Source organism: Leptosomus discolor, chromosome 7 (assembly GCF_034619465.1).
Source record: "Leptosomus discolor isolate bLepDis1 chromosome 7, bLepDis1.hap2, whole genome shotgun sequence".
NCBI lineage: Eukaryota > Metazoa > Chordata > Aves > Leptosomiformes > Leptosomidae > Leptosomus > Leptosomus discolor.
The window spans coordinates 33,895,051-34,039,229 of NC_141397.1; the positions used below are offsets into that span (position 1 = coordinate 33,895,051).

Here is a 144,179-nt window from a genome sequence, read left to right on the forward strand (position 1 = left end):
CTTGTTTTGAATTGGCTGAGTGTGAAAAGCGGAGCTATGACTTGCAGAAGTGTGCTCCTGGGAGACTTCTCTTCCTTGTTCTCCCCCTTTCGGGTAGAAATATTGTGAGAAACAAGATCAAAAGTTATGCCCAAAAAGCAGCGTTCCAGTATGACAAATGCTCATGCAGGACATCAATTTGCTCCAATTCTGTGAACAGCTGCCTGTAGATACATCATTACAAAATACAAAATCAGTGCAGAAAAAAAAAAAAAAAAAAAGGTATACATCTTTAAAGTTTGAGTCTTGGATCTCAGGCCCAAAAGAAACCTTCAGCCCAATGAAGAAGATGATAGAAAAAGAACAGGCAGCAGCTCAGTGCATGATTTGCCATAGTACACAGCAGAAGCAATAGCAGAAAAGAGACCATTTCTGATGGAAAGCATTTAACCTAGAAATGATTGAGAAGGAAGAAAAAAAAAATACCACCATCTTTTCATTGTGAATTCCCAGAGCAGACACGTGCCTTTAGATGTGCGAACAAATATTCTCAGTTCTGGAATTTAAAATGCCTTAAAGTTGTGAACAAGGTGGAGATTTGTTCCATCCAAAGAGACGTAATTTGTCTGCTCTGGACGGGCAACAGTGCTCCACTTACAATCATGTGATATTACGTGGCATAAAGTCTCCTTGAGATTAGAAGTATTAGAAATGGTCAGGCGGACAGACTAGATGATCATTGTAGGTCCCTTCCCTTCCCTTCCCTTCCCTTCCCTTCCCTTCCCTTCCCTTCCCTTCCCTTCCCTTCCCTTCCCTTCCCTTCCCTTCCCTTCCCTTCCCTTCCCTTCCCTTCCCTTCCCTTCCCTTCCCTTCCCTTCCCTTCCCTTCCCTTCCCTTCCCTTCCCTTCCCTTCCCTTCCCTTCCCTTCCCTTCCCTTCCCTTCCCTTCCCTTCCCTTCCCTTCCCTTCCCTTCCCTTCCCTTCCCTCCCCTCCCCTCCCCTCCCCTCCCCTCCCCTCCCCTCCCCTCCCCTCCCCTCCCCTCCCCTCCCCTCCCCTCCCCTCCCCTCCCCTCCCCTCCCCTCCCCTCCCCTCCCCTCCCCTCCCCTCCCCTCCCCTCCCCTCCCCTCCCCTCCCCTCCCCTTCCCTTCCCTTCCTTTCCCTCCCCTCCCCTCCCCTCTCCCTCTCCCCTCCCCTCCCCTCCCTCTCCCCTCCTCTCCCTCTCCCCTCCCCTCCCCTCCTCTCCCTCTCCCCTCCTCTCCCTCTCCCCTCCTCTCCTCTCCTCTCCTCTCCTCTCCTCTCCTCTCCTCTCCTCTCCTCTCCTCTCCTCTCCTCTCCTCTCCTCTCCTCTCCTCTCCTCTCCTCTCCTCTCCTCTCCTCTCCTCTCCTCTCTTTCTTTTCTCTCTTCTCTCTTCTCTCCTCTGTGTTGGAATTTACTTTGCTGCAAACCTCTGAAGTGATCAATCATTCAGGTGACAGACACCTGGCAGAGAAGAGCAAAATCAGAAGTCTTATTTACAGCTACTGCCCTGTGCCATTCTTGGTGATACAGCCAGCAAGAGTGCTTGACAGTATTAACATTGGCTTGCGGCTATAAAAGGAGCATTGGAATAACCAAGGGTTACCGTATTTGTGCAGCATTCTTAGACTGCCTTTTTATTTAATATATGGATCTGGCACTGCCTGTCTTCCACATGCAGAGTTTGGTCATCTTTGTGAAGAACAGCGTCATCTCTGCAAAATGTTTTTTACCTTCCGGCAAACATTCACAACACAAGAAGCAGTAGAGCACTGGAGTATCATCTGCCACGGACAGATTCTTTCAGGCACCTTTGAATTTGAAAGCACAAGTGATCTCTCTTCTCAGTTTATAAAAACATTCATGATAGACAGCGGGCTCAAGACTGACTTACTGGCAATGATGGACAATGCTGAAACTCAAATTTTCCGCTCAATAGAAAAGCTGTAGAAGTTGGTAGCCTCTTCACAGTATGTTCAAATACTGTACACAACCATGTATCCCTCTCACAAACACTTAGTTTTGTAACTCCTGTAAGTCAGCCTGCAACCCCCCCAAGAAGGAACAGGAAAGGCAGAAACATGTCTGCTGCCTCTTGCTACTTCAAGCAACAGTGGTTCTCAGAGCTAGGGAGCAAACTGTGGTCAGCTCAAAAGCAGGAATAAAGCCTTAAAATGGGAAACCACCACTTTCGAGCTTAGCCAAACATTCTTGATTGAAACATTGAGGAAAATGGCCTTGCCAGAAAAAGCAAGAGATGTTCAATACAGCCATGCAACCTTTACCAAACTCAAGCATTAGTACTGCACTACAGTATCATACAGGAACAGCTCGGTATTACTAGCAGTGATTGTATCGCTCCCTTAAGTCTATGCTGTCAAAGTGACCAATAGTTGGCAGATTTGATGCTACTCATTAAGACCAACAAAACAGCACAGAAGTAGCTGATACACCTTAAGCACTTAATCTCATTTTTACTTTGTTTTGAGACTCTGTATCTGACATCAGGCACGGAAAATGAAAGACACAGGAGAAGGGTATTTTGTGGTTCTGGAAAGTTAATGCATTTGAATAATAAAGATCACAGCCAGTGTGTGTTCCTTATGTCAGCCTTCATAACACTGCTTTCTCTTAGCACTCAAGACAATCCTTGCTGGTTTTGGTAAATGTATTAGATGAAAAAAAAAAAACAGCCGTAGCTTAGTAATCTCAATCTATTAGCAGATTTGAACCTATGGGCAGGAGGTCCCACCTCCCCACTGAACAGCATAATAGCTCCCCACTCTTTTTCACTTCTGCAAAGCACAGTAAGGCTCATGCTAGTACAACAAATGCCTAGAGCTACATGGGAAGAGCGTTCTCCTCCTAAGTGGGGTGAATTTATAGATCCCCTTAGAGAAAGAAAAAAACAAGGACAATGCTCTCACTCTGATAGGAAAGAAAACAGAACTCAGTTTCTAGTATGCATAGACAAACTTTCAGGTCAAATGAAACGCTTCGTGTCAAACAAACTGAAGATTTAGGAGGGGATGGGGGACAGAAAAGGGAAGGAAGGAAGGACATAGAGAGTTCTTTCAGCTGGAAAAAAACTGTGAAAATCTGCATCTGCCACGATCTGTAACAATTTCTGAAAACAATTACCCACACAGACCTTCTCCTAGGAAAGAAAATTACTATTAAGAATTTCATCAAAAAGAGTAACTCAAAGCATTCTGCCTTGAATTGGTTAACACCAGACTCAAATACAAAACCCTTGGAGGGCCTAGAGAGAATAAGACTTGAGAAAGCAATTTGGTTAGGTAACAGGCGAAACTTTGTCCTGGTTCACAGGGAATAAAGAATAGCTTTCATTGGCTTCTAGTGGTAATAGTTTTCATTGGCTTCTAGTGGTAAGTTCGATGACATCAGGTACAAAAGAAAGCTTAGAAATATCTTTTTAAGGACAAAACCAGCAGGAAAATGTTTTAAGCTGCTTCCTGGAGGTAGAAGAATATCACTGTGATAATCCAGCTTACGAGAACGTATGAGATGCATAGAAAATCTCTTCTGGTACATGCTCTTGATAGACAAAGAGACTGAAAGCTGGCCTCTCAGTCTCCCAGGTATTCGGAAACAGAATCTGCCCTTGAGACTTGAGGATGTATGACTCAGTACCCAGTATTTTGGCTCTGAAGGAACATGAAAAAAACCCCATGTGTTAAGGAGCCCTTATCCACTGTGTAAACACAGAGTATCCAGAAAACCGTATGCCTCTTTAGCAGGTTACAATATAAATTTCAAACACATTGTTCTGACTTGCAGCAAGAAAAATCTTTACTCAGGCATGCACCTAACATACATCATACCATCTCCCTGGAAGTTTGACTAATCACCTGTTGCTGAACTTCATTATTTTCACTCAGGCATTCTCAATTAGGCTTTGGAATAGATTTTTATGTGTGTGAGAGGCACACAGCATATATACGGGTCCCTACAGTTTAAATCCATCGTACCTGTGTACAGCTTGCTTCCCAACACAAAAAACAATCCAGAGCTGGAAACACCTCTCAGTTATAGCCATGCCTTGTAAAAATACCTGTGAAATTTTGGCTTTCAGGCTCCAAAAAAATGGATTTAAGAGCATTTGGCTCTACTAAATTTCTGAGGAGCCTTCATCAGTTCTCAAGGAAGGACAGTGAAGAAAGTGTGCTGCACTCACCGTGACTGGTTGGAAACCAGTGCAAAACAGGCTTCCAGACATCCACCCTTCCTCATGGCAATCCACCCTTCCTCATGGCAGATTCAGCTGGGTTAGTCAGAGTTGTTGGTGCTGCCTGCCCCTACACAGAACTAAAATCACTTTCAGACTATGGGACTTCTTTACCTAGGGCTCTGAGTAGTTCAGTTACACCACTGACACAGTCTCCCAGTCAGGCATGGGACAACCTCCACCCTGGTGCTCAGGGAGTTCCTTTCCACAAAGAAGGAAAATATCGTAACACACTTGCATCAAATTCGATGAAAACCCACAGGCTTAAAAGCAGATGCTAGCAGGCCCACCTTCACATCATCAAATCCCCGACTCTACCAGGACGTTGTCACGGAAAACCAAAAAAAACACTCTAACTGAGTTTAGGAAACACCACTCCAACTTTTTTGCATGTTTACGGGGAGATTTATCAGGCTAGGGAGGAGAGCTACAGTCCCCTGCCCACTACCACTGCCAAGTGCGATGGGAATGCTCCAGTCGCACATCTCCAACTCACATGCACAGCAGTCCATGCCATCAGCTTAGCACTAGGTCTGCTCTCGAGTGACTTTTTCAGACCGGTAGCTTACTAAATCTCCTCCTTCCCTTCTCCACCTAGCTTGTATATCCCAATAACCTCTTCCAAATTTAGCAGATCCCATTCAACAAATTAATTTTAGTTTCACAGACCTTCCCCTCAGAGTACGATTCTATGATTCTGTGTTTTTCCCAGATCTTTCAAAGTGCAAGGTTACAAGATAAAGCCTGTACATATCCACTCATTTCCTGTATCTAGATGTATTCTGAAGGCCAGATTATCCACTAACAACTTATTTCTGAAGCTCTATTGTATTATTGCCCCAAGCAAATCATATTAATGTTTTCCTAGTCCCCTAACTCTGCTATAGTTCATCAAATAAATGTATTGGTTAGTGAAAAGCATATTCATCAGGGCTTTGAGCAGAGTATAACTCCTGGACTTTAACAGAAGGTGTAGTGCAAAATTTTGTTATCTAGAATAGTTTTGGAAGAGGTCTTTGAACGAGGCTTTCAGAAGTCATTCTCATTTTGTGACCCCACTGAGCGTAACTGAAGGAGTTCAAAACACTAAGTACCTTACCACTGATTAAAAAGTACAAATACACTCAGGAATCTCTGCAGCATTGTCTTTATGCCAACTTTTAGGACAGATACAAGTCTAGCAGTGACCTCTGCTGTTATCTGTCCTCTCATCATATATTTTCTATGAACAGTAGCAACAATCTTGGCGTCTCAGAGGACTTTGCATCCAGGCTAGCTACTGTCATACAGGAATTTTCTTTATCTAGTTCTTCAAAACTATTATTAACAAGCTGGAGTCTAGCTACAGTGATGTGTTTTGTTGTTGGTATTTTTTTATTTTGGGTCAGTATCATAATTAAAAAAATAGTTGTTTATATTCAAGCTGGCTGAGTTTATATAAGACATCAGCATGTGGTATGTTTGACCACATTCACTACTTTCGCTTATCCTACAGAGGCAATAAATTCCAAAAAGCGTATTTGTCATGTTTGGTTAAAGACTTTTGCAATATTGCCTCTCTCTCTCTGTTTTGGTTTGTTGTGGGTTTTTTTTTTCCATTTGTTTTGCCAGCCTGAGTCACTGGTGCACAATGGAACTCATATTTGATAAGTATGTGGCAAAACATTTGGTTATCACCTGCCCTGTCCTCCTGCTGTATTGAAGGGGTGATACAGTTACTGTTTTCAGGTGACCACTGTAGATACAACTAGCAGGGAAAGCATCCCTCCCCATCCATCCTGGCAGTAGTAAGGAACCAGCAGCCACTGCACCTCTGTGTCTTTGAATGACTCAGGCTTTTCCTCTTTGCCAGCGGAGCTTCCTACTTGCATCGGCAGGAAACATTGTCATGATAATATTCCTGCTTGATGTGTGCTGATCCGCTGCTGATGCAACAAGTGCAAAACCTGCAAGTTACTTTCAAAACAGGCCCCTCTCAGCAGCACTGCAAACTCACTTCAGTAAAAACAGATTGGATTTCTCTCATGAAGGCTGTCCTTGAAATTTTGGCTGCCTCAGTCTCTAGGGGAAGCTACTCTCCTTTCATGCTAAGTAAATCAATTCCATTGGACAATTTAAAATGCATTAGCCATCCTGCTATGAGTAATTTGGTAATATTTCTTCTGGCATTCAATTCCCTTTTCTCTCTGTTACCACTTATGCTGATACTGTAATTCTTTCAATGGATGTATGAATGAGCCATGTTACACACCACATCTAAATCGTCTAGTGAGAATTTTTTCCACAGTCTGCCTTTTCAGTGTGCCAACCCATCATGAATAAAATCAGAGAACTGTGCATTGCCTCTTTAAAAGTGTATGCAAATCATAATGCAACCCTAGGGGGAAAAAAAAAAGAAACAAACCTTCAACACGCAAAAAAACCCAATCCAGTGTAGGATGGTGCTAATTTAGACCTTCCTTCTCCCCCAAATTTTCTTCTCTTCCTATCATTTCTCTTCAGCTTTCCTTGCTTATCCATGGCTCTACTGTCCCCTTGTTTTAGGATTTCAAAACAATGATGGCTTTACCTCTGTGCAAATACAACTGGTGTATAATACAGCATTAAAACTTACTTCCCAAGACTGAAAAATCAGTCCTTATTTTTTATGATCAGTTTGCCCTCCTTGGGATTTGGTTCCTGTCTCCCACAGGCTGTTTTGTTTGCCCTCACTCTCCCCAGTCTTTAACAAACCAGGCAGAACTGCCCATGCCGATGCAGCATCCAGCATGACTAACACAAACTCTCCTCTAGTACAACTCATGTACATTAGCAAGCCAGAAATTTAGTCATGCCTAGGAATGGTATTTGCAAAGCATGTCTACATGGGCAAAATTAATATCAGCATTGCGATGCCACCCAGCCGACAGAGACAGAGTCCCTGCTACACATTAAACCAGTTCCTCAGACAGTGCCTCTCAGGTGCTTAGGCAGCACTGTTTCATTAGAAGAGCTGTGCCAATGACTTTGCTTGTGTCCACTTCAGTAGGCTGTGCTGTAGTAAGGCGTTATTAGACAGGGAAATAATTTTTCAAGCACTTAGGTGACTAAGGGCCATTAGCTTTGAGAAGGCAAATTTTCAAAGACAATGTACAGATGGTGGAACCAGGATGTAAGTGAAGCATTTTGCCGAACAAAGATTTCTGTTTCTTCCTATTGCTTCTCCATTTCTCTTCCCTTTCCTATGAAGCTACTACATTTTCTTGGTTAGACTCTTTATACTAATGTAAAGGAGAAGAACTTTTTGAGTTGCTTGAAATGTCTTCTGGTATAATTCGGATCAGAATCTGAACATATCTCAGCAAGGGAAAATCACCATGGCTTGTGAGAGTACACTGCAGGGAACCTTGACACAGCACAACACCAAGGATATGCAAACCTTGTTCTTTTCCTTTGCAGCACAGCTCCAGCAATATAATTCCACTGTCCTCAGGAATAAATAAGACAGGTCTAACTTGAAAACATAACTTTTTCTGAAACCTGTCTTAATTTCGGTATGATTTTGCATCATCAATTTCATCCTTTTACAAAGAAAAATTAACTGCCCCACTTGCAATCCACATAAAAGTGATGCAAATGTGCTAGGAAGTTGGTATTTTATCATTATAAAGTTACCTACACTAGGTATTTTTGCTTAAATTTGTCCATAGATTGCAAACAGGTTCATGTAACTACTTATCCCTAAATCAGTCAGACCGAGTACCTTCACCTTTCTACCAGGTCACAGCTGAACAATAAAACCTCCTTTCTTTCAACTTCTACCCCGTTATTCTCTCTCCAGTGTCATTTTCCAAGTTTTCTTATTAATCTGAAATTACAGAAAGATTTCTAACTATGTTCTTAAGACAGCTGCAGTTTAATCACCATCAAAGTTTTCAATGCAATGTTCAGCTCGAGGTAATGACTCTCGATGCAAGTAATTTCAGAGGAGAGCCTCGCAGCTTGGCTTAACACTTGCTCGACAAGGACAATCTGCCAAGGCACAGCTGCACCATCCACTCGAGTCCAAGACTGGGTACAGTGCAGCTCGCTATGTCCAGGACACGCTGAAAACCACGTTTCTCATACACACAAAAGCGCCTGCTCAGTTGTGGATGGAGGAGTCTATTCACGTCTAATGGTGTCACCCTGAAACACATCCGACAGCTCTTCTGGCACTGGACTAACTTTGGGGTCGGGTCGGAGCGATGACCCCCCCCGGGAAGCGCAGGGTCCTGCAGGCCGACGAGATGGCGATCGCCTGGCCACCCTCCTCCCTCCCCGGCGGGCAGGCTGCCCCCAGCCCGGCTATCCCCTGCCGGGAGCCAGCCCCCAGGCCCCTCGTTACCCAGCGCGGCTAGGCCAGGCCCCGACCTGCCCCAGCGCTTCTCCCGGGGGGCCGAGGGGGGAGCGGCCGAGAAGGCGGTCGAGCTCAGGGCACCTCAGGGCACCCCAGCGGTCTCTCCGCCGCGCCCCTCGCCCGCCCTCAGCGGAGGGAGGGAGGGAGGGAGCGGGCGGTGCCCCCCTCTCAGGCAGCCGCATGCCGCAGGCCCCGGGCAGCCACGCGGGCCGCGGGGCCTCCCCACGCCGTCAGGCGGGGCGGGGCGGGGCGGGGCGGGGCGGGCGGTGAGGGGCGGTGCCTCCGCGCTCTCCAGGCCGCGCTGGGGGGAGGTGGCGGCAGCAGATCCGGGCCTGGCGGAGGCGGAAGGGGCGGGCGGACGCGGCCTGACTCTGCGGGACGCGCGATGCTGGTGAGTGCGGGGAGGCCGCGGCGTTGTGTCGCAGCGAGGCCGGGCTCGGCCCAGGAGGAGGTGGCGGCGGCCTCGCTGAGCCGAGGCCGCGCGGGCTTGGCGGAGCGGGGCCCGGCCCTGAGTCATGCCGCGGGGCGCGGGAGCGGGGGAGGGGGAGGCCCGGCCCGGCCCGGCCTGCCCGCCTGCCTTTCTTCTCCCGGGCGCGCACCTGGCTGCGGAGCGAGGGTGGCGGCGGGAGCTGCTGTGCGTCCCGCTCGCAGCTCCGGCCCCGGGAGGCGCGGGCTGGGTGGGAGCGGGGAGGCCGCTGTAACTGCGCACTCGAAATCTATCGCTCCCCTTGGGGCGCGGGCGCCCTCCCCACCGGCTGCCCCGGCCCCGCCGGATCTGCCCGCCGGCCGGCCTGCACGCTCGCTCCCTCCCTCCCTTCCGCCTGCCTGCCCCCCCCCCCGTGACCGCGGCCCCTGCATGGCTGGGGGCGCCCTGGGGGCTGCCCCTGCCTTTCCCTCCGGCCCCGCGGGCTCTTAGACCCCGGACCCTCGGGCCCCGCCTCCCGCTGCCCCGCGCCCTCACTCTGCCCCGGGACTGCCTGCCCCAGCCGTCCCAGGCCCTGCTCGTCCCAGGCCTCTGCTCTCATCTGCCCGTGAGCTTTTGTCCATAACCTCACTGGGCGCCGTTTTCGGGTGTTCACCTGCATTCTGTCCTCCCTGCCCTTCTTTGTGCCACCTCCTTTCACCCCCTCGCATCCCAGCCCTCCCCAGAGCCCTGTGACACTCATGTCTGTCTAGGAGCTGCTTGGTTGTACCTGGAGAAATTCCTCCGTGTCCCCAGTATCAGTGTGGCTGCTGGGGTTTTTTTTCCCCACAGCTCCTCCTTGTCACCTTCTCCAGGTTTCTCTTACTGTCAAGGACTGTGCACCACGCTTCCCCTTGTTGCCACCTACTGTTGTGGCCTTACCAGGGAAGGTGCCCCCTGTAACCTTTTATCTGGTTGGTTGGTTGTGCATTTCTTGCCTCCATCCAAATGACTAGTCCTGCAGGTTTTTTGTCGTTGGAAATAATCACCTCATTTGTTTCCCAGTAACTTTGCCACTGAAAGCTAACTGTGTCTTTACTGGCATCCTTTTCCCATCTTTCGTATTTCCTCTTCAAGTTATATTCTATCACCATCATTATACCCTCTTACCTTTCCCCTTTCAGTTTTCTTCCTCCCAGTAACTATTTCCTTCACTATGTTTTTTTGCCCTTCTGATCTTATTTTCCTGTCATTAAAACTTTCCTTGTGATCTCACCTAATACTCTTTTCCTTTGTAGACTCTCAGGCTGTCTCCCCCACTTTGTATTTAAATCCTCCAGCTGTGCCTTGAGGAGAAAGGAATTTAACCTTAGGTTGTCTGTATACTTGTCAGTCAGCACTAAGAGGACATGTTACTTACTTGTTTAACCTTATCTTGTTTTCATTTGTTTTGTTATTGACTTCCTCAACAACCTTTCCCCCAGTAACTGTGTTCATATATAGTCGTATACTTCCCACCTGATACGCACACAGCCTGATGCTAGTCTGGGAAAAAGAAAGTCTTGGAAATCCTTGTGGCAGGAGTAGGAGGAATGGTATGGGGGACCAGATACACCTAGTGGCCGTGTAACTTAAATTAGGCCAAAACCTGTTTGTAATAATGTATTGTGAAATGGCACTTAGTTGATATGGAGTGTATTTGGGATGCATCCTCTCTGGGGAAGTAGTGAGATACCTCATAGTGCCACAGTGCCCTAGTTCTTACTCTGGAGATGCTCACAGTGAACTGCTGTAATGTTGTGTATTGATGGTTGGGTGTCTGCGTTGTGATGACACTTTTGTCTCTGCTGATGGCCCTACTAGGAAGAAGTATTTTTCCTCTGCTTTGTGACTTCTCTTGTTTCTCGGTATTTGTTACCCAACTTCTTATTTTACCTCTTTCTTAGTTGCTTTAGTTCTTAAGATTGGTTAGATTTCACAGTCGTATCATCACCGTATATTCGAGGTGCAGTTGAAGCATTGGGCTAGTTGTCCAGTGGAGGCACAGGGAACACATTTGATCTCAGGAGTGATTTATACACCTAACTCTAGAGTCCAGGTTGGGTGCCTAGCGTTAGCAGCTCCTTATTTTCTCAGCTGAGTACATGCAAGTCCTAGTAACTCAACAGCAGCTTGGAGCAACCGAACCAGGTTTCCAATCTGAATGACCCCTCTGGAGAAAACTTTCCATTGCCCATCCAGCGATCACGTAGAGACCAGTTTCTTAGTTCAGACACCTAAATCAGGCATATGCGCCCTGCTTCTTGGCTGACAAAATAGTTGTGCTGGTTTGACTAAATTATTCTTCTTCTACCTCAGTCCTTTTTACACTGGTTTGAACTTGCCTTATAACTTGGGTCTGTTACTTAGACTGTCAGCATGAGCAAATCGCATTGCTTCAATTTAAATGATTTAAATTAATTTAAGCAAATTGATGTGTACCCTTATTTGAATACTAATTTGGGGATGGCTTGTTTGAATTTATCTTATTCTTAGTCTTGATGCAAGGTCTTACATTCTTGCTGTGTTGTTATGAAAACAGTACTGAGTCCTTTGAGAAGGTTATCTTAGATGTACAGCTTAAAAAGTGTTTTCTTACGACTTATACCTTAAGATCTGAGAGTGCAGCTTTTCATCTGTTGTGTTTTTCAAGTAGTGCCTAGTTTGTGTAGTCACAATTATTTCAGTAGAGCCAAGCTTAATGATGAGTCACATCCTGGATGTTAGTGGTTCTGTGAATTGGGTTATACCTGGAGTCTCCCCTCTTGGCATTGAGGTTTCTGGGTTTTTTTTAAAAAAGAAAATAAATTCCTTGTGGATGAAACAGCTTTAAAGATGTCCTACTTGCACTTCTACCTCTCTCAACATCAAAAACTTGTTGTGAATGTGAAGTGAGGAGGTTGTCTTGGTAAGAGGTTGCCAGTGTGTTGCAGGTGGATACCGATGTCATGTGTATGACACTTGTCAGCCAGGATTTTCTGATTTGCCCAGGACAGAATCAGATTAAAGTGTAAAGTGGCTGGGTGGCTGTGGTCTTCTACCTCCCGTGCTGTCCAACGGGTCCATCTGTGTGCGAAAACAGGGTAGGTGTCCTGCTTGGATGGGCATGCCAGGAGAATGTGCATAGGCAGTCCCTGCAGCCTGCAGGCTGGTACGGTCTTCCTGCTGCTCAGAGCTGGAAGAAAGAAGGGTGTGGAAAACTTGGTCTTGGAAGTTCTGTACGTGCTTTAGGAATGTGTGAACTTGCTTTAAACGGACCACTTGAGAGCTGGTGTTGTGTTTTTGACAAGGGTAAACTAATAACAGGTTTTAATTACTATATTTTTCAAGATCATCTCTGTGTAAAGAAGTGTTTTTTGGAACCAACATTTAGTCAGTAGAAGTTGTAAGCTATATAGCGTGCAAACTTAAACTACGTTTTTGGGTTTTTTTAGTTTGTCAAGGAGACCATTTGGTTTCCCTTACTTGTTAAGGTGAATTTTCAGTAAGAAAAGGCAAGAAAATGTAATGGTTGGAGAATTATAGAGAGCTGTTGAGCTTGTCTACATAAGTACCTTGCTATTTTATTGTAAGAGTTGTAGGTTTTTCAATGGAAGAACTACTACAGATTGGCTATTGATGTTTCTACAACACTGCAGTTCAGACCTGTTACAGACATGAATAAATAAATTTGTCATAAAATTGTCCTGAGCTGACGTGCCCTGCTGTAGTGCTGTAACTTGTAGCCTTTCACGTAACTAGAGATGGAGCATTGGCAGATTTAAACACTCACTGCATTATGCAGCACAAGTAGTTATATGAGGTTAAATCGGGGAATAGTTGCAGTACAGCTGCTGGGAGAAGCACTGGTTTAGGAAATACTGTGTGTCCCAGTGGGTAATTTTCTGACAGTTCTGTTTTTACGCACAGGACCTCTGATCCCACAACGTGAACTGCTTCATGTTGCTACCTCACCTCTTCTTATAAATGATACAGGTCAAAATGAAATACTTTTTTTTTTTTTTTGTAAACCAAACACTTCATTTAATGTAATACTTTCCAAATCCCTCTTCATCTGTGAACCTTGAAAAAAATGAATGAAGGCTACTGTGAAAATAGGAAAATATTAGTTCCATTTTGCACTTCAGGAAACCGGTAGAGAGTCATTTGTAAATTTTTGCCAGAGTTGGGATCTCTTGTGCCCTTATCCTCAAGATTGCCCTATGTTCTTTGTGAATTGTATGCTGGGCTTGTAAAAAGAAGCATGACCAGTAGGTCAAGGGAGATGATTCTCACCCTCTATTCTGCACTCATGAGACCTCACCTGCAGTGCTGCATCCAGCTCTGGAGTCCCCAGTGCAAGACCTGTTAGAGCAGGTCCAGAGGAGGCCACAAAGATGCTCAGGGGACTGGAGCCTGTCCTCTGTGAGGACAGGCTGAGAAAGTTGCGGTTGTTCAGCCTGGAGAAGAGAAGGCTCCGGGGAGACCTTAGAGTGGCCTTCCAGTGCTTAAATGGGGCTACAGGAATGGTGAGGAGGGTCCCTTTGTCAGGGAGTGGAGTGACAGGAGAAGGGGGTAAGGGTTTCAAACTCAAAGAGGGGAGATTGAGATTAGACATTAGGAAGAAACTTTTCACTGTGAGGGTGGTGAGACACTGGACCAGGTTGCCCAGAGAAGCTGTGGCTGCCCCCTCCCTGGCAGTGTTCAAGGCAAGGCTGGATGGGGCTTGGAGCAACTTGGTCTAGTGGAAGGCGTCCCTGCCCATGGCAGCGTGGGTTGGAACTAAGTGATCTTTAAGGTCCCTTCCAACCCAAACCTTTTTGTGATTCTTGAATAAATAGTGTAACTTTGATGTGATGTTCTTCCAAAAACCGAGGAAAAACTGTTATCTCCTTTTATTCCAATTCTGGTTGTTCTGGTTTTGGAGTCAGAAGGTTCACTGCTGTAGCTTGGCCTAGCAGGTACGAGACATTGCTTGACATCAGTATGAAGAATAAAAGATCAAATACATTTCCTCTGAGGTCTTTGTAGTTACACGCTAGCTTTGAGTATCAGTTCCATACTGTTGACTTCTTTTTTTCTTTAAATTAGAAGTACGTAAAGGTGATAGAAAACTCCTTGTCTTTGCGTTTCATTAAATTTGCTCTAGTTAATGGTGCTGTGTGTCTCCAACTTGGTGTTACTGTGAAGCAAAAGTGGAAACTCTTTATTTGCACATAGGATGGTGAGGGTCATGATGATCAAAAGTTTTTGCAGTGTGGGCAGCTTCTCACTCCGCTCTGGTGATGTACTGATCTTTTGAAGACATGCATATGCTTCTCTTCTCCCATTTTCGTGGAGAGAAGGGTGGTTTTGCGGCTGGGACCCAGATGTATTTGATTCATTAATATACAAGGTAGACAAAAATTGATTTTTTAAATTTAAAGCAGGGAGCTACAAGAATTTGTGTTACTAGGAATGCGGTTTCAACCATAGCTGAGCTCAAACTTCTGGTGTTTTTAATTTGTATCTGATGTAACTTGGCTTCCTGTTGCTCTGTGTGTTTAAGGTTGGACACTATCTTAATGTGGATTAGAGTTCAGAAGTAAGGCTGCTGGTGTGACCTTAGTTCACCATGTTATGGTCTGTAATTTAAACTTAATTTTATATGTTAATTTGCAAGCCTCTATAGTCTCACAGCAACGGAGACTGTCATCTGGAAGTTTTATCTAAAGTTTGGAGGACTGAATTGAGGGGGAAAAAAGAGGGTCATAGGAATAGTTCTTGTTTAGTTAGCAGCTAGTCCTTCCATCTTGCTTTTGATGGTAGCAATGTCATGGGCAAATGTTCTGCTTGCTTCTGGGTGGCCAAAGGAGAAACTTTTCACTGTACAATTGAAAACTTTTTTTTTTTTAAAAAATCATCGTTTTCTTAAGAAAACAGACAGTTCTCTTAATGTGCCTTTTTTTTTCCCAAGATAAATTTGGAACACTTTTGTTACCTCTGAAAGTGTACCTTTGCTAAAGTGCCATCACTAATAGGAGCAGTATAAAATCAAAACTGTATTTAAGTAATTAAATTGATTTTCTTAGGTTCTCATGCAGGCTTAGCTTTAAAACTTAATCATGCAAGCTAAATCAACAAGAAGCAGGATTTATGTGTGGTTGTTAGGGATGCACATCCGTTTTAACTTACATAAAATTAAGTTAAACTGGTTTACTTCTATACCAGGTGTGCCTGTTGCAATCATTAGAGGTCAAAACCGATTAAACATTTGCTGAAAATGATACTGAATTTACGCAGAACTAACTTTTTGTGAGGTATAAATTCTTTGCTATGAGTTAGGGCTGTTGCAGTTCAGAGTTCATAGTTGAACCACAAAAGTCATGTATGATTCCCTTTCTAGACTTTAATGAGAAAGTTCTCGTCCTTTTTGTTGCTGACTGTGCAAGTAAGTGTGCCTTGTCAATATTTAGGCATCTGGAATTAAATATGTAGGAGTTGTGCCGTTCATTGCTAAGTGTTCGCAGCATTATACTATAGTAGGAATCTAAATCGCTAGCAGATATATCTGTGCACTTAATGTAGACCTAATGCCCAAAAAAAAAGAAAAGAGGGGACAGCTGTTGCAGGGTAGTGATTTTTCTCACATGGAGGAAATGAGTGCGAGTAACTGCAACAGTCCCTGATTTGTAGGCTGTTCTTACTATATGACAGTTGCAATCCTTGTCACTTCTGAATGGAGCATTAGCATGAAGGTGACTATAGGAGGAAACTCTTCAGTAGTTAAGCCATGCTCTTGTATATTTGAACATCTGAAAATGTCAGACTGTGCCAGATGAATCCGTGTGACTATAATCTTTATTTATAAATGGAAGTGGCAAACTGCATTGCCTCGATCAGTGGAGCTCTTGCAAAAGTAACAAGATGAAAGATGCTGTAAAATTAGCAAACTGTTGGGTAGAGATTCCAGCCAGAATCATTAACATTAGTACTTTTTAAAGTTACTGGTAAGGATCACCAGCTTACAAGAGGGTGAGAGAACTTCGTATGGAAACATTGCAGGTGAAAATTCCTGTTTGCGTCTAAAAGGTCAGTATATGTTGTGGTTATAATGGAGGGGGATTTGTGTCGAGGTTCAAAGGCTTGCCAGGGTGTAAGAGCTAAGCATAATCAGTGCTTTAAGAAGCTATGAAGCTTGTTACTGCAGGCTCAGTTAAAAACCATGTAGGGTCTGCACCCTGTTGCTAGCACAGGAAGAGCTGAGACCTCAGGTCAGAAAGGACACTTCAGTTTAGGAGTAGTCTACAAACTTTGTACATAAGGATTACTTGAACAGCAAAAAAGTGAAATCTTTCAAAGACGGCCAAAGAAAACCTGAAAAGTTTTACCTGTATAGTAGTGTTAAGGATATAGTCCCTTATGTTATTTGCAAAGCTGATGCTGATGCAGTAAGTCTACCATGAAACTTTTCTTGTTGGCAGGGTTGTTAATATCGGCTGAAGTTTTCTTCAGCGGCAAGTGCAGAAGGGAGAGTTTGCTTGTATAGATCCATCAGCAAATCTTGTCTAGTCTAGATCTAGCCTCTGTTTATTAGGCAGCACGTATATGGTGGGTTTTTTGTTTTGTATTAGCTGTTGCATTACTGCAGTGAGATCGCTGTCAAATGTTGCAGGAACTGTTTGCTCAAGGAAGATGAGGGTAAAGCTGAAATCAAGAAGTGAAGGAAGAATGTTAAAGAACAAATAAAAGAATAGACAGAGAAGTGAAAAAGTGGCACATTCAAACTTGCTTGGCGCTCTTCTGAGGAATAGTCATTTATGTTTTGGAAAAAATCCTTGTAATCAGGCATCCAGATTAAAACCATGTTAGTTAAAAAAGGTTTTTAGTGAACGTGATCATACATAATTTAAGTAAATAAGAAAGGTGTAAAAACTGCCAGTTCCAAGTTACTTCCATATATTCTGTCTAAATTTGAAAATAAAGGTGAACTTAAGAGTGTTTTTATCTGTGAAGATCGCATCCAGGCTTTTGTTTCATTTTTTCAACTGGCAACTGTGTCATTGGCACACAAAGTAATGTAGGGGTGTATTCCTGATCGCGCTTTAGATATCATCGATCAGAGCTGTAACTTCGAGGAGGGGGTGTGGGAAGAACACTGAAGCCTTGAATGAAGGCATTGTTGGGGAGGTGTAGGAGCAACTGCTCAAAATTTACACCAAATATACACAACTTGGTATTAAACTACTGGCAAATTAAGTGTGCTTGCTTCTACTCTAAAGTACTTTTTTTTAAAAAATGCCACACGGAATGCTCTTGTCACCTGAAGACAACTTCTGGAAGGGAGGAGTGTATGCATGTATACATCTGTCTTTTCCTCATAATGTGATGAACTGAATTTAACACTCTTGAAAATAAGAGGAGCTAAAGCTTTTTCAAGCTACGTGTAACTCAGTATTTTGTGATAATAGAGAGAAACTGAACATTGTAATTTGCATAATTTGTCTCTTAAATACCTTTGATATTGAAAAGGGAGAAAAGATTCTAATATTTCTCTTCTGGTACTGATACAATTTCTGGAATAACCATTTTTTACAATAGTTGTGGTTTCATTTTGCTGGGGCACTGTAGAAATGTCTACTGTAGACAGATCCTCCAGATGTTGATTGATTAGACATTTGTAGCATGTGAGGTGCTAAGGCCATTATGCTTGCTCCTAGTCTTCCTTTAAAGATTGGGTCACTTTACATGCATAAACTGTCTGCCTGGTTTATAGTCTGTAGGTTTAGTGACCTAAAATACTTTTGGACAGAAATGTCAGCACTATAACATGATGCATGCAGGACTGTGGTTCAACTAAGCTATGTTGTGTTCTAGTTTTGAGGTCGTAATGGTGACATCAACGAAAGTCAAGTAGACACAAAATAATTAATTTTCAGGTACATGGATATAAAAATTAATTCTTTGTATTGAAATAATAAATTGTGAGTGCAAGTGCTTGTAGGGACAAAATAGAATAATTTCTTTTGTCTCTTTCCACTCCATCAAACAGAAATGTGTGCTAGAATGGAGATTGTGTCCTCTAGGATTCAAGAGATGTTTTTTAACCTGGAAAAAAAATTCCAAGAAACAGTTTATAAGTTGTAAAGTCAAAGAAGTAAAAGGTGAAAGTAAAGAGAATTTTTTGAATGTCACCCCACCCCAGTGCAGGATGATTAATCATGTGGATTGTACCTTGCAGGCTAACTGAGGTGGGGGGGTGGGGGTGCATTGTTTTCAGCTCTTTGCTTTGCATTTACACGCCTTTTCAAAAGGTGTGCATTAGCATGGCTTCAGGAGGAATCTTAAGCCTGGTTTGTAGGATGGATCACTTGCAGTGTCCCATTTGTGAAAATGCCCATGCTTGGTAACAGAGGATATATGAGTAATAATACATGGACTTCTTTAGTTGTGAGAGGGGTTTGGTTTATTTTTTGGTATGTTTTGTATCAAGCCTAACACTGAAAACAATAGATGTGCCTTTGGATGCTTATTGTTAGGCAGAAACTCACCAAATATTTTGATGTGGTAATACTTCAGGGTCCCTTCAGCTATAGTGATTTTGAAATCAATGTGAGCTAGAATATAAACCAGCATCCAGTATCTTAAGTTGTTTTTCAGATAGGATAAGAACAAGCAAACAGCTTGTGTTAGAACAAAGGTAGTGTTTAATGTGCTTCTGTTTTTAGTTTTTTAAAAATACTTTTTGTGTGCTTGCGTCGTATGGTGTTGGTTCAATCAGTATTGCACATCCTGAGTAAATAACCTTAGTAGTTGCCTTGGCTCAGTGTGGAGGTAGCAGAGACTTTGAGGGAGTAAAACTGGTTGTGAACTTCGAGTGTTGCTGTTCGCTGAGTACGAGAGCATCTGTTGAATTTCTGGATCAGACTTGCTGATTTACAGTAACAGGAGAGCAGGATAAAGTAAGTTAGAGGAGTCAAGCAGGAAAAATGGAGAGGAAAGAGTTTGGCAAGAGGAATTTAATCTTGCGTTTAAGTGTGTGCCAGTATTACACTTACTAGTTTTTCTTCTCTTCTGAAGCCAAAGATTAAAAGTTTATTATGCTTTATCCTTTCAGCACACAGGGCTGGTGTTTTGCTTGTTGTGGCCATTTAAGTGAATGTGGTCCCTGCACCAGTTTTTACAAAAGATGCCAAACTTCAGCCAGTGTCCAAATGAACTTGCATTGTGTTTTGTTGCATTCAGTTGTAGAAAATGCATTTGAGGCAGTGTACAGAGGTCAAATTCTGCCTTTTAATACACACTTGTAAACCTCTTAATGCTAAAGGTCTTTGAACTTATTCTTAATGGCATTCATTCCACCATAGCTTATTAGTGAAACTTGCTTCTCTTCCCTAATGTGTTTGGTTTTGGTATGATTAAGTCTGGTCACCTTAGCTCACACTATTAGGCATGACGAGAATGTTCTCCTCATGTCTGAAATTAGACAAGGGATAAAATACTGGGAAATGACTAAGTCTAGGTCCTGTGTCTTTAAAAAAAAAAAAAAGTGCTGTCTGGGCTCTCAGGTCAGCTGGAAGACCTTGGTCTGGACCTGTAAGTTCTTACTGGGCCAGGAAGCTGACAATTTCAAATTCTATCTGTAATTATTGAAGTAAGCTATCTTGAAATCTGTACTTAGTAATAAGTGATTGTGGGAGAACAACAGGTGATGCTTAGGCCTTGAAGCTGTGAAGCTGAAAGTTATTTTGTATTAGGACATGAAAGTGAGGTAGTCGCTCCAGCAGATGGCTTGAGATGCTGTAAATCTGGTGGATTTTATCATGTTTTTAGATAAAAGTAGGGTTAACGTTCAGCCTCTTTTATAGGCCTCATTTGGAATACACATCATGTTCCTCAGATGGGCTATCTAAAAGAAATACTATTTATTATTAGACAATTAGTAAAACCAAACCCACTGTTTTCCAATGTGATGTGTTTCATTGCATATGAAGTGTGTCATGTCGTGTTCCCCACAGTAATGAAAATAGCATTTCCCTCTGTCCTCCAAAGTTGTTATTCTAAGTTTTGGCAGAAATATTACCTCCTTTTGACGGTCAGCATGGGCAGAAATGGCAGTTTTGTTTGACAGTGTTGTGATTGTAGCACTTGAATGCAGGGTTGAAAGACAGAATGGCATTGAACACCATCATGCTGCTGCATCAAATTGTGTATATGTATCGGCTGGAAACTGTAGGGGAAAATTTTTTTTTTCATATAAGTGTAGCTGGTCCTGAAGCTGTCATGAAGTCTGGGTTCTCTGGTCCAGAGCTACAGAGCGGACGTTGCAAGTTGGGCAGGTGGGTCTGTCCATGAAGAAAATTTGATCTGTTCGGGCAAGAAAGCATGGGGACAGTCAGATCGAGACTGTCTTGTGCATAATCCTGCCAACAGCACTTCGGCAAGTGAGAGGTCGCACTGATGTAAAGGTTATACTTAATGTTGAGGTTTTAATTCAACTGTAGCGATTCATGGTTCTTGGCAGCTGCCCACAGCCTGGACACTGGGAAGTGGTAGACTGCTAAACTTTTTTTTCTCCCTCTTTGTAAGTTTAGCAATCAGGACGTTGGGTAAAGAGATGCAGTGTGACTACTGTGGACCACATTTGACCTTCCAGAATTGTTTGCCTAGGAGATGTTTTCTCCTTGTGTGAATCACAAAAATAATTTTGAAAACTATGCTTGCACTTCTCGCATGAAATAGAATTTCATATTTTCACTGGGTGTTTACAGTTGTGCTGAGTAACAAAGCCTCGGCTTACTCCTCATCTCTCTAAACATGTAACACCTTAGCTTGGTTTAACTGCCAAGTACAAATAGTTCCTTTCATAAATATCCTTTTGTAGTTAAAGTGTTCTCACCCAGTGGAACTTTACTCTTGTTAAGGTAATATATTAATAATTACCTTTCTATTTTTCTGCACATGAATAAATTTGCAAAAAAATTAGTAGTAGTTCATAGCATTATTCATCTATTGCTTTGTTTCCCAACTGTGTTAACTGATAACTAACTGGAAGAAGTAAATTATTTGAGTCTAGGAAGTTAGTGACATGATGTTGTCATTCTGTATTCATGTCTTCAGTTGTGAAATTCAAATTGGAAGCCAGCCAGGGGATAGTGAGGTGATGTTATCAAATGCAGTGGGATTTATTGCTTATAAAGAATATTTCTATGTAGTGGACTGCATGAGAAAATAAAAATAAAAATTAAGTTCTTTCTCATGGCATTGGTTTTAATGGCCACATCCTGACGTAAATACAGAGGGTTGCTTTAGGAAAGGGGAAGGGAAAATTAGTACAGTGTGAATGAGGAACACCTTGAGTTTAAAAGATTCCGGGGAAAAGTAGCATTTGTAGATGCACCAGGGTACATAAAACCTAGGAGATGTGTAATTAGAGAAGAAAGTTAAATATTTCCAATGTTGTAGAGGGGGGAACTCCACATCTGCTGGGCAGCCAGTGATGGCAGGCTTGCAATGGAAGGGTGGCTGCCTCTTACCAGCACCTGGAGAGATGTCTGAGTTAGAGCCCTGGCTGTCGCTTCTCTCTGTGGGCTGCCTAGGAAGGGATGTTGGCCCAGTTGTGAGCTATTGTGATGTTTATGTTTTCTGCTAGCTGGCAAGGAGGTGGCCTTTTGTTACGAACTTTTGTACAGCAGTGAAGCATTTTGTATTAGTTACACCAAAATATTTTTACTAAAATGCACCCTAGTTCTAGGCTGCTTGCTTTTTACAGATTAATAAGGGAGTAATGGTCAGTTACTTTTTACACATACTGCAGTTGTAGTAGAGTTGTACATTCCTAACCGTGTCTTCTCTTGCTTTTGTGGAGAGTTCAAATAATACCAGATTTAAGGAACCAAAAAGTTTCTTCCTCCCAGGGTTGTAAAGATTGACTTAACTTTCTTGCTTTCAGTTGCGATGCTGATGTAGGATCATAGTCCAAGATCGTGGGTGTGTGACGTGCACAGACTGTTTCCCGCAGTAGAGGCGAATGGCCACTCATGGACCTTTGTTCTTTCTGGCTTTCAGTGTTCAGTCGTGGAAGTCTGTCATTATTAGTACTGCAGCAGGTTTGATTTCCAGAAGTTAAAGAAGTTGAATACAAACAAGTTATGATCTGTATTACACTTCAGCATGATGATGTGTTATTCCCGTGTGTCTCCAGTAGCCAGTTTGCTGTAATCATAGAAACAGAGTGGCAACACTGAATTTTAAGTATATGTTTTATAAGATATATATTGATTTAATTCTTGTTCTTCCACTAATCTAAGTAATTGTTGCTCGTGTAAAAAGAAAACTTAGCTACAGAAACAGTTTATGTCTTGACTGAAATGAGACTGTACTTGTTGCATAGATTGACATAATGAAAATACTTCTCAGTTTTTTTACTTAGAGCTTGAGATTTAAATGCTTGTGGATGATGGATAGCAAAGAACTATGAGGAGTGGTGACTTGTGTGTTACTGCAGTAAGGACCAAAAATACTTAAGAAATGTCACTATCTTAGCTGGTCTTTTTAGGGTCAAGGAGGAAAGGCAGAGGTCCTACAGATAATTGGGCAGGGGTCAGACAGGGTATAAAAGAATACTAAATCTTTAAAACAGTGTGAAGCCTGAAGTGGAACATGCAAGAACGTGCAATAGCCTAGAAGTGGCTGTGACAAAACACCTATGACATACTGTAGATCCTGGAGGAATATCTTTTATTTTCCATTGCTCGAAGGTCAAAAACAAATAACGTGATTTATCAGGTCACTATCTATACTGCCCTTGAAATTATGGAAGGGTTCATGGGAGCCTTGGCCAGCAGGCTCCATTACAGGACAGGTTTGTCATAAAGCTGTATTCTTGTCTATAGAAGCATGGCAAAAAGTCATCATGTTTCACTGTGTTTTGAGTATTTCAGTGAATGGGCTCTAGGGTACAGAATCACAGAATGCTTTGGGTTGGGACCTTTAAAGATCACCTACTTCCAAATCTCCTGCCATGGGCAGGGACATCTTCCACTAGAGCAGGTTGCTCCCAGCCCCATCCAACCTGGCCTTGAACCTTGCCAGGGAGGGGGTAGCCACAGCTTCTCTGGGCAGCCTGTGCCAGTGCCTCACCACCCTCGTAATATATCCAATCTAAATCTACCTTCTTTCAACTTACAGTCATTGACCCTTGTCCTGTCACTGCAGTCCCTAGTAAAAAGTCTTTTCTCCATATTTCTTTGAAGCTCCCTTTGTATATTGAAAGGTTGCTATAAGAGTAAGTGGATCCTGACTTATTACAACTCTGTGATTTAAAAATACTGTTGCCTCCTTTGTCGTTTTCGGCTGTCGTCTTAATTTTGTTGCTATGGTGGATGAGATGTTAAAATTGTAAACTATTTTTAAGGGCTTGTGTAAAAATAGATCTTCTCTGCTTGGTATTCTCAGTACTCCTTTCCAGGTGCTGTTTTCCTACCCATGTCATTTCATGAGTCTGATGAGTTGATTACCATCTTTTCACTACCTCCCAAACTTTGTGTGCTTAAGCACTTGTGGGAGTATTGCATCTTCTTAGTTTCTTACTCTTTCATTCACAATTCATGCAGTCTTTATTTTGTGCACTCCATTAGCTGTTCTTTCTTCTCACCATTATTGGCTGTGTATTCTCATGCTGGTAAGATGACATTGAAGGAAGTGGCATTCATTTACTTAGCGAAGAAATTATTATAAGCAGACGTTTACCAGATAGAAAAATTCTCTGCTCCCAAAATACCTTGGGCTTTCAGGTTATCTGTAATAGAATTGCATATCTGGAAGAGTTATTGATAACTGAAGAAAAATAGTTATTTTTGGTATCTTCTGGTTAATCTTGAATATCCATCAGGATGCTTGTTAAACAAGAGTTACCACAGAACCTTGGGTTGTTGGGAAATACCGGCGTTCTACTATTGTATAGTGAGGAAACGCTTCTTAGTAGGACAGTGTCTGCTGCTTGGAAAGATTGTTACCCTTACGTTTTCTTATTACCATTAGGGTTTTATTGTCAGCGGTGCTGACCTAAGTACCTGTGAGCTTTGCACAGATCTGGGCACTAGCAGTCACGTCTTGTGGTGGATTGGAGAAAGTTATGTTCCTTGGTTCTGGTATTTTACATCTCATCATGGATTTCTCATCTGTGTAAATGAAAATGCTTCAATGAAATCGTTAATTTTGTATCTTTTTATCTGGTGTGAATGAATGTGGACTGTTGGATAATGTGTATATTTTCCTTTTGCAGATTATCTTCCTGGGAAACATCACTCTTTATATGTAAAGACTGTCTCGCTGAGTTGCTGCAACCGAGTTTAGAATGTTACTTGACTTGTGATTCTGATGGAGGAATAACCAGATCTCAGGCTGCTGCACTGGAAGACTTTACAGGAAATACAAAATGTCATCAAATAGGAGTCAGAACCCACATGGACTTAAACAGATTGGTCTTGACCAGATATGGGATGACCTAAGAGCTGGAATTCAACAGGTTTACACCAGACAAAGTATGGCAAAATCCAGATACATGGAACTCTACACGTATCCTAACGCCTAAGCCAGTTAGTACTTTCCCTGTTAGTAGATCAGAGATAGCTTTTTACTTTTCTAAACTCAAAATTGCATCATAACGGTTTGGCTTAGTGGCTTTTAAGAATATGTTTTTATTTTGAAGATTAGCCTTCTCTGTTTATTCTTAATGGCGAATAAGCAGGAACATTCTGTTGTCTGGAAAACTGTCTTCATAATTATGGCTACCTCTGAATTTCAGGTTTGATTACCGAAAGGAAACAGAAATTCTTTCTCCTTGGTGTGTTAGTCTCTGGCATTATGCTGCAGGTCTTATTGGTGATAATGTCTGGTTCCCTGGAAAATGTTTTCTCTTGTAGTAACCTCAGAGTAGTGCTTTACTCTTGAGTTGGCTTTATGATTTTCCAGCTAGAATGAGAATGTGCCCAGTAGGTTTCTCTTGAATTTCTAGCTTGCATGAGAGCTATTGAAATTTTCCAGCATCTGCCTGTTCTGAGAGTTGTTATGAGCTGGTGAAAGGGGGTTGTGTTCATTCTTGTGTGTATGCTGAAGTACTGTTTGGAAGATTGTAGGAAACTTGTTCTGTCATGTAGCTCATAAGGATCTTTTATAACTGATTTGAAGGAGAGGTGTGCCTCTTGCTGTATTGTAGCTTCAGTGTTTGACTTCAGGACTTTGGAAAGTGAGAAATCTTTCTTGTGTGTTCCACCTATAAAGTGGTGTGTAAATGGATTTGATGAGGAACCACCTCTGTTTTGCATCTGTTCTGTGTTCACTCCTGTAACATTGTACTGCACTGCTTAACAATATGGTGGCACAGCAAAGTGTGTAGACATATGATAAAAGAATTGATGGCTGAATACATTTCCTATCTTACTTGAAGTAGTTCTACTACTTCATCAGGTTTTTGAGGTTTTTTTAAGTAAAGGTTATTGTTCTGATACATAAATCAACATCTAAAGCTGCTGTTGGAACTGATTTGGAACTGCATATCAAATTTTAGTCTGTGTTTGTATTTTTTTTGAAAGGATAGAGCTTTTATAAAAGCGAGAGGAGCTGGAAGGCTATAAAGCAATTAATTCTGTAGTTCTCTGGACTTTCTAAGGAGATAGAGAAGTTTGTTTCCTGTACATGTAATCTCAGAGTTGATGTGTATCTTATGCGAGCCTGCAGCATCCATGCTCCTGGGGTGTCGGGGGAAAAACCATGAGCAGTCTGCTGAGTATTTCTAGGATACTTCTTTAATAGTGATGCGGAGATGAAATAATGTTTGGTTTAGGGTCAGAACTTTTCCTAAAACTTAAAATTACTGGTTTCTTGCAGCGCTAGGTTCAGCATTGATTTCAGTTCACTGAATGAAGCAAGTCTGCAAAAGTTGAATGAGTGTCTGATAGAAGTCTGACATGTAGTAGAACCTCTTGAGAGAGTTTTTTCTTATGAGTGCCTTTAATATAGTCCTGTTAGTGAGGTCTGTCAAGCAGGGCAGCTGAAGACTAAGTACTTATTAGAATGGTAATGTTAAAACACTTGCGTTTTTTTTCCTCTCTTCCTGATATTCTTAAATATTCTTGGAATGAAGCTGCAAAAGGGGTATGTTGTCTATTAACTACTCATTCCTTCTTGTTGCTGCTTCAAGGAGTTGTTGTGTCCAAAACTAAGGACAGGTTTTGTTACTTTCCAAAGTAAATTATTTTAGTTGATAATTCTGGTGATTGACTTTCATTTGTGGATTAATTTAATAGTCTGATAACTCAGAATATTTGACACTGGTTAGGCTAAGGGGTTTTAATCTACTATGAAGATAACAGCTCACTTTGCATCCTATATCAAGTGCGCATGTTCAAAAGTTACACTTCAAAGTGTACTCCCCTTTCAGATGTGCTTCCTGTAACACATTTGCTCACTCTTTGTGTACAGCAAGTCTAGCAGATTGACGGACTATTTATTTCGTATGCTGGATGTGACAGCAGTTTGGAAATCTTGCTCAGTGGACAGTTTAGTCATCTCCTCATCCTCTTTCTCTTTTGTCCCTTGTTCCCTCCTTTTTTTTTTTTTTTTCTTTTCTTTTTTCAGGGTGTCGCTCCTGAAGTGAACTCCATTTCATCCCTCTAATTTATAAGAGGAGGAGAACCTGCATACAAACAAACCTACCTTTAGTCCTGTGTCTGGTATTGAATTTTCAGTCAAAATTGATTTGAGACAGGGAATTTTTTGTTGGGCTTTGTTCAAGAGAATCTGGGAAAGAATGGGAAGAGTTATGCAATTCAGACAGTTTGGACCTCCATCCTACCTCCACTAATTTTTCTTTTTTCAGAGTGTGTCTTCGTGAGACCCTAGATTCAGTCTCCAAGTACAGGCCAGAGCTTGTACTTAGGGTGGTGGTTATCCTTCATTCCAGTGGGAGGAGGAGGAGGTTGACTATTCCGGGGGTTTTCTAGATCTGAAAATACTGAAGAGATGAACCAAGAAACCTTGTTTCTGAATGGTGGTTATAAAGATCCTCACCCCTACTTTTTCTAATTTAGATTCACTTGTGCTTGTGATTGTATTCTTTGTCAGATCGGATGATCACCAAATGTTTTTCAGTACTGCATATACTTCTGTGATTTATTTTGCCGTGCCAGCTGTGCCAAAGCACCTAACCAGGAGAGCAGTCCTTTACATGATTACAAAGATCAATGTACTCATGTACTTTACTTTCTTTGTGTTTCCTATTGAGAATTTACAACTTCCGTAAAGAAACAGAATTCCTTCAGAATGGGGCTTGCTGTGGAAGATGAGACTGGTTGTGTGGCTTGTTGTTTGGGTTTTTTTTTTCTTCCCATGTTGAGATTCTTGAAAATGAAATCCTTTATCTGGATGCTTTTCTGTCCCTTGCCCAGATACTAAGTAATTTCTAGCACTGAAGAGCCTAGTAGCTCCTGCAATAGTAACTGACATCTAACAGGCTGTATTGCAAGCTAGCATAGAGCTACATGCCAAGCGTTGACTTCATGCAGGAAAGAGAAATAGTCAATAAGGTTAACTAGATTTCTAGGAACAGCAGACCTAACAGCATTACTCATGTTCTGAGGGAAGGGTCTTTTTATCCTGTTTTGCCTTTAGTGGCAATTAGCTTGGAGGCTGTTAGCCACAGGACTAGGTTGAAAAAGTCAATGTAAGAGCAGTGATAAAGTTACTCAGGAGTCACTGGTGGAACTCGGGAGGGCAACAGCAAGTTTTGGTACACTGCACCTGAGAGAGTGGTTCATTGAGAAGTAATTCTCTCTGCTTTGTGCCAAGGGAAAAAGTTCAAGCTGCTGTATGGAACCCCGTTTGTTGCAATTAGGTGTGGAGTAATAAAACTGTAGTATCAATGTATACAGAGTATCTGTCCATGGCATTTGGAGGAAACTGCCAGTTTGTTTGAGAGAGAACTGTTCATGTGCATAGCAAGTTGCAAGCTGCTGTTTTCAATTGGTGGAAGACCTGTTACTTCGTTTACTAGAATTATTCTTCCTCGACTTACTCATATTGCTGTAAGTCACTTGTCTTTATGGCCACCTCTCCTTAAACTCGTTTTGGCACTGACAGAATATTTGTGCATCTTGTGCTAGTTTTATTTTGGGCAGGAGGTGATGCCTGTTTTTAAAACTAATCATGTGGTGAGTCTGTAACTTATTTTCCTCAGGCCTCATGATATGAGAGGATGAATTGAGATTTACATACACTTGGATTTAAACTCTGCAGTGGAGAGAATGAAAGGATTTTGTTACTCTTCTTATTTTATATATCTTAAGCAGATTCTCAGACCAGGTACTAGACTATCAGAAAACTTCCCTGCACTATATTAAACTAGAAGGATTTTTCGTAGTGGCTTACACAAAAAGCTGAATAACTTTCTGAAATTCTTACTTTTTTCCTCCAAGCATAAGTGAACTTCTCAGTTTCCAGACATGATTGGTGAATGGACAGCTTAGTAGTGGGCTTTTATTTCATAGGTGTGTAGTTATTTGAAATGTCAAAATGACTTTTTTTGGCATAAACTCATGCTTTCAGTGTCGTGAGATAGAAAACATAATCCGAGAAGCATTTTTAAGGAATTATTTTAAACACTGTAGTGAATTTATGACCATACTGAGCAGAACAACCTTTTTGTCTAGTTTTAATATTTAAAGAAAATTCAACTGGGAAAAATAAGACTCCAAATACCATTAATTTATCACCAGTGAGGTGTTTACCTACATGAAGATAACTTAAAATCTTTTCGTTGATAAGAAGGAGAGTATACAGTACTGTGGAAAGTGAGGTTTTACTAAAAAGTTCATCTGTAATGTCCAAATGGGCTTTCAAAGCCTTTTGAACGTTGTGTACATAAAAATCATACTGTTGATTTCAGCAGTTGCTATAATACACTTGAGTAGTTGTGTTTGGCATAATTACCATTTAGCTCTTACATGAAACTTTGAAGTAAAATGACTGAATTTACTATGACTTAAAATTTGCTCAAGTCTTGCCCCCACAAAGTGGATTTTACAAATGTTTCATATATTGTTGTTCCATTATTAGCCACAATAATTCTTTTCAAAAGTAATTACTGTAAGTATTTTAAAGTAAGGTTAGGTAAAGGTTAGGTTGTTCTGTCACACTTCATTATTTTATGAAAAGTCTTTTCCATGTTCCTGAATTTGCTTATTGTGATTGAATTTTGTTAACTGATTTTAATGAAGTGGTAGTTCCTAGTTATCCATCGGACCAAGTGTAAGTAATTATACATCACAAAAGGTTACTGTGATCTCTTTTACAAGCTGGGATTTTTTTTCCTGGATATTGGCAAGTGGTAAAGGAAGATTGTGTTAAATAATAGTGTAGTATGCTTACATTGTAAAAATATGAGATGACTCAGGATAATCTGTCTGTTGATAAATAGAATGCATAAATACATTTGACATTTATTTTGCATGTGGATAGATTCAGCACCAGTAGTACATGTTGCCCAAGCAAAACCATGAAACCCTTCTTGAGGCATCCATCAAGAGGTCTTTTGTAGTTGCTTCTATTGCAATCCTTGTCCTAGTGGCTTTCACTGGAATTCCTGTATTTTAGTAGGATTTTAGATCAGCAGCTGTATATTAAAACTGTGAGAATCTTTTATTTTCTGATCACGTGTCTCTGCTGTTACCAGGCAGCGTGTTCTGTTGGTTTGAGTTTTTTCTGAACAGATGATTATGCTTTTTCTCTACAGAAATGATACTGGGGTGTTAGGGCATGCACTTTTGAAACCTCAGAAACCGTTCCACTTCCTCTTGAGATTCTCTCACTCTAAGCCATCCTTTCACTTTAATGTTGGGTTGTTTCAGGTCATTCTGGATACATCAAAGCAGCCTCTGCTGTCTGCTAGTATTAATCCTGCTTGTATTCAATGTGATATTTCATAGTGTTTCTCATGTGCCAGTTAATGCTTACGTGGGAACACAAAGGTAGAAGTAAGTATATTTGTTCACACGTTCAAAGGGTACGTAATACACCTTTCCTTGTGTGGAAAGGTAGGTCTAATTGTATGGGTTTATATATAAATTTTTAAAAACTGCTGCTTCAGTTTGAAAGAAGTGTGGAGTATGTTTATATTAGTGCAATTGGTTCCTTTTCTTTATGTTCCTCTCCACAATGATGGCTTGCTGTTCTACTTGCTTTTTATAGTAACCAAGAATATTCTGTACAAACCCAACTTCTGCCAATGCAAAGAACTTTGAACTTAAAAGCCACCTCCGTTACAGTGGTTCTGACGCTTCCTAGCATAAAGACTGTACACTTTGTATATGCATTTGGCTTTGAAAATATGTATTTTCCTTGCAAGTCAGTGCTGCTCTGTTGTTCTTTTGAGTTTATGCCATGAAGAGGGAAACAAGAAGTTATCTATTGGCCTTCAGATGGCTTTTGCTGGAAGCTTATCTGATCTCGGACTTGTAGAAACGTGTCTGAGCTCAGTTATGCCAGGATTTTCATAACAGCTGCATGGCTGATGCTGTAATAGCTCCTTCAGTCCCAGCCTCAGTCCTTCCCTGACTAAAACAGGGATGATTTAACAGTGCAATTGTATCTAATCTTAAGACTTAAATGTGCAATTGATCTTAGGATAAAGTGAAACACAAATTGAGAATGTGCAGAGTTGGGGGCAGGGTCTTAATTTTTTTGTTTTGTTTTATTTTCTTGGAACTGCTCTGGGAGTTAACCCTTCCTTACTGGATGACAAACTGAACATTCTTGTAATAGGTTCTTGCTGATACCTCCCTGAAAAGAATGAAGGTTTCAGCTTTTTTTTTTTGTTATACTGCTGCTCCTCACAAAGCTGAAGTGGGTGTTTAAAGCACTTGTTAGGAAGAGTGATTGCTTTCTGGCAACCTCATCATTTCAAAAACTTGTGCAAAATTCCTTCATCTGTTTGGTTTATGAAACGTTGAAGTCACATAGGCATGTCCACTTCTCTTAGCAGCTTTACTTATGAGTGAGGTGGCTTTGTGAGGTTTGCACAGCCTAATCTTCTGGACACACAGGAATTAAAATGGCTTTAATAACTTTGAAGAAAATATGTAAAGCTGTTCTCCAGTAAATACCATAAGCTGTATTGTTTGGTTTTAGAAGAATACAAAACTTCCATAATCTTTCTTAGCAATTTTCCTATCAGTATTTTCAGTAACTTTCTGTATGTTGTTCTTGCATGCCTTTGGTGTAATCTAGGAAAATACAAATTTTTGACTAAAGTGGAACTAATCTCAACTTGTTCCTGTAGGCCAGCTGTTGAGGTGACAGAGCACTTGCATAATTACTGCTTAAGATCTGTGAAATAGCAAATTTATGCCTAAAACTGGTCTTTGTTACAAAGAGACTAGATGTAATGAGGGAAATTCTGGTAAGAGGGTTGTTCAGCTTATGTTATCATTGCGTGCTTCCTCCTTTTCAAAAGCTTTGTTGTCGTTTCTCTCTGCCCCATAGTTTAGTGCCACAATTGTGTTAATTCTGCTTCCCTTTCAGTTCCTTTTAATTTTACATATCCGTTCCTCAAGCAGACTTGTTCCAGTTTTGTTAATTTTTCATAGCAAAATGGAAAAACTGTGGGGACCCAGCTGTGCTGCTGAAAGGGGAATCAGTTATTACCTCAGCAGAACTGTTTTCCTTGTAAAAAATTTAAGATTAGGGAGTCATGCAAAACTGAGTAATTTGCACCCACCAGGGTAAACTCTGAGTGTTTTCCTATTGTGTTGAATTACAAAACTGATACTTGTCTCGCGTGATTTCTGTTTGCGGTTGCTCCTGGAGGGAAAAAACTGCTGTATGGAGTATTTCAGTACTTCTCTGGGGTGGATGGTGGATTAGAGGTGACCATGGCCTGCTCAAGCTTATGTTTTGGTGGTGTACTTGCTCAAAAAATATATGCACTGCTACTGAAAGAACGTGTTTCACTTCCCCTTTGTGGACACAGAAGTTCAGATTTGCTCAGCAAAGTATCTGGGAACAGGGACAGCGATTAGTTGTAGTGGCAGTCACTTCCCCAGTCCAAATCACTGGTTGCCTGCATGAACTCCCATGCTACTGGAAAAGCAGGTGGCAAGTAAGCCCTACAGGTGAGTTTTGTGTCAGGATCATTTCCTTCAGTGGAAATTATCTCCTACAAGGCCATAAATCCATTGTGGCGTCGCAGCATGGGAATTTTTTTTTTCCTTTGCACTGCCCAGCTTTAGAAACTGAGTCAAGGTTCTCAGAAGTAAATTATATTGAAGACAGTGGTGGTAAAACTAATTTGTCTTTGGCTGCTTCTTGTATCCCATTTTGAAGGATTTCAGAGAAGAATACAGTTCTGAAAAAGATTTTTTCATCTTAAACAGCACAATGCTGAATGAATTTATAGACTTCCTTGCAGTCTTCTACCTCACATTTTAATTTAGATAGGTAAATGGAGTTTCTCCTTCACTGTAAGGAAGGTGTAGAAGTTAGATGAGATCAGTCTTGATCTGTTCCTCCTGTAGGTTCGTCTGTTTACTGGGCCAAATCTGATGTTCAGCAGCCAGAAGCTTGGGGAGCAGCGCAGCTTCACTGCAGTGCAAACTATTCTATTGGTGAATTAACTTCACTGCTTGTTGTGTATGCGAGTTGCTATGCAGAATTGTGCAAACACCCACAGCAGTGTTTCCTAATAGCTGTTTGGGTATGTATATGGCTTCCAGCATACGAAGCAGTTGAGAGGATTAGTTTGCCTTCTGCAACAAGAATTCTTTTCATAGTGTTCCCCTTGTGGTTCTCAGATGGACTGTCATGTACTTCATTGTAAGCAGCGCAAGTTTGACTTTGTTTTGAATATGTCAGTCTTTCTGTCAGTGGTTGGCTTTAGCAGGTGGGGACACAGATTGTAAACAAAGTGAGAGAGCATTCTTTTATGTATAATATCTCAGAGTTTTTACACTTGCAAACTGCCTTCTGTACAGGGAAACTAACTTCAGTTTGACTCGCGTAGAAGAAATAAACTGATCATTTCTAAAGTGCTGTCTTGGACACTTTGGCTAGCGAGACTCAAGCCAGAATAACAAGTAAAGATGGGCATTACTGGTATATTTTTACCCTAGCTCTGAGTTGATTACTGTCAGGCATGGACGAAAGGTCTCAATCTCTCTCAATGCTTGCAAGGAATCCTGGTTTTAATAATAAAATGTATGAGGTTAGAAAAAGGCTTATGTCTTCTAACCTTGGTCTTTTATTTTTCTGGAGGCTGTGGTGAGTGTTCTTGGAGACCAGAAAAATATTTTCATCAGGCAGTATTCACAAAACCTGCAAGGATTACCTGTCATGTGGACAATCCTTGTATTTTTAGGCTTGCTGAAAGCCACATGGGAAAGGAGAGTTAGGGGAAGAAGGAGGCAAGACTGCCAACTGGGCATTTATGAATCAGCCCTATATTCCTTGTGTTGTGATGAAGAGACTTTCCATACACAATTCAGCAGACCTTATGTTAACTATTTTAAAGTTAAACTGCTTTTCTTGTTTGTGAAAAGAAAGTAAGTTGTGTATCTAGAGAAAAATTGTTATGCTGTGTGGTGTTCCTTGCTTGAACAGGGAATTCTGAAACCGAAGAGTAGGTGGTAGAAGTAGCAACAGTGCCAGGAAAGTTGAACAAACAAATGGCTAGCAGCTTGAAGAAATCATTAATGTCCAGGAAATGAGGCTGATAACAGTTCAGTTGCTAAGCACAAATGAAGGCTTTATGTTATTGGTTGAGGTCATGGGAAATCTGATTGTCTGGCACCTGGATGAGGTAACAGGTAAGAAATAAAAGTACGCTGTATGTTTTCAAAAAGGGTTAATCTTGGGCAGAGAGCATTATTCTTTTGGACAGAATGCGACAAATTTCTGAACCAGTACACGAGTACAGACCGTGAGCAGGCTTTCTTTTCAGTTTGACACCCAGTCCATGAGCCTTGTTTGTGGTGGCACGCAGGATGCTCTGATCCTTAAACCCAGTTTAGGGATATGTTTGGCTTTTTTTTTTTTTAAAAAAAAAAAAGCTTCACAGAAAAAAAGTAAATTGTAAGGGAGTTAACTGAGTATTTTAAGAGATTTTTCTGCTTGAGCTTAACTGTTTAAATACTAGAAGCAAGTCTGTTCATAATGACTGTAATGCATCATATATTTGGGGTTTATAATTCCTTGGTATTTAATTGGGCTGATGTCTTCCATTATATTGCGCTGGTCTTTCTGAAGGGCAAGATAAAAGGTAGATCTCGGCAACACATTCATTTCCTAGTACATGGCATACTGTGAAGGAAGCCTATCTAGTGGTTAAAGCTTGGCCCATTTGTTAAAACACAAGTTAAAACCAAATCAGACCTTCTGGATTGCTTAATAATGATGTTCTCTAACGAGGGATGTGACTCAAACATTGATGTTCTCTAACAAGGGACATTGTTGATGTTTGGACTCGATGATCTCAAAGGTCTTTTCCAACCTGAATGATTCTGTGATTCAAAAGCCTGCCCTCGAACTGTCAGTAGAGGCGTGAGTGCTCAGCAGCTTTGTTCCTGTTGGCTAATCGTTTGCTAGGTGAGTCACTGGGGTAATTTTTTTTGTCAAATCTGAGTCCTCATCAAGTTGAACTTGAGTGCTACTGAGCTAGGTTATTCTCCTTGTTTGTGGAGTGCAGTTTCTTTCAGGTGACTTTCTTATTTGAAGTGTTCTGAGCAATGTGACTTCCACTTAATGCTTTAGAAGAATTCTGAATATTTAGATGTTTTGGATTAGAAAACAGAGTGTTTTCTTGAACTGCTTTGTTGACAGATGTGACAAATCTTCCAGGCTGTATTAGTATGAGAGGAAAAATTGTTGCTACTGCATACTTAAGTTGGGATTGTACTTGTAGCCTAAAATTGGATTTTGGTGAATCCCAATCTTACGGTGTGCCTTTGAGTGTGTGTGTGTCTTGCCATTACTGCTTTCTAGGTTTGCCCCCTGTCTGCCAGTGTTAAGTGGCCAAATCTTTTACGAAGGATTGTGTTTGAAAGAATGCAAAAATGTTATCATCTGTATTTTCAACTACTGACTGTTACTTGAGGCTAGTGTTGAAATTTCTTCCTGTTCAAATGAAAGCTTATGTATCTGTAGAAGGCCAGTATCATACATCAAATAAATTCCATTTAAGCCGGGAGAATAATCTTATCAGCAAGTTCCACTGCTCTGTTTTCTTGGTGGTCTTGTTAAGTAAGTGTTAGGAGAATTTAATGTTGGTGTCAGTGTTTGCAGTGCGCTAGGCAGTCTGACAAATTTCTGCCGCAGATAATTTGGCTGAAAATTACTTCATTTTCCTAGCTTTGGTTTGATTTTACGTGGGCTAATGCGTCTTGTTATGGTTAAGTCATTTACAGTCATATAAAAATAGCTTATTGAAATGAACATACTGTTTTTCATTGTATTTTTAATGTCTCATCCTGGCGCACATGTATTTCTTAACTTTCCTGCCAGTCATGTTTATAACTACTGTACTAGTGTACATCAGTCTAATCAAGCACGGGGAGCTGGAGTACCTCCTTCTAAATCGAAAAAGGGCCAGACACCTGGAGGTGCTCAGTTTGTTGGCTTGGAATTGTACAAACGGCTAAAAGAATTTCTGAAGAACTACTTGACAAATCTCCTTAAGGTAAGATGGGACATTAGATCAATCTGCATTTGTAGTAGTCATATCAGCATGGGCTGAGAACAGTCCGTACCAGCAAACCTAGAGGTGTATGCAGCCACTGGAAGTAAACGGAATGATCTTGAAATCTGCTTTTTGTCTCCATTAGCCATTAGAATGTTTTGAAGGCTTTACCGCAGGCATACATCAGTGGCTAAGTGTACCTGTGAGCTGCTTTTCCTCTTCAAGCCAAAGTGGTGTTTCTGTGTTTTATAGAAGTAGTGTTACCTGCCCTGTATCTTGGAGAAGAGTAGCTAGACATTCTAACCAAGTAACCAGCATAATAGTAATGCTGAAAATGCCTGATGGTAGCCCTTAATTTAATAAATAAACTAATAGAGCTGGATGTTGGGCTGCTTTGTAAGAGAATGGTTCCCAGTTATTTTTTTGGAAAGGAACCATGCTTTTAACATTCGGGAATTTTGTTTTTGAGCAATAATAGAAGAATCCTTGGTGTCCTATCAAGTCTACTGTGTAATTAATTTACGAAGCTGTGTAAAGATGTCAGGTTTTACACAGAATGCACTCCTGGTTTTATTCCCTTGTCCATTCAGGCTGCGGTGGTCCAGCTTGGAAAGATACTTAAACTTCCATGTGTTACAACTTTGTAATCTTTTTTTTTTTTCCCCTGTAACGAGAACAAATGTGATGCCATACCCATTTCCAAGAATACAGAGTTCCATTTACTATCTGGCAGGGTACCAGAGAAGACCCCATCCATGCTCACTTGTTTCAGCTCCCCAGGTAGCAGCAGTGGGGCTGGGTGCTATTTTTTTATGGAGATTGTCCTGTCGAATACATTACCATTGCACTGGCATGTTCTACCTAGTGCACTCACCAGTGTCGCTGTCTGCTTCTCATGTGGTGCCCTCTTGCGCTCTCCCACAGGAGGGACTGGAGTGTCTTCTGGAGCTTTGTCTACGCTGTGCATTTTTTTACCAGTGTTTTAATTTCCAAATCTCATACTGGCCTTGTGCTGTATTAGTGTAGAAGTAGACATATTAGCGTGAAGTTTCCTATAAATATGTTGCATGGTGTAGATTCGTTACACAGTCAGTTTGTACACCCTTACATATCTAGGTTGTACCTTAAAATTACCGAACAGCACTGGCAAACTTGTTATTTCAGGATGGTGAAGATTTGATGGATGAGAGTGTGCTGAAATTCTACACTCAACAGTGGGAAGATTATAGGTTTTCAAGCAAGGTATTGAACGGGATATGTGCCTACCTCAATCGACATTGGGTTCGTCGTGAGTGTGATGAAGGTCGTAAAGGAATATATGAAATTTATTCAGTAAGTAGCTTTTTGGAGTGAGTGATTTATCAGTTCCATCTGTCATGTTTGCGTTATCACCCTGCAAATCACTCCTTGAAACTTGTAGGAAGTTCATAGAAGTTGTAAGGAAGTGGGCAAAGTGGAAATCTCCCCCTTTCCGTAGTCCCGCCCCAGTGTATTAAAAAAATTCCATGGGTCTAAACCTGTGAGATGTTCAATCTGCCTTGTACGTTTTGGGACAACTAGTATTAGACTGTTGAGGGTTGTCTGGTTTTGAATATTTGCACCTCTACTGTTATCTGTGTGCATCAGCATGGCCTTGTCATTCCATTTAGAATTCAGCCAAGTGTTCCAAATACAGAATGGAGAAGTAAATTGCATTTCTTTCTGTTGACTTCATTACATCTCTACAAAGTTTTTAGCATCCAAGCTGCTAAGATTCAGTCAACATTTGGTTTGTAATAGAAGTTATTTTGGTACAGTTCTGAAAGATTGATGTGTGATCTTGATAATCTTTTTGTAATGTTAAGGAATATAAACAAGGGGAGAACAGAGCAGAAGTTCTGTATCTCAGATAACTCAAAGTACATTTCTTTTTTCTTTTACAAAGAATAATTATTGTCCTTGCTGGTGAAGCATTAAGAAAGTGATGTGTTATTTTACCACTTCACTAAAATAGCTTTGCATATGGTAGAAAAACAGTTGGTATCCTTACTTTCCTCCCGCTTAACTTCACTAGTCTAACGCTAAGGAACTGTGTCAGCCTGAAAATGGTCAACAAAAAAAGCTGTATGTTGTCAGAGTAACTTGCAGAGTTTGTTAGTTTTCAGAGTTGGCAGTGGATCACTGTCAGAAAAGGGGACATCTTAGGTATGATTAGTAATAAAGCAAGTGGTAATTTTATTGTTAAACAGTTTTGTTGCATAAGAAATGTGTGGGCCAAAATATAATAGTTAAAAAAAGTTCTGATTATTTGGTGTAGTGTATCAGCTTTCCTTTAGGAGTTATCTTGCACGTATATGTGTACATATATAAATATTTTCTTTATTCCATCTTTCACCTCCTTTCCTTTTGCTTCTAGCTTGCCTTGGTGACCTGGAGAGACTGCTTGTTCAGGCCATTAAATAAGCAGGTAAATATATATACATATATATATGTTATAACTACAGTGTTATTCTCTAGGGTCAATTTGATACATTGCTAGTAACTGTTCCAAGGATAATTTGGAGGAGAGGAAGGGGGGGCCCTTCTGCTTCTCCTTTGTGATGTTAAAAAGATAAATATTTTGGAGGGGATGGGCCTTTTTCTGTGTGTGTGGTTGAACCTTGATAGCAAGGCTGTTCTGTTTTCTCTTTGCTGAGAGGACACTTGGCTTTTTTTTAAAAAAAAAAAAAAGAGAGAAAAAAGAAAAAAAGGCAAAGGGGGCTTGTCTTAGTGAAGTGACAACTTCAGCTGTTCCCAAGCCAGGCAGGAGTACAGGCTGGCTGATGGTCATGTCTTAAGGTTTGAGAGTCAAGATTGTGTGAGAACGGACAGTGACAGGCCTAGGATTTTAGTCTCTTCTAATACTACTATGAACCTTTAAATTTACACTGCCTGGGAGATTCAGGTCAACAAAATATTTTTAATTGGTGAATCAGCGCAATATAAACCAAGATACTCCATCACAACAAAATATTATGTTTATGTCAGTTGATTCACTCTTATTTAGCAGTACTTCATGATGAAAAGAATGTATTACATTATGAAAATATTAGCTAGCTTTCAATTTAGAGGAACTGTAGTTGCAACACATTGTTTATCAGCATAAGCCAGTAGCTGTCTTTTTGTAAAGTACGGGTGGGTTGGCTCAGCTCAAGACCGAGCACTTTCGTACCCTACAACTCGCCACCAATGGGACTGTAATTACGTTGTAGAAATTAAAGGTGTAGCATGCTCTGTGTGTAGGAATTTTATATGTTCAGGTGTCCTTAAATTTGATTCTCAAGGGGCTTGACTAGTCTTGAATCCTGATTAAATACTGTGCTTGACCTACCAGCTGCTTTCTCTATGCTTAACTTACTTTTAATCCCTGTTTTCTAAGGTAACAAATGCTGTGTTGAAGTTGATTGAAAAGGAAAGAAATGGTGAAACTATCAATACAAGGCTTATCAGTGGAGTCGTACAATCTTATGGTAAATGAAATTTCTTTGAGGTTTTATTACTCTCTTAAAACTAAATAACTATCAAAGCCCAGAAGTAGCTTCCCACCTCCTTGGATGCCCAGTAAAGATTTTTACAGTAAAATAAATGCAGTTATATATTGTTTAACTTCACGTTTGTAGCGACACTTGACACAATTACGGTTGAGTATACCGTATCTGTAAAGCATGAAAACGCAACCGGTAGACAACAGTGTTCATGGTTTACGAATCAGTCACTTAAGAGCTAAATCTGGAAGGGGACAAGCATAGTTATTTACAAAGTGGAGCGGGATTATTTTTTCCCATTTGCATGAGTTTTGCTGTGCAGATTAATGACCGGTTTCATTAATAAAAAAAAAAAAAATATATGTATATAATCTGGAACTCCTCTTAAGAGGAAAAATGGAAGGGGAGTTTGAACTGGCTTTTGAGGTAGTGGAGTTTTCCAAATCCTGTCATCCATTTCGTAACATGTCGAAAAGTGCAGTTTGCATGAGTAATGCCTTCTGCTCCTTATTTTTTAAATGCAAAATAAATGTATACTTCTAAAAGTTTTTAAAAGCAGGTGTTGATACTGTCCCAATGGATTACCTTCGTGTAAGTTAGAAGGAGGGTACCTGTTTATTTGCGAGAGACCACTTCATAAAAGACAATTTTGTCGTTACTTGCTCTTTTTATTTTTACAGTGGAGCTGGGGCTGAATGAAGATGATGCATTTGCAAAAGGACCTACACTAACTGTCTATAAAGAATCCTTTGAATCTCAGTTTCTTGCTGACACAGAGAGATTTTATACACGAGAAAGTACTGAATTCTTGCAGCAGAACCCAGTCACAGAGTACATGAAGAAGGTACGTTATTTAATAAGCTTTGTGATTATTTTCTCGACACAGATATTTTTTGAGGTAAAGTAGTATAAATTTTAGAATTCTATTATCAGTTTCTTAAAATGCTGATCATTCTACAGAAACAGTTAGCTCTTTTTCCCTGTGGTGATTTGCTTCTATGTTTTACCTGCTCTGAAGTTTGTCTCCTTTAGTGTATTTCATTAAGTACAATGTCAGTTTGAAACTTTCTTAATGGGCAAAATGGAAGAGAATGTTAAATTCAAATCTTGTTAGACTTCAACACAGTAAGGTAGTCCTTCTGCTTTAGACCTACGAGTTTACTGTTCCTAAACAAGGAACTGTGTGTTGGCGCATTTATTGAACTCCCTTCCTGAGCAAGCTTGCCAAGGAAGTAGATCATTAATTAGCTTTAATTCTTTCTGAATATTTTCATGTAATGAACCCTACACAATACTTCTGATCAACAGAGGCCAGATTTAAATTCTTAAATAGTCTCTGGTTCGGGGGATCCCAGGAAGGTCATTTAAGAGCAAGCTGGATAAACATTGGCTATTTCCAGCCTGGTTATTGGGTCAGTCTTGCTGGATGTGAAATTAGATCGATCATCTTCCGTCTTGGACAAGTACTGCTTTATATATTTTTCTCAGCATGTTTCCTCACTTTCTGAATTGCTGCTTGTTTTTTCCCTTTCAGTTTTTAATTAAAAGAGAGAGAGCTTTTTGAATATGTAATATGCAGATACTCATCCCTCCCTGCAGTATCTTTGTGTTTCTTTTGTGGAACTCCTTTTACCACAGAACACGTTCTGTCTGACTCTTGGCATAAAATGATTTACTCCAAAAAATGGCAGGGGAAGAAGTCCTGGAAATAACGCAGTAAATGAATCCTGCTTGTAGGACATTGGGAGAGTTGCCCAGTAGTTCCCAGACCTACCTCTGTTTACTTTTCTGTTGTGGCTGGATTCGTGATTTTTGTTCCTTCCCTTTCAATTTCTTGTCTTTGCTTTCATCCTAAAATATGTATAAAAGCAGAGTGAGGGGATTTCAGGCATTCATAACCTAAATGACTGGCTCATCCAGGCTTCCTTGGTACAATACAGTAAAAAGCTGTCTGAAGGTCACTGCTATTTCAGGAACTAGAGATTAGTGGCAAGTAGAAAGAATTTACTTGTACCCCAAACAATCTTGAAGACTTTGAAAATCCACAGAAGAGCAACTCGGTTTGCTTGAAGCTGATGTTGACACTGCAAACCCATATAAAGCTAGCAGAAGGTAGGGGAAATCTTCAGCAACACAGTGTGTAGCCTTAAGTCTCTGCTAAAATTAATATATACAAGCTATTTTGGCCATCTTGGCTTCTCCTTACAGATGCTGTGCGTACATTAAAATCAAACTGAACAAGAAACTCTTTTCATAACTCTTTTGCTGGGATTTAACTGATGAAACTGAAAAAGGCTTGTATTAGACTCTACAGTAAACATGGTCAGAGCTTGCAAAATGATACAAGCTAAGGGATGTGACCTAACTGAAAGGAGAAACTTAGGTATTGAAGCTAAAAGCTAGTTCACCAGAGCAAATTGTCTGATCTCTCTAGGCTGCGTGCTCTGCTGGAGAGATCAAGATAGGTTGTGCAAGTTTTCAAAAGTACTAATTTAAAATTCAGATAGGTTTGTCCTTCCATTTTATCTTGCTTCATTATGCATAAGGGATTCGTAACATTTTTAACTTGAATGTGACAAGGCAGTTTTGTAAACTCCTTAATTGTTTTTTTTTTCAGTTGGTGTGTTGTAATCTCGCATGCCACTTAAATGTCTGGAACAGAGGAATACTCTGTAATTATTACTCGAGTATTGCTAGAGTTAGGGTTCTCTTCTGTTACGAAGCACCTTAAACGAGACTGATGTGAAAAGCTGCAAGTTATCCCGCAGTCACACTGCATACTAGTGGTAAGAAGGTCTTAAAAGTCATCTGTTGGAAGTACGAAGTATGAACGAAGTAATCTGCTGTTAGTACGCTTCCTTGACTTTCTCCCTGAGCCACTGTGCCTTGAGTTCTAACTGGGGATAAACAGCCCTGCAAAACAAAACCAAACCCAAACCTGTTGGAGTACCTTAGTGCACACCAGCATAACATCAGTGTTACCATGATGTAGTAGAATTGCAGTTGTTTCTTGTTGAATACTCAATGAAATCTTAATTAGAAGATGTGTGTGTAGTTATATAGGCAGAGTTACTGAGTTTAGAAGGATTGTGAATTTTTCTTCTCAGGCCAGAACTCATGAGTAAAGCTGGCATGGCCTGATGTACTGTAGTGAAAAAGGTCAGTATTTCTTAAGACTGTCCCTTGAAATAAAGTCTCAAACTGAACTTTTGATCTTTAGTTAAAATTGTGAATGAATTATTTCTCCCTTGTTTCTGAAGTATAACTTCCAAAGGAAAATTGAATTATAAGAACACAAAGAGAGAGAGTATAAGCAAATTTGAAGTCAGAGTGAATGTTTTATTTTCATAAAGGAGCTCAAAGTGAGAGTTGAACGTTAACATTAGAAGTGAAGGTCTGAGGATAATTTAAGAAATAGCATTAGAAGTGGCAGAATTTCCTCAACTACAGAAACACAGAATTGGTTAAACGTAAGACAAGTAATCCTACTAGTCTAATCAAGTTTTCAGCGTTCATCAGAAAGACTTGCTGTCATTAAGGAAGTCAATTGTCACTCCTTACTGGTAAGAAACTGGCAAGTACTCTGAAGCGTGAGCTTATATCCCTTCCCAAACTGTTGATTTTGTTTCCCATATTTTAACCCGTTCTGGTTTAACTCTAGGAGACAGTCATCCGGTACTATTTCACAAGAGCAAAGTGCAAAACTATTGCAGAAATGAGTGACACTAACAGTGGCAGAGATTATTTAAAGCCGTCTGTGTATGATGCAGTGTACTTGCAGTGAAATTGTTCTTTTTGTTGTTGTCGTCGTCCATGATTTGATCTTCCGTGCTTAGTCAATATTCTAAAATACTAGGAAAATGCATTAACTTAATTTCCTTGGTGGCATTCTTAATTTAAGTAATTTGGACTGATAAGGGGACATATGCACTTTATCCCTAATAATGTGCTGCAATTACAGATGGCTTGTAAAGTGAATCTTTAACACTTTTTTGCAAACAAAATAGAGATAATTGCTATATAAACAACTTCAGTTTTACATTTTGGCACAAGTACTGTTCTGGGAGTGACACTTAGAATTTTGATTTGCCAGGAAGATATGCGTATTTAGCATTTCATATGCCAAATTAAATGCGAGTATGACTTAAATGATTGTAGATTGTTGAGAAGCTTTTCTGTGTAAGGATGTGGATGCGAACGTTCAAATAAATTTGTCACGGGCATACTGTTAAATTGTCATTTTCTGCCTTTTAGTTTTGTGGAGGCATGAAGTATATTCATGTTTGTCTTAAACAAAACTACCTCTGTAGCTGGAGAGCTTGCTGATGCTAAAACTGCCAGCCTCTCATGTCAGCAGCTTTCTCTTTTTCTGACAGCAGGTTTCCATCTGTAAACATCTTATTCAGAAGCAATGGGAAAACAATCTTGCTGTGATTTCCCACCCCCCCCCCCCAAAAGTATATAATATTATCATCAACATGAATATTGATTCCATTTGTATATCAGTTCCCAGAAAAATAACTGCTTAAGTAGGCGGATCATAACACCGCATTAGTGAGAGGTTTGGTGGTGGTGGTTGTTGTTTTCTAGATGAAGTTTCTAAATAGTTGTCTGTTTGCTGCTGTTGGATTTCTGTTCTGCCTTCCATACGGGTTTCACATTTATCTCCCTGTTCTGTAGGCTGAAGCTCGCCTTCTTGAGGAACAGCGTAGAGTTCAGGTATATCTCCATGAGAGCACACAAGATGAGTTAGCACGAAAATGTGAGCAAGTACTTATTGAAAAACACCTGGAGATATTTCATACAGAGTTTCAGAATTTGTTGGATGCTGACAAAAATGAAGGTAAGGAGATTCAAACATTGGTTTTAGGCTTAGAACTCCTCCCTGACGGTTTGTGAATAATGTGAATTTTGGTGATAGCTAAATGTGATTTGTTCAGGAATTAGAATGACAGGGAAGATAAACACTAAACTGATGGACAAGCAGCTTTTGATTAAATTGGGACGGCTGAGGATATTGCCTCAAGACGCCTGTTCCAATCCTAAATATTAAGGTAAAACAGCACTACTTTTGATTTCTCTTAATGTGGTTGGAAGAGCTTCGAGAGCACTTGAGCCATCCTTCCAGCAGGAGTTGAAGCTTCCATGAGAGATGCGAGACAAAAACCAGACCAGTATACTTACCAGCTGTTTCAGTTTAATCCATGGATCTTTGAGTCAGCAGTGAGAATTTAAAAGTCCAAGTTGTCTAGAAGTATGCATAGAAAATGTGAAAAGAGGAATAGAAGCAAATAAGGAGCTTCTAAATATAGTATGTAAAATATATAAAACTTCGTCTACAGCACAAGGAAAGGGTGGAAATTATTAATGGATGAGATAATTTTAGCTGTGAAAATTCATCTTAAATGCCACTATTGGCTCAAGTTTATACGTTCATAGAGAGCGCATAGAATAAAGACCTCTTGAGAGGTTCCTCTAAAATAAGTAAAGATTATCAAAGTGTTCAGGTATCTTTAAGGAATTGTCAATCATACTGGTTTTTATGAGTTTCCTCAGGAGGTAATCCTTAGCACAAAGTAACAATCAAAACTAGGGCGAAGTGATGCCTGTGCATCGTGCAGATGATAAGGGTGAATGGTGTTTCTGATTTTTCCACTTGGGGAATTAATTAAATCTATATAGGAGGTCAAGGTAAGCTCTAGCTGAAATACTGCTTTGAAGAAAGTGACAGAATTTAAGATTAAGTGATTAAGTTACTATTGATGATACTGTTCGTTTGAGTGTTGTGAATTGCAGCTGTGACTCTGTCTCTTTATATATCAACCGTAAAAGAGGAACTATGAATAATTACTATAATCACCATGCTGATAACTAAGAGAAGCTTCAAAATAGAAAAGAGCAGTGCAGCACGATTAGCAGGTCAGAAGTGGCACATTTCAAACGTAAATAGAAGATTTTTATCCTGTGCTAGTATTTGAGTCAGATGTTGTTTATGTTTGTAAATAAATGTATTTACTCTGTAGTTGGAAGAGATTTTGATACAGATGGGTGTTGACTAGTAAAATGACTTCATAAGTGTCTTCTGGTAATAGTACTACCAAGAACATTTTTCTGGACTCAGGAGGCCTTCCCAGGCTCTGCCCTGCCCCCCCCCCACCTTGTACTTTATCAAGCTCATGGGTTATGGGAGCCTTTAATGCAGTCACTTGCCATAGTCATGCCGTTCTGTTCCGCAGATCTGTCGGGGTGAAAAAGGAAAAGTACCACCGTGTGTCTTGGGCGCCATCTTGTTACATGTCTGTGGTTTTACTTTCGTTTGGGTTATTTCTAAGATTTAATTAGGCATTTTAAAATGTGTGATTTTTTTTTTTAATTACTTTTCAAAATATTTTCTTTTTTCAAGCTTCACTTGTGCAAATTACAGTACTTCCCTGGCCCTTTTTAAGTTTCATGATGTCTCAAGATTAGAAACATTTATTTTGAAAGCTTTGAGAATTCATTCTTTAATCACTATAATCAGTTCACTCTGATTTGTAAAATACTAAAATAGCCTGTTGTAGACTGTCCTAAATTTATAATAAAATCTTGCTCTCTTTTGCTTTGCTCTTGGAAGTCCACTGGGTTTGAGGTCCTCCCATGTGGAGTACGTTAAACATATCACAGGCCACTCCTGTTGGTGCTCTGTAACTTTTTTATCTCATTGTGCAACTAGTTATAAAGGTTGTGGGGCACATTTTTCATGTGTTACGTATTTGCATCTGTGTGATACCTACAGGAAATAATTACGTTTATTGGGAGCAGGCTGTAATGATTTAGGTGGAGTTACTGTGTAAGTCTTCCTTGAGGCTTCGTAGCATCTCTTCCATATTTCACCCAATACAGACATCCTGATAGACCAATCTGTGAACCCTTATTTGTGGGTAGGTCTAGCAGCACATTACTGTATCTGTGCATGGCATTGTTTTCCTAACTTTTTTCTAAAATTCTGTAGGTGAAAACGCAGCATTCTTACGCTGTTACAAAAGTTTAACATCAGGTTGCAAATGTGGTTTTTCAGAGAGGAAAAAAAATGTTTGCTTTTCAGATCCAAAAGTCTAAGCTTGCCAAAGCGCTAAGGAATGGAAAACCTTGTATGGAAACAGGTCTGAATAGAGGTGTTACCTCGTCAGTATTAAAGGCATCGAGTTCTGTGTGTTGTATTTCAGAGTTTGGTACTGATACAGCTGCTTGGTTGCTCTGTTTTATTTAATCTGATAATCCTCAGGTGGTAATAAATTGCTGGTAAGCCCTTCAGGGAAGTCCTTACACTTTAGAAGAGGTAGATGCAGCTGACAACCTTAAGGTAGATTTAACAAGGTGAAATATCCTCATTACTTTACAGTAACTAATTTGGTGGTTTACTGTTGTTTCACTTGAATGCCTGTTCAGTGAGGGCAAGATTACAAGAGGTAACTAGTGGGTTTGTGTCCCTGGTTTATGGCCATAATAAAGTTTGGCTTTTCTTCTTTTAAAAGAAAGCAAGAGTTGTGCACTCAAACAGTACAAAGCATCTGCCCTGTTGAAAATGAATAACAAAACCAAAGCCTTCTTCAATATTAGACTTTCCAAAATTACTAGTCAATTTGGGGATGTCTTGGCCAAAAACTGGTGAGACTTTAATGTGAAGCTTTAACATATGTGAAGCGACGTCCAATTTATTTTTTTACCTTTGTTAGTTTTGTTCCATCGTCATGCTTTTCAGGACGTTTCTTTTCCTTGAGATACAATTATTTCTACTGGTAATCAGTTACTTAAATGTTGTTGGTGGTTTTTTTTTTTTTACGAGAAGGCTTTATTGACAGTGCTTTATTTGCCTTACAATGTTTCAGTTTATCTGTTAAGGTCATATCAATACGTAACATTTTGCCTTAAATTTCCAACCATTACCACTGATGCTGCCCCGAATAGAAGTGTTACTATACAAAAGGCTACAGGTGGTGGTAGATCTCCAAGAATTGTCCTGTTCAGAATAAGATTTAAAGGACAGTGGTCAGCTGGAGAACGTTGTGCTCTTAGCACAGCCAGCAGTGTAATGTTAATGACAGTCCTAATTCATGGCAACACTTCAAAACTTGATCTAAATAAGAGGGATTTAACTCCCTTTTTGAATCATTGCACTTCTTTATGAAAATGAGAAATCAGAAGTAAATATATTCCTATAATTTAAATTGGGGTTTTTATTGTTCTTGAGATTTATGTAGCATTGTGAAGGTAAAACAGATCTTAATGTTTAACAGGTGGTTTTCTCTTTAATCAATCTCAGCTTTCCAGGTTAGTACAAAGTTATTCTATACTGTGTAACTTTTTGCTGTAGATTTTTCTGGCTTTTTACAGGAGCAATTGCGTGTGTGTTTAGGTTGACCATGGATGTTTAACTCCTATTGGCAACTTGTAAATGAGGAATTGGAGTCATAGCTAGTAGAAATGGGAGATGTTGGCTTTCCTTTTTCTTTTTCAGACTTGGGACGCATGTATAACCTCGTATCTCGAATTCAGGATGGCCTTGGAGAGCTGAAAAAACTTTTGGAAACCCACATTCATAATCAGGGTCTAGCTGCAATCGAGAAATGTGGAGAGGCTGCTCTAAATGCAAGTATCCTATCAAAATAAGTCTATGTGTGATTGCTGCCAGTTTTACATTAGAGGAGGGCAGTGCTGCTGAATACAGTTTCCAGTTTACTTATGTTTTCTCTCTCAATGATTTGATTTGTGAGGACCAGGCAATTCTCAAATGTTGATGGTAGGCTTAGAACAACAGTCACACCACTGTTTTACTGCCCTTTGGGCTTAGGGTGGTGGGTTGGTTTGGGGATTTTGTTTTCCTTCTGAGTTCTTGCTCTGTGTCAGGATGTCAACACTGCTTGGGAAGCTGGCTGTGCAAATGCTGCGCTTACAAATACCCCTGGAAGTCCACTGTTTCAAAGCATTATCTCCAGTGGAATGTATTTTATTTCATCATCTTGTGGTCTTCTGACTTTGATAGGACTGTGTGGAGATGGTTTCTGTTGGTTTTAGTTTGGCATTATATCAATGGTCCACGTAGTCTATGTTTGTCTTCGGAGGCAACGGGAGATGTTTTTCAGGATCCTGAAAAACAGCCCTGCCCATCTTCTGACATTTATTGCCAGCATCTGGAACTCTTGCGATAGGAATGTTACAGGACTACCTCCATGCCCACTCCTTCTAGTTTTTGTCTGTGGATCTGTTGTCCATCCATTTGTCTAACCCATTCTTGAACCTGCTGGTGATATCTGCTCCCAGCAGCCTCCTGTGGCAGCCAGCTCCAGAAGTCCACTACATGTAAAGATGTTCTCTGCTTTATCCGTCTTAAACTTGTTTCTTATCACTTTCATCAAGTGCCCCATAGTTATAAAACGTGGCTTTTGGTGATCATTAATCTTTACAGTCATCTTCCTGATTTTGTAAACCTTGGCCATATGCCCTTCCAAACTTCTGATCTCCAAATTGAAGACTTCCTGGTCTGTTGTGTAGTAGTTGCCCTGTCTGCTTGCTGTTTTAGTTGCCTTTCACTGTTCCTTCTCTGACTCCACTCCATCTTTATTGAGATGCAGAGATCAGTAACTGTGCATAGAACTTCGTCCAAGTGCCATACACCTGATGTTTATTGGCATTTGGCTGCCACTGGGTGTTGCGCAGATAACTTTTAAGAACAGTCAACAATGACTGCAGTCTCTGTACTGAGTTGTTCTTGTTGGGGGTATGCCTGCTATGTTCTTGCTAGGGAATTGTTTCAAGGGTTTCTTCTATAGTAACTGCCATTGCGTGATTGTCCAGCTTTCTCAGGTCTGAGTCAAATTAAGCTTATGTCCTTCCTGGAAATGTTTGCAGGGGTTGAGTAAGTGGTTTTGTTGTCTTTTGTACTATATAATGTAGTACACTGTGCACTGTGGTTGCTGTAAATGAAAGCTGGTGCCAGTGTCAGTCAGTCCTGGGCACAGGACCTAGACTAGTCTGGATACTATTTTACCTTTAAAATATTTCTAATACTTTGTAGACTTTCCCCATAAAAATTTGCTTAGGCCAGTGAGTAGCTCCATTCTGGAGGAAGCAGAAAGCAGAAAGTCAAGGCGTTGCAAAACCCAATCTTTCTTTATTGCAGGATCCAAAAATGTATGTACAGACAGTGTTGGATGTCCATAAGAAATATAACGCTTTAGTCATGTCTGCATTCAACAATGATGCTGGCTTTGTGGCTGCACTAGACAAAGTAAGTATATGTGGTGGCATATGGTGAACGTTTTTAGTTTTTTTTCTATTCAGTGCTTTTGTCTCCCAAAATTTCACTGTCTTTTGTGATTTATAGGCTTGTGGTCGATTTATAAATAATAATGCAGTGACAAAAATGGCTCAATCATCCAGTAAATCCCCAGAGCTACTGGCACGATACTGTGACTCTTTACTAAAGAAAAGGTACGTCTTCAAAGACAAATTATTACTTCAGGTTGGCATTTGTTTTAAAAGGTTTTAGCATACGAAGTTTCATATTGCGTCATCAGAAACAGAACTTCAGTTTCAAGGCAAATAAATTATACCAAATTCTGAATACAAAAATTTCAGTAGGACCATTTCTGAAGATTATATGGAGTTTACTGTTCTTTTTTTGAAGAAAAGAGGGAGGAATAAAAGATCTAAGACCTTTCTCTCCTTATAGGAAACTAAGTTTTGTCTTTTTAATAAAACAGGAGGGGTTTATTAAGTTTGAGGGGTTTTCCCCCCAAATTTGGGTTGTGTTTTATGTTGTAAAGAAGAGACACGCCTTCCCTTTTCCCTTTAAAACTCTTGCTTTCCTCCTGTTGTTTTCTTTGTATTTTCTTCCATCTGGGCAGAAATTGAGAAGGACAAAAACTGCTTTCTGACCTCCCGCAGTTCATAATTTAAGGTATTTGGCTTCAAGTGATTCAGCGGATCATACATTGAGTTAGTATCAGTTCGGTCCGTACTGGATTAGTGTCAGTTTTGTCACTGGTGACTTCTCTAGCTGCTTTGAGGGAGGAAAAAAACCAACAACAACCAACCCAAACCCGGAATAACTTGCTCGCTTTTCCCTTCCCTATTCCCTCCTTCCTTCAGGAGAGGATTTGTTTTCTCATTTATAAATGGTGGCTTTCTGCAGGGTAGAGTTGGGGTATGCCTCATGGACCAGCATAGTACGGAGGAGAACAATGTGGTGCCACCTGAGCTCTTGCCCAGTCAAGACCCAGCTCTCAAGCTGTTTTCACTGTACTAAGATAAGAAATGAAGAGGGCATTTAGCAGCAGAAAAAAGGCAGGAAGAGGGAGATCTGTGTTTAAGCCCATAAATCCTGAGGGGTATCCAGGCTATCAGGAAGTGCCAAGCAATTCCTGGTCCAGGAGTTCAACCTATTGTTTGAAAAACATGCTTCAGAATTGCTTATGTGTGGGGTAGTGAAGAGGAGTGTTCATTTCATTACACCGTTTCCTCTAAAGAGTCTGTGATCCCAGAACTACTCAGTCTGTATGCCTGCCTTTATGACATTTCCGTATGCATCCAGGTGTTGTTTTACTTTAGCAGTTTTGGAACTTATTAAAAATGCCCTCTTTGATTGCAGCTCAAAGAACCCAGAAGAAGCAGAATTGGAAGATACACTTAATCAAGTGGTAAGATGTCTATAGAATACAGTTTCTCTTCTGTGTAAGCTTTGAGAAGTTAGTAATTGTCACAGAAGTCAGATGAGAGAAAACCTTTTATTTTGTTTGATTTCATTACTTAATATTTCATTTTTTCAGTAATAATCTGTGGCTTAATTTAATTTTTTTTAAAAAAAAAAGCCCTTTACAGCAGATTTAAAGTGGCTAAATGGATTCATTTTTATATACACATTAATTTCTACAATGTATTTTTTATCATTACATATATGCACTACATATTTATTCATATATAAGGCTGTATGTGTGGAATATACAGTTAATGTGCTTAAAATAGTATCCACATTTAAAACAAACAAACACTGCTTTCCCGCCCACCCCCCCCCCCCCCCCCCCCCCAAAAAAAAACCAAACACAACCCCCTGCCTTTAAAAATTCAAGTGCAAATGAAGTAGCTACTGCTACAGCTTTTTCAAGACAAAATGCTTCAATGATTTTTTTCCTTACAAATTATCTTGGCTTTTCCAGATGGTTGTCTTCAAGTACATTGAGGATAAAGATGTGTTTCAAAAATTCTATGCTAAAATGCTGGCAAAAAGACTCGTTCATCAGAACAGTGCTAGCGACGATGCTGAGGCCAGCATGATCTCTAAACTAAAAGTGAGTATTCCGTGACTGTCCCATGACCTGCCGTATTGCAGGTTTTCAGGCTGCCTTGGAAAGCATCATTGTGTATCCTTCTGTTTCATTATTTTATGTACTATAGAAAAATACACCACCTAGGTGATATTTTCCTTTTTTTTTTTAAACCTCCTAGGATCTTGTAGTGAATGTCTGTCTGATGGTGTTAAGCTTAATTATTTCTATCCAAATAAATGACATGGATATAATTATCTCAAGGAGCAACTGCTGACAAGTTGCTTAATTTCACTAACCCTTGTTCATGCAGGGTCAAGCAAAATATGATCTAATATACTGTTTTAGTAGTCTGTTCTGTTGTGCGTTTTGCTTTATTTTTAAACAAAGTCTTCGGTTTTTGGTGACCATTAAAGTGCATGGCTAGTTGGGACCAGTGCGTTGAGTAAGCGAAATACTGAACTCTTATTTAAGAAAACAGGCTCCGATACTTTGTTCTTCTCGTTCTCCTATGTCAAAAATGTGCCTTGCTGACATGTCTGTGCTTTTGAAATACAGCAAGCTTGTGGTTTTGAGTATACCTCCAAGCTGCAGCGGATGTTCCAAGACATTGGTGTAAGCAAGGACTTGAATGAGCAATTTAAAAAGCACCTGACCAATTCAGAACCATTAGATTGTAAGTAATACATCTACCTCAGTTACTGTTGAGTCGTTTGGCTTCCTCTTATTTCTACAGAGCTAACTCTGAGGGAAATAGTTGATGTAGACATCATGCCCCTAGAAGTTAGATTTAGTGTTATTTTGACTGAGATAGCTGGGGTTTTTAAATTAGTCTTCTAATAGCACATTGTATTTTCTGTCATGGGTAGCTTCCTCCTGGTTTTGCAACTCATGTTTAGGTATGTAACTAAATTAAGTTGAATCCTGTCTCTTTTATTTTTCTTTTAGATTGGAAAGATGTTTTTTCTTCAAACGGTTTTGGTTTTGAGCACAACATGGCTTAAGTTCATGCTTGTGTAAAACAATTACAGAAAAAAGGATGTTAGACAGTCCTGTTGCCTTTTTATAAAGAAATATTTTTTTTCATTGAAGCACATAAAAATAATTTTTTTAAAGAATTGACGATCATTTGTTGGATTACTCTGTGATGTAATGTAATCCCATGCTTGCACACAAACTAACTTAATAGATAATACAGTGAATTGTGTCATGTCAGGCTTAAATTTTACTTTGGTTTTGTATTATTCTTATGGACTTGCCAAAATGCCTTACAAGTACAAATGTGAAATGTTTGTTCTTGTGGTGTACTGTGCAGTGATGAGTTTAGATACACACGGAAATGAACGCTTACCATTTTTACACTTGCATGTTAAAAGAGAAATCCGTTGTGAGGATAGAAACAGGGTAATGACCCCTACAAATGAGGGGAAAACTGAGCCAGTCTCACAGTAAATCTAAAGCGCTCCAGCTGCAGCGGCATCTCCCATGAATCCCTTTGTTTTATGGACTGAATAAAAAAGCCAGGTATTGTGCAGTGATTTTTGTTTGAGCAGAAGGGAGAGCCATTTCTTCTTTGTGTTAGAGCTGGGACTGCGGGTTTGAGGGGGGCGTGAGAGCGCAGGGGCTAACGCAGCTCAGCCTCTTCACCTCTCTTCCAGTGGATTTCAGCATCCAGGTGCTGAGCTCTGGGTCGTGGCCGTTCCAGCAGTCCTGCACGTTCGCTCTGCCCTCTGAGGTGAGACGCTTGCGCTCGGCTCATCTGCGCGTGGAAGGATCGTGCTAGAAATTTGTTGTACAAGGCTGGCGTCTCCTTCTGTGGTGGTGTGTGTCAGATGACAGGAAGTGTCTCTGGTGTTTGGCTGGAGGATATTTGGAACAAGATAAGTGCGCAAGGTGGTGGGAGGGAACTGTGAAATACACAACTCTTTTTTTTTTTTTTTTTTCTTTTTTTTTTCTGTGGAAGGATCCTGGTCAATGAACCTTTCTTCAAAACATTCAACAGTAGCTGAAGCAAATCTTTGTAGTGTGTTACTCTGCATATACTTTTATGTAAGAAATTTGTTCTTGCTGTTGCTTCGGCTCTGTCCAGTAAAACCTTTAGATATCACAACTGTTAGTTTTCTGTTGAGTGCTTATCCAGAAGAGACAAGACACGAATACTTCACGTGAGAAGTAAGCTTAACTGCTGTTACCTGGAGGAAGAAGGTGGTTAAAAGAAATTGCCTTTCTAGCCTTGCTTAATGTGTCATAAAAGGAAGAGTGGAACTTACATGCTTGTTTGGGTTTTTTTATTGTTAATGACACACTGTAGAGGGGAAGGTCATAACAAAGGGAAAAGTTCATCCAGTTTGAAGAATATGAATACTTTGGATTTCTGTTTCTCTTACTCAGACAGCATGGCAGTCAAGGGTGATCAGATTCGATTCTCCTTTGTTGGTTCCAGAGCATGTTCTAGTAATGGTAAACGAAGGTAAATAATATTCTTTATTTATTTTTTGTTGTTGTTTTTATACAGTTAGAACGGAGCTATCAGAGATTTACTGCGTTTTATGCCAGTCGTCATAGTGGAAGAAAATTAACATGGTTGTATCAGCTGTCCAAAGGGGAACTGGTTACCAACTGTTTCAAAAACAGATACACGTTACAGGTAAGGATCCCGCCACACCAGCGGGAGCTCGTGGTGATCACTGCCTTCAGAGGACGGGGTGCGGCTGGCTGCTGCACAGACACACGCCCACCCTCTGCTCCGCTGCCCTTACCTTATCTGGATGGGCTGCTCAGCCTCTTTACTCCTTTGGAGTCAATTGCTTTATCCTACTTTAAAGGACTGGTGTGCGGACAAGTGTGTTTAAAATGAAGTGTGTCGATGTGGAAGCAGCACACAAACTAATTTTAATAGTGATAAAGCCATTTGAGCTGTATTTGATCTGTTTTCACTAACAGTATGTAACGATGTATCACAATTAAATATTTCAAACGCTGCAATTCCTTCCTGGGGGGGGGGGGAGGGGGTATGTGTACACACAGAGACGTGTTTTGCTACCAGTTACGGTGCTGGCGTGCAGTCATTAGCTTTAGTCCTGTGAATAATGCTGCTGTCTGAATAATGCAAAGCACAGATGCCAGACCTGATGGCTGCAGATCTGTGCACTACCGAGGTGAACACAGGTATTAGCCCTCCCCAGGTGGTTGTTGGTGTAATGAATAATAGAACCTTTACTATACATTTGATTTATTTACTGTACTGATGCTTAAGATCCATGTTTAAAAGAAAAGTGACCTAGAAAAGAGAATACAATACTGGTGGTTTGAACCAGTGTTGAACTGGGTTGTGCAAGACAACTGCAGCCTCTTCACATATGATCTCACGCTGCTTATGCTTCCCTGCCTGCTTCCTCTTAAGAGGTAGACAGAGGAGAGTGGTTCACAACAGTGAGAAGAAACAAGATAATGTCAGACTTTGAACTTGTCAACATATGTTGACCCCACGGTGATCGATGTGAACAAGCCACTGATAGCTGCCTTGTTTATAAACTTGGTTTCACTATTCTGCTGGAGTTGGGAGGGTTGTGAGGATGAAGTCAGTAAGTCTGTGTGTAGGTTATAATGAAGATTAAATGACTAAGAGTCAGGGAGTGACAGAAGAAAATAATTTAAAATTATGTTAGCAAGTAGGAAGATAAGGCTTTGACACCATAATAGAAGATTTGATGAAGTGTCTGCAGCTAGTTAGTGATGATAGTGTTAGGGTTTGTGTTCCGGTAATGCTGGCAGGTAGAGTTCTGGTTGTGCAAGTAAAATCAGGTTTTTCTGTATTGCGCAGTGGTTAGCACTAGTTGGCGATTCTCTTGTCCAGATATTCCAGTCTGTGTGTTTAACTGGTGAATCTCAGGCTGTCCAAATTCAGAAAGCGTGTATGTTCCTTCTCATTTCCTGATTTCCCCCCTCTTCCCTTTGTTCTCTGGTTTTGGATCTGTTAGGCATCCACGTTCCAGATGGCGATTTTACTGCAGTACAACACAGAAGATGCCTACACCGTGCAGCAGCTGACAGACAGCACCCAAATAAAAATGGTAGTGATTTTGCACATTTTACCACACTCTTGTGAACACGTCTTTTGCTCTTCAAGGCTCTTCCTGCTATTGTAAGAAATTAGGATTAGACATGCTTGAAGCCAGAGTTGTTTCTGTCCTGAAGGAGACAGATGTGCTCTGTTCTTGGTCACCTTACACTCCTGGTTGACTTTCTTGTAATCGTAACTGCGTAGTCTGCTGATGAGTGTAGGCGTGCTCCTGGTCGTAGCCAGCGTGAGTTGTCCAGCTTCCTGCTGAGCTCTGGTAGCAAGTTTTCAGTGTTTCACTACATTCATTTTAATATTGTGACAATTTTCTAGGAAAACCAGCATTTTCCATAAAGGATCAATCTGCACATCTGCTGCTCTTTACATCTCACGGCTTATATACATGAACACAGTAAAACGTGCAGTTTTCAGCCTCTCTTGAGGAAAGGGCTCCTTCCCTTTCTTTCAAAGTAGACTTGATGGCCCACAGTTTATTTGCCATCTTGTGTCCTTTTACTAGTAGGTTTGAACCAAGTCTGCTGGGACTTCTGGCAAGTTGGGCAATTCCTAGTCAGCGAGATCTTTGCGTTTAGAAATAGTTACTGCTGCTGCTGGCTTACAGCAAACCTGGAAATCTTGTGGGGCTGCCATTGGTTATGGATGCTTCTTGGCACACATTTGTATATATTTATTTATGTAACATAAATAGTTGGCCCAAATTATGGAACAAACCCCTTTATACAGCTGAAAACTTAACTGCATCAAACCCAGAAGATTTCCATTGTGGTCCAACGGCAGCTTTGCAAGCCTGCACAGAGCACTGGCAGTAGTGTAGCCATCTGGGTGACCGACCAGGAACCAGAACAGATCCCTGGTGTAAGCGAGGAAATGAAGATACGTTAATCGGAAAGCAGAGGCTGCTCACTTTCTGACGCTTAAGCTTGCTGTGGTAGCTATACATGCGTGGTTTGGGAAAAAATACTTCTTACACTTAGAAATCTGCTTGCAAAATAGCTCCTAAACCAGCAACTGGAAAGATCTGTTGGTTGGAATTAGTCTGACTGCATGGGGAATATGTCTGAACATCCAAAAAGGGCCTTATTAAATTCTGGGTTTTTTAAATTACATTTTCATTGGGTTTTTTCCCTCACTCGTTTTGCAGTATTCTGCACTTGATAGTTCTTAGTCTAAATACTTGCATTCTTGTTGAAGTATTTTAAGCTAGAGAAAGGTGCTGTCTGCCTGCGCTGATACTATTTTCTGTAATTTTGTAGGATATCTTGGCACAAGTTCTACAGATACTGTTGAAATCAAAATTGCTTGTGAGTACTCTTGCTTTTTCATGACTTGCTTAACATTCAGCAAAATGTATTAATGAATATTTATTTTATTTATTTTATTTCTTGTAGGTTTTGGAAGATGAAAATGCAAATGTTGATGAGGTGGAGTTAAAACCAGATACCTTAATAAAACTGTATCTTGGTTATAAAAAGTAAGGAAAAACTTCAGCAGCGTACATCACTTGTGTATAATGGGCAGCAACCTCCTTCTCTGCTTTCAAAATTTGGGTAAAACCTCATATACCTGGGATGAAAGCTCCAGGGTTCAAGTGCCAAATCAAATACAGATCCAATGTGTGCCAGCGTGAAAGGCGAGGAGGGCTGGCTAGTAGTGGGGTGGGTAGGATATCAGCTCGTAGTCTGTCAAGGCCCAGACATACTTTCCTGTGTCCATTTTGTTCCTTGGTTCTTGTGTAATTAATTCCTGGTAAGAAACGGTGCTGGTTTTTACCAAGGTGCATGACTTGCATGTACTCAGCAAAATATAGTGTGTTTTATAAGGTTACAGTAGTGTACAGTGACCAGCAAAGGTCAGGGTCTTAAATATTCATCCAGGAGAGATAACATGAGACGCTCAGCCGGCTCAGTTTAGAACTCGGGAGTGTACAGTGATTTGAAAACTTAATAAACCCAGTTGTCAGTAGCTTTTATTACCCGCTTTAACCAGCGCTGCTTTCAATGTTTGTGTATTTTAAGCTGTTTGCAGTACTGCAGTGACTTTTTATCATGCTTACCAGAGCAGAGGTAAACACACGTAAATTCAGTGAGGAGTTCGGTACCTCATGAAGAGGAGCTCTTAAGCAAAAGAAACCTTTTAAACCCTTTCCTCGTACCTCACTCTTCATCTGCTTTCTTCCCTCCTTGACCGATAATTGAAGGTTTGAGAATTCCCAGTCAGTTATGTTAACGCAGTGATGGAAGCAGCTCAGCACCACTGCCCTGGGCGGCTTGGTGGTTCCCAGTTTCTGACACACAGGACTTGGCTGTAAAAGTAGCAGCTCCTCTCTCCACGGCAGCACTGCCTGGTGCTGAGGCTCCTTCCCTGCTTGTGCTGCTGCACCTCATCTTGAGAGCAGCCACATGCGGCAGCGGGCTCGCCTTGGCACAGCCATGGGCACTGGGGAGTGCGTGAAAGGAAGGCAGAGTTCAGTGTTACAGAACAAATTCCTTTCTCCACACGGTGGTCAGAATTCGGGGTGTAAATCAGAAGGTGATTCTGTTTCCACTGACTTTTTGTCCCATTCGCTGACTGGAAACTCCTTACTAAATGTAACATTCCATATTAGACCTAACGGATCAGTAGGTTGGATTCAGTAAGTCATGAAACACACAAATAGCCACTGAAAAGGTTTGGGGTTTTTTTTGATTGGTTGCAGGTTTTTAGTTTGTAGTTAAACTTTATTTTTAAACTTGAATAAGGTGGTCTAAAATTTTCAGAAGCGCCAGTGTCCCCTTTTGTTGTGAAGTTATTGGGCGGTGGGGGGGGTGGGGGTGCTTAGTTTGGAGTTGGGCTTTGTTGTGGTTTGATTTGTTTTCAAACAGGTTAATTGTCTTACTAACTTCTGGTTTTCTCCACAGCAAAAAATTAAGGGTAAACATCAATGTGCCAATGAAGACTGAACAGAAGCAGGAACAAGAAACTACACACAAAAATATAGAGGAAGATAGGAAACTACTGATTCAGGTGATTTGTGCTGCAGAATTACAGCTTTGTAGTCCTTTAATGAAGCTGACTGGGGGGTTTTCTTAATTTTTATTAAAAGGCAACATGCCACTGCAGTGCCAGGTGTTGGAGCTAAAAATGTATTTGCAGTACTCTTCGAGGCAACAGGAGTCTGTCCTAGAAAACTGAGAAAGGCATGACAGGTTTTCCACGTTTGTCCTAACTTTGTGCTTCAGGTTCCACAGCTGCCCACACTCAGCAGAGCTCTGTTCTGGGGGAAAACCAGCAACACCTCAGCAGCATGAGCTTAACAGTGTTTTTCTATCGGTTCATTTGGAATCCACTGGAGAAGCAAAGGGGCAGGGGAAGGAAATAGAAGCATGCTCCTAAGAGAGCGCCCGAGTAAGGTTAAATGTGTGACGAAGGCTTTCTGATAGACAAGCGGTTTCATGTTGCTGGTGGTACTGGTGTTATGCTGAACCATAAGCAGAGTGGTTCTTAAAATTCACATGTTAAAACCACTTCTGATGAGTGTGTGCCATGCGGAATCTGAGCTCTCCAAGCCTGCGTGAGTAGTTGATGTTTGTTTCTGCCTGTCTGGTACGGGGAAGCATCTGATGATGCTTCTGCATCTGTGACCCGCTGGGGAAGTAAAGTACCTTTATCCAGAAGGACAAGTGGTTTGCTCCTAAGCCCGCCTTTCTGACTTTGCTGTGCAGGCTGCTATCGTGAGAATCATGAAAATGAGGAAGGTTCTAAAGCACCAGCAACTGCTCGGAGAAGTGCTAACACAGCTCTCCTCAAGGTTCAAGCCCCGAGTTCCAGTAATTAAGGTACGTGAGAACCATGTCTCTGAACCTGTGTTCCAGGAGGCAAGGAGGATACGTATAGACAAAATACATGCTTCTGAATTAAAAAGGGAAGCTGAGGAGATGGGATGGGTAAGGAAAGGGTTTTTTTGAGTTGTAGATAAGTAGGAAATATTCTAACCAGAAATACTGTATTTCTCTTAGGGTAACATGCACGTTTCGTGTTGTTGGCAGTGGTAAAACAGTAGCTCAGTCGCATCTTTTCACGTGGGTGCCAGCTTACGGCAGCCTTTGCTCCAAGCTTCCCTCCTGTTCCTGCTCTCCCAGGTGTGGGATTAGTGCTGCCTGGGGGCCGGCCCAACCAGACAGTTCCCTCATCTCTCCCAGAATAAGCGTCGGGGAGGGGACACTCTGTGTAATCGTGGGTCCCTCTTTGGTCTGTTCTGCGGTCCCACCAGTGGCTTTTCCACCCACCCCCGGGGGACAGGTGGGGCAACAAACGGGTGGTGGGGAGCAGTGGCATGAAGTGGCACCAGTGCTGAAAGAGATGTGCCCAGCTCTCCAGTGACTTCCAGTGAGCCCTCTGCATCTTGGTTTAACTCTTTATTTGCCATCTTGCCCTGAAGTTGCTCAGCACGCTGATGGTCAGTTGCTCTCCGGGTCACTACCTTGGAACGGCAGCCAGTAAGCGTAACTCAGTGTAGTGGATTAGCGAAGTTCTCTTCTTGGACGTGGTCAGAAGGGGAGAGCAGATTGTTGTGGTGTTTGCCCTTTGCCTGCTCCCGTCCTCTCCTTGCCCTGAAACTCAGCAGCCAAAATCATTCGAAGTTTGTAGCAACCACAGGGAGGGCTCTTCTGCCAGTGTCCCACCACTTCGCTTTGTTTCTCCCACAGAAATGCATTGACATTCTGATTGAGAAGGAGTACTTGGAACGTGTAGATGGCGAGAAGGACACCTACAGCTACTTGGCTTAGCCTTTTTATTAGCAATTACTTGACTGTGTGACACTCTGCAAATAGGTATGTGATGGAAAGAATGAAAGCAACGGAACTTCATAGCAGCCACCCTGCTGCCATTTGGACCTCCCTTTTTAATGCCTGAGACCAGGACTCCCATCAGCCAGTCTCAGATTTACATCAGAACTGCTCAGGATTGATACATTTCAAGTATGTAAATATGGACACCAATGCCATTTAACCTAATTTAAGAACAGAAAGGAATCAAACCCTTCTCCTGCAAGGGTTGCATGCTACTGCATTTAAATCAATACATTGGCTAGATGATAACCAGCTGCCACGAGGGGCAGCACCTATAAATGTTGGCAGCACTTTGAGAGCGAGTCTGAATGGACCCATGTGTAATCTGCTATGAAAACCCATTTGTATAGTGTGTTTCATTTTTTAATGTGTGATAAATAAAAAAAAAATTAAAAGATTTCTGTACAAGTTGCATTTGGTTTTATTGTTTTAAGTTTCATGACTTATCTTTCTAAATGTAAATAAAAGGTATAATGGTTATGAAAGCTATAGCCATTTGTTTTGCTTTTCCTCCTTTTCCCTGTTTTCTGGTGCTGTGAGCACATTTTGTTCTCAGAAGAAATCAATTGCTATCTACTATCAAATGTGCACATTTGTTCCTAAGAGGAAACGTATGTGTTGTTTTGAAACGGAAGCTGTGGTGACTTCACAAGACATGCAGAACAGAAAATACAGGTAGGTGGGGAGACTTGGCCATCTGAAAGGGGAGGTGCTGTCAGTGTGCTACAAAATGCATCATGCTTGCCTAAATGCTGCCCTGAACAAATAAGGTTTAGGCTGCCCATTTCTTCAACTAGAACAGAAACCTGAGTGTCTTTAACAAGATTCCCATTAAATGCAACCTGTGATGGAAATGGAAATATTTTTGAGTGTTACTACACCCACCCTCACTGACCAGGCTTCATTCCATCCTTCTCCCAATGTGTTGTGTTCATTCCCTATGCGTGACATGAGTGTTAACTTTCCATGTGTTACAAGTAAAGCCCTCCCATCCTTACAGGTCTCAGTTCTAGTAATTTATATTCTCTGTTCTCGATAGTGAAAAAAAACAAACCTCTGCAGCCAAACCCTTTTTTTTCCCCTTAGAGTCTGTGATTTGTTCAGTGTTTGCTCTGCTGTGAAGAAAAGGGAGCCAGGCTTTGTGTTAACACTGTTTTTCTCGGAAACTACAATTAAGCTCCAACCTACAAAAATGCCTGGGTTTTAAAAAAAAAAAAAGAAATACAGAGCAGTTCTAGATGGGATCCAGACTGGTTTGGAAACCAGGGGAAAGAATCCATCCCCACTTGTGATTTTGCATGCTTGCCGTGCCTGTTCCAAAAGGACTTCAGTTGCACTACAGCCTGCCAGCACAGGCAGTAGAAGCACCTTGCTGGTCAGTTCTCAAATTGCTTTATGAAATTTAGAGGACTAAAGCTTGTGCTGCTTTCTGTGCTGGCTTTTTTTGTGTGTGTTTTGTTTTTGTAAACCCTTCTTGCAGAAAGTTTAGCGTAAAGGTTTTTGGAGCTGGCTGGGAGCAGTGCTGTGGCAGAGAAGCAGCCAATACCACTGTGGTGCTGGTTCAGTTCCCTCAGCCCATGATGCAAATATGCCCATTTTGGTAATTTATATTTTCTGTTCTTGTTGGTGAAAAGAATGGAACTTCCATACACAGCCTGAACAGAGCAAAGAGTCAGCACCTGCTTGGGCAGCCAGGCTCCCGTTAAGCTGATAGGCAGAGAAAAACAAACTTTGTACTGAGAGTAGAGTTTGTCCTCAAAATCAGCTATTCTAGAGGGGGGGTTTTGGGGGGGTGGGCCAAGGCCCTTTCCCCCTCCCATTAAGTACATCTAATGGCCCTTGGTAGGACTAAGGACTGATGAGACTTGGCAAAAATAGAGAAATACTTTTAAAAAAACCCGCCTGCAGTTGGTATTGTGACAGGAGGTTACCTGCAGGGGTTCTAACTGCAAAAGCATGGAGTTGCCTGTGCTCAGAAGTTGGAAGTAAGCATCCCCAAGGCTTCCCCAACTGGCTGACACAAAATTCCAACTCAGGTCCAGTAAAAAATGAAGAAGTTCAAGTATCCTTTATTCAAGGTTGAAAAATGTACCACACCACATTATTGCAAAAGTTCATAGGTACAAAACACTTTGCAGCTGGTGAGAAGGCAATAAAAAGTTGGGTTTGTTTTTTAAAATTTGTTACTATAAATTACTGTTACAGTACTTTGCAAATACAGAATTTCAAATTGCATCGTTTTTATTTTTCTAAAATTGCCCACAGTACTAGAAATTCCTGAAGATAAGGCAGCTGTTTGTTTAAAAGAAGAGGTAGCTGGTGTCAAGGGATTTCCATTTCTCTTTCAATGCCCACATACTTAAGGGCATCAGCTTGGCTATATCTGAAATTAAAAAAAATAAAACCAAAAATAAAACCCAGCAACACTGAACAGTTCAGCTTCATTGTTCTGCCACAACAGCACAACACCACAGCCCCATACTTAGGGGTTGTCCTCACCAGCCGGGGCCCTTATTCCTTGTGTGACTCTGCAGCTGCAGAACAGTGCTGACTGCTCAAAAAACTGCTTTGAGAGGAGTTTGACCAAAAGGAAACAAAACACTAAAAAATTCCATAATTTTTCCACCTTGAACCTCACAAAGCTGAAGTTCATTTTAGCCATTGGAAAGCCACTGCATTTCTTGAAGTTGGCTTACAAACAGCATTGTCACTGGACACCTTCATTTTCTTCAAGTGAGATGATTTTAGAGGAAAGTATGAACACAGCCTTCGCAAGCACTTCTCTTCTAACACACCACTCCTCCTTGCCTCTGTCAGACTGACAGGAGAGACAAGCCTCTCCCAGGGATCCCTCCCAGGCAAAGCGCAGTCGCAGGTCTGCCTGGAAAAGCTCTGCAAGTCTGGCCCTGGCTGCCGCTAAGTGTTTCTCTAGACAAGCTGCTGTGCCGAGCTCGCGAGGCCCTTAAGCAGCTCCTTTGCTCAAGTCAGCCTTACTGTGGTATGTCGCTTTAAGAAAAAAATAGCAAGGGGCCTGCTGCTCACGGCCGTAAGGAGGCACAGCAACTGCTTAGGAGCTGGGCAGAAACAATGAAAGCTAATCCAGCCTGCAACAGGAAGAAATTACAAGATGCATCTACCAACCTGTAGTCAAAGAACAGTTCTTCACCAGTCTGAATGGCTCTTTTAGCAAATATTCCTATTCTGTGATCGCCATTAACCATCATAACTGTTTAAAAGAAATGTAAACTTACGTTACCACAAGTACTGATGCATCCACAATGTTTCATACACCGCTAACAGCAAGTCAATGTAAAACTCACCTTTTGCATAGCAGTTGGGATTTACTGAATGGTTTGCAAATCTGATTTTGTTGCCCTTGCGTGTTGCATCAACCACAAAATCTAGGGGGGGAAAAAACAACAACAAACCAAAACCCGCAAATGAGGCAGAGGTCACCTACAAACAAATTTTTGTGTTTAATACCTGGTGGAGTTGGGCTTTAGAGCTGAAGAGACAACTCCTCAGATTCCCACATGGAAAAGCTGGCACATCATCCTAGGATAGCTTTATTGTTCTGCAGGACTCAAAATATTCCTGCTCCCTGCACCATGCTTTCCATTTCTCTCCTGCCACAGTGGCACTACCTTAGTTTCTCATTTGAAGCTTCTTTACCTTTACTCCACAAGGACAAGCTCCATAAACATCCTAAGTCAACGTTGACATAGAGCAGCTTTTTTTCCTCCATTCAAATAGTTTCTAGGATTTCACGCCTGACACAGCACAGACTGTGCTTTTCAGGTGGCAGTAGCCACATGCCACATATCTGTGTGTGGCTTTCCTCCCCCCCCCCCCACCACCAACACAAAATTACCATCATAACTCACTGCTAATTTAAATCACAGTAAAATTACCTCAGACAATACTAGCAAGCCTTTTAGATTCTTTAGGCTACTTTACTTAATGCTTGCACGTAATTTTACTCCATGAAATTCTACTTCTACTCAAATCATCTTGTGTAATAGGCTCCATCACTACTATCTAGTTGATTAGCATTTGGGGGTGGGGGGGGGGAAGCACTAGCTATCAATACGGGAAATCCACACGTTGTTAGGAAACAGTGTGCAGAAGAAACTTTCTCAGTGTCACCTGCCTGCAAAAGAACAGGGCTGAACAACACTGTGAGCATTACATGTTTTATTTCTGCCGCAAGGATGGTGACTCGTCCGTACATACCGTTATTCAAGTTAAACAGAAAGCTGCACATGTATTTGTCGTATACTTTTCCTCTTCTGTCTGCCTCGTCCTGAGAAATAATCTGAAAGAAATAGTACTTGTAAAAGAGAGCACCTCTTCCCTTTTGTAAGCATAGCAGCTTCAGGTCAAAAACCCCAGGCATTCTGAAAGAAAGGTGGGGTTTGTATTCTCTGGAATCAAAAATATTCCCAAACATGAAGTACTGTTTTCAGCAAGCATTCTGCACTTATTGAACCACCGTGGCTTGCTCTTGGCCTAAATAAGTTCTTTCAGAGCAGAAAGAAAGCAAGAATTGCTTCTCATCTCAAAATCCAGACCGCATACCCCATATATTCAGGGGTTTATTACTACAGAATGTAATTGAGCGAAAGCAGCTACTGAATTTTCTTACTAGACTGAATGATTCTGCACAAAATTCCAGGCACGTCTGAAGGGAAATTGCATCCAAGATAAAAATAACATTTCAGCCTCTCGTTCTCACAAGAACCTGTGTCAAATTTTTTTGTGACATTCCAACTGTCTTGCTCCTGGGTTTGGAGCCCTGGCAGCACTAGCTGTGTGCTCGGTCACTCCTGCCCCTCCCTCTACACACGATACCAAGTTAGAGACGATCCCTTGGGCCCTGGCCACCTGCCACTGCACCGGGTTACGCTCCTACATGACCAGTGTTCCCCACCCTTACCTCACCACAGTATTCAGAGATGAATTCATTCTTCTGTACAGGATCCTTGATGAAAATCCCCCAGCCTGCCACATCTGAAGGTGCCAATAGCAAGTGCTGTAGGAGAGAAAAAAAAAAAGTTGAGACATGCCTGGCTTGGATTTGGTTTGGGGTTTTTCTTTTGTTTTTAATTGTATCACTTCATGCAATGTATGCTGGGACTCCAGAAGAGAAGACAAACACAGATTCTTCCGATTATCAAATGCTCACTAAAACTACAGCTTGTAGATCAGAAGTTGTATGTGAAAGAAAAAAACACTCGAAACACTTGAAAACTAATATAAATTTTAAGTTTAACCTTGAAGTAAGGGCATGTCATGGTTTAACCCCAGGCAGCAACTAAGCACCATGCAGCCACTTGCTCACTCCCAGTCCCAGTGGGATGGGGAGGAGAATTTTGGGGAAAAAAATAAATTAAAACTCAGGGGGTTTAGTAAGAGAAAAACAGTTATCTGTTTATCAGAACTGGTAAGAACAGTTTCATAACTAAAATGTCGTAAAATATAATAGTAGTAGTAGTAGTAATGAAAAGGAAGATAACAAAAAGAGAGAGAAATGAAACCCAAGAAAAGGACAAGTGATGCACAATCCAATTGCTCACACCCTCTGACCGATGCCCAAGCAGTGATCAGCCCCCTTGGCCAGCTCCCCCAGTTTCTATACTAGGCATGATGTCCTATGGTACGGAATATCCCTTTGGCCAGTCGGGTCAGCTGTCCCGGCCACACTCCCTCCCAGTGTCTTGTGCCCCTCCTTGCTGGCAGAGCAGGGGAAACTGAAAAGTGCTTAACTTGGGATAAGCGCTACTTAGCAACAACTAAAACATCGGTGTGTCATCAGCAGTGTTCTCACACGAAATCCAAAACACAGCGATGCACCAGCTACTAGGAAGAAAGTTAACTCTCTCCCAGCCGAAACCAGGGCAGGGTGTTACATGAAAACATGTACAACACTACAGGCTCTAGAAAGGTGTGCAGACAGGAGCCAACTACTGATTAGCTCAGTGTTCAACTGAACTAGCTGGTGAGAAGATGTTCTGGAGCAGAAATAAACCTTGGTTGGTTGGTTGATTTAACAGAGCTGAATGGGCTTTCGAGATATCTTCTCTAAGTCTGTGCGTTAGAATCGACAGCTGAAGAAACAAATAGCCGGTATCTCTGCCTAAGTCAAACTTCCTTAGGCTGCTCTAGGGAAAGACTGACGAGCTATCACTTTAAAACAGCAGCCTGTTTGCAAATGACAAACGAAGCCTGAATGGGGAAAAGGAGATATTCTACTGCAGCATTACACAGAAAACACTAATTGGTACATGACAAAATGTGCGCTTAACAGCAGCACATCAGCAAGCAAACGTAAGTGACAGCTGCCTCCCTTTTTGTTTTTGTTTTGCTTTTCCTGTTTGACAGCCTTGAAGACAAAGAAATTCCATTCTCTGGCATGAAAATATGAAACCACCTCACAACCAAGGCAGCAGGTATGCACTTGTACGATACACATACTTTTTTGGATCCTCTCTGAATGCTGCAGTTCTTGCAAGAAACATTTTTGCTGTCCCAGTGGTCAGCAGCTCCACATGTTAAACAGAGGTCAGGATCGCATTCGCGTACAGCTAGGTAACACGGGCACTGCTTAGTGTTGCACTGTGCTTTACAACGACATCCAGGAAACCTGTTTTGGCCTGCAAAAGGAACAGATGGAAAACAAAAAGGGCAAGCATGAAAAAAGCACACCGTAAAATTAAAACAGTGCAGACTATAGCCCATCAGAATATTAAAAAAACCCAACCCATAGCCGTTGATATCTGAATAGGACATTCAGAAGTACTATAAATTCTTTCCTTCCCTGAATTGACTTCAGTCTTCCTCAATTTTAAGTCTGAAGACTTTTTCTGACTTCATTCAATGGCTAATTAAGAGGGCCAAATTAAACTGAACACGTGCTCCCTTCTCACACCATTTCATAGAATCATAGAATCATTTTGGTTGGAAAAGACCTTAAAGATCATCAAGTTGCTGCTCCTGCAAACACTGCCTGCAGCACGGACAGACTGTTAGTACAGAGGCAGATGTTGGGACAACAAAAGAAATATAGAGATAGCTTTTAAGTGTTTTACTTACATTCAGAGCTGCACTGACAAAACTTCTCACAGAAGTTTTGGGCAATTACACATGGGCACGAGCTATCGCAAGGTTGGCGTGGATGATCACATGGCTGATAGTTGTAAACATGATTCGATGACCCATCTGAATAAAAATAGCAACATTTTGTAAAGTTGAAAGGTGCAAACAAACAACATAAAGTTCCCTTCACTTGTTAAAGTAGAAATTCCCCTTTAGTCATTTAACTAAGAAAACCCCCAAAACAAACAAAACCACCCAAAGCTATGATGAGTGGGGTTAAAACCCCAAAAGACACCAAACCAGAACTGAACTGTTAGTTAGGTGTTGTCACCGGTAGTTGCCCGCTTCCTAGTGCACTTCATCCTTCCCATTACTCAGCTGCTTCGAGTATTCAGAGCTGAAAACTGTTTACTGTGGAAAACTGAAAAACGAAACTACAATGGTATAATTTCCTGCATGAACATGTTCTAAAGCAACACTGATATTATTCAGCAAAATAAATTTGCTCAAATACCAAAAGTAATTTTTACTCTGGAGCAACAGTCAACTTGCAAACAGATACACTGCCAAAATAATATCTGGTCATTATACCACTGTGCTTTCCCAAGTCAATTTTCCAATACAGACAACACTAACACCTTACAGGCAGGGAGGGACTATCTGGGACAAGTCTAGAGCTTTACCTATAGAGAATTTGGGGCTATACACATTATATTTGCTTTTAATACTCCTGAGCTTGTGTTGGGTTTGCATATATTTGTAAAAATGCTCAAGTTAGCAATCAGCCACCAAAAAGGAGAGACACACAAACTGATCAATTATTTATGTTGCTAGAAGTCCCAACCACTCAACAAATTTTCAGATAACTATTTCTAAAATAAGCTGGTTTAAAAAAAAAAAGAAAAAAAGAAACGCCGCTTTTTACTGCAGCTCCTATTGTTAATACCATTTTCATCTGTACTTCAGTGAGGCCATACTGAAAAGATTGTAAATCCAGCCTCCTTCCCTTTTTATTGAATGATACAGAGCTCTTCCAGTTATGTAAACTAAACAGCACCTTTTTTCCCTATGGTATCTGTAATGACAGCTTCCTTTTCTTTTTTTTTTTATTCCCCCTATAATCTCTAGCTCCCCATGGAACGTCTATAACGGCCTAACATTAAAAAAAAAAAAAAACACAACAAAAAAAACCCCAAAACAACAAATCCAAGAAAGCAACAGTAGGATCTTAAAAAGTTCAGGACATAAATTGAATGGAAAGATGCTAACCCTTTTTCAGCTGTATCTTTCTGCAATGAGCAGCCCACAACCTGCAAAAACACAAAACAAACACAAGAAGGTTGACAGGAACTCCTCCTGCAGTGGGCTGGGAAAGGCAGCTGCATCTTGCACCCACACTTGACTTACAATGGGAAAGTTTCTGGTAATAGGAATATCTGCTAACTGCCCACAAGTCAGAAGTGGCCGCAGCAGAACCACCCTGTCCCAGTCTCTTGGAGCTCTGCAGGCTGCTCCCTCCCCCTCCCCACACCATTCCTCTAGTCCCAGGATGGTACAGATGAGCAGCCCCCACCCAGCACAGGCTAGAGAGATCTTAAATTCAGATGGCCTTGAAGGAAAACCCACAGAGAGGAGGCTGCTGGACCCGCTTCTAGCAGGCAGAAGCAGCAGCAGCAGGAAGGATACGGAACAGCAGGTATGGAGGGACGCAGGTAAACAGGGGAGGGAAGGTCTGCCAGTGGTTTGCTTCAGGGCCCTCAGCCCCAGCACCAGGCGGGCAGTCTCCTACCCATCTACCCATCGCAGCCAGGTGCCACCCTTCATCTGCTGAGCTCCCAGTATGTGACAACAGGAAATCACAGCTGTCTGGCACAGCCACACTGATGTGACCTCAGTATTTCTTCTGGTTGGACAGATTTTCCCTGGTTTGCTCTGAGTGGTGGTACTGTGCTAAGCCTTCTCCCTTCTGCTTCAAACTCTGTATGCCTTTCTCTGGCATCCTTACAGTTTTCCTTCAGTGTCCTCCTTCTCCGTTAGCTTAACTTTCCTTTGCAAGAAGTGGTTTTGTTATGTGGTGTTGGTTTTTTGTTTGGTTTTTCGTTTGGTTTTGTTTTGTGGTTTGGTTGGGTTTTTTTGTTTTTTGGTTTGTGGGTTTTTGTTTTTTTTTTAAAGAATAACATGCTTTTGATTAGCATAACATAACTCACCACACTTTAAAGTTCTTGCAAGTTACAATTGCCCCTTTTTGGATCCATTTCAGATTGCAAGCTCTTGGGGGAGGAATAGTCTACTACCCATGAGCAGCTGTGTCAGACACAATTGAGCAAAACCACCTCTCTGAACCTTAGGTACCAAAAGGAAAACCACACTTAAATTTCAGTAGGCTTAAAATTAGAGGGGAAATCAATCTTTTTAGTTTTTCTTCAATTCTGTGCATTTTAGTTAGCACTTGAATGTCAGTGAAGAAACATAAAAAATTTAGATTAAGGATTTTCAAAGTTTATACTTCTTGGACTTCCTCAGTATGTCCTATAGCAACATTAAGAGAAAATGGGAGAAGCCTCATTCCCTGGCCAAATAATACACTGCTAGCTGCACCGAGCAACCTCACTTTCTGTGTAGATTTACTTGACAGTCCAAAATACTCGTGAACACATGTGCTCAAAGATCCCCAACACAGAACACTGAGAAGGCTATTCTGCCTTCCAGTGAATGCAACACACTGAAGTTTGCACTCTGAAAAACTACCTCCTGCTGTAACTCATTAAATAGGACTTTTAGCTGCTACTTCTTCCCTAAGAGCGTGATACCCATTTCTGCTTTAACCGAATGATGTGCTGACCCCACACCACGCACAACAGCTTTAGGTAAACAGGATTCTCTGTGCAATTGCCTTTCAAAGCTTTACTGTTAGACTTAATAAGTGCTCGACAGCCAACTTTGTAGCTTGCATTTGAAGGGATCCATACAAGTTAGAAACTCACAGAGGCAGACTTGTCCAAGTAATTGAGGCTGAGGGGAGGGAACAAACCCAAAGACTATCAGCACTGCAGAGCACCGTAATAAAATAGATGACATTCCTATTAAGAGTGACTCACTCCAGAAAAAAGCCTACCAACATGTATTTATGAATTATGAGACACTGACTCTTTGTAAGAAGACAGTTCCCATGTAATTGAAAGAAGTGTAGTTTTGACTTAAATCACTCTAATGCACATCAGACTTCATTTTTGTCTGGCTGGTATTCGGCAAATGTAAAACATACAGTATTTTTGAACAATCCTCTCACAGAAGCTTGTCTCTCAGCCCAAGATAATAAGGACCTACTGGCATACCAAACCCTTAAAAGCTTTCCCTGGATAGACTTCTTAAAACACTATTTCATTAGCAATTAGTATGAAACTTTTTTAAAATTTTATTTTATTTATTTTTCAAGTAAGCACTATCCTAATACGTAAAATGTCACTTGTTGACTAGTTGCCATGAGAGACTTTTTGGTTTCTATGGGAAAGTATAGTTTCTATGGACAAGGTTTGGTATGACAAAGATTGCCACCATCAACAAAGCATTAATACTAACAACTCAAAATGGATAGAAACTTAAATATGGCAGTCACAACAGCAAAGGCATCAGCTTAACCACTCTTGTAATGGAGACTGGTGTCATAGGAGGAAGACAGCCTAGCAAGAAAGGAGCTGGAGACATCCAGTGTGAGCCTGAATTGTAGGGAATGACAGAAGGCAACATGAAGTAAGCTGCCAACGCTGACCAATTCGACAGGAGGTTTGATTAGCACAATCAAATAGTACATTCATTGGCTTGTAACCTTCAAAAACTGCCAGGAAGCACTGCAAGTTCCCCTGATTAGCACACAAAGCTGAAGCCTGAATGAGTACCATACTAAAGGTGGATCTATCTGCCCTCTAATCCACTACCTCAACCAGAAACAAAAGGCGAGATCTGGTCCCATGCACCAGGAAGCAAAGGCAAGGAAAAGACAGAAAGTTGAGAAAGTATTCATGACTCGAAGCTTCATTACAAAAAAAAAAAAAAAAGGCAAATTGGAAACTCTGTGGCAGATTTCCAAGCAAGCAGGTGGATTTGTACATCTGGTTGCTGACATGTGCAGGACAGCCAGCTTAGAAAACAAGTGTTTCCAGAACCATTTTGACAGAAGCTGTCAAAAATACTGTTCTTCTCCACTAATAACCTGCTGGATTTTGCCAGTGTTTTTAGGAGGCACTGGTATCGGCTAACCAGGCAGTGGAAATCCATTCTTTGGAAGAAGCTACACTAGCATTTCTTTCTCTGCACAGGGATACTCTGCTACCAGAAATAGCACTGAAAATTAAGAACACGTGCCGATTATGTCAATATAGGCAGTTAAGTCTTTACAGTGTTTCATTTTCTGGCATCACTCAAAGACTTCTTTTCAGTCTCCTAAATCATATCTGACCCACAGCCTCCCCACGACTCCAAGACTCAGCCTTCCAACCAGGTGATACATCAGAATATCTGTGCCAATGGCTCAGCTGCACCTTTTGCCTGATAACAGTGAGACTTTAAATCTCCATCAAAAGGCACCCTGGACTCTAGGCAGAACCACGTAAGCTATTCAAACACGCAGTGAACAGCAGTCCGGTGGAAGGAAGGGACAGGAAGAGGAAAATGAGAAAGTGGGAAAAAAGAAAATATTTTCAAATGAAGTTTACTGAGTAAACTCCCATCCAAATAGAGGGGTGAGGAAGAGGAGGAAAACAAAAATAATCAAGAAGCAGTGTTACATGGCCCTGCAATCAGTAACAGATCTGTCCCAATCCAGAGGAAGGAGTGCTGATTAGTTAAAGCAAATACAATTCAGTTCCCACCAATGGAAGAAAAACATATGTGTAAGAGAATGAATAGTAATGAAGTACTCTCCCTCCAGCATAGGCTCACATTTTTCTGAATTCTTTCTTGGTTCAGACTTTTCTGTTGACTTATACACAAAGTACTTACTCCTCCAGCAAAGCAGAGTTTTCACAAACTGCCAGGTTAATCTCATACATAGGACAGGCTCTGACACTTCCTGGCTCTCAAAATGACAACTGTATACAAAGTCTTCTCTCATTGATCAGCCTCGTTCAGCTATCTAACAACAATGACAGTGGAAGGAGGGAGACAATATCTTTCACTATCCAAGGGGGGTGTAGTCTTGCCAGCTACTTGCTCAATATGCCTACACAGGCACCAAGATCGCACGGGAACTAGGAGAAGTCTTGTAAGAAAAATCTGTTATCAAATCCGTTACAAGAGGCCACTAAGAGTAGCCTTCTGCTGCTGCTTTTGCTCAAAGGCTGCCTACCACACATACTGGTCTGCAGGTTTTCCATATGCAAGTCCCTTGCAGTGGAAAATTGCAAATAGGACAGAAGGGCCTTCCTGGCTCTAGGTCTGGGTCTACTCTAGGAGTGAGTAAACTCAACTCAAAGTAGTGTAAGAAACAGAAAGACTTCCAGATGGTTTTCCCAATTGCTAGTTATGCGACACCTTTAGAGAGCGCTCAGATTACAGGTGGGCTTGCAGGTGGGCTTGCAGGTGGGCCAAAGGTTTTTCTTTTTCAAAAGGCCACTGCACATAGCAGAATGGAGGCAGCTCAAATGCCACCTATTCTGTGAAATCAAATTTAAAAAAAAAAATTATCTCCTTCCTTCAAATGAGAGTTAAAAGGATTAAAAAGCACTTCAAATTAAATTGCTAGCATATTGACAACTAACAAGAACAAAATAACATCAAAAAGCCCCACATAATCATACGTTCTTTTATTTATTGGGGGGGGGGAAACAGTCTTGAAACTCCTCAAAAAACAATGTCAAACTGGTAACCATACAATCCATTTCAGCTTCAAAATCCATTTGAGCCTTTTAGCTGCTGTTTTCATGTAGATGCAGTGGCACCATTTTTACAACAATTCACATGAATCTGAAAGCAAGCTAATTCCCAACTGCATATTCCAAACTTGCACTATGGCTAGTAACTCCAGATTTAAACAGCCAAGCCCACCAAATGCCCCAAAACTTGAAAACTGTGCCAAGAGCATTAAATCAATACTTTTTACTGAGAACAGGATCTCTTCCAGATGCTCACTGAATCTTTTCCTAGCTCACATCAGCTGCCTCTATACTGCAAAGCACAAACATTCTACTCCACATCAACAGTATCTTTGAGTCAGTATCAGGAATTTCACTAAGCCTGGAAATAATAAATATACTTAGACAAGCTAAGACAGAAGCAAGAAGAATTGATGGGAGAAGAACTGGAAGAACAAACTTGGGGAAAAATAAGGACAGTTAAAGGGAAAAATAGGAAGCTTTATGGAAAAAAGCGCACTTATTGCTTGCAGAAAGAAATGTTCTTGCTAATTTTCAGCTTTGTATCTCCTATGTTCTTAACCCTGGGAATAAAAATAATCAATGCAGAGATGCATTTTTCAAATCTCAGGATTCTCAAAGAAAAATGCATTTCACTGACAGACAGTAGCCACCAAATTTACAATTTCAACAGAAACTGTTTCAGATGGTCTTTGTGGCTCCAGCAAAAAGCTTGATTTTGTTGTTCATTGCAGCTTCACTTCAAGTAGTAACTTGTTAACATGGTTCTTTAGTTGAAGTTCTAGTTGATAATGAAACTGGGGTGCTACAAGTAATCTCTCAAAGAAAAAAAAAAAGGCACTCCTACTACTTTGCTACAGCATTTTTGCTTTACTGATCACCTGAATCATAATGGAATACACTTCACCAGAAGAAAACCATGAGTTTTCATATATAAACCACCATATAATCATTACTGAATCCCATTATAATGCTTGTCAATGTAATATCTATTGCTGCAAACAAAAGCATACCACAATATCTTGAAGGTTATAACAAGCTACATAGAGTATTTCTAAACTTGGTTTGACTACTTGCAGCAACACACCTACAAGAATCTGCTGACAAGAACCTGGCTGTTAAAGAGGTTAGAAAGAAGGCAGAGGGGAAGAGAAGTGCAAGGTTATACTTGCCAATACGGTAAGACTTTTGCCTGAAACCAAGGCACCATTTTGTTTTATTGCTGCAAATTTTGGTTTTGGAAGCAAGAGGGGAAGAGTTGCTCCAAACTTTCCCTCCAAAACACTTTCTGTTCTGATCTCTTGTATCTCCAATTTATTGTTATGCTAAGGTTATTTAGTAACAGATTTACCTGTGTTTCCTTTTCTTCTTTCTGGGAGGAGTATCAACGTCTTCAGCAGGGACTGGAGCAATAATACTAGATTCCTTTACTCTAAACTCATACACCTAACAAGAGATACCATAATACATCCACGATAAATCTCTCACTAGTAGAAAGTTGCTCATTTTCTAAGTTAGTATGATTTCCTCCAACCAACAACCGATTCTATCTGGTCATATGGATATATGACCATACATCTGGATTATATCCAGCCAGTCTCTTTTCAATACATGTACATTGTCATTTAAGAACAGATAGTCTATTTTAAACCTCCTGTAAATTTAATTTAAAAACAGTTTAAAACTAACTTTTATATATTTGTGGCATGAATCATAGCATTCTTGGGAAAACCAAGAAAATTAATTAATTCTCTTTTAGTAATCATTACTAGTATTTTCATACTTCAGTTTTAAAAGCAGAACACTATCATCCTTAGTAAGTAGCTTCCCTTCTTACCTGCCTGCACGTTTTGGTCCCAATCAGTCTGGCAATTGCACAGAAGTTGTCATAGTAGGTGCCAATAAGAACCCTAAACATCGACGCTTCTGCACCACTCCATTCCACATTCTCCGGTGGCTCAATATTTGGCTTCATCTTTATCGGCGTTTGACACCTAGAATTGGCTTCTATAATAAATAATTGTGGGTACGGGTCAGTATAAGGCTATGTTTCCAAAATTTCACACAGCCCTGAAAAATGTCAGGTTATTAACTGTAGTTAAAAACACCCCAGGGATTTTTTTGTTGTTGTTTCTTAATTTAGGTGCCACAACAAAACAGCACTTTTCATGTGCCTCAAAGAAGCTGAAAATCAGGTAACAGTAGATACTGCAATTACATATTCTTACCTCTATACATAAATTGGGACAATCTGGAAATTTTCTTACAGGGTTGTATTTGATTAAACTCATTATTACCCTGTCTTTTCACTTGGTTCCCTACATTCCAAACACATGGTTTCCTGATCACATGGCTCAACTTGCTTGGGTTTTTTATCCCCTCAAGCACTGCAGGTAATTGAATAAAGCAGCATTGACTAGCCTTACCAGAGGAACTGGATGTTTCATCTTTCTTTTCTTCTTCTTCTTTATCATTGTTTTCTCCTCCAGTTTCAGTTCCGGCTTCTCTATCGCTATCTGTGTCTTTCGATTCCAATACATTTATTGTCGGCGTGCTGGGTCTGCTGGTGTTGTTTGGAAGTCTTCCCCTTCGGCGGCCACCTGGGCGCTTTGGTGGTGTCTTTATACGCTCAGCGGTCAAGGCAGCTGCAAACTCCTTTGCACCTTCCTAAACACAAAACATTACAATTTTCAGTCAAAGAATGAAAATGTTTTCAGCTGTGGTCCGGGACTGGGAGAAAACATGTTCTATTTGCATACAGTAGAGCTTTGCATTATTCTACAAATTAATCATGGACATACAAATTGCAGTTAAATGTACTATAACCATGAACATAAATACTTTTGATGCCATCATGAAAAAATAAATCTACATTTACAAAGTATTTATGTCAGTATTTCAGTTTCACTTTTGTTTTGGCTGCCAAGTGAAAAATAATTCAGTAGTAAATTTCTATTTTCCTAGATAACAGAAAAAAAAATAAAAATGAGACTTTCCCACAGAGAATATACTTCAAAATACAAGAACTCTTCTTGCACATGGCACTTAAACAATATATGTTCTGCATTTTTTAAATTGCAATCACTGGATTTTTAGACTGGAAGATTACATGGCTGCTCATATGAAAAAATCTAGGGGAATTATGAGAGAGATTTGAAATTATATTACTAAGGATTTCACCTTATTAATTTCCATCCCATTGTATCTTAAGAGCACAAATATTGGATTGCGTCCGCCTTCAGCGAATTCAAAAACCTTTGTATGTTTTAGTGGTGACAGAACTTAGGAGAGAGCTAAGTCTGTAAGACCCAGTTCGTTGACTAGATTGGACACGATAGCAGCAACAAGCTATTAGGAGAGAATAATCTTTCTTCCCTACAAATATCTCAGGCTACATCTAATTAGAGCTAAAAATTATTCCTACTTAGACTTTCACTTGATGATTGGAAGTTAACTCTTTCACACAAACTGAAGATAATGTACTTGACTGCAAGTGGCCCACAAGCATACACACTACCATAGATCTGGTGTGTCCTTACATGAAACGTAGCTGGCAATACTGCAGCTAGCACTAGCGCTTAGCGAATTGAACATATGAAATCCTCTTACCAGATGTTGATAACAATGCGGTCCACAAGGCTTATTATCTAATGCTGTTTCTGTATTCTTTCGTTTATAAGTATTAGGAGTTGCGTGGAATGCTGTTGAATCAAAACATCACATTTGTAAGTTGTAATATAAAAAAAGACATTCAATATCTAATCTCAAACAGTATCCAAAACACAAAGTTTATTAAATCTTTACTAAAACCAGAATAAAATTATAACAAATGGAAAAAAAAAAAAAAAAAAAACCATCTACTGACATTTGACTTACCACTTAAATACAGAGACAGCACATGGGTAAGTTCCGCATATGCCCGTTTACATCAGTGAAGGCAATCATCACATTTGTTTCACGTATAAAGGAAGACTTGCTATATCTCCCTTTCCACCAAACAGAAAAGACTTTACCACCATTACCATGGTAAACAGAGTAATTCAGGGTTTATCCTATTAATGCATGATCATCTCAATCTGTAACATTTAGGTGTTCAATTTCTATCTTGTCAAAAAATCCAAGCCCACACACTTTGGAAAGGTAATGGACCCACTTTTCACGTTAGTGAGGAGGACACGTAAGCATTTTTACTCTGTTAGTTTATCAGCACTCCAACTAAGCTGGCATGTGGTAAGAGTCCAGTTCCCATAGCCCAGCTGCAGGATAAAAATCAGTTATCATCACACAGTCACTATGGATCAGAAGAAACACAGCTAAGTCAGAGAAGTGCCTGGTCACGTACCTGACTGACTCTGGGTAAGTTGCAGAGCAGTGACTCAGAATGGAGCAGAACTGGGTACGTTACAGATGCCACATGAGCACCTTTATAACGGGATGGCAGAGTTTCCTATCCATTCCCTTTGCCAGACCACATCTCTACCAGCTGTCCCCCCATGCAATCCCTGCCTCCTAGCAGGGTGTTTTCAGAGAGACTGACTTCCCCAATTTTGCTGAAAGTCTTGGGAACTCTTCTGTATCTTGTACTTAACTAAAGCCTGGAAAACCTTCAGCTGGGCTGTCATCAGAACTCAAGTACTCATGTTCCCAAATTATATTAGGACCTTTTTGAAATGCTATCCGTAGTTTTCTGCAATTCTCTTTTTAAAAACAAATTCCTCCATGCTCCAGGAATAGATTGGTTTTGAGGTTGGTTTGGTTTGTTGGGTTTGTTTTTTTTTTTTTTTGGGGGGGGGGGCGGGGTTGAGGTTTATATAGATAGATAGATATCAATAAATACTTTTTCCCCCAAATGTGCCAATAGTGGCATACACAACCTCAAGGAACAAAAATGGAGAATGCACACAAGTTCAAAAAAAAAAAAAGACAACTACTCAGTGCTAGCTGTCTGTTTCCTAACACCCCACGAAGACCTACAAAAGATGGCCATCTGAAAACGCATGATTCCCAAGCACTGTAAAAGCACTTATGCTGCAGTTTTACAGCTGCCTAACTGCAACTGTGGTCACTTACAGTTAAGTTTTTTCAACAGTCAGTGAATAGAAGGTGCTAACGTTCAAACTGAAAGAAGAAATCCCTCCCCTCTTACCCATATTAATCCATAAGAGCTGTTCTGTACCAACACCACACACATCCTTCTCCTTTAATAAGCCACCACCACAGGCTTTCCTACTCATCGTATTTCTAGACTGTGAATGAGGCTTCCCTTTATAACAGCCCACTATGCTTTCAAGACTGAACTTTTAAAATGCAGTTCCTTCCCTTTCAAAGAATGTGGCCAGAGCTCACATAGGTCTTCAGAGACAAGGTTTTTAAAAGCAAATCTCATTTCAGTGATCTGGTTTGCAGCACAGCTCCACACGCACTTGTTTTGGCACAGTGGGGAGGGTGACCAGTGGTGGTGAGCACTTCTTAAGAGAGCTTCTCTGATGAAATCACTTCATCTTGGAACCATCACTTCGTGCTAGCCTCCCATAAGGGAAGGTGTGCTGGAAATCAAATCAAATTCTATAATGTTATGCCTGTATTAATGACAGCAGCACATGGGAACCTCAGGGAAGCAATGTATTCTTCCAAGGCTTTCTTAAAAAGGTATAAGCTATATAAAAGTACCACTAATTAAATATTGCATTGCTTTCTCCAGAGAAATACATGACATTTTATAAATCTAAAACCACAAAAAAGCTTCAATTTTCCACATATGGACTTACAGATATGTAAAAATTATTTACAAGTACAGGAATGTAATTTACGCATATTGTTGCTATTAGCACTCTTTCTTCCCTCACATTCCAGTTAAAAGCTTTTCACTTCTCAGGTTTCACATACCCTTGAAGTGTTCATACATTCTGTAGGCAAAATACATTAAATAACAAAGACACCTTGCAATTTAATGCTAAGTTATTCGCCTTTTTCCAGCTTTTAAGAAACAATGAGATGATGGAAACCGCACACATTTTTCAACACTGCATCTTTAAATTTGCACAGTACACCACTTCATTCATTCAGGGTTTGGGTTTTTTTTTCAGTCCACATCACTGTTTTACCCTTTCTTCACACCATACGGAAAATAACTTTGCAACGATGCAAAAGAATAGTAAAACCTTTGCAAGCCATGATCCATATCAGACTGCTGCCATGTGCAAAAGCCAAAATGATACATTTTACACTTCACTTGCAGATGCAAACATTCCCCTCTCAAGTTCCATTGTGCAAGGTCCTGAAATGAGTGTTTATTTTTTTAAATTGTTTTCCTTTAGACAGTGAAGAAATGTTTAGTTTGTAATGCAGTGAAACAAATCAGTGTTTGACTTTTTAAAACCAGCAAGACCTCAAAAATACACTCTATCTGATACTTAATATTAGAAACATATCTTGTTTTCCACTATTTCAAACACCCAACACAGTACAGTACTGACAACTATAGTCAGAATCTACCACCGCTGTTGAGAGGTATTTTTTGGGAGGCTTGTTACAAAGAAAGGACCCAGGACAAGAATAAAACTATTTGTACAGTTGTATTATGAATCTTGCAAATATCAGTAGTAATTTTTTTTCCAAAAAAAAATCAAAGAAGATTTTGCAGAATTTCCTAAATAACTAAACTCTGTATTTCTTCAAGAATTTCCTTAAGAAAGTCATTCTAAAAGTGCTTCACCAAGCACGTTTTCTGTTTTTGAGATTTATTACCTCTCTCATCCCCAATGGGCTCAATTCTTATATTTTTCATAATGTGAAAGTACACAGGCAACAGTTTAGCCTGAAATGTACATTTGCCTCACAGTCAAGCTATTTGGGAAATTCTCCCTACCTGATATTTTTCCTTCTTCTAAATTCTTTGTTAGTCCAGACATTTAGGCATAATTCCTTGCTGTCAGCAAATGAAGTCGGTACACAAGTTTTTTCAGTAATGTCATCACCTGCACATAAAGGGATTGCCAGGTTGTCAAGGGGACTTGACATGTTAAAAATCTAATGATAACTTTTCCAACATTTAACTCAAATATTCTAGAACAAAGGCTTGAAACTCCATAAAATAAGGCTAATCTTAACAAAAATTGAATCTAAGAGGGGGAATTACAAAAATCAAACCCAGACCTAATAGAATTCCTTTAATAGATTTTTTTTTTTTTTAAATTCTCTATGCCTTCTCCAGAGATTTGCACCTTTCAATGTACAAATCTGATCACTGTAGCCCACAACGTTACCAAAGTAATTCATCAAAAATGTCATCTGCAGAGGCCAAGACATCATCCTGTAGTGCTTGGTAATTGCATGGAATAGACCACAGGGGCAACTGATTAGGGTGCTAGTATAAATGTTATCAACTTTTTAAAAAAGTTAAATTGTTAAATTGTTGCAGAGATGCTAAAATTGCTAGTGCAGCCTTCCAACAACCAGAGTAGTCTGTTTTTGATGAGTTACTTAGTACCAGCAATGAATCTGGTGGATTTCAGCCAACAGTCTTAAAATTTCACAGAAAGTGAAGCGGTCATACAACTGACGCTCTCAGTTTTTAACAGGTAAATTCCTAGCTCTGGGCAGACACGAAGACAGACAAGACACACAGAGACAGAAAACAATCCTCTTTCTTTGGTGTTACTACAGACAAAAGCAGAAGGAAGCAATGCATCCAAAGCAGTGACCAGTCATTGTAGAGGTGAGATTTGGGTATGTCTTCAGGGAATGGTGACTGAAGCATCAGTTTACTACATTCAGGTCCAGTCTGGAGGCTACACAGTGAATGTGTAAATCAAGCCTCAAGAGATCTCTTTGCAACAAACAACTATCAAATATATTTTTATCAGTAACAATGCATGTGCTGCATAAGCTGTCACAAAGAGCATCATGATAACCAGAAATTTCACACTCCATCTTGACACAAAGGTACATCTTGAATGCCTCCACAGTGGAAGTGGCATTTCTTCCCTCTTTCAGGTTATCAGGGCCATAGCAGAAGAGATGACTTAAAGTTTGGGCCTTTTTAAGTACAAGGCACGCTTTAAAATGAAGCCTGGGACATACGTCCCTTCGGAAAGAACACTGACTTTTTAAGTGACTTAACGGAAATCACCAGCAACAAGAACTCAGCCAATCTTTCAGCATAAGCACTTTGTCTTCCATCTGAAGGTTATAAACACAGAGAGAAGGGGCACAAGGCTTTTGGCTTAAAGGATGCTGCTACTGTGAGAACTAAAGTCCTTCAGCCAATCAGTGACGTGACTCTGGACTTTGTCATTGGTTGAATCTGGCACTTAAGAACATGTCAAAATGAACAACGCTATGAACTAGTCCTTCGCAGCACTAAAAGAAAAGAAGTCCCGCAGAGCTGGTGCCTCAAAAACTGTGGACTGGTAATACCAGGCTCCCCAGAGTAGTAGGTACCAAAGTGTGCTCTGTGGATCCTTTCAGTTCTACTTCTAACAATCTTCAAAAACGACTATGAAAGGCAAATCTGTGTAAATAATCAAATATACATGTATTTTTGAGGAGCCCATATCTTCACAGGAAAACTTCTACAAGTTTATAGAATTAGTGAGAAAAACGGCCCAAAACCACTGCTGAAGAAGCACATAAAATCTTCTGGCGTACTACTGGAAAAAGTTTTGTTCTCGCTATGTCTGGACAATGCTTTCTTGTTGACTTAAAAACCAAAATCCTTTTGAAGTAGTAAAACTAGACTGGCACTCAATGTCCCTGCTAGACTATTGAGAGTGTTAAGAACTTGTAAAACCACTGCCAGATGAATGGATTTGCCAAAAGGTAGCACAGAGCTTCACTTGCCTGTCCTACAGACTAAGGCTGCACGCAGAACTTCTTGGAATGAGTCATCGAGGCAACTAAGATACTTCTAAACAAAACCTACAACCTTCACAGAAAACGCCGTGTTGAAGCTGGCTGGGCAAGGCAGCAGCTATACCTCCAGAAACTTACTGTTCTTAAACATTATTCAGAAGTAAGAGCTTGCTTCTTTGTATTTTCAAGCAAGGCCTGCCAGCAGAATGCAAGGAAAAAGTGAAACTAACAGACCTAACTCCAAAAGCCACAAATACTAAAGAAATCAGTAACAAACTAGGAACAGGAAAAGCTTCCCCCCCATGCCACCCCCACCATCTGAGAACAACTCCAGTTCCTCCTCAAACTGAAAGGCAACTAAGGGACACTAAAAAGCAGAAGCACTGCGTAAAGCCTTTAGTGTGAAGTACAAATACAGGCAGATTGCATGTGCGCTGGATGAGGAGCTGCTGACAAAGCACAAAGATTTCCAAATGAACATGCATGCACACTCGCAGTGGAACATGCGCACAAACAGTTAAGTCAAAAGAGAAAATTAATTTGAAACAGAGGGCATCATAGTATTCAACTACAAGTTGAAACCACTTCATATTTGACTGTTAGGTTCCACTTTACATTTGACTGTTCTCAGAGAAAGAATTGTCTCAAGTGGCACTTCAGTCTCTCTTCTTCACACTTTGCAAATAGAAACTAACATCATTGCTAAAGCTCTTGTTAAATCCTTCCCCAAAAAGAATGGGGCAACGTGGAAGCAATTCACTGGAAAGGATATCACAATTTCTAAAACTCAACTGTTTGAAACAATTCTTCAAATCACCAGGTACAAGTCAAGTGGCTAGAAATCAACCCGAGAGAATAAAAGATAAAACTGTTCATGGCTATTCATTCTCCTTGCTAGAAAATGAAGCAAGTCTGATGAATAACCAGGTATTTTTATGGAGGAATACATTCCATTCTCCATGCACGAACTGAGCAAGTGTAACACAGAAACAGTAGTGGAAAACAGCATAGTTTTCTTGAAGACTATAAAAAGAGAAGTAATATTACAGGTCCAAGCCAGGAATTCTCTATGAACTCCTAAATGCAAAAAGGATAACAAACAGGTGCATTCACTCTTGCAGTTTTCACTGCAAAATGATGTCAACATGGACAAGTTGTTTTCGTAAACTTTAGCGATATTACTGCTTGCTTTTAGTTTTTCTTCTCTTTCCTTCCTTCTGTATTGCATCTTACAGTATTTTTAAGTTTCCTAACTTGCAAAAAATAAAGAGATATACAAGCGCACTCCAATTGTACTTACGATGTAAGAAGCAATCATATTTAAAACAGCGTCTACAGAAGAGTGTGTGAAAAGAGTGCAGGCTTTGCTCCCTCTGAACAGATTTAGCATTTGGTCCATCTATGTTTGGTGTGCATTCAGGAGGAAGAGCTCCAGGAAGCTGCTGCTCAGTGAGTTCTTTGTATCTTAAAAGAAAGATAGAAATTATTTATTCATCTTTAAAGTAATTTTTGATTCCAGTATTACTCTGCAATTTCAGTGACAAATTAAGAAAAAATTAAGAAATGTGTGCCAGCTAGAAAGGTCAATCTGTCAGTGACGTGACAAGTTATTAATTCCGTACTCATTAACACAAACATAAAATTGGCTAGGAAGGAATGCATTTATTTTCTGAACCATCATCTCCTCATATATATTACTCAGTATTACTTACTAAAACCAAAAAGGAGACTTTTTTTTTAATGAAAGCTTTTATTTTACCACCTCAAAAAAATAACATAGCTTATTAAACACCTGCAAGCACCCACTTTTCAATAGTTTGAAAGGAAGGCTAGTAAACACCTCTGTATTGCTTGACTCTGTTGGAACAGCCAACTCCTTTCATGCATCACTTGCAGAAGTTACACAATTGCCACAGCACCTAGCTGCAAGGAGGAGCATTCCTAATCCACAAATATTTCATGAAGGCAAGGGATCTTTGTTTCATAAAGCAACACAGCAATACATCCCAAGAAATACTTTCTTACTTCTCTTTCAATTCTTCTGCTGTACCCTTGTCTGGAAACATTGAGGAAATGGCTTCAAATATCTTGTCAGAAGGAAATCTCCGAGGTGGGTGGCTTTCTTTCTCTGTCAAAGAAAACAAAAAAATTTGGAAAGTAAAAAAATTGTATTTCTGATCCTTCGCTACTTCAAGGAGGTGTTCAAAGAAAGGAGAATTTCACCAAAATCCTAATAGAAAAGAAGCAAAGGTTTTTATTTCTAAATTACAGACAACTTAAAATGCATTGTGACCTTCCCTACTGAGAGCTCTACTAGTAAAATTTGGAGAAACCATTGTTTCACCAGCAGATGGAGATGGCAATTCAGAACTCTGCCTACTTCAGAATAACGATATTTCATTTTCTGAGGAGTACGAAAGCATTCATTGGACAGATACCCAACTGATTTTTGGTGCATTTGACTGTCTCAGTATGCAGAGAAACAAAAATTGGCAAAAGCACCTTTCATGGTATTCTCTGTACAACTAAAAGATAAAGGAAATGATGAAGAAAATGATGCTACTTTAGACCTGAAAAACTATCCAGTAGAAAGGTTTGAACAAATTTATCAAGTGATTAAAGAAAAGGGGTTTTTGGTTTTCATTTTTAAAGTCTGCAGACAGACGTACCCATCCTGTTACCTTCCCGATCTTTTTGCTTGTCATCTCTTTCATCAGGATTGTCATCTCCATCATCATCATCTTCATCATCGCTATATTGACCAAGTGCATTGACCAGCTCAACAAATATTTCATCGTTGATAAATCCACATTCTGAAATTCAGCAAAATTGGTAGTGAACAGAAAAGCACAAGGTGTATATGAAGTATTTTTAGTCCTCCCTATACTTGAATTAAATTATGGCAAATGCTGTAATTTATGAAAGAAACATTTTGTATTTTTCCCTTTTAGTTTCAGTATATGAACTGAGAAGAGTTAAAAATAGTATTTATTTCTCAGACTGATAACTGGGAAGGGGAGAAGGAAATTTGTTGAAATTTTTCTCTTCCCAACTCCCCATGCTTCATACCAGTAGACATAAATAAATCTCTCTTCCTTGGAAGATAAAAAAATTACTTACTAGCTAGACTATTTAAGAGATTTTTATGCCAGAATCCCAGTTCCAGCATGGTTGGGTTACGCTTGCCTGGAAATGCACACAGACAGTCTATGAAGCTATCCTTGGACAGCTAGGGAATCTCCAGAGATTTTTGGTTGGTAGTTCCATAGCATCCACTTCCCCACTATAAACCCCACTGGCAACATGGTAAAAAAAAAAGTACACAGTTACATACAAAAAATTCAAGAGAAAATTGAAGGATACAATGCTGCATATATCTGCTTATTAGCTTGTATTCTGCTGTGAAATACAAAGGGCAGCAGAGACAGACAATAAGGCATTTCTGCAGAGTGGAAAATTGTAGTTAGTGTTGACAGAGACACTATTTTAAAAAAATAACCGTGAACTGTGTGGGAGCTGTAGTGCTTATCACCATCCGTTTCAACCTGGATGGAGGTTGGATGTCAAACTATAACTTAAGGGAAATAATCAGTTTTATTCCTATGTAGACAATGAAAACAGGCAGGTACTTCATTTGGATGTTTTAAACAGAACACTTAGTATACACACACAGGTGTATGAATTTCTCTCTCAAAAGTGCAATTACAGAGCTAGTTTACAATTCTGACTCCTACCTGGGAATGCCTCTGGATTACACATTCCCACAGCATTTCCATTTAATTAGTCACACAAGAATACTAGTTATTGGGAGACTAAAATACTGTCTTTCTACTTTCGATATAGTTTTGAAGGACCCATAATAACAGCCATTGCCATTATAAATAAATAAATCAATAAATTAAATTAATAATAGAAGACATTTACTCATAATGTCACCACTTTGATATAACCAGTTCTCTGACAAGGATGTCAGCAATCAGTAAATCTGCAAAAATATCCAAAGGCAAAACCCTGCAAAACATTTCATGTTCCTGATGAAATATAAAGGCACCAGCTATCATGAGGTCATTAATAAGATTGGTGTAGGACTGAGCAGCATTTATTATTGAATTGCAGGCTTAACCTTCACGAGCAGCACACTGTGTACTCAAAAACGTAGTTCTCTTTCTCAGTCACTCCAGCATTAACAGGAATATAATCAATTTTAAGAAATGACTCCTCGTGGACGGCGGGGGTGGTGGTGTGTGGGTAATGTTTCTGCAAAGGGGGATGCAGAGTAGTCAGAGAAACCTTTACAACTGTAAAGTTCAGGCTTGTATAAGCCAGTTCTGAGTGGGCACATAGAGCCAGTGAAAGGTTGCTACTTCACTGAGACTTCAGCAATCTAAGAGACAGATGACATCGCATGTAGTCCAGCTCCCACACAGAATGAGAGGTAAAGTACAGCTTAGAATACATATATATGTGTACCAACAGCAAGATACAACTTTGCTCTGTAAGCCAACTTACAGAAAAGGAGGTTTTTAAATAGCTAATAATTTCCTCAAAGGGAAAAAAAACAAACCACAAGAGGTTATTTATCAAATTGCATTACAAGTGTTGTCATCATCAGAGTTTTAAACTGCATGCTTCTCCTGCCACTTTCTGCTAGGCAGGTCACAGGTAGGGACGTTACACTGTTACGTTCTAAAGCTTCAAGCATAAAATTGAAGACCAAGAACTTCTGCAAGTTGCACCTAGGCATTATGATGAATTGTATGGTCTCAGGAGAAAGTTAACGTGTTTAATTTCTCCGTACTACTACTTTAACACTTTGCAGCCTTATGAAAACACAAAGCAATATATTTAAACAAGGAAGTCTGTTATACCCAATGTTTCACACTGCAGGGATTCTACAGATAATACTGTAAGAATAGAGCATCAGGCCTTAACGAGCAACACTGACAACAATCACTTATGTAGGAAGAAGTGATCAGTATACCTGAGTGCTTGAGCTCACCTCTGTCTCCATGCACTTTCCCATCATAGTTCTTGATCAGTTCTTCAATAAAGGTACCGTCCTGGTCAAGCACTTCATCTCCCATATACGGAATGTTATGTAAAACAGTTTCATCCTCTACCTAGTAACAATAGTTATAATCAAACAATTTTAAATTGCGTTTTCAGTTGACCATTTCTGCCTTGTTAATTTCACAATCTACAAGTATCTAGCTGTCACAGTTAAATAACTGGTTTCACTGCTTTACCACATTTACCATTAACTAGACAAACAAAACAAAACCCTCATCTTTGTTCAACAATTTTTTGCACTAGCAGTGACTGGCTGAAGATACTGACACTAGCTCCGAACATTAAGGTTAGCAGGGTGTTTCCACAAAGCTTCTACTATTGAAACACAGCAAGCTACCCAGCTTCGGGAAGCTTGCATGTGGTAAGTTCATCTTTCCTTCCTTGGTTCTCTTCCACAGGAATATGCAATGGAAACCACCCCTTTATCACTTTGGCAGAAATAAAGTATGACACAAAAAAAGACTCTAAATTCAAGTTGTCTAAACAGCAAGCACAGGAACATGCCTCACAATTTAATCTGAGCTCCACTGTCGTGGTTTTTTTCTGTCTGCATACAGACTAAGTGCATTAATAGTCCCATGTTTTATCAGCAGAATTTACAGACCTTGATACTCGGCTGTATGTTCCAATACCACAGAAGAACATCCTACTGTTAAGAAAATAATTGTAAACTTTCCTGCTGATCATGATTCTGCAGTAGTGCAAAATATCCAAGCACTGATGAATTGAAAGAAATGAGAAAAATGCATGGAAGAGCTCTGTACATAGACTGATAAAACTGGTTATATTTAAATCACTTTACTACGATCATTATCATAACAGTCAGCAAAAGTGATCATACACAAAATGATGTGACAAAATTTGTAAAAAGCTTTAAGCTTTTCAAATAAGTCAAATACCTACATCAGAAATCTAACGTAATGGCTTCTGCATACAGTGAAGCTAACCAGAAGAAAAGGCTATATTCAGTTGCTATCCCAATGAAGAAGTAGTCAGGCAAAAACACCAAGAGGCCTGCGTGGATGAACAAGGAGCTCCTGGACAATCTCAAACACAAAAAGGAAGTCTACAGAGGGTGGAAGCAAGGACAAGGAGCCTGGGAGGAATACAGAGAAAGTGCCCGGGCAGCCAGGGATCTAGTTAGGAAAGCCGAGGCCCTGATAGAATTAGACCTGGCCAGGGATGTCAAGGGCAACAAGAAAAACTTTTATAGGTATGGCAAAAAGGAAGAGTAGGGGAGGAAATGGGAGACCTGGCTACCTCTGATATGGAGAATGCTGATGTACTCAATGACTTTTTTGCCTCAGCCTTCACTGGCAAGTGCTCCAGCCACACTGCCCAAGTCACAGAAGGAAAGGCTGGGGCTGGCAGAATGAAGAACCACCCACTGTAGGAGAAGATCAGGTTCGAGACCATCTAAGGAACCTGAAGGTGCACAAGTCCAAGGGACCTGATGAGATGCATCCACGGGTCCTGAGGGAACTGGTGGATAGAGTGGCTAAGCCACTATCCATCATATCTGAGAAGTCATGGTAGGCTGGTGAAGTTCCTGCTGACTGTAAAAGGAGAAACATAACCCCCATATGTAAAAAGGGAAAAAAGGAAGACCTGGGGAATTACAGGCCAGTCAGTCTCACCCCTGTGCTTGGCAAGATCATGGAGCGGACCCTCCTGGAAACTAGGCTAGGGCACATGGAAAATAAGGAAGTGATTGGTGACAGCCAACACAGCTTCACTAAGGACAAATCATGCCTGACATATTTGGTGGCCTTCTACAACAGGGTTACAGTGTTGGTCGATGAGGAGCAACTGACGTCATCTGCCTGGACTTGTGCAAAGCATTAGACACTGTCCCACATGACATCCTTGTCTCTAAATTGGAGAGACATGGATTTGACAGGTGGACCACTCGGTGGATCAGGAATCGGCTGGATGGTCACGCTCAAAGTCACGGTCAACAGCTTGATGTCTGAGTGGAGACCAGTGACAAGTGGTGTTCCTCAAGGGCCCATACTGGGACCAGTGCTGTTTAATATCTTTGTCAGTGACACAGACAGTGGCATCGAGTGCACCCTCTGCAAGTTTGTCGATGACAAGCTGTGTGGTGCAGTTGACACGCTGGAGGGAAGGGAGGCCGTACCAGAGGGACATGGACAGGCTGGAGAAGTGGGCCCATGTGAACCTCATGAGGTCCAACAGGGCTAAGTGCAACGTCCTGCACCTGACTCGGGGCAATCCCAAGCACAGATACAGGCTGAGCAATGAGTGTATCCTGCGGAGGAGGACTTGGGGGTGCTGGTGGATGAAAAACTGGACATGAGCCAGCAAAGGGCGCTCACAGCCCAGAAAGCAAATTGCATCCTGGGCTGCATCAAGAGCAGCATGGCCAGCAGGTCGAGGGAGGTGGTTCTCCCCTTGTACCCTGCTCTGGTGAGACCCCACCTGCAGTGCTGCATCCAGCTCTGGGCCGTCAGCACAAGAAAGACATGGACCTGCTCGAGCAGGTCCAAAGGAGGTCACAAAGATGCTCAGGGGGGCTGGAACACGTCCCCCACGAGGACAGGCTGAGAGAGTTGGGGTTGTTCAGCCTGGAGAAGAGAAGGCTCCAGGGACACCTTAGAGCAGCCTTCCAGTACTTAAAGGAGGCTACAGGAAAGGTGGGGAGCGACTCTTTGTCAGGGAGGGTAGTGATAGGATGAGGGGTAACAGTTTCAAACAGAGAGGGGAGATTTAGATTAGATATTGGGATGAAGCTCTTCACTGTGAGGATGGGGCTTTGAGCAACCTGGTCTAGTGGAAGGTGTCCCTGCCCATGGCCGGGGGTTGAAATTAGATAGTCTTTAAGGTCCCTTCCAACCCAAAACACACTGTGATTCTATATAAGAATGACCATTATCTGGGGAGAATATTTCAGGACTAAGTTTTCTTTATTCCACAACAATTACTATTCTGCTACAGGTACATTGGTCAATTGACTTAAAGACATTCATACGCCTCAGGAAACATTTCTCATTACACTAATTACAGGCTTTCAAATAAATGTACATTTGTTAAATGTCATGCAAGACAATTGGTAACCTGAATTAAACAAACTTAGTGTCTCTTTACAGCAAGGATTTAGAGATGCTTAGGTTCATCGAGGACCAAGGTTTAGTTTCCAATGAAAGTTACTTTTTTATTATTATTATTTTTATTTGGGTGAGCCTATTTCTTATTATTACTGGCTTATTATCAGTAACAAAAAGATATGGAGGGTAATTGGCAACAGATGTTTGCTGGTTTATTTCTAAAACTAACCCCTCCCTTTTCTCCATACATTTCTCCTCCCAGCACTTTTTTTTTTAAACTTACCATAAAATTCTGTTGAAGAGGAGACCAAGAATACATTATAGGCACAGAAGCAACAGCATTGAGAGTCTTCAGTGGGATGACTTGTTTCGGAAAATCTATGTCACTGGTAACAGAGCACTGAAATAAGAGGTCGAAGTTACACTTACATAGCAACATCAGAAACAAAAAAGGGAAAAAAAAGAATTACAGAAGAACACTATACAATGTACAAAAGTCAAAGTGTTTGTCAAAATTAGCCATATCAGCCTTTGAAAAGTGCATCAGATTTTTAGGGCATAATAGTAAGAATGGGTTTAGTAGGAAAAAAGACACAAGAATTATTTCTATGTCAATACCTTTGCTACTAGATCATGATTTTTTTTCCACTTAATAAGTGAATATGATAGTATTTTACTCAGACTATTCAACCCACAATACAAATTACGTTTGGCATCTCAAAACAGATTTAGTACTTGTTGCTGCTACACTGATGCTAGAGTATTTACACAAGCCATCAGAGGCGCAACGGAATTCCCCTGGCTTCAGACCAATACACTGCAGAAATCACGTATTATTTATGCTAAAAAAAAATTTTACTTTAATGCCACCAAGACATCTTGTTGAAATAAATCCTCCAGATCTTGTTAATTCCTGCCTTATTTCCTCTTTTTTTTATCTGTTTATCCTATCCTCAAGGCTTTGGTTATGCTCACCGCTTACAACAGAAAAATGAAAATTAACTCTTAATATGCAACTCTGGGCATGTCAATGAGCTTTCCAGCTACAGGACTTTTTTTTTTTTTTGAGATTCAGAGGTTTATGTAGCCTCCAAAAGATAAACATGCAATAGAAATACAGCCAGCTTCTGGGTTATTCTTGCATCTATTCAACAGTTAACAGATACAGATCAACTTTTCTCAAATACTTGGACAGCAGTATGAAGAACTCTGGAAAAAAGTTACAAACAAAAGCAGACAGGAACATACACAGCTAGGGAAAGTACAAAAAGGATTTGGAGGTAGGTTAAAAACAAAGTTTAGAACAGCTATCATAGCTACCTGGAAGGAAAAAAGGAAGTGGAGACAAAAGATTTTTCTCCTTTCCAGAAGGGAAAGATGAACAGAGCTTCACATTTCTAAAGAAATACACAAAGTAATGTAACAAACAGTATACAGAGACAGTACCCCGGCAGAATGACACAAGCCAGATTCATTTATTTTCTTTTTAATGTCCAGCAAATGAAATTAGATTTCTGCTGTGTATATCAATACTCAAGACACTGTCCTATGCTAGTGCTTCATTCCCATGTCAGGTTAATTTTCCCGCTAGCAGCCACCTAGCATACTTTTCATGTATTTTTGAATAAAAATAGAGAAGTAAAAAAATAATTACTTTTATCTTTGGAACTAGAAGTCTCAGGCTGACAAGTAAGCTACATCTAAATGACTCAAAGTGTTTAGTACTGGTAAGTCTCAGTTATGTTGCCCCATTGTTTTGGTACGGAACTCGGCTTAATGGTATTAGGCTAGCACAGCCCATGTTACTGTCTTAGGTTGGTGCTGACTGCACTAGCCATTGGAGAAAACCTATGCCACCAGCGATGCCCTGCAGTCTTCACCAAACATGTGAAGGCTGTCACAAAACCTTTCCATCAGGTCACTAAACTTCTAGCCAGTGTCCTATGCAACTCTGAAGAAATTCAGCATATTAAGAAAAAAAAGATTTTAAGGTAATCCTTTAAAACCCCCACCAATTCTTTGTCACACTCTTCTCACTATAAATTATGGCAATCTTAAACCAAGCATTAAAGTTCTGATTCATGAAACAGAGATCGGATTTGAATGTAGTAATTAATGTGCTCTATCAATTCAGGCGGGAAATCAATTCAGGCAGGAAATTAACATAAAGGAATAGTGAACCAAGCTAAAAAAAAAAAAAAAAAAAAAAGAAGAGAAAAAGGAAGAGGAATGGTGAGGAATGATCTTTTACTAACAAAAAAAAGTGAAAATTGGATGTGTACCTGTGTCAGTTATTATCAGAAGTTGATCCTACAGTGCCATATGACAGGTATAGAGCTGTACATGAGTAATTGCACATTCAATCATGTTTAAAAGAAAACACCCAGGCAAAGGTCTTTCCCTATTTGCATTTGAACATGCACGCACACAACTGCGCCTGTGACACACATGCCCCCAGTTCCCCGCTAAAATTTAGGAAAAGGGAAATCTGACAAATCTCCTTGTAAAGAAAGCGCTTTATTTTGGGTTTTTTAACCTATTCACAGCAAAGCCTTTTCATTCTCATCCTACTGAAAAGTGTTAGCTTTTCAGATTGTTACACATGAAACATCCTGAAACTGTGTTAGTTTGGAGTAATGTCTAAAGAGCAACAGAGAAAGAAGATAAATTAATCTGGGCTGAATACAGAATGTTGGAGTAGGCTTAAACCACTGTTCAAGCTACCAATATAAAAGCCAGTTTAGGTGCTCAAGTTGCATCACATCATGGAAGTGTTTTTCACAAATTTAGCATCCAGTCTGCTTGGGCACCACAAAGGTGCACCAACTCAACTAACTCCTTTTAGAACTTCTGTGATTAAATAACTTTTAATTAATATAAAGAAGGCTTTGTCAAGTGGGTGTGTTGACAGCTTTCATGGGCTTTAACGCAGTAAGAACCAAAGTAACTACTTATTTGTACCACTGGGGGTCAACCCCAACAGGAGCAAGATTAAACTCCCAATATCAGTGAGACAAAATGCTTTGATTAAAGGATGCTGAGGTATGATCCAAGTGTTATCAGAAATAAAGAAGCTTCACTTTTGTGTGTCATTCAAAGCTAGGTAGCCTGCTGCATATTTATTGCTTTCCAGAAGTCATATGATCAAAGTAAATACTAAATAAATTCTTTAAGAGACTCATACGAAAAAGATTTAGCTGCCAAGCATGTCATGCTGGAAAACACCATAAAGAATAGCCAACTTTCCAGTAATAAAACAAAGATGTGCTAACAACCTTGTAAGTGGAATTACCACAACACATGTTAACCAACCTCCCTGGTCCCGCGCAATGAGCTCACAGAAGTCATGATGTGAACAGGCTGTATCCTACGTTGTTTCCATTCTTGATTTAAGATTTCAGTTCTTTCCAGTATCTTCTGACGATTAGAATTAAACATACTCTAAAAATTAATCACAATTGTAAACATTACATAGAAATCAAAGACTCTAAACTCACCTGCTAGAATCTTAAGGCATCATAACATTTACTGAAAAAAATAAACAAAACCAGACAGGATTTAAAAAAAAAAGTGCTCAAACTGAACCGCCCAAATTTTGTTTAAATGTCAGCAAGGCTCAATACAGTTCATCATCTCTTTCTTTGACTCAAACCATGTTCTCATGTTTAGAGACGCTCAGAGGTTTAGCATGGAATTAAATACGAAATGGAATTAGAAAGAGTATGTGGCTAAAGAAGCTGCCATACTTGCTCGCCAGTCTCTTCTGATACTTAGCAAGCCTGATTCAATCACATATAAATGTATCATACCTGTTTATAAGATCAGAGAGTTAAGATAAGTTTTCAGTATGTTAACAAAGTATTTAATGAAATTGTTATTGCAGGTGTTAGCTGCAGGACAATTCATTCTTCTGAAGAAAAATCAACTTTTGTATCATTTTTTAAGCAATAGAACCAAAAGATGACATACCTTTACTTCATCCGCACGTCGGAACCTCTTGAGCTGCCTCAGTCTCATATATTCTGATTTCACACGTTTTCGCCAACAAATTGGTCCCTTCTCAGATTTTTTTCCGGTTTGACCCATGATTATCCTACAAAAGACAATGTCATGTTAATATTACCAAATCTGATGCCACTGCTTACAGAGGAAGTTAGAGGGAAGTTAGGTAGGACTGAGACATTCCTTTCATGTCTGATGCCTTTAACTCCTTTCAGACAGACACTTGCAATACCATCCCAACCCAACAAGACAAAAACATACTTATGTGATACACATCAGAAAAGAGTCATTTTAATCACAAATCAGTGGGACCATTCACACTTGCTTTAAGCACTTCTAATGCCTCTATATAGAAAGGTCCTGAATGAATTTAAAGGGGTGAAGTGGAACACATCAAGATGCTGACTGCAAAGGTACACACTGGCACCCTTGCAAGCAGTCTTGTAAATTAACTTCTGGACATCTACGTTCGTGGCAGACAAACCTTTCCCTCCTTGCAGGAGTGGTCCTCTTCAGTAAGATACTAACTCCTAGAATAGGCCTCTGGAGTTGATTTCAAGTGCTGAGAGGCACCCCAAGTACAGCCCTGCCACCTAGCCACTCGAGGGTCACAACGTTCTAGAAATTCAGACATAGAGTTTTGAAACAGCCAGAGTAAGAGACCTTGCTCTCTTCTCAATTATTCTACAAAAACCCAAACTGTCCAGCTGACTGCAAACAGGACACTGATTGCACTTTTACTGATCACCCTCCTCGTAGAAAGTGCTTCATTTTTATGTCACAGGACTGCTGGCAATGAAGTTGTATTTTTACATTATAATCCAACTGCATTGCTTGAATACTCCAATCTGCTCAGCATTTTCCAAAATCCAGGACCATATGCTGAGACTGTGCTGGCAACGACTATTTTAATAGCATCCTGAAACAAAACCACTACATCGCACACTGGCTTCCTCTCCAGAGTTGCGCTGTAACAACCTACAGCATTTCACCGAATAGCTCAAAATAGTGTTCACAATAGCCATCATGGCCAAAAGGCTGAAATGCCCAGTTGCCCAAGGTTAATACACTCGCAAACAAGCTCAATCCATTTGAGCAGAAACAATTCCAGCCCTTCTAATTATCAAGGTAGTTAAATATGAACAGAGGAGTCTTCTTTGGGCTGGAGTCGACTGCCCAGTGCTATCTCCCCTGCTGCACACCACAGCTCCCCCAGCTGTTGTGAGTACAGCTTTATCCCAGTTACTGAAAGCATTTTGCTGCTGTAGGTAGAGGTCTATTTTCAGCAGTTTTGTACAGGTTGGATTTTGAGTTCTATCAGACTTTATGATGACTGGGGGGGTGCAATCGGTACAGAACCTCTTTATTCTCAATACCACACCTTCATTTACACTGAGCACGTTCACACTGAACAAAAGGTAACAGTCTATGAGAGCCTGCCACCTATTTTTATGCAAGACATTATATTTTCTAACAAAAATTGTTGAGTTTTTAGAATTTAGAAATGAATCAAATGGGAGAAATGCCAACCCAAATCATGGGAACTAGCCTTTGAGGAAAAAAATGTAAAGCATACAAATAAGTTCCACATAAGGCCCAAAGCAGCTGACTAGACAGAGGGGGAGGACGGAGAACTAGCTGGGGAGGGAAATCTAGAGAAAAGGGTCAAACTCAGTTGCTCTGCTTCCATGCCTCAAGGCAGCAAGTGTAATCCACCTGTATCTCATCTGCCACAACACTAGTGGTTACAAGAGAGACAGACAAAAAATAAAATAATTTTTAAAAAATAATCATGGACCATTCATGTTAGAGCACGGTAAAGACAATCAGTGATTCAAAGTGCACTACGATATTGATCACAGAACAGCACAAAAGCATTATGAAGTACAGAAAATGCATTGTATTCTATGCTAAACTAAGCAAATCAAAGATACAGAAAAATACCCCATTAACCAGAAATAAATCAGACATAGAATAAGTATAATAAAATAAATACAATAACAGAATCTCAATTTGTAAGTAACAGAGAACATCAAGATCACTTCAGTTATAGTTCAGCCAAAAGACAGGGAAAAAGTACCATGGAATTCAAAAGATAAAGGAAAGCTGACAATACTGAAGTGGCATATCCCATAAAAACAAAACACAGATTATGTTTAATACTGCATCAACCACAGCCCTTCTTATTCTAGTTTCCTGGAGAATAACAAATTACTCAGGCTTAAAAAAAAAAGCTTTCTTAACTAAAATTAAATTGCCACATAAGCCCTGCTCATCAAAAGCAGATCTATATGGAAAGCGTATATAATTAGATTAAAACCAGTAAGAAAACAAACAAACAAAAGCCAATAGTCACCATCTTTCTTTCATACAACTGACATAAAGCCCCCAGAAGACCCCACAAACAAGGATTTAAGACCTGAGAGAAAGAGAACTCCACTGAATAAACAAATCAAATCTGTTCCACTTTTCAGTAATGAACTTCATTGTTACCTGTTGTATCAAAATGACAAGAAAAAAAAAAACACTTCACAAGAAGATAAATACTTCCTTTTAAAACAGCGTAGCTTATGCACGCTCAGGTCATTCCTCTGAACACAGGTGGGACTTAGGAGAGCGCTCCATCTGCGGCACCACGCAGCAGCTCCACTCAAGCTGCTAACCGGGGCGCCACACAGACAACAATGTAATGTTCAAGGCACCAAATAACAAATCATAGAAAATGAAAGTAGGCACTGTTGCTTATGTCAAGTTATAGCAAGAAAAAGTTCTTCTAGCTAAAGTAATAACGTTAACGTGCAACAGTCAGTGGGATACACATAATGCATTAAGTCAAATATGTATAAATGAATTAGAAATGGCCTCTTAAACAGCAAGTCCATACTAACAGAAAAAGCATCAAGTGGAAAGGAATCATATGTGTGTATAGGCTATAGAAAAAAGCATAGCTAAGAAAAAAGGCAAAGTGTCATGGATGCATGTTTGTAAAATACTAATTTTGAAAAATCCCTGAAATTTTAGTAATGAATTCTCATTTTGAGCAGCAGTTTTTCAGGCCAAGTGAACAATATTTGTATGGTTTGGGGTAGTTGAACACCACCAAAGTAGAATTCCAGTGTTGTTAACACAGGTACCGTGGTAAGAGGTAATTGTTTTTCTGTCCCTAATCTCAGAAGAAAGTATGGGGAAATAAACCCACGGCAGGGGGCAGGGAGAGAAGAGTGGACAGAGTCAATTCTCACAGTGGAATTGATCCATCATCTTCACATCAGGACCACAGCCAAATGCCACCAACACTTTCTAATATCAATTCAAAGGTTGCCCCAAAAGCTCTACATTTAAGAAACTAAACCTGAGAAACTGGGATAAGAAGTTTCACAGACGAGGACAGCCCATGTGGGGTCAGGGCTGGGGGAGCAGAAAATGAGACAGAAAGATGAACTCCTACAGGAGGGTGCTGGACACTACCTCCATCCCTCAAGGAAAAGTGATTTAGAGAACTGAAAGACTTCAGGGAAACATCAACATCAACTCAGTCTCTACAGCAATTTCAGGATTGCAGATGCTGTCTCAAGCCTACTATTGGTCCACTTGCACCAGCATCTATGTAAAAGGAAAACCTTTCCCAAATCACTTTCTTCCACTATTCCTGCTGTTCACATTCATAAGTACTCTGAGCTGTAACAAACTACAGTTTTCACTTTGCCAAACAAGAAAAAGGCCTATACATTTTCATTAAATTATGTAGCTAGGATTGCAGAGCAGAAAAGCTACTGAATGTTAAGATCAATTTGTCAGAACTAGTCAACTTCTCATATAAAGTTTCAAAACATTCCCTACAGTAGCACAAGTGGCACAAGACAAATCCCACCTGTCTAAGAATAGTTAAGCCTGTCTTAAGAAGATAGCACAACATTAAACAATTAAACATTATTTCCATAATAAATAAAAAACGATACTGGATTGTCTTGGTGCAATGGTCTGACTTCCAGAGCCCCCAGGCCATGTCCCTCTTCTTTGTCCCCATTTCCCCTTCTGAATCCCGTTAGCTGTTTCTATTGTTTTTAAATCTTATTCTTTCCCATTTTTTCATCGTTTTCATGCAAAGGGTCTACAGAAATCATCTAACTGCTAAAAATCCCAGTCCTGAGAACTTTTATCCAAAAGGAAGAAAACTATGTAGCAGTCAACTCTGTTAGTTATGTGCCATTGTCTCATCTCCAAAGGAGATACAAGAAAGCAAGCTTAACTCTAAAGCAGTTATACTGTTTCTAGAGAAAGCTCATCTCCCAAGTACAGAACGGCTTCCACACAGAACCTGAGCTAACCTTGCCAGACCTTACCTGGCATCATGCTAAGGAGGGAAACTTTGCCAGAACTCCCTACAGCCTCTTTGCAGAAGAGGGAACGCTGGGAAGTGTGGTCAGACATCCCAATTTTTTGGGATGATTCTAGTGTCAACCTGGTACCACCACAGGCAGACGGACTGTCTCAGTCCAGACTGGGCAATCACCCCGAGGCCACGGCAAGCAAGGAGATGCATGTGCCACACTTAAATGCAAAGGCTTAATACCTTGGGTCCAAAGTGGCACTGAACCCAGCCAGCCCTCCCAGAGCACAGTGCTGCAGAATTGAAGTGACACCACACTGCCTGTTCCATACATACAGCTGAGCATTGCTACGCTCTGCTCACCAGCCCTCACACCATCCGTGTTTTTCCATTACTTACACTAGTACTGTGTCCAGCTCTGGAGCCCCAGCACAAGAAAGACATGGACCTGCTCAAGCAGGTCCAGAGGAGACCACGAAGATGCTCAGGTGGCTGGAGCACCTCCCCATGAGGACAGGCTGAGAGAGCTGGGGCTGTTCAGCCTGGAGAAGAGAAGGCTCTGGGGAGACCTTAGAGCGGCCTTCCGGGGGGGGCTACAGGAAAGGTTGGGAGGGAGTCTTTGTCAGGGAGGGTAGTGATAGGACGAGGGGTAACGGTTTCAAACTGAAAGAGGGGAGATTTAAATTCAATATTGGGAAGAAATTCTTCCTGTGAGGGTGGTGAGGCACTGGCACAGGTTGCCGAGAGAAGCTGTAGCTGCCCCCTCCCTGGCAGTGTCCAAGGCCAGGCTGGATGGGGCTTGGAGCAACCTGGTCTGGTGGGACGTGTCCCTGCCCATAGCAAAGGGGGTGGAACTAGATGGTCTTTGAGGTCCCTTCAACCATTCTATGATTCCATGATTACAGCCACCTAATTCCCTGAGCTAGAGTACACCCATGTACCATATACCTAAGTGCATGGGTAGAACTGGACATCAGATAACCATACTATTGAGCAGACCAATGTAATTTTAAACAGACCACCATCAAATACAAAGAAAATAACAAAACATCCTCTTTTTGACCAATAAAGAGTTTGAACTATGGTATTAGGAATGAGACATACTGAGTCAACCTAAACACCAATTTTAAAAATAAATACTTTTTTTAAAATAAACAGACAAGAAAATCAAAACAAACACATAACTACTCTTTTCAGTTTCTACTCATGCTTGCATAGCTGGAAATGAACAACAACAAAAACTGGAAGTGTCCTAGAGCATACACATCACGTTTTAAATAAACTGTGCTGAGCATTTCATAAGGAAGTTGAATACAAGATCCCCATTCCTTACAAGAAGTTTTACAGAAACTTCAAGTCTATAAGCTTAAATCAGCCAATACTTACTTTCAGCAGCTAAAGTGTGTACAATATATCTAGAATGCACAACGAGACAAAGAAGTGTAGAAAAATTTCAGCTCAAATTGTTGTTCCTGTTTCGCCTACAGAACATAGAAACAACCTTATTTAAAGACAACGTCCTATTTTGCTTCGATCATTTTGGCAATACCCATCAGTGACAGACAAGCACACAGATAATTCTCTAAATTAGGCAGTCTATTCAAGCAGTCATACTGCTGTCAAAGACTATATTTAAGCTTCTCTAGCTAGTGTGCCAAATTTCAGGAAAAAAAAGAATTAATGAAAATTTTCAAACTGGAAAGCCAAGGAGAACACATGAGGGGGTCTGTCCTTTTAAAAGAATGCTGTTAGTTTGTAATTGGGCTTAACATTGCACAGTATTATAAACTGTAACAATATTACATTATCTTCCCTCTAGTCAGAATTTCTGTTTGGAGATAATTTATGAATTAAAACATACTGTGTATAGGGTAACTTCTCAGTTCTTTTTTTTGTGAATTTTAATCTACACTCAAAAAGTTGGTCATATACTTTAAATATATGCATACACCAATACAATACTGCACTTCAGAGCACTCTTAACCAACAGTTTCAAGAGCAAGGGGGCAGGACGTGGCCGGGTGGGTGAGAACATGAAACCCAACAGAGAAACTGCATATGCAAACTGAACAATAATGTAAGTCAACATGTTTTTTGTTGCCTAGAGTAATGAAGTAATAAAATTATTCAGATGGGGCAGGGGCAGGCAGGGGGAAAGTACTACTTCTACTGCCCATAAATGCGTTCACATTTGCTCCCGAGAACCTCATCCTCTGTATTGACCTGCAGGGCGCTGCTCGATGAACTACACCATGCTGCTGCTCAACCCCTTCGACCTCACCATTAGCACACCCACAGCCCTGTGAGCAGTGACGTCCTTCCACCAAGTTCTCTAGACGGGACGCACTAGTAAGCTCAAAGCATGCATCTGAGCAGACTTCACAAGCTGTCACCTCAGACACCATAAACTTATTTATTAGATTCAGTACTACATAGTGAAGGTACTCATGCACATAACTCTCCAGCAGCAGTGGCATCTTACAATCACCCTACCCTTCCAGACTCCTTATTCTCACCCCAACTCTGAGCTGCAGCCGCTCTTCCCGAAGGGATACATGGTGAACTGGATTAAACTGACCAACAATAAATAAAAGCTCACTTTTGCAGTCGTTTCCTTCCTGAAACACAGATCAGTTTGATGATTCCATCCACAACTGTGGCTTCCTGTGCACAACTAAAGCAGGAAGGATTTGTTAGGAACTCAGACCAACACTAGGGAAAAGCTAGTGCAGGCAATTACACCACAAACAGGTGCTGGTTTGATACACCAGTTTGCTCTGCAGTGGCAAACATGCTTTTTAACTGTAAGTTGTTATTCAATCCAGACAGCATACAGACCTCCCAGCCTGAGCATACGCAATCTTACTAATGGAGAAATTATTACATATCAAACCCTATCTGAAGTCATCATTAAACTTCTTCAAGCACCTACAAAACTTGGGTTTTAGTTAAACAAAGAAACAACACCAAAAAACCCCAACCACACCTCACCACACCCTTCTATACTTTTCCTCAAACTAAAAAAATTTTTGCTCAGGCAATAGAATTTAGGACAACTTTCACATTCAGCTCAAAAAGCAGAATTTTAGCAACAGAAGGGATTAACAAGATTTTTCCACAAGTCTGCAAAAAATTTAGTACTTGCTAGAAAACAAACAAAAAAAGATAATACATTTCAAGTATCTAAAAATCAATGCATTAAGCTTAGACCTAAAGCTGTTAACTTTCCAAAACCACCTCATAAAAAAACTCAAATGATCTTGTTACAGTATTTTACACAGCACAATACAATTAAATATTGTTCAACTGCAGCTAAATATTCTTCAGCTATGTTAAACTAAACTTTATTACTTAGAAACTCTTGGAAATTTACTTTTAGTATTTTACTTCATGCACCCTAAATGCAAAACAAGACAAAGCTCCCTATGAACCTATCCTAAACCTTTCTGGACTAAGCAGTTTCCAGTAGACTCCTATGAAAATTATCAAGCACCTAAAAATAAAGTATCAATAAAACACATACATATTGCCAGATTTAAAAAAACCTGACTTGAAAGTTAAATTACTGCTGTAATCTGCCTAATCTGTCTCCTTCATTTATACCAAACTTTTTTTAACAGCACAGAGAGATTCATGGAAAAGCTATGGTCAAGAAACAATATTACTCTCTTGGGCTAAGTAAGAAAAATTATTCAATGCTGTGATTTCAGAGCTGCCAACTATTTCCACGTTAAGTTATGCAAGCTGCAGGGGCAGGGAGGACACCCCCAGCACCTCAAAGGGCTGTGCTGTCAGCAGACACCCAAAAAACCTATGCCTAGAAGTTTCATAGTTGCTTGCTGCTCTACTTTCTGGATTTTTCTAACAAAACAAAATATGTTTTTCTTACAAACTTATCTATGTAAAATAGCACATTCTCATTTCCATGGGAAGAAAAATATTCCCAAGGCCACTATCAGCTCGGGTACTTCAGATACCAAACCAGACCAACTAACAAAAATCTCTAGCTCTGAAATACAACATAGGAGAGTTTAACATAGTTTATTAATAATATTTCACTACAAAACCAACCACCACATGTACTCTTTTACAAATTAGTCACAGAGAAATAGGTGGGAGTAAACTGTAGTGTTTATTATTCTACATTATAGAAGCGTGGTATTTTAAGTTTACAGTGAAGTTCGACATTTTTAATCAAGAAATACCTAAAAATACTTATTTACACCTTAAAATTTACATCATGTTGTTATTTCATATGCTGAAGGTCCATATCATTAAAGGATGTTTACATTCAGAGAGAGAACTTAAATCAAATGTTACCACCAGTTCAACTACCTTCCCCAAATGCTATTTGGTGTCAGTTTTACCTGGAAAAGACATCATCTGTCTCCCATATCAGTAACCCCTGGTCACTCATTTCCACCTCTACTCAACCTTCCCTACTGCAAGAGCTTAAGTGCTTATGGTTCTGTTAATTAAACTAGGTCGGGGAAAAAAAAAAAGTCTGTCTGAACAGCCCAGAAAATAAACACACTTAGTTTTTAAATACAATTTTTCAACAATATCAGCTCCACAAGCTGGTTTGTTCAGCAGCTACATGAATTCTTGATTCAACACAAGTGAAGGGGGGGCAACACTGGGAACAAGAGGCAAGGAGAGGGCAGCAGTTGAGGCTTCAACAGAAATGTCTGTCAAGTCATGTCATCTCTGCGCCACTCAGTTTTACCGGTATAGAAAAATTAATTTTAACAACCAGAAACAGGAAACTTTTACTAAGGCATCCGTGCCAGCTGTGCCACTCTTCAGGCAGATAAATATCAACAGGCTTGTATGGGCCTACAAAGGCTTAACCTCTGTTGGGCTCTGTTTGGTAGCATCTAAAAGAATTTGGTCAGTTCATTAACTGCTCTAAGCGGGTAACTCCAAACAGCTCATCTGTCCTTCCTCACTCTGACGGGCTTCGGTGGTCGTGGATGATAGAGGTTAATAAAACACCCACAATCAATTCTAATGAGATACCATGTTCTGCAAGAATGTTCTTGATTACTCAAGAGATGGAAACTGTTATACAAGCTATTGTCAAAGACAAAACTATTCATTGTAACAGACTTGATGAAAGGAGGAGAACCATCAACAGCCTTAGATGTACCAAAGCTGTAACCCCAAACTGAGCAGTAATAGCTGTGTGTGAAAGCAATTGTCCAAATCTCAGAATATTTCCTCTTCCTCCCCCTCAAGTCAGCAGAAAAACCCTGGCTTGCAAGTAGAACTAAAACCCTGTGTTTCAGTCACAGTGTGGGCAACAACCACACCCAAGATGTTTTACCATCAGCCCCAACACCAGTACAGGGGGCTGTAGGCTTTCCAGGTAATATGGCAGCACCGAAAGCAGAAGGCTTGCTGCTATAGGCACGCTTGTACTATGAGCAGTCTCATCACAATTAAGCTCCTATTGTTGTGATACAGCCAGTTACTTGCAAATACTATTTGCAACACTAAAGCACATTTCAGTTAGTGGAACCGCTTCAAAAGTAGTAGCCTTTCATGGCAATATCATGGGGGTTTTTACGTACCAACTCCTCAAAATTTTTGCCTCCACTGGAACACAGTTGTCAAATTCAAGGCCAGTGTATTCTCTCCTCCCTGACATAATCAATGGTTACTAGCCTATTAACGGTTACTTAACAGAATTTAACTTTAAGAAAAGCATTTCAACTTAAACAAAACTAAGCAGCACACTCACCTGTTTGCTTTTGGAAGCTGATGACAAATAAATCCTAATGTACTTCTGAACTAGGCCTGGGAAAGAACATGGGATCTTAAAATGGCATTTGTTCCCTCTCTTCACTGTCTGTCTAGACTACTTCAGCATCTCAGATTGAACTTACAAAGCAAATATGATGAATTTGATTGAGGTGATCTGTTACATTAAATCAGATCTTTTCTGCACTCAAAAGCAGCAGAGGTTCCTAACTGGACCAAAATTGTTCATGCTGGCCTGATAAGCACCCAAACTGGCAGTGAAGAAGAGGAACCAAGCAGCCAAGGTCAAGGGAAAGGAGCAAAGCCTCTGCTTGTCAATGTCAGCAAACCATTACAGCATATCATCCACTTGCCATAGACTAGAGCACTTATCTTCCGTACCATGTAAAACATACTATTCACACTGTGTGATTTTTTTTTGCTTTACAAGACTTTTGACAATCAAAGCAGTTAATGTGGCAAACTATGTATCTGCATGAGTAGCTTTCAAGAAGCGCGTTTCCTGCTACCTCTAGATCAACTACAGATTGCTCTGAAAAGATGTAGTGAGTGGCAAAACAGCAGCAGCAACCATTTGTGAGTTGTCTGCATTAGTTGCCAGTGCAAGACAAAGACAGAAGACATCTGTAACAAATGAAAAGCCAGTGTAGGTTGGTTCAATTCAGTTCTGCCTCATACATCCCACTACAGCCATTCACAACAACTGCATATATTCAAATCAATGGTTAACAATGGTTATGCTCCATTTCCTATTAGTAGTACAAGACTAAGGCTTCAAGGTAGGTTCTATTTATTCTTAAGAAAATTATTTAAGAATACTACATGTAGGCTCCCGAACACCTAAACAGACTCTTAAAACACGTGTCATGCTTTTGCCTGTTTCCGGGCCTTATTAAAATTGGATGAGTCACTTTAAGAATTTCAATCAATACATGAAAGAATTAACTCCCTGAAGAGCGCACCTTCTTACACAAATCAGAGCTAAACCCAGATGATCACAGAAGTGAGTGCTACTCTAGTCCTTCTACTGAGACATGCTAATCTATGCCAAACAAAAGTACAAGAGGCAACAGACAAGACTCAGCAAGGGATTTCATTTCAATATAGGTAGAAAATTCTTCACAGTGAGTGTGGTCCAGTACAGGAATGCATTCAGCAGAGAGATGCTAGAATCTCCATTCTTGAAAACATTTTAAAAGTGGTCTGGAAAGACAATTTCAGCGTTGGCCTTGCCTGAGCAGGAGACTGGATCAGATGACCTCTAGACATACCTGCCAAGCTAAACTACTCTACAAGTCCATACAACTCTGAACGGGGCCTGCCATCTCAAAACCACGGTCCACGCTATTTTTAAAGCTGATGCTACAAAGTTTGCCTGCCTTTTAAATTCCAGTTTAATACTTCAGAAGATGAAAGCAATCACCACTGCATTCTAAAATTCTTGTTATTTCAAGCAGCTACAGGTACGATTCTGAAAACAACACTACTATTAAGGGAAGTATTATAATTCACAAATTATTGCTAAGAGCTTAATCAGACTGAACTCTTCAGTTTGGTGTGTACTTACCAACCGTTCTAATCAGTAGAAACATTTGTTATGTTACAGTCTCCTCTAACACTACCATCAACTAGTTAGTTCACACACCCCTTCCCACCACTATTCCCCGTGTTTGTTCATTTGAAAGAGGCTGTCTGAGCTTAATGGTAGAGTTGGAGCCTTCAGTTCTGCCTCTTCGAAATTATAATTAAAAAAGACAGATCAGAAGGCTCTTCTCTAATTAAGAATGTAGTCTAACTAGTGCTACATACTCACCATAAACTTACCATTATGCTTAAAACAACAACAACAAAAACATAAAAGGGCTGTTTTTTCAAATTAGTTGTCTTTTTATCCTAATAGGGTTCTGCTGCTCTTATAGCCCAACCTTCGTGCCTTTGAAGTGTCGCTCTTTTCAGACCTTTTACTTTCTGTCATTTAAGTGACTACAACCTTACCTTGCACTCAGTGTATTTAAGATCAGGAGCCTGATCTCTACCCCGGAACATTGAATCACTGGTTGTTTTGGGCTGGTTTTTTTTGGACTTCAATTTCATTTTTAAATAAACTTAAACATATCCTAGAAGATATCAGTAAGCAAGTCAAGCAGTACCCATGTTCACAATGAGCAGCTACACTATGACCTGCTTCCCCGCAACTCGAAAGATGTGCCACCTCAATAATTTCTTCCCAAGCACAATGGTTTTGGGCCTTGCTACTATTCCAGCAGCTTCTTAAGTTAATAGCTCCTAATTGATATTTCAGGATATTCAAGATTACCAAGATGCTTTTCTGTATCTTTTGAGTAAGAATTTCAGCTTCTTTCAAAAGAGGCCAAAAAAAAACATAAAATCACCATTTTGTGGCAAATTCAGACTTGGTCATAGCATGCTACCTTGATCAAGATGTCCATCATAAACAAAGTAACTGTACACACCCTTTTCTCTTACAGCTGTATGAACAGCTATATGTGATCTAGGATACTCAATCCAATCAAACTCCTTATTTATAGTACTACTACTACCAAACTAATTTATTAAATGTAATGACTATATTTTCATCTGCAGCATTATTCCCCAAACTAAAACTAGTTGGAGTGGTTACTAAATTATTATAACATAGGCAATACCTTGTATCTGAGCTAATCAATGTCATCAGTTTCCTGTAAACGGCTGATTTTTAGCTTTCCTACGATAACGAGGCTGGTGCATCCTTCTGCATACATCCTCTACAGTAACTTTTGATGCAAATGGCAAAACATAAAATCAAACGTGACATGGCTTACGGATCACTAAGTCATACATGTTTTCTGCAACAGATTCATGAAGGACTGCAAGTACTCTGCCATTATGAAAAGCTGCAGTGTGAACTCACATTTTATAAAGGAACAAAAACAATTAGTAGGGAGAAACACCACTTATGGCTGCAGACGCTGATGAATCAACAGATACCAGCAGCTCCCTGCCCAAGCAATGCCACTGCAGCTAACCATGATTCACAAGACCCAGTGCCACACCTGCTCTCTGCTGCAGTATGTAACAATGACTTACGCTACTGTACAGCAGCTACACTCCTGCATTGCACCCCCAGGGAATCCTGTCTTAGACATTAGGAATTCTAACCTTCAGTCCAATTTCCAGATTTGGTAGGAGTCCCTGTTTTCCCTCCCCATACTTAACATCTGACTTCCACTCGCCTTCATTGCAACATCTACCTTCCTTCATCAACTGTTGTTTCTGGTCTGTTCAATGGATCTCTTCAAACACAGTTTCTCATTACTGCCCAAGCTGTTCCAGATATAAACTGTATGGAGAACCAGACAGCTTTCACTTTCAAGCATCACCCCTACTTTACATTGTCATTGCTACCAAAAGCACTTTTACCTGCCACTTGTTCCTGCACCTGCACTATCATTTCTCTCCTAACAGCACGAGCACTTTTGCAGCCAGACACTGACAGAAGTGAGGAAGTCCTCTGGCTGAAAATACCTGGCCATTCTTGTCTGAACAAAAGTGAGCATCCAGCCACTCTGTCCCCACCTGAAGACACTATGAACTACAGCCTTAGACACTCGATTTTCAGCTCCTTCTGAGAGTATTAAATGCCCAGGCCTGCAGATCAATTTCTGGGTGTGCTCAATTCATACTGAAACTCATACCACTTATTATTTGAAATGCTCACCTCACATACTAATTCAAAGCAGTTCAGATACTGACACACAAGACAGGAGGGAAACAAGTCAACTCCAGGGCTCACAGAACTCATGTTTTCTTCAATCATGCTCCTATCCGATTTAAAAATAAAATAAATAATTATCTGCCTCCCACACTGTTTTATTTCTTGCTTTCTCCCCTAACAGTTCATTCACACAGGTAGTTTCACACTATGTAGTAGAATATTCTTTTCAGGAGTTTCTACCACCATTATTAACTGACCAGGCAGATACTAGAAACTCCAACTCTCTATCAAGGAGGAAAGAAAGGGAAAAATGAGGAATAAAGCAGCTCTTGGATATTGAAGAGGAGGAAGTGTTCCTTCACTCCCTTTTACTTCCTGGAAAAACACAAGGAATCTTAATTTATCTTCTCGTTGTTTTTACATTAGAATTTTTTATTTTTCTGTGTTAGAAAACTATCAAAGCAAAGCAACTGCCAGGTATTCAACATCCCTTACCCCATCTGCCAGCACGCTAAAAACTTTGCAACACAGAGTTTATAAATAACTTAGACTTTCCAGCTATAGTTCAGAAAATATAGCTGAAATTGTTTGTGGTTCTTAATATCTGAAATAATTTTAAACAATCTGCTTCAAAAATTTAAATAAAAAAAGGAAATAAAAGAAAAGGAAGAACTTGCCCGGTTTTGACGAAAACCCCCAAGCATTTTAAAATGTTTTGGCATTAACTATAGGTTGATTAAACATGAAGCATCTGAGTAAGATCCAACAACAGAACTGTTGTAGAAAACAAGCTTATTCCAGATTTTCTACCAGCCATAAAGAAGGAGGGCATCAGTTTGATGACTTTTTTTCCTAACAGTATACTGCCTTTGGATTTATTTTGACATTATCTCCTTTTGCAGGAGTCCTTCGTCTAGAACATTTACCCATCAAGAAGCAATGGCATGGGTACTTCTCAGAGCTTTATTCTCTTCAGTAGAGAAAAAGAAAAAGTCATGTCTGTTAATAATGAAGTAAAATTCAATATAGGTAATTAATTTCCAATGCATTTCCTCAAACAAATGCAAGAGTAGAACAAAAAAAAAAAGTAATGTAGTATAATTTGTTTTCAGGCAGCCCTTAAAAGAAAAAGGTAAATCCTTACTAGAGTGTTCAATCAGTCTGTATATGCAAGCCTGCAACTGTCAAACTTCAAAAACTAAGTTCTTTCTCTGTATCCCTACAGCTTCAGGATTTAAAGAAACAAAATCAGACATGAAATAATTACTGAATATCGTGAGCAGCAACCAGCTCAAAGAAAAATTTTCTAAATTCCCTATATTATTGCTTTCTTCCTGAACATCTCAACATTTGATACTTTTAGAAAAACACTGTTTTGGAAATAAAAATAACAAGTTCAAGTACTCATCCACTTGGGTGGGGAAAGGGGAAACAGAACAGGGAGATCATAACCAAGTATTTCACATTAAAGACCAAACGAAAATTGGCATGAACTGAAATCAACTGACATCTCACTTCAGTTTGGGCAACATCAGCAAAACACTGTGCAGCAGGTAATGCAACTACTTACTTGGATATCTGCATGTATAAATAATTTTAACTATATTTACAGGCATAAGGCTATTTGGATCAAAAAACAAATAAAACATTTTAAAACTCCAACGGCAGAGCAGCAACAAAAATTTTCAAGCCTGATTTTGATCATGCTCTTTACAAGTCACTGTTAAAACCATGCCACATTTCTTATGTAAGACAAAGCCTGGCTATTTGTCAGGAGAAAGGAAATTTTTACGCATAAAATCTGAACTTCACCTTTGAGTTGTTCAAATGCGTACCTCCAAACTCATTCACAGGCACCCAGGGGAGTTATATGACTCTCACATACACGCCAAATAACCTCTGTTGCCTGATACCTCCATCTCTTAAAATTTAGCTTTTTGATGTCCTGGATAAATCTGGCAGAAAAAGTAACACTTGCTGGGAACACTTAAGGCATGTCTCCACAGGCAAAATAATTTAGGGTGTGAATTTGAAGTACACTGACTATTCTACCTGAACTTGTTTTATGGACACACCTTTCTTACTCTAAAAATTCTAAAATAGCCACCGGTTCTTCAGCTCAATCCACACACACAAAAGCAACCCACACTCCACACTGGAAGAACCCCGCCACACAACAATTGAGCGCAGTTCAATAGCTGTTCCATATCTCTTTCCCTGCATAGGCAAATACCCTAAATTTTGAAAGACATTAACGCTTCCATGTATGTAGAATTTATCGTAGATGGCAAATTTTGGAGCTGAACTGGTATTTGCTAATTGTCTGAAAAACTCCAAAATGAGCTTCAAATCATGAAAGCAATCCTAAGAGTTATACACACAACTCCCATTTTAAAGTACTCAAAACAACTAATGTATGGAATTCCTATTCTGTAAGGTATATGGGGATTAACCCATCAGCACATTAGATTAAATGATGCTTATAAAGGGAAAAAACAGAGACACTTTTCCAGAAGCTTGATTTAATTGAGAAAATCAATGAGAAACAGTTTATCTTAAAAACAAAGCAAAAAAAAGAAGCCAAAACAAACAAACAGAAAAAAAAAAAACCAACCACCACAACAAACCAACCCCCAAAACTCCACTGCCCTCCAGTTTAAAAAAATCAGCTCCCTTAGGCTGTAGAAGAGAACTATGAACAGTAAGGCTTTGGGACCAATTATGTCTCCCAGTTTCAAAGCTATGATGGATTGAACACCAGCAATGGTTACACTATTTTAAGTACAAAACAATGTATGTCAAACTCCTCTTCCAATAGTTAAACAGTGGATTTAACTCTGCACTAAACACATTAATAATAAATACTCACTAGAAACACAGCACAAACTAGTGGACATAGAGCTGGAAGAAGTTAGCACAAAGGACAGATTTTATGCTGTCCCTCGTTATGAACTGTGTCATTAAAAAGAGAGACGATGACAACTTGATGACTTTAATCCATTGCCATGGTCTAGTTTCACAGGTAAATCAAGCATCTGTTTCACACAGCTGCCTGATTTCTGACAGAAGCACCAAACTGAATTTCATCGGTAGAATTTTTTATATGACTTGTAAAAAATGAACTCAGACAACTAGACACCATAAAGCTTGCCAGATCCACTCACACGAAGAAACCTGGAAAAGAAACCAACTTACATTAACCCCCCCCACACCCCCCCACCCCCCCCACGAGTCATAAGGTTTGAGTTTCCTTCCTTTCAAATACTTTGTTTCTTTAAATTACATCTGATGGCTTTGGGATTTAAACCAAACACGCAGGCTGTGAAAAAGAGAATGCACAGCAGGAAAAACTGAACCAGCCATGTAGAAGGCAGAATGAGAAAGAGCCAGATACAACAAACACTGACAAGGGAAATAGGCCTGAATCTAGATTTAAAAATCATTTAAAAGTATGAAGAAATCATACCCTCCTGTAAAGCTTTATTTTCAGCTCATATCTGAGAAAGCCCTGGATGTGGACTGCGATTTGCACTACTTTGTTTGCATAATTACACATACAACAGCATTTAAGCAGGCACCATATGCCCATATAAAAAAAGAAAACTAATAGCAAATTCTCAAGTTCTCTGCAATTGTGTATCAAGGAAGTCTTTATTTGTACACAGAGAGGCGCCAGTTTTACCTCATTTGTTAATGAAATCAGTTATAGGCAAATTAGAAGCTTTGAAAGTACTACATCACATTTTCGAGCAAATGACAACACTGTGCTGACCCGCTCACACCATTACACAGTTATTTTTACCCCCAGCATTCAAAACATGCACAGTATCTGTCCCGGCTTCCAAACGTCCCTCTCACCTAAAACGTCCTACCCATTCCACCATGGGAAAGGAAGCACAGTGTGCGCTACAAATTGTTGCAAGATAACAGTATTTTTCAAATTGAGCAGAGGCACAATTACTGAAAAATCCTATCTACAGACTTCAGCCAGGTAGCCAAAAGATTCCTGAAATAAGGGTGTGCCCCGCATTAATCTTGGGGGGTTTTGCTTGTTTACAATTTTTTTCTGGACACAGCAGGGACATTAACAGACATCCTCTTCTCTCCCAATATTTTTTATAAATTAGAACCAATTTACAAGTCTATGGCTAAATAATTAGTTACATTATTTAAGAATTCCTTTCTTTTTTAATATTTTTAAAAGAAGCTTAACTTGCCAATATTATATGCAAATTGTACTACTTAAGAGTTGCCTCTACCCAAGTTTACTCATGTTACTGTATCTTTTTAATTCAGAATATGTATTCTGACTATAACACTGGAGGTAGCTTTCTCACTTTCACTGAGGATCCAGACCTCAAGCCCACAGTCTGACACATCTTAGTGGAAATCCAGGTGTACAATTAGAAAAAGCCCGTAACAATCAGACTACCGACTATTATCAGTTGCAGAAAGCATCATGTCACTACCGAGGTTTAGAAAACTTCACTGTTTCCTGCTTGGAGCTCAATAGAACCTGCTCCCTCCTCCAACAAACTTCACTCTTTGGTTTCACCTCACCCATAAACAGATGTACACAGCATCATCCCTGTGAGAACAGACAGAACACCTGTTTGATAATTCTGTACCTTGTTTTCCTTTTAATCTTTAGCTCAACAAAACTCTTGGGCATATACTCAGCGCTAAAACACAAACCCAAGTACTCTGCTAGCTTGTAGCAATGTTTTTATCATTCCCCAGTGAAACACCTCTCCCTCTTTTGCATCCATTTTATACACAGTTTTTCTTCGTCTCACCTTTCTTCCTCCCAGACATAGCCGCTTAACTGAAGCTATCCCTTAAACTATGTCCGTACGGGAGTAATTCATCCATTTAAAGACTGACCTAGCCATTCCGGGACAGCTATATAAGTCATACACATGGATGCTAAACGTATAGATACATTTACAGATACATCATTTATAGATACAGACAGCACAGATGCCATCTTCAATCAGACACCATTTCAGTGAGCCCAGCACTGCTCTCCATGGACCTGGCTGATAGCATGAACAGAAGGTTGGCAGCAGCTTTAACATTAAAACAAACCTCCCGTTACTGTCCTACAACTTCTATCAACAGGGGTCTTGATTCCTACTGTATTACTCAAACACTTCAGCAAATCATTAAGAATTATATTTACAGTAGGTAGTCCATTTCCTCCGCTTTTTTAAAAATCTGGCAAACTGAATTTTGCTTGGAGAGGTAATTCTGTAAAGATGACCCCCTTGATTCAGTAAACTTCCTTGCTTAGCAAAGGCCAGGTCCTGTTCCTGAGATTCTCGGCATCCCTGCTGGGGAAAACTTCATTCCTCCCTAAGTTTCACAGACACTTCTCCTCAAGTCAGCTCACACGCACCTAGAAGCGCTAACTGTCAGGTTACAGAGCTTCCAGATTAGAACCAACACTAAAGTTTCCAACAGCACTTTTCCTCAAATACAACATAAAGCAAACATTTATTAAATATGCCTTCTGTCAGTATTGCAGTCACTTTTAAAAATAACTCTCCCTGTTCAATCACATGAATATATTGCTGTCACCTAAAATTATCCCATTTTAACATTATAGCTGTGAACTTATTAACATGTATATACAATATATATGGCTAAAGAAGCTGAATCTTCTTGTGACTAATTTCAAGAGGAATTTGAGAGTGCACCAACTTTTCTGGGAACACTTTGGAGGGATCTAGATGTAGCTTATTCTGACATAAGCTGCTTTACAGAGAGCAACAGTTAGCTTGCGCTCTCTCTATACAATACAGTCAGTGCACTCCATAAGGCACCACAAAAAATCCCTTCTCACTATGCCCAAGTTTCTTTGCAGGTAAGCAGAAGCGCAGGAATATATTTACGTTTCACCTATGAATGTTGCCATGTTACAGAACAAACAAAAATCCATTTGAATGCATATCTTCAACGAAATCACCACATTTCAGCTTGTTGGCAATTCTAGCAAGAGGGGAAAAAAATACAGCAAGGGAAAAAAATACAGCAAGGGAAAAAAATACAGCAAGGGAAAAAAAAAACAAAAACCAAAAAAAACCTGAGCTTGAATTTCAAGTCTCCGGCCTAAGTTTACACACAACCACTCCAGCTCATTTTAAAATGAGCAAAGACATTTTATGACCTTTGGACAATGCAGATTTTCAATGTCTTTCACTTTTCAGGGTGAAATTACACATTAAAAAAAAATCCCTGAATTTTTTTCCCCAATTTTTGTCCTAAATTAGAATCTTGAATTCTTCCAAAGTTCCAGACAAAAATAGCTGTTGGTAACTCATCAAACATTTTACTGTTACAGATTTCTCCACAGGTTGTTTAACTTTGTTACTTTCATTCCTCACATGGAGAGATGAAGAGAAAGGAAAAAAAAAAAAAGTATTTTCCCTCTTTTTTTTTTTTTGGAAGGGAAACTCCACATCAAGAAATGTAACATCTTTGATGTAACAATCTTAAAGACAGTATTTGATAGAGCACTAGCTCTCAAAGTCAAAAACACTTGACAAGCTGCACAAAACTTTTGAATCGTATCTCCTAAAACACGGCAGGCATGCTTTCTGAAAGACTCCGTAGATCTTAAATATTCACATTTTGATAATCTAAAGTGAGAGTAGTTATAGTACACTATGTACACGTAATACTCACCCTTCTGAAGATGCTTTAATGTTACCACAAATAAACATTCCCCGGACTCTCAATTTGATATAGACACTGGGGACAAACAAAGAACGACCTTTTAATTTTTATAAATCACATAAAGAATCTGAATGTGCCAACCCCTAAAAAAAGATTAACCTATCTATGAGGAAATCCCAATTTAGAAGTGAAGATTACACTAAGAATGCTGGTAAAACTCTTCACTGAAGTCTGCATTACTAAGATTCAAACTCCTCTTAGCTGAAACTACAGTAGCTAGACTTAAACAAAGAGAAACCTATCCTGCAACAACCAAACTACCTTGTTCAAACTGTTACATGCTTCTTACTACAGACCAAGAGTCCGAATGTCCAGCTCCATAGTTTAAAAAAAAAACCAACACTTTTCTCCAGCCCAAATAAAATAAGAATAGTGCTCTGTAAGTCAGAAAAAAGTAACTTGAGTAACGTATAAGTTTATTATCCCATTCCTGCTGCATCTATGCACGGGCTGCTTTTCTTTTGTCTGCTAATAACAATTTCTGAATCGCCATGAATACCTGCTAACGTCAAATACGTATGCGTGATGCCACAACACATCGGTTTCTTCACCTTTGCCTGCTCACACATTTTTTGCTCAGGTCCAGCTCTACCCAGCACCCTCCTTCACACCTCCCCGGCTACCTCTAGTTTTAGAGAGCACTCTGTATACCCGTGCTTGTCGACATTAGATCCAAACCCCAGAATCTCCAGCTCCCCATGAACTTTCTTGCAGCCCTCTGGAAAATAAGGATCGCACGGTGCCCTCGACGATGAGGAGGTTCGCCGGAGCCGCCGCTAAACTGAGTTACCCCCTCGCCCCCCTCCCAGAGCCAGGATCCCTGCAGGGCCAGGCTCGGGCACCCGAGGGGCGGCCAGCCCCCACACCGGAGCTGCTCTTCGGGGCGACGGAGGGCGAGCGGACGGGCGGCCCGGGGCGCGCTCAGCCTCCCCGCCCGGCCGGCCCCGCCGAGCGCCCGCTTCCGGGCGGCTGTGGGCACCGGAGCCGGAGCGGAGCTGCCTGAGCCTCCCAGGAGCCCGCCTCGGCGGGGCCGAGCCTCGGGCCACTCTCCTCACCGCGGGTACGCGGATTTCTCCGCGGGCGCTCCCAGACCTCACCCGGCGGGGCACGGGCAGAGGTCCCCTCTGCCCCTTCCAGCCAGCCGCCGCCGCCTCATGCAGCCGGCAGGAACGGGAAGGAGGGGGAGGAAACCGCCGGGTCTTCCCCGTTCACCCCCTCCCCGCATAGCGCGGGCCCCCCGCCCACCAGCCTTGGAAGGCGGGAACGGGGGGAATGACGAGCTCGCCGCCAGACCGGGGCTGCCCTCGGCCGGGCGGGGGTCGGAACGGGAACCGCCGGCCGGGCTGGACGGAGCCAACTTAGACAAAGGGCACTTCAGACTCCATGTCTCTCCCCTCCAGCTGTCACCGGCCGGCAGCGCGCGTGTCTCGCCACCTGCGCCCCCAGCCGCATCCACCACCACCCCCACCCCCCCCACTCCTCCTCCTCCTCCTCCTCCTCCCCCCGCCCTGCCCGCAGGAAGGGGACGGGAGGCGGCTGCTCCCGGGGGCCGTCGCCCTCCTCCCCTCCTCCCGCGCCCGCCTCCCCTCCCCCATTACAAAGGGAGCCGGTTATAAATAGCCGCTCCCGGCGCCGCAAGCCCGCGAGGTGTCGCTCGCTCGCTCACTCACTCACCCGCCCGCCCGCCCCGGCCTCGCGCCGCCGCTGCCGCCCCGCCGCCGCCGCCGCCGCCGCCAGCTCCGCGCCGCTCGCTCGCTCGCCCGCCCGCCTTCCCTTCCCTCCTCCCTCCCCTCAGCCTCCGGCTGCCGGATTCACCCTCCCGGACCGAGCGCCAAACGCGGCGGCCCAATCGGCATCGCGCTCATTGGCGAGCGCCGAGCGCCGCCTCGATTGGATGGACGCGGACAGGGCCCCCGCGCCAATCAGGGGCGAGGGGCGGGGCGAGGGGGGCGGGAGCTCGCGCCCCACGTGCGGGGGGGGGAAGGAGGGGTGGGAGAACTCTTTGTTCTCGCGCTGCCCGCGGGGTACCGGGGGGTTCGCCCTTCTCCCTCCCGCCCCCCGGCCCCGCTCCCTCCGCGCCCCGGCTCCCCTCTCACCAGAACGCGGCCGGGGCCGGCGCCGCGGCGGGGTCGCGCCGGACCGGGGAGGCTTGAAACTCTCCGCCGGCTCACGTGGAGGGGGAAGAGGGAGGGGAAAGGAGGGCGGCGAGAGGATTGGCGGGCGGCGGGAGGGAGCGCGGCGCGGCCCGGGGAGGGGCAGCTCCGCTCGGCGCTGCCGAGTTTGAATCAGTTCGAAAGTGGGAACCGTAACGGTCCTAACAGTCCCGCCGCGGCGCGCGCGGGAGGGGGCAGCCCTGAGGGAGAGGCGCGGGGCCCGCCGGGCGGGAGCGGCTCCTGCCCTCGGCCGCCGATTCTCGCCTGTTGCTTCCCCGGCGGACAGGGGGGCTCTCCCCGCCGGCCCCGCGATCCCACGGCGCCACATGGAAAGGGTCGCGGCCGGCTCCGGGCCGAGCCGAGGGCGACCTGCGGCAGCCTGCCTCCCCCCGCCCCGCCCCACACATCCACCCCCGCCGGGCGGCCTCGCCGCTCTCCGGCACCCGCGCCCCGGCGGATGTCGGCGGGCTGAGTCACTTTCCAGAGTTGCGTGATGCGCCCCCGTGTCGTGTCGTCTGACCTTTGTTTACCCAGGCTTTACCGGCATCTGCCCTTTTTTTGTGCATCCTGCCGTTCCTCTTGGCTTTCTCTGCCTCCAGAGTGGCTTCTCCGCTGTCACAACCCTGCCCTACTCTGTCGTGGGAGTGGAAACGAATCATAGCAGCAGCAAGGTGTCCACTCCACATTGAGCTTGGATCGTGTAGCTTGTTATGTGCTGTCTCCAGCCTCTAAGGTTGCTATCGTTTTCCCTCGTTTCTAATCTGTCAGACATGCTCATCAATCTTGTGGCCAAGCTTGAATCATTGTCCTCTCGCTCTTTGGTCACTCCAGCCTTTCTTCAGCAGGGAAAAATAAAATCACAAAGCTTCCTAGCGGGTGCTTTGGCCTTCCCTTGTGACCATGGCCCTCTCCTGTGCGTCCTGCATTGAGCTCCGCTTCCAAGCTGCGCTGGCGCATGAGCCGCAGCCTTGCTTCTGCAGTCTATTCCTGTCATCCTTCCTTACTGAGCATCAGCTCCCCCCTCCCTTGCGGATACCTTGGTACATCTTCAGGGTCAAAGCTCCAAAAATGAGCAGCGGCCACCATGGTGAGATCCTGAGTGATAAAAGTTTTTGCAGGGGAAATAAATCACAAGTGCCACCTCATTCCCAAATCGTGCCGTTGGCTTACACGTCAAATGAGACTCGGTGTTCTTCTACTTAGAGGTGATGCGCTTGTGTGCTTTATAAAAGTCTCTTTCTATGTCTAAGTACTTAAAATTTCCAAGCTTCATTGCATATTAAACTTGCAACAAGATCTTAAAAGTGGGCGTTCCTACCCTGGGCGTTCTTGATTTACCTCATGGCCTTGAAAAGCGGTTTCTACTAGAAGCTTGTTTTTATTTTGGGAGTTTTGTGAGTTAAGAGCAAAAAAAAAAAAATACATGCAGCAGAAACTATTTCCTCTTATGGTTACGTGTCATAGTTTGGTGGATTGCCATACCCTTCCTCTCATTCTAGTGGAGTGGCTGACAATTGGAAAGAGTGTCTTAAAATGATCACATTTGCAAAATACTAGTCATTTCTGGACATTCAGCTATTTGAATCTATTTGCCCCAAGATGGCTGCCACCACCAAAATGGCTACCCAGCCCCTTCACAACTTAGGATTTGTAATTTGTTTTATTGTTGGAGTTGCGCCTCATGGGATCTGGTTTTAGTCAGCAAGTATAAATACTCATTGCTAGAGAAGCATAGGGTAACTTAATGTAAGAGGTACAGCCAGCCGCAGGGTGGAAAAATCTGTGTGGTAGAAGCTACCGTGTGAACTAGACCTCAGCACAGGTCGCTTCATTTTTCACTCTTGCACAGATTATTCATCTGTTATACCTGAAACTGACTTACTAGAAAATTAAACACGGTTTGAACGCAGTTACTTTTTCTGCTTTGCACTGGAGCAAAACAACCTTTCCACCAGGACTCCGATCTGGGCTCTAAAAGCAATGAGCTCCTCAGCGAGGAGCTCCATTAGGTGCCGATTTTCTCAGTCGTTTTGGGCTGGCTCAGACAACCAGGAGAATGTTAGCAGCTGGTTTTTCTGCACACAGTTTAATGTTGCAACGAGCTCTGTACAGACTTTCTGTTTTCACAGAGTAAACTGCCCAAATGGTTTTCTGTTTCTGCTGTGTTTTCCTGATTAAAGAACACGTATTTGATGCAGAGACATTCAGACCAGATCTTTAGGCAAAAATAGTACAAAAATTTTTGAAAGAATTACAAAATCTGGTATTTTTAGGAGTCATTCTGAAAGAAGTGAAGTCTGATGGCAGCATGCATCAGTGTTTTTGAGAAAAGTAGCTAACATTGAAGAACTGTATATGTGTTACAGGATAACAAAAATAAAATCAGACTCAGGAAGAAAGAGGTGTCGGATTTGGGTTAGACCCTTCTGGAATTGATGAAAGCTTTTGCCTTTTTTTATAGCTAATACTTTTTAGAAGAGCTTTTTCCACATTCTCAACAGATGAATGAAACATGTATGTTCATGTTGTGTGTATGACAAAAATAGTAGAATAAGGATTTGTCAGTGCTGGATCACTAACATCAATCAGACATAAAAGTGATTGTTTAACAGCAGCATCACGGGATATTCCTAACAGTGGTTGCTTACGTTGAAGTGCATTTTTGTACATCTCCGCCCTTTAAAAAAGTAGCATTTGAACAAAGAAAAAAAGAGGTGCAGTGCTGCAAAACAAAATTAATAGTTACGTGGTTTCTTTTAAAGATTTTGACATCTCAAATAAGGTGGCACTTCCAAAGCATGGATTATGCCTTATGCGTTCTTACCGTAATGATTTCCTTGCAGTCAAAATCATACGGTATTCCTTCCAGCTGGCTGGGGGAACCAAGCAAGACCAGCCAGGGAACTGCCTTAGCCTGAAATAACCACGAATGTTGGCCAGTTTTCCCTTTGCCTGCCTGGCTTCGGTGAGGAGAAGCACAGCCGGGCTGCCCCTGCCCTCAGCAGCCCGGAGCCGGCATGCGGGTGGCTGCATCTGTAAGTCACATAGGTAAGCTTGTGACCTGCTGGTCACAGCATCGTGTTCCTTTGTGCTCCAAGATGGCGCTGTAACAAAGCTGCGGGCAGCTCTTGGGTGGGTCTTCTCTGCGGCGTGGCCTGGTGGACTCCACGTATTAATCACAGAGCCTAGGGAGGTGCAGTCGGGTTGTGTTTGAGCTCCGCTGCTCGGCAGTGGGGAGAAGAGGAGGATGCACACCCTGTCCTCGTTATACATACCCTTACAAGCAACGCCTGTAGCACCACAATCCATCCAGCAGGCTGTTTAGGAGCATGGTCTTTGTTTCTCTGTTTATATTGTTTGGGGTTTTAAATTTATTTTATTTAAAACAAGATACATTCCATGTCTCTTCCGGCAGATGTGAATTCCTTACGCTGCTCATTTGATTCCTAACACTAATCTGTATTTTTCCTGATACCTTGGCTTGTGGTGTGGCTTAAATTCTGCATTTTAGTCCATGTGAATTTGGTAAGATTTTACAAGATGTTTACATACATGGAAATGTACATAGCACCTAAATCAGTAAATCTGTAATAGCATTAAGTTGTTACACACTGCAGTGATTACACAGAAGTGAGCGCATACCCTTTTTAGAGAGTTTGCCTCGTGTTACATTATTATAAAACACCCCAGTTCTTTTGTGTTAACTTTTTAAGAAGAGTTAATGACTGTATTTTGTAACCAGTCATTTTGAGATCAAATGTTTTTCGTTAATATCTTAATGGTGCTTGGGGGCCGATTTCCCTGAAAGAAATGCAACCTTATGTCCTGTTTCCCAAACCCTTTCTGACCTCTTTTTTTTACATTTGCTGCATGCTTTGATGTAGAATTGAATTTAATAATCAGATAATCAGCCAGCGTAACTTTGGACGCAGTGGCCATTAGGCTAGATGAAGAGGTTGGATGGAGCCTGGAGCAACCTGGTGTAGTGGGACGTGTCCCTGGTCATGGCAGGGGGGTTGGAACTAGATGGTCTTTGAGGTCCCTTCCAACCCAACCATTCTATGATACAATTCTATTATAAGAGAGCAAGAAGCCGCATCACTGCCAGACATGACATACCCACGGTATTTTTCAAACCTGCCAGGTCTCATGCGTCATGCTCTGGACTCCCACCTTGCCCTACCCTGCTTATGTCACACTTGCAGGGCAGCGCTAGGGCCTCGCTGCCAAAGGGCCGGGGGTCTGGAAGAAGGCAGCAGCGGAGACCCTCAGCTGGGGGTGTGCCTCCAGAAGCAGCACCCTGCTTGAAGAGGCTCTGCTAGCAGAAGTTACTCCTGCTGTAGACTCTGTCCCTGCTGTGCAACCAGACACACGGTTGCCATTGGACTTGGTGCACTTGTCCCAAAAGCCGGTACCTGGGAACAGTGGATGGGGTCAGGGTGCAAAACACGTGTACAGTGGCAAGTGTGGGTGCATTGTCTGACACCAGAGCACCATGAAAATGAAATAGAGTGCATGCATGAAAAAAGGTACAGCAGTAAGTATGTGGCTGAATGTGACCAAGATTTGCTGAAGTGCTGCTGCAGGAAAATGCACAGGTTTCTGACCGTTCAGGGGCCGTCTGCCTGTGGTGCTGGGAACGGCGACACGTGCAGCTAGTTCTTAGCTTTGCGAAAGCATCAGTTGCCCACCCTCCCACGAGTACCGGAAAGCTACCTGACCTTTCACTGAATGTTTGCCTCGTGTATCATGATAAAGGTATGTGGTATGTTTTATACTGAGTATGAGTGCTTTCGGCATGCTGGGCCACCTCAGCTCTGCCATACTTAGTTCAAGGAGATGTTGTTGAGGGAAGGGGATGCAAGGCAAATAATGGTGGGAGCAAGACTGACACAGTTAACTCAAACTATGGCTCTGCATCAGACACAGGATAGCATCTTTTTGGGTCAGGAGAAATGTTGCCGAAAGGAACACTCCGGTGTTGTCTTTATGCAGCAAGAGAAGCAATATGAGTGATTTTCTATTAACTTTTTTTAACACACAGAGATAAAGCCTATTGCATGTGATCATCCATTTCAATTTGTTTAAGGGATTAATTGACTTCCCCTGGCTTCAATTAGAAATTAATTTGACTTTTAAAACTGTCTATAGGTAACGGTGCCACTTTAAAGAATCTACTTGTGTTTATTTTGTGGTCACAGAAGCTGCTTAAGTTGTGTAAGAAAAGTACTTCCCCAACCATGTCTGCTTGGTTTTCTCTTTTCTTTTTACTCTTTACCTGACCTCCATTTACTGTTATATTCAAACCACTTAAAGGGCTAAATGGTCTCATGTAACAAAACTGCCATGTGCTTGAGAACTTAAATTCCAGGTGTCTTTGGCAGCGTAGCTGTATGGTACTGCTGGGTGTGCCGCTCACAGGGGAGGGTTTTGCTGCAAATTTAAAGGTTCAAGTTGGCATCCAATGGGTGTTGATGGTTGGTCTCCCGTTGGGCCAAATCTGTGATTAAAAGCCTGACGTCTATTTGAATATCCTGTTTCTGAGTTGTGAAGTTCTTCAGTGGCAGTGGCTGAAGTACCTCAGCAGGTGGACAGAGCTCACTGGCCGGAACCAAATCTTGTTCAGCTGCAGAAGGGGCTTCTTCAGGCAGCAAAGCGCAATATACATGTGGTACGACGTCAGACTGTTTGCAAAAATAATTGCAGTTGTGAAATCTCTTTCATTCTGTTCATCGTTTCACCTCTTAGAAGTTTTACCTCCGGATGTAGCCACCCTTCCATCCAGGTGTGAATTTGCCATGCATAGGCCTCCATTTTCATTCCCTTCCTCGTTCTCTCTTTGGTATTTATGGTGTGCCTGCGTTCAGCTCTTCCTATGTAAAGGTGCAGTCCTGTGCTAGAATTGCATAATCCTGACATCTAAAATAGTAGGAGGTATTTGCAGTTGCACTGACCCTGCCAGCCTTTAAAAAAAAAAAAAGATAATAATGCATGTTATGTTACATGCATATACACGTGATCTGACATAGTCAAGGTTAGTAAATTCATAAGGGTAAAAATGAAAATGTTGTTTAGCAACAGAAACTTGATTAAACTGAAAAAAATTCCCAATCTTCTTACCTTTATAGGAGAAGACCGGGAATACCTACACTTTGGAAGTGAATTTGGTAATCTCTTAAATCTTGCCAGGACCAGTAAGTTATATTGTCAAAAAAGTCAATTTAAGAAGATGTACGGTAAAGGCTTTACAGTGGAAGTAAAAAGATGATGATACTTATCCACCTATTAAATAAACTCCATCCATTGCAAGTCATAAAAATAAGGTGTTCTTCATGAAGGTTCTGGAGAGGTACAAAGTACAAAATATGTATCTTGTTTGAATATGGTTCTGGGTTGTGTTAGTGTTTCTCATGATTCAGGAGCCTTTTCAAATGACAGTTTATTCCAAATTTCATCCCTCAGGCAGGGGTTGCAGAAAGCTTCTGCCAAGTCCAGGACCGTATCAAGTTGCTGCCCCATTCCTTTTCCTTGATTGCATGTTTGTGGAGAGCCCGTAGTGAGCTGAGATCCCAGTCCCTCCCAACAGAAGGCAAAGCCCTCCAGCACCCCTGGCTTTTTGTTTGCCGGTCTTGACCCTCAATGAAAACATTCACAAATAAACGCAAATCTTAAATAAGGATTACGCAGACCCATTCACTACTGTGACATTGTGTCAGTGAGTTTACTTCCTAGCTGTGAGGGTGTCTAGTTATTTGGCAGTCTTTTTGCCAAATATGCAGCTCTTCATTATATACATATCTCTGAAGATTGAAATGGTGTAACCAAAAATGACTCTACTGCTGGTCTGAGAAAGCTATTACTGGGAAAATAATGTTCTATTTCTAAAATCAGAGGATGATAAAAGGTTTTTGTGCTTTATGACGGAAAGGATTGCCATTGCAGTGATTTATGTACTTGTACAAATACAGACGGACCTGTACATTAAAGTCTGTCATGTGGTGATGCAAAATGTGGTCATGAGATGGGCAAACATTACGTTTTAAGCCTCAGCTGAATATGCTGGTCAAATACATAATGTATCAAACTTGTGTCCTAGAATATAAAAGGTCGTTGGTTTAATAATTTAAAAATGTTACATATCTCCTTCCTCCCTGAAGTGCTGGATGGGAAACATACAATTAAGAGAAATTAAAGGAACTGGACTTTAGCCAAGAAAATTTTCAAATAAATGAGTGTCTGTGCAGACTGATGCTGAGAAATGCTTTATGAAGGAAAGATTGCTGACAACTACCTAAGTGTTAAAACCTTGTCTATAATTCACGTGCAAAAGGCCACATTTTGATCTCCATAGTGCTTACTTAAATAAGTAATACCAAGGGCAGAATCCCACCTTTTGTTTTCAAAGCAAGTGAAGTAAAAAGGAGAGGCAGAGAAGGCTAGGCAAGGCCTGTGCAGCACCGAATTTCAACCTAAGACCTTAAAATATTTCCAAGTCACACTGAGGGATTGTTTCGTGAAGTTTAGTATCTGCTCAAACCAGGACACAGGCTGAGGGTGTAATTTGGATTTTCTCAATGTATGTGGGTCTTAAGTGAATTTTAATTGGCATTACTCACTGGGAAAGCGAGATGAGCTTCTAAGGCTGTAAGTAGGAAGGACTGAGTCAACCAAGTGAGTGAAACAGTGACTAACTAATTAAGTGAATGAGTGAGCACGGCATTGTTTGCTTTTCTGATCATTTCTATGCATGAGTGACTGGCAGGGCTATTACATGTGTGTGAATGAGTGGGGTCAGGGTTGCTGAACAACCCATACATTTGTGTGGTCTTCCCATCGTTTGATTAGACTAATGAGCCGAGTGTTGGGAATATTAATACATGTAGACTAGAGCTAAACTTGTTATGTAGTTTGGAGACAAATTAAAAAATATGAACGATAACGTGCCAAAGTCTGTTTTCGGTCGCGTAGGTGTAACTCTGGGGTGGGTAATTAGCTGTTCCAGGGCAGGCTGCGTTCAGCCCGTTGGCGTCAGGGAGTGGAATGGTACACTGTTGCTTCTTCCAGGATTATTGTTATAAGTGACATGACCAAATCTGTTTGTAGTTTATTGCAAATCTAATTGTGTAATATAAACTGAAGCATTATCTGACAATGAAATTATTTTCTGTCTTATTACACTTTCATAAAGGAACAGATTTGGCTATCCTTATGTCAACTAATTTGCTTCCAAAGTAGTTAACAAGGCTAGCAATAATTTTGGCACACTAAAAGCTTATTCCTTCAAATCGCACAAACAGAAGCAGAATAAAACCTTGTTCTATTATGTCACATAAAAATCATGTTCTGTTGTCATTTTTCATTTCATAGCTGCATGCAATTCAGGCAACAGGAGTCAACACTATGCTGCTAAAATCCAATCAAATCATAGGTGTGATGCACGGATATAAAGAAATGGTCTAGAATCTTGGAAAACTTAGAGGTTTTTCCTCCCTATGGATTTTTTTTTCCCCTGAAGAGTCACTGGCCTTTGTTATGCTGCCTTTTTTCTCAAAAAAAAAAAAAAATTAAATCAATTTTTTAAAATTTGTAACTTCCAGTAGTAGGAAAGGTCAAAGAAAATATATCAAGCCATGGTAGCTACCAGCATTTCAACAACTCTGATGTCTTGACCTGAGCTCTGGGGAATGCTTTTAATTATTGGAAATTATTCTGAATGTGAAAATTGAGGTTATGGGAAACATATGTATATTACAAAATTAATCCTACAGTTTTTCGGGCTTTTTCTTGCATGTTGGCTGGTTGTTCCAGAAGATATTTCCTGATCCTAAGCCAAAATCTGTCCTGTCGTCTGCACTGTACTCTCTCAAAATATTTCAGTAAATTGAGCAGCTGGCAGTATTTTTTTCATACATCTTAGGATTTGACAACATTTTGCCATTCTTTAAAAAGCAGGAATCCTTTGCTTTTCACATCCCTCAGGTTTGGGATGGCAGTCCTCCAGAGAAGGACATGATTTGGCAAACAAAGTGTGATTTAGCAAAATGCTGATGTTTTGCATATGCTGCCATCTTTCCAAGTGTGTTTGGTCTTCATTTGGATTCCTTAAACTATGTGACCAGCTTTAAAGAGAGTAACATTTTGGGGATTTTTGTGGGTTTACCTAGCCAAAAGAGCTGTCTGACTTTATGGGCAAAATTAGTCACCGATCTATGTGCAAGCTCAATGCCAAAGGTAAAGACTTGTGACTTCTGCTTGGATGGAAGTCATGGGAGTATGTTCTAGTTATCCATGCAGTGGTAAAACTAGGGTGGGATTCCATCCAGTTCTCGTGACAAAAATTATCAAACCCGGGCATAAAAAAAGGCAAAAATTATTGTTAAAGTTTTAAATGGAAAAATTGTTGTATAGAAAACTGAGAATTATCAGTCTATGTTTTAAACCGATGGGTAAACGGCAAAAATCTTCTAATCGATCTCTTCAATCAAAACACATGTATTCCTGTCTAAGGCTACCGTTAGCAGCCATTTTACAAAGAGCTGAGAACTGGCCCATGTTCTTCTGAGACACTGAGTTTCTGACTACCAATTCCAAACGGTGCTGCTGAATGGGAGAAGGCTGAACAGCATTTCTGTGAGATGGACTGTGCTTCCAAGAAGAGGGTTCAGGGATTGTTTCAGTCTAGCTCTTTAGTTTAGGGTTAATTGCTGGAAACTTGAGGTGCGAGGAGTAGATGGTCCAGGATAACGGAACAGATGTGATTTACTCTTCCTTTGATTTGCTTTGTGGCTTTTGGCAACTGCACTTCCATGTGCCTAATTCTCGCATTTTCAAAATGAGGACAGGATTAATGAATGTTTATAAAATGCTTTTGATGCCTAGAGAAAAGGAGGCTTTAACATTTTGGAATGTCATTGTTAGAGTGGAAATTTACCCTAGTAAGTTGTCACTGACATTCATATTTGTGAAATTTTAAAATTATTTTCAAAATACATTCTGTATGAGAAAGTTTGAATGCAATATTGAAATACAGTATCAGAAGATAAGTAGGAGTTAAATCAGGTCATATTCATTTTGGGTGGCCTAATACACGGAGAGAGAAACCTTTCCCACAGCTGCATCAGCTGTTCAGATAAGGAAGGGCAATATGCCATGTTAGTTACACCACACAGTGAGCAAGTCCTTGTCTGCATGTAATTCTTGCAGATCTTCAAAAGGTCACAGTCTGGCTGTGGCTTGACGTCTACCATGGACCATGGAGCTTAGCTGAAGAGCATCTGCTGTGTGCAGCTATCGGGTTGCACTCCATTTCTTAAACTAGATTAATAGACAAAAATAAGTCAAAATGTGAATGGTTCATTTTGTATTTGATCTTCAGCGTTATAGCGATGCCTGCACAAAAGCAGAACCTCATGAAGACTTCTGTGCACAGAGTCATTAAGGATAATGACCTACGCTCTGGAAGTGCTGCACTTTTCTACCTTCTTAGCCCACACTTCATGTAACCGATTCAGAATTCTCCTCGTGCTTCCTCAGAGCGTGGAAGTCAAACGCGTACGATTTGCACATCATGTGCTCTTTTGTAGTGCCTCTTTCATAAAGTGTCTCTCTCAGGTCGAGAAGTTCGCATTAGTGTGAAGATAGAGAGGATCAATAATAGCGAGCTGCTGCCATTTAACAGCTGCTCGTTGACACACATTATGAGTATCCAAATTTATTTTGCCAGCTTTTGCTGCCTTTCTCTGTGTACAGACTCAAGGGACCAGGAAACTGCTACAGAAGCTGCATCTTTAAAACCAGTTTGTACAATGCTGCAGGAATGTCCAGCGTGAACATCTTCAGATTCACGCTTTGAGTAAATGTTACATGTGCTCAGAGCTGTACCTCAATTATTTATAGTACGTACAATGTTTTCCTGAGAAAATGTATGAAGGCAGGTAAACAGAAACTTCATTAATCCTGAGCTGCAAGCTTTATCCGAAGGACAGTGGCAGTTCAGAGGGCTCTTCTAAACTGCTCAGTTGAGAAAGACTTATCCTTCTGTGCCTTAACCAGCGTACAGAGAATACCACATCAAGAGCACCAAATCTGCTTCATTAGACTGCCTAAACAGAAGGTTCTGTGGTTTTATTCGCTCTCCTTTTTTAAAAAAACCCCAAACTTAGGAAATCAAATGCAAAAATAAATAAATGAAACCCTGCATTCATACACACATACAGGTACCCTGTTAAAATGCAAGAAGTCAGGAAATGCAAAAGTTAATGTCCTTATGTCAGCTCTGCCGCACTGAATGGAGACAGTCTTCCTCCTCCTGTTTTCCTTGTTACATTTATTCAGGGTTGTGGCCCCTCTCACACTGTATCAGCTTCACAGTTTTTGAGAATAAGATACTAACTTCTGGAGCAAACCAACTAAACTGCCCACACTTGTTTGGAAAAAATATTAGACCCTTGTATAATAATGAAATACAACTAAGTATTAAAATTAACTGGATAAATTGATTGCTGTACTTTTGCTGTTTAATGTGTACCATAAAATAAACTAAATGCACGTTGTGACCAAATTAATGTTGCTGTAGAAGCTTAATATTTGCATTATGTGTTTGCCAACGTCTGCATTAGCGAACTGGAGAACAATTCTATGCTGTAGGGTTTTTTCTTTTAAGTATCTTCTACTGAAAGTTAGCCCAAAGTGAACAACACCCAGAAAGTTACTAACAAGAGAGGATTCCCAGCACTTCTCTGCTGAAGGCTCTCCGAAATGTATACCCATCTAAGGACTGCTGAAAGTTCTGTATTAATTAGCATGTTCTTCATTAAGTAATGTGTGATATTTGGCAATTTATTATCTGAACGATTTTTCACAGACAATAATACATAAATAAAAGTTTGAGACCTGAGTTAAGTGGTTAGCAATCTTTGTGAAGCATTTTTGTAATATGATTGATCACTGTACACTGCTGAATATATGAAGAATTTGACTTGAACTGGTTTTGTCTAGTGTATATTCATAAAAAGATCTTTGGGGGTGGTTCACCTTTTTTTTGTTTATTTTTTTTAAGAGAGGCAATATCTGAACCTTCGGTATTTACTATTATTCTGAATTTCAGGCTGGATATTAAGTTTGACTGACAGGACCAATAGAAATAGCATGTACAGAAAATCTCCAATGATATTAGAAGGATAAACACTGCGCTGCTGCCCCCAAAACCTACTCTCAGTCATGGCCTCTAGTTGAAGCCAAGTCTGCCAAGAAACACATAATTTTGATCTGTTTAGTAGGAACAGTCTTAGATGTCAGATTTACAACCTAACTTGCAAATAAATGTGCCTTGAAAATGTGAATGTTTCAAATTAACAGCTAGTCCCAACTTCTCACGTAAGTCTTCAGTGGGTGCTGAGTAAAGGAAAATGCAGCTTGCAGAAGCACATGGAGACCTTGAGTAGCTGTATTTGGCCATTCAGTATTCGTTGTCCATAACCAGTGGCAGTAAAAGCGTTTATGAACGCTGACCCTTTCCCTGTGGGATTAGCAATGTAAGAATTGGTACAACAGCCCTTTATTTTCTATTTATGCATCATACTGCAGTTTGTAAAATTTTAATCATCTGTATGTTTCAAAACATGATGTGTGTGTAAAGCGGTCAATTCTTTTTTATAATACATGTAGACTATGGAATACACCAATTTACCAACTACCATAAAATTTATTATTCGTTTCAGAAGTCTGTCCCTCTTTTAATCTTATCTTGCCTGAGGAAGACCACCTAGGATTCACATTTACTTAAAGAAAACAAAGCCTATGCACATGCTATCCATAGAATAGGAGAAGAGGGGAATCAGAAAAGGATTTAGTCCCAGTTGTTGAACAGCTGAAATTTTGACAGTGATCTCCTCATCAGTAGAAGCTGCTTTGGCACTGGGTTTGAAATATGCTCAGACTTAGTCCCAGGACCACACAAAAGAATGATATGTATACAATACCAAATATTAGTGTAAAAGTGGATTGTTAGGTATAATTGAAAAATTATAGTGGGCCCTGTTGTGTCTTCTTTATGAATATCTGCCAATAATTAGATGTGCAATAGATGTGCAAGATAAAGATACTGTAGGCCTGCAGAAAGAAGGCTGCGGTTTCACAGGATTTTTTCCATTTTTCTGTTACATTAAAAGTCTGTTTGTCATGACAAGTGAAAGCCAGGGATGACAGATAAACATGTGTTCCGCAGAAGAGAAATTGGCAGAAGAGAAATTGTGTTTGGTTGGCCTTATTTTTTCCCCTCTACATGCAAAATAAGTATATACTTTTTTTTTTTCCCCTAGTGCTGCAATCTTTCAACAGAGGCTGCGCAAAGACTTGTGAACACTTAAGTTGGTAATCTTACCTTCAGAAAAGCAGCTGTTGAACCGAGTATATTTTTTGTGACGCGGTAGTTCCTCAGACGTCGCCGTCATATCGGGGCACCGCGAGGTCCCCGTGAGTGCGTGTTCAATCCACATGAATGGGCCCATGGCCACGGTGCTGTTGGCTTGCTTAGAGCACGTGCTTGTTCGGGCAGTGTGTTTTCTGTGCCGGCTTTGCACTAGCCATGGTAAAACGGAGGCTCTGTAAGGTGTCTCAAGGTCAGACTAGCTCAGACAGAGAGAGGGGACCTGCTCTGGTCTAAAGCCTGCCGCTGCAAAGTTCTTCATCCGAGGCCATCAACATATTTGAAACATCTGGGAGAGTTTATATTGAGTCAGTCTTTCAAATTACGTGGCCATTGTGGTTTTTATCCAGCGCTGGTGTAAGCGTTAAATTCAAGTTTATGATATCATGAAATCACAGTCTGACCTTAAAGTCGTTTAGCATTGCATGCGGCGGTGAGACGTGATCACACCTCATAAGCTGCCAGTGGCCTAATTTAGGAAATAATGTCTGCCAGAGATCCAAAAAGGATTAGATCAAAATGTTAACACTGTGAAGAACCAAAAATAATGCAGGTTTTATTTCCTTAATGTCAATAACATTTTCTTTAAGCATACATGTCATGTATTTTACTGTTAATGGAAATAATTTTCAGCAGTAAATGAAAGGGACAGCTTATTTCTAATTACAGGAGGTTTTGGGTTTTTTTTTATGTGACAGAGAAAGCAGTACATCTGTAAGTCAAAGATACCAAGACAAACTCTGGAAAAGACTATGCACCTGCCTTATTACTGGAAGGCCATAATAGCTGCAGCAGTTTAGTTCAGGACCTTTCAAAATTTAACACACTATTGGTATCTGCCTTGCTTCAGTAAAACCTTAGCACTGTGTGAGTAGAATGATCCTAATAATTTTCTGGGTTGTTTCCAAATGCCTTGTTTTTTGAAAGAGATCAGCCAGCTGACATGTCAAAACTGGGAAACTAACAAACGTACTCTATCAGTTGTAAAGCATTTGTCTTCCTTGATACTTCACAGGAATTTTTATATTGTAAGAATAAAACACTTCATTTCATCCAAGAAGTGCTCCAGGGGTTTATTGGTTTGTACTAACACCTATATCTGTTTTGCAAGTATAAACTCATTTAAGGTTTTTGGATGGCATACAATGTCTTCCAAGTTATGAAGAAAAGTATTTTCAGTAACATTTACCATTTGAAAATTTTGCTTTATATACTAATAAATTCAAGTGCTTTGGACAGTTAAACCCATTTCCTGACAGGCCTATCATACCTGTGCAAATCCCACACACACTGTTTTGTACCAGGAGAAGGGCAGAGGGGAGCAGCATCTATCGTTAAAAGGAAGCAAAAATTACAAATACCAGTCTGGTCTAAAACTTTGCAGGCTATGATTTTGTGAGATTACATAACATTCTCATGGAGTACTTCATTCTGTAATTTGATAAAGATGATAGATACAATTTTAGAATTACTGATACTTTTCACTGAGTTCTTATTTTATTGGATTATCCTTTCTAATCATTGATTTTCAGCTACTACTCCGATTTTATCTTCTGTTGTGTTTTACCTAAGCTTTTTACCCATGCATAGATGAAGCCACACATTATCCTTTCTGTCTTGCCTGAACATCCCTACAATCGGCTCTTGAGAACTGCAGTTCAGGCCTAACAAGTAAATGAGATGCTTCAAGACTACAATTAAGTGCTTACATTATGGTCTGAAACAGCCAACAAGGAACCAACACCTATTATCTTGTTACCACATGTTATATACACATTCAAAATATGTGATGGAATGTAGAATAAACTGGAAGGCGTTAAAGATTTTTGGAGTAGAGCTGGTCAAGCTTTCTGATATTTTACAAAGTGTATATACTGTAAAGAAAAATTACAGCAACATTTGCTGTGCAGCTGATTAAGAACAATTAGAGACTGTCAGATGTTGTTGAAAGATGAAAGAGGTATTTACCATTTCCATTTGCTTTTTAAGTTACAGAATTAAGTTTGATTGCCTTCACCTCCTTTATTGAAAGAGCCAGCCGGTAGCTTACTCACATGCCCAGACTTTGAGCTCCAGATGCTGAGATCTGCTGTAAATCTCTGCTAGTTCCAAACTGACCAGGAGAGGAGAGGAAAGATGCATTTTTGTAGGGGATCAGGGAACAACATCAAAACTCTATTACAGAGAGGTTGTTTTTAGCAGAAGTTGTGATTTTGTATACCTGTATATATCAATGAAGGTATATACAAAGCACAGATTACGATGTCTTCATTAGTTAATTACTTATAGTTCCTTACTCAGCAAAGTCCATTAAGGGTAGGGTTAAATGCTTTGCTGAATGGGCGCCACGTTTCTACAGCGTTCATTTCCTGTGGATTGCAGCTGTCTGAAACAGCTCAATTGCTGGAGTGACACCTTTAAAAGGGATGTGCAGCACGTATGCCTTAACCTGCAGGCAGGATTGTTCTACCAGAATCTAATTGTAAAACTTTTTCAGGTATTTCAGTTGGAAGTGCCAAGATTTTTCAATACAAACAAAGGAAAAGGACATTATCGTAAGCCTTTGTGCATGTGTTGTCAACCTCAGCCTACTGAAGGGCCCCAAACTTTGGCAAATTCAGTGTTACATGACTAGACCCCAAGCAAGGATTTTATGGAAAGGAAAAAACATAGAGGAAAATTTACAGCTGAAAAATGTGTTATCGTAGGCAAAGAGCAGAAGGAAGCATGTTCATATGTGTCCATGGCTTCTGGAGCTTTGACACTCACATCAGGATGTACAGCCTGGCACGGCTGAATTATCAGATCAAGGGTTGATCTGCTACAGACTTCCTTGCTGGAGAAGTCTGTGTCTCCAGGTAAATTACTGGAAATCTTCTTTCGCTATAGACATCTTCTAAGACGTAAAATCATCCACAACATGAAAATAGCTGGAAACAGATGAAGCATGAGTATGTGGAACCCAAGACACAGCTAAGTATTATTTAATACTTCTCTAGAGTAAAAGATGTGCTTATGTATGTATACAAGACTGGTGATAATGTATTGTTAAACTGACAACTGAAAACACATCAATTATATGTAAAATTATTAAAATAGTGGCACAAATACACATATATGTTTTATTTTTATATATTATAGCTAGATACACTAGTGGTCCAGTTTCTAATTTACTATGAATGCAAATAAATAAGGTCTATCTTTAACTGATGGAATTCTACTTACTCAAATTAGCAGTAAATTCATTCATTTAATAAATCAGAAGACTCTTTTCTGAGGTAAATGTGAACTTATCCCTAGTTTAGAGAGCCCACAGATAGACGAGACATCACTTCAGCTACGAGGTGCAAAAGGAAGGCCACCTGAGATAAATTTTGTCTAGTATAAATAGCCATTTAAGAATTAATTAAGTAGCTGGGGGTTTTCAGGGTTTCATCTTGTTGGAGCATTTTTAAGTGGCTCTGGTGTTCCTCAAACACGTTGAAGGCTTAAATGTTCTGCCTACAGCAGGGCTTCCCTTGAAATGGAGCTGCCTGGGTGCAACTAAGGACTAAGGAGAAAAGAGAGAGGAAAGCAGCAGGAGGGAGGCATTTCTCTTCCCCAGCTGGAAAGTCAGTGTGGAAAAGGAGGAGATACAAAACGTTTGAGTGTAAATGAATGAAAACCAGAGAAAAGGACGGGGAATGCACAGAACAGGGAGGGGAGGGCACTGAGATGTGGGGTAGGTTGTAAAAGGCAAAAGGAGAAAGAGTTATGGACCCAGCTAGGGTTGTAACTTAAATTACAGGACCTAATGCTTGTGACCTGATGAGCTAGAAAATAACCTTTAAGACTTCTGTCCTAAATATAGCACATTAGTAGAGCTTCAGTCTTTGGAGGATTACTTTGTGGGCTATAGTGCTGATTTCATTTTCTCTCTTTGCTTTTGGTCTCATTTTCTTTAGTTCTTGACTGTGTATACCAAACATCTCCTGCAGGGTCCTGGGGGGTTTTGTGAAGACCACCAGCTCATCTACCAACCATAGCACTCTTTCACTGTTACCTCCTATTCAAATCCACTTGTGGAAATGGAAAGCCTACATATTCCCTTTGTGTCTCGTTGGTGCTCTGCTTCATTGGTGGCACAACAGAGTAAATGGATATGAGTCGGGAGGCTTTGGGTTTGTTCTTTGCTCCCCCAGCTGTACTGTGCTGTTTGGAGCAATTTGCACTTTTTATGCCTCTGTTTCTTTATTTGTTTCTTTGTTTGTCATCAGAGAATACTGATGATGCAGGCATTTGTAAAACACTTCATAAGCCTTGGATGGCAGAATATCAGAGACCTAATCATTAGCTAAAAATTATTTTAATTTTCCAACATGATTTTTTAACAGTAAATACTCCCTACAAACCCCAAAGAAAGATAAAATAATAATAATAATTACGATAATAATGAAAATGAAAATTCACTGCTCACTGCACTTAAAATTTTTTCCCACTTTTTACTGTTGTTTAATTTCAATCATTTTTTCTTATCAAAGTAGAATTTAATTAGGTGGTAGAATGCAAATGCTCAGATTGGCTTCATGCAAGTTTTGTTTTACTACTTTGTGCAGAAAAATCAGATAGTGCATTATAATATATTCCTTCTGAATTAAGTAGTATTTTTAACATATACAATAAATTACTGCAAGTTATGTAATGGTAATAATGACAATGGATTAAATTAATAATGGTGTTACTTTCTGGTTTGGGCTCTGTTATTGCAGGCAAAAACACTGTGAAAACATTGATTTGGAAGCAGGTTTCTAGTTAGAAAAATAATACACTCACAAAAAGCTGCAGTTAGAACGTTTGTATTCATAATTAAAGTATTATTTTTAGCATACTGTACTTATATTGATATTTAGACAATATAAAGGATTTTGAGTCTGTGTTTTCAGCATTTTAAAAGATGTTATTTTACCACATGATGTATCTGTTCTCTCACAGACTTTTCCATGCTTGTACTGGTGACAAAATTAGACCCTTCACTACCGTTAGCACTACAGAGTTGCTCAGCTGATGGAGATTCAGCTGGGTTTTACTGAGACTTGTGTATCCCTAATGAAATTATCATTTAAATTCTAATTCCCTTCCCACCAGTGGCAGTATGTGAAGCAGAGCAAGGGCTCAGATCACTGTCAGGCCGCAGCAAGCATCGCCATGTGATGACAGGGATAGCGATAGCGCAAGGCTGTTTGGGCACTTGTGCTATGGTCTTCTTGGGGCGCAGTCAGCACAACACGTTTAAGTGTGTTGCTCGAACACTGCTTGGCACACACACAGCCGTGCTCGGTGGAGGGTGTGTGAAAAAGCCATCCAGCACCCTGGGGTCAAGGAAATCCTAGCCAGCTTCTTTTTTGACTGAGAAAAACCCCAGTCATTGTCTTGAAGGACATTAAGAAAATGTGCTTGCTGTGGGTTCCGGGGACCGGATTGCTGAGAGAATCCATGTTTATCCAAATGTGTTGCAGGAGTAAATGCAATAGTATAACATCCAACCCGCTTCATACTCAAAACTGTATATTTTTCAACAGTTCTTTGGGTACCTTGCAATTAATGTCTACTTATACATTCAAATGCTAATTATAAATGTCCACTGAGACTACTCACTTAACATCTTGATTTATATTCAGGCTTAACCGTCACTTCTAATTAATATGCTGTTTAAGCCTGTATAAATAGTATATGCCATGATTTAAAGTAAAACAGTTAAAACAGTAGTAAAATAAGCAGATAAAATTTCCGTATGACACATTAATTTTACACCCACAAAACAGACTCTCGTAATCCAATGCATTTCCCATTTTTTATTATCTTTTCTTGCTTCCTACAGAGCAGGAATAGGTAATCCTACATGCAAGAATAAATAACTCTAGGATCATAATTTTTATTTTTTACTTTTGACATTTGTTGTTTCATTGTTTGTTTTTTGTTAGGTTTTTTTTCATTGTCCTTTCGGTATTTTGCTATTTTTAAGAGAATATATTCTCCCTCTTTGAGTCACTGTTTCTTGTAATTGTCCTTTCCAATATCTCTGCATTCTTCTGCAAAGGAAATTGAGTGCTGCCTTATTTCTCACACACAGAATGACCCGAAGAACTGACTCTGCAGCATGGCCTGTCACTGTCAGATCATTCTGCTTTACCATATTCAAAGGAAAACCTAAATTTAGATTTTTTTTTTTTTTTAATTGAGAGTATTTAGATTATGAATTTGATTCACATACCTCTTTTAATATAATTGGTTTGGGATTTTGAGAAAGCATCATGTAATACTCCTCATAAAAACAAAAAATAGGCCATAAGAAGGCACTAAAGTAAAGTGACGGGCATAGCTTGAAAGTAAAATCCACAAAATATAGGAAGAACATTTTCTCTTAACACAGGTGTATCTGAGCATTCTGCTGGCAGCAGCAGACCATACTCTGTATGCCTCGTTGGCTGGGAAAAATAGGAAGATCAGATTTTATGTTAAGGACATATCCAAGATAATTGAGGTTATGCTAGTAATCTTCATATCTTCTCTGTGTTTGCTTGATACATACAGGGTGATAACATCTTCCTTTTAAAGGCTAAAGACCTGCTAGTGAAGTTACTGTGAAGCCTGTAGATGATTTTACATAAATGCTTAGATATTGATGTTGAATACAGCTCAGAGCAAGACAGGTTTTTATGTAATTTCAATTAATTTATTTTACAGCCAGTAATATTCCTTTACATCCATCAGAATACTGACAGAAAATAGAGTATTGCTTCCTCTCTAAGTGGGAATAACGTTACAGTGTACTTTTTAAGCAAATAACCACCAAAGAATAAAACATGTCATATGAAATAATTAGATGAGATGCCAACAGGCTGGCCTCCAGGTTATTGTTGGAGTCATGAAATAATTAATTTTGTTTTCATTGACTAATTTGTTCCAGAAATTGTTTTTCATGAGGGGTAGCACCAAGTATGTAGATACATGAAAAGCAAGAACACCATCTTTTCATCGTGAAAAGGAAAGCATCACACTCCACAATGACCTGAACTGTCAGTGATCTGGGCTGATGCCAGACAGACAGACAAGATACCCAGGTTTCTGTGTTGAAGTCTCTGGGTCAAAACAGTCTGATTAGACCCTGCTTGGTTCCCTTCTGAAAGGCCTCAGTTACAACCTAACAGTGGCACAAATTCTGCAAGACTTTTCCTAGGTCAGCTTCTCTTTATCAAAATATTTTTGCTTAGACTCAGTTCTAAGTATTGCACCTACTAGTGTTGTTGATCTCATGGAAATGGACTCTATGTTAGAGTTTTTATCTGCAGCATAGTTTCTGTTGGCATATCTTACTCGCCACTGGCCTTCAGTAAATGAGTGTTGTTATTATCATCTAGTGACAATCGTTTGGTTGGTTTTTTTTTTTGCAATGGAATTGGCTGTGGCCAAAAAATTCTAGATGTCATTTTAGAAAAAGAAATGAAGCTTTCATTTGCTATTCGTTTACTTTCTCTTCATTTGCTTTCCTGGTCACTGATAAAGGAGAAGGAAGCATTACTGCTCCTTCAAAAAAAGTACTTCTGAAGAAAGACAGTAACCAGTATTGTCTTTAGTTCTAGATATTACAGCTTTGCCCAAGCACTGGTCACTGATGGCATTCTGAAGAGAGGCAGAGAGGAAAAAAGAACTCCTTATGGGTGCTTTTTAATGACAGCAGTGATTAACAGTGAATCTGATTAACAGTGAATTTCATCTGCCTTTTCTTTTAAGGCTCGTTTCTTGGCCTCATGCGTAAAATCAAGGGCAGGTTCATCGGGGAAAAACAAGAGAGCTTCAGTACCTGCTATTAGGTACTGCCTGGGCTTCGCCCACTTGTGACAGCTTGTTTCCATCCTTAACATACATCAAAATCATAGGCCAAAGAGGTCAGAAAACTAAAGTGTGTACAGTTAAACTGCCTCCTTCCTAACTCCTAATCTCAAAGCTGTGCTCACACTTTTGGAGACTGATTGGTGATGGCTGTGTTTCTGGGACTGGCCACAGGGACCTCTCTGGGGGGGATTTCAGCCACTGCTGCAGCTGAAAGCACATGCCTCAACGTGCACCAAGATCGTATTGGTTGTGTGTGATTTACGGGAGTGTAAATCCTGTGCATTCTAAAAGGCAGCTACAGAGTGGCTGAAATCTGAGCATACATAAGCCCATCATTCATGGTGTCTGACAACTCACGTCCAAGCCACCTTGCAGCTCCTCCCCTCTGGCAATACTGGCTCTCACCACACCACAGCCACATCCCCAGGGCGGCCCACAATCCCCTTGTCACAGGTCACAGCCAAACGTACAAAGGCAGAACGTCACTGAGCTCAGGTTTGATGCCTATTTCAGCAGTGGCTGAAAATCAGAAGTAGCACCGTTCAGCTAATTCTTCCAAACCTGCCTATAGTACAAACCCCACAGGCTGCAACTTGGAGCCTGGCGTTTTTTATCTGTCAGAAAAGAGAAAGAGCAGGGGCACTGTGGCAACTGGGAGTGGGAAGGACTTGGAAGACCTGCCTTCTAGTGGTCTTCTGAGCAACATCAAACAGAGGATTTTTTTCCCCCTTCGTTTTTAGTCAAATATTCTTGGGATGCTAAAAATTATATCATAATCTCTTGAAACATGTCAATAATACTTAATGTTTCTCGGTAAGATGTGCCCAATTTTAGCTGAAAGTTTTTACACTTTTTGCAGGAAACAGGTGATGAGTTCTGTAACCGATAGCTGTCAGGAGAGTTGTACTGCTCTATCTTTTTCAAACAGGCATGAATCTATGAAATACTGCTTTTTAAAAGCCATAAAATTGGATTTATTGGATTCACCCTTTTAATTGCTGGCAGAGGTGCTTTAAAAATACAGCTAAAATGAAGTCAGGATGACATTCTTATTCCGAGTAGTTGTGTCTTAATATCAGCAGCTATTTCTCTTCAGGTTATTTATTTATTCTGACAGCATCTCAGTGATGTTCTTTTGAACTTGTAGAGGCATTCAGCTTTGAATCTTCCTATCTGATTCTTGACTGAAGACACTGGCTGACAAATAGACTAAAGCAAGTTGAAATTCAGACAAGTAAAATGGAGACATTTAGCAGCTCTAGTCCAGTCGGTGTGAGGAAGGGTGAAGTCTGCATGCTCCGGGTAATCCTGAGATAAGCAAAGGATCGTGTTTCGTTTGTACATTGCTGCCATCTGCTGCATTTTATCAACAGGCTTGTGGAGTGGGGTTTTTTCTTAATTATACATGGAAGAGCTCAGAAAGTAGAACAAGCCCCACAAAACTCATCTCTCTGGACCAGTTTCAAAGTGCCCAATGTTATTTTTAATTCAGCAGCTAAACACACCTCTCGCTCGATAGTCTCTCCACTCAAACAATGCTTTCACAGTTTACAACTCAGTCATTTGCTTATATTTCCCATCATGCAAATTTGTTGCAATCCAAGAAGTAGTTCTGCCATTCGAACTGCCAAAGAAATGCAGTGAGGGACAGAGGGGTTGTTTACAGGTACTCATGGTACAAACTATATATGGTACATTAATAATCTTCTTCACTTGGATTAGTTAAATAAATCATCCTAATCAGGGTGGAGCAGTGAACTGAGAGATTTATATAAAAGCCAAAGGAGCTTTCACACTGGCTGGTCCGATGGCAGTGGGTTAACAGAAATTATTACTGTTAGTTAAACTAACCTTTCTATATTCCACCCCACAGCTAACCTTGACTGGTCTTTTGAATGCCTTTCGGATTCCTGCTTTGACTAACAGTTTGACAGCTGCTGGATACGTCCTGTAGTCTGTAGTTAAAGTGACCCTGTATCTCCTCAGATGAAGCCTTTGTGCTGTGACCTTCTGTTCTCACCACCCAGTGCAACTTTTACAGGAGATAGTTCAGGACGTGGCACGTTTGCTGCTGAAACAGAAATGAATCATTCTTCTATGCATGAAGTAAGGAGCACTGAGTTTCCCCATTCCTGGGTTTTCTTGGCAGAAGTAGTAAAGCCATGATTCTAGGTACCTGGGCCGTAATAATTAGCAAAGGAGTCTACCTAAAAGTAGAGATGATAAATCTGGCTTTGTGACCAAATTAAAATCCTAGTGATTAACCCCAGTTGTCTGATTTATACAGTTGTCCTGGACATTTCAAAACATTCCTAAGCGACTGTACAGTGCTGCTATCTGCAGCTAAGCCACTGCCAGGTGTCACAGCAGCAGCTCTGTGCTCCACTGGCAGGGGAAGCAAGGCGCCTCTTATGGACAGGTCAGGACCTCTGAAGCTGCCTGCATGCTTCACTTCAGTGCATAGCTAAATCCCACTGAAATCAATGAATGACAGTGGTTTCTGTAGGTGGGTAATACAGTATAATACCCTACAAAGGCTTGGTTTTTTACCATCCTCCGCCATTTGTTACAGGTAACTACTTTTTTTTTTTTTCCCTAGAGCTTATTTTTTTATTAAGATTAGTTGACAGCTCCCCGGTAAATTTTTACTTCACCAATATTTTATGATCTCCTTTGAAGTACAACTTTTATGTTTCCCTCTTCTGAATACAAAAAGGTACTGATGATGGCTTTAGATAAAAGCAACAGGAAAAAATAGTACTTACACCTTGGTAAGGTTTAGGTGGTCAATAAGTGTTACCTAACCTGCAGAGAATGAAATAGAACCAGGGAAACAAAGACCTTTACTTTTAAGAAGCCAAGGAGAATTGGAAAGGAAATACTGCAGTAGAAAAATGCAAGGTACACCCAGATGGGAGATGGTGAAAGGTGGGGAAGAGCATAGAACTTGCAGAAGCACTGCTCTCTGATAAGACTTACTAGTGTTCAAGAAGGGTATTCTGTAGGTGAGGCTGTTTTAAAGATGGATTTCTTAGTACCGCAGACTGCCTGCTCTGTCTTTGCAAGGTGACTAGAAAAAAAAAAAAAAAAAAGTATGATAGCTGATTTTAACAACAAAAAATTAATTCCAGAAAATAAAAAAAAATTGTCACTGAAAGCTGAACAGCAATTAAACCACAGTCTTGAAGTGAACAGAATCCAGAAGAGAAAGATGTACCTGCAGAAATCCAAGCTCACCAATTTAACCATTATATCAAACATTTGTACGGTAGTGTTACGAATGCGTAAAAAATTCCCTTGCCTTTGATGCGATTCTCCCTGACACTGTGAGGGTATGGGTCTCCTATATGGGACAGACATTAGGCAGAGGAGACTGTGAGTGCTGCCACCTACTCGGTGAAAAAGGTGATGGGTTATGTTCACTGGGACAGGTCCTAAGGATTAAGCCTCAGTGAAAATCAGAACAGAGCATGTAAATTCTGCCCACAAGGAGCAGTTAGCAAAAGTATTCTTGTCTAACAGAAATAATTGTAAATATGTGGCTTTCCCAATGTGTTCATGATGACAAATTATCCACTTTGTCATCTGCTGCCATGTGTTCTCTGGCATTATATCTCTGCTGCTGTGAAAAGGGCTGTTAGGGCAGGAGGAATGAAATGGAAATGTAGGGTTTATTTATATTTTCAGCCTGTAGAAGTCTGTCCCAAAAGCCATACTTTAGATTTTTTTATAACATTTCTGTTATTTTGATCTAAATTCTAAGGTAGATATACCTTTCTGTGATCAAACCATCACAGCTGCTTTATATAATTTCTAAAAGAAACAAAAATACAACAAAAAAATCTGGCACTTTCTTCATCTAGCTGCTTTTCTGGAAGTTCAGCACTCAGATCTGCCCCTCAGTCGTGTTGACAGCAGTGGTGAATTTACCAGTTGGACTTACAATTCCTCCTCACTTGTACTCAGTAAAGCAAGCTAATTATTTCACCTCATTTGTTTTTATGTCACTAGATTTTTGGAGCTGGAAGTGAGGAAGACAGGCCAATGTGTATCTTGGTGAGCAGTCTGTTGGCTGGAGTCACTGTCTGAGCAAGACTGAGCAAACTAAGAGGGGAATATTACAAGTGCCTGGTATTACAAGACTTCAAAGTGTGGCCATGTCAAAAATTAAAACTGTGCAAAAATCCAAATCATGTCTTCACAACCACCTACTTTATTATTGTCCTATAAATGGCCTACAAGACACCAATGCAGACAGGATGACCCACTGGAAGCCAAAAGGAATCACACGTATACTGTTTCATGAAAAAATGGCATGTAACAAGATGGGAAACCTAAGCGATGTGGTGGGTAACCCAGTGGAAGTGCCTACTCCATCGACAGCAAGGATCTAAGCATGTGGATGAATCTTTAGTACCTATAAAAAATGGAAATAACATGTTTCATGGCAAACTGTAAGTTAAGACCCTTCCTCAAAAGAAACTTGGAATTCATCGGTGGTGTCTGGACTAAAAAACCAAAAACCAAAAAACAAAAACCCCAAACCAAAACCAAAACAACACAGATAAGGAAAGTAAAAGATCTGCGGAAAAGATGGGCCTGTTTAGAGAAAAGAGGAGATTAATAGATGGAGTTATGTAAGAGGGATGTAAAATTACAGCACAGAGGAAGTCAGTTTGGGGACCTTACTCAAGATAGGTGAATTTTAACAGTAATGAACGGCAATCAAGATATTGAAACAAAGTCTGGTTTTCTTCAGTCATTGGTAAGTAATGCAAATTCTTATCAGGGGTACAATACTGATATAGCATTCATGTGGGTAATGATCTTGCATGGAGGATCATTTTTTGTACAACAACAAAAAGCTAAGGAGGATTAGAAAAAAATCCTTTTCTTGATAAGAGGTTCTTGCATGCTTCTGTAGAAACTAGTCTCTTGATTGTTGGCCTTGGTTATGAGTTGTCATACCAGATAAATGTTGTCTGTAGACTCTGAGAAAAACTTTACTTGTTTCTCAGAATCTTTCATTCCTCAGATGCATTTGGATTTTTCCAGCAACTTTTAGTGTGAGAATTTCCTCTGTAGGGCATTACATTGTTCTTCAGAAGTCAGGATGACTCAGGGACCACTATGTAAAATTAGAGAAAACTCCCAACTCAGTAGGAAAAACTGTCTGTAAAATGGACTGAGTTTATATATTTAATTAAACTGGCTGTCCTCACAGCAGTCGAGTGTCAGTTAACGTTTGCTAGGTAGGGGGGGAAATGGAGCAGAAACACATAAAGGACAATTATTCACCATTAGTAGTCTGAAACATATCCAATATCTCAAAATGTTTTTTTTTTTCTTGCAATAGCAGTGCAAGACAGGAGAGATCACAGCTCTGAAATGCTGGGAAAGGTGATTCTTTCCAACTGACATACACTTCACAAACTACATCTCACCACATACATATTGCATTAGGGAGGATACTGGGGCTGTTTCCTAGAGCAAGGTTTGTCCGCGCTAGAAAGTTTAACTGTTCTAATCACTGTCAATCTAAAACTGATGTGGTAAACCAGCCATGGGCCCATGCTGTAAACATTAGGATGGTTTATGCCTGTTACTGAACTAAATTACATGACTACAAGCAAAGCAATCTTAATGGCTCTACTTTGGATGTTCTCACTAGTTTCTGTATGAACTTCAAACTAGCAGGTAAACAGCTGAGATAGGAATATGTTACTGTTCTACCTGATAATCCAAAAGCTATGGTTCCAGGT

General features: G+C 40.6%; 2 protein-coding genes across 10 annotated transcripts; one reads left to right on the forward strand and one right to left on the reverse strand.

Moving 5' to 3' along the window:
- Window positions 1–8,973: 8,973 nt before the first annotated feature.
- Window positions 8,974–60,857, forward strand: CUL1 (cullin 1). 4 transcript variants are annotated; one of them, XM_086467817.1, is made up of 22 exons: window positions 8,974–9,013; window positions 24,309–24,601; window positions 35,573–35,747; window positions 36,912–37,079; window positions 38,143–38,193; window positions 39,145–39,235; window positions 39,931–40,094; window positions 43,931–44,093; window positions 47,748–47,878; window positions 49,410–49,517; window positions 49,614–49,720; window positions 50,880–50,928; window positions 51,445–51,576; window positions 52,111–52,228; window positions 53,211–53,287; window positions 54,068–54,199; window positions 55,533–55,625; window positions 56,887–56,934; window positions 57,022–57,104; window positions 58,531–58,636; window positions 59,335–59,448; window positions 60,319–60,857. In XM_086467817.1, exons 2-22 carry the CDS (start codon window positions 24,462–24,464, stop codon window positions 60,397–60,399), a joined length of 2,331 nt encoding a protein of 776 aa, XP_086323943.1. In that variant the 5' UTR covers window positions 8,974–9,013; window positions 24,309–24,461; the 3' UTR covers window positions 60,400–60,857. The 4 variants fall into 4 exon arrangements, with proteins under 4 accessions (XP_086323943.1, XP_086323945.1, XP_086323947.1 ...); XM_086467818.1 differs by lacking the exon at window positions 8,974–9,013 and adding an exon at window positions 13,009–13,039; XM_086467819.1 differs by lacking the exon at window positions 56,887–56,934.
- Window positions 60,858–62,710: 1,853 nt separating this feature from the next.
- EZH2 (enhancer of zeste 2 polycomb repressive complex 2 subunit) lies at window positions 62,711–94,504 on the reverse strand. Of its 6 annotated transcripts, none has more exons than XM_086468443.1 (19): window positions 94,388–94,504; window positions 93,758–93,859; window positions 90,702–90,818; window positions 87,280–87,400; window positions 84,950–85,093; window positions 84,306–84,408; window positions 83,581–83,744; window positions 77,037–77,128; window positions 75,854–76,094; window positions 75,265–75,434; window positions 74,779–74,873; window positions 68,827–68,867; window positions 67,555–67,680; window positions 66,937–67,115; window positions 65,399–65,494; window positions 64,696–64,777; window positions 63,783–63,863; window positions 63,604–63,688; window positions 62,711–62,845 (listed from the first exon to the last, which is right to left on the reverse strand). In XM_086468443.1, exons 1-19 carry the CDS (start codon window positions 94,502–94,504, stop codon window positions 62,785–62,787), a joined length of 2,217 nt encoding a protein of 738 aa, XP_086324569.1. In that variant the 3' UTR covers window positions 62,711–62,784. The 6 variants fall into 6 exon arrangements, with proteins under 6 accessions (XP_086324569.1, XP_086324567.1, XP_086324566.1 ...); XM_086468441.1 differs by having other exon boundaries at window positions 93,731–93,859; XM_086468440.1 differs by having other exon boundaries at window positions 83,566–83,744; window positions 93,731–93,859.
- Window positions 94,505–144,179: the final 49,675 nt, after the last annotated feature.

What these genes read in the sequence shown, in the direction of transcription:
- CUL1 (XM_086467817.1), top strand. Translation starts at nt 24,462, where the DNA reads ATGTCATCAAATAGGAGTCAGAACCCACATGGACTTAAACAGATTGGT. An exon ending in GACTCTTTACTAAAGAAAAG is followed by an intron (nt 49,721 to 50,879) that starts GTACGTCTTCAA and finishes CTTTGATTGCAG; the next exon opens with CTCAAAGAACCCAGAAGAAG. An exon ending in GCATGATCTCTAAACTAAAA is followed by an intron (nt 51,577 to 52,110) that starts GTGAGTATTCCG and finishes TTTGAAATACAG; the next exon opens with CAAGCTTGTGGTTTTGAGTA.
- EZH2 (XM_086468442.1), bottom strand. Translation starts at nt 94,504, where the DNA reads ATGGGTCAAACCGGAAAAAAATCTGAGAAGGGACCAATTTGTTGGCGA. An exon ending in GGACCAAAACGTGCAGGCAG is followed by an intron (nt 74,874 to 75,264) that starts GTAAGAAGGGAA and finishes ATCTCTTGTTAG; the next exon opens with GTGTATGAGTTTAGAGTAAA. An exon ending in TTCAGAGAGGATCCAAAAAA is followed by an intron (nt 65,495 to 66,936) that starts GTATGTGTATCG and finishes TCTCTCCTACAG; the next exon opens with CACTTGCTATTGGCACCTTC.